General features: G+C 45.5%; 1 protein-coding gene and 1 long non-coding RNA gene across 7 annotated transcripts; one reads left to right on the forward strand and one right to left on the reverse strand.

Annotated features, from left to right (window-relative positions):
- Window positions 1-10,076: 10,076 nt before the first annotated feature.
- Window positions 10,077-12,213, reverse strand: LOC130534576 (uncharacterized). The gene is made up of 2 exons (XR_008952922.1): window positions 12,085-12,213; window positions 10,077-11,823 (listed from the first exon to the last, which is right to left on the reverse strand). It is a non-coding gene; the product is annotated as an uncharacterized LOC130534576 (long non-coding RNA).
- A 34-nt stretch (window positions 12,214-12,247) lies between these two features.
- On the forward strand, window positions 12,248-110,336 carry nectin1b (nectin cell adhesion molecule 1b). Of its 6 annotated transcripts, XM_057048840.1 has the most exons (10): window positions 12,248-12,974; window positions 48,578-48,949; window positions 50,153-50,452; window positions 50,647-50,764; window positions 54,554-54,705; window positions 92,309-92,456; window positions 98,249-98,342; window positions 102,103-102,204; window positions 104,441-104,627; window positions 107,663-107,913. In XM_057048840.1, exons 1-9 carry the CDS (start codon window positions 12,923-12,925, stop codon window positions 104,582-104,584), a joined length of 1,482 nt encoding a protein of 493 aa, XP_056904820.1. In that variant the 5' UTR covers window positions 12,248-12,922; the 3' UTR covers window positions 104,585-104,627; window positions 107,663-107,913. The 6 variants fall into 6 exon arrangements, with proteins under 6 accessions (XP_056904820.1, XP_056904818.1, XP_056904822.1 ...); XM_057048838.1 differs by lacking the exon at window positions 104,441-104,627 and having other exon boundaries at window positions 107,663-110,336; XM_057048842.1 differs by lacking the exon at window positions 102,103-102,204 and having other exon boundaries at window positions 107,663-107,911.
- Window positions 110,337-144,179: the final 33,843 nt, after the last annotated feature.

Consider the following 144,179-nt stretch of genomic DNA (forward strand, 5'->3'; position numbering starts at 1 on the left):
CTGCAGGGTCTGCAGTTGTGGAATAAATCACCAAGATAAGCTCACCCTCCTGCTCTTGTGCTCCTGGACACTAATACATCTCCCGTACAGCTCACTGCCCCAGTGACTCCGTTCAGATGAGGCAAACAACAAGGTGCCTTCAGGGAAATGAATTGCATACATGCAATTTGCTAATACATGGTAGAGAGAGAGAGAGAGAGAACTCCTCATAAATGTCTGCAGGTAGGGGGACTGCAGATCTGACAGCGACTCATTTATTCCTCTGAAAGCGTGCGCAACAACTTAAACCAAACAAGAGGTGCAGCAGCGAGAACAAAAGGAAAATGTCTGATGGTGGATCAACAGACGGCGTGAAATAAAAAGGTCGTGGATGGGTGAGACGCTGGGATGCAGGGGTTGAGTGACTGAGCGGTCATTGGCGAGGTGATGCACGCTGCGTTCTGTTTGCATGGTTCCCAGGAATGGCCTCAGCCGGGGAACGCACACGGAGCTCCGGCAGACACGTTTCTCCAGCAGCTGGCAGCTCATCCTGCGGCTGCATCACATCTTATTTCACGGGTAAAAAAAGGATCAGGAACACGTTGGAGACCACTCTCGTATTTAATCAACTTACGGCGGAACATGATTTGCCAACATGACATAATAAAATGTTTCATTTCAAGTGGTTGTTAAGTATTTATGCTTCAAATCACATGACCTCTCAAAATATCCCGGCCTTTTTCATATTTTATACCTCCTGCTTAATTTAAAGGAAAGAATTGGAGCATAAAATTACTTAGCTGTGATGTGTGTGTGTGTGTTGGGGGGTGGGGGGGGGCAGCGGACACTCACATGACATTAAGCTTCTCCTCACCCTGAACTGATGGCAACAAAAGAGATGTTTCCTTTATTGCAGCACGTAAAATGCTCATCTTGAATCTTTGAACCCCCCCCCCCCCCCAGCAGATCCAGCAGTTCACTTTTGGATATTCTGCAGAGTTCGAGGCTGAAGGATTATATGCTGCATAATTACAATAACCTGATTAATTCAGATGTAATCTGCTGCCAGAAATAGAGAAGATCACACACGAGTGTTGGAATGCAAAATTCTTCATTTGAATCACTGCAAATGCAAAAATGGATATTTTAATTATGAAAACATCCGGCACGCAGAACCCCTCTGTGGTGAACTGTTCAGAGGCATCAATCATGTCTGAAAGAAGCGAAAAATCTGCCGCAAATCAAATTATGTGGCCACTTCGACTGGTCGACACCCGTAGTTTGTTTTCATTTTAAAGGGGCTTCTGTGCTTGAAACCAGATTAGTCAGATTTGCCAGTAATTTTTAATTTGTATTAGCTTCCATAGCTTCCACACACCATGATACTCCACTCCCTCCCCCTCTCCGTGGTCACTGCAGTGTACCACAGAGGGTCACTCAGCACACAGCCGCTCGGGGAGTCGCTCGGGGATGTTGAGAGCCATTAGTCAAGGTAGTCCTGACATCAAAACATTGCTCCATTCACAAATAACAACACAATCACGCCAGATTAACACATTCATCATAAATGTTAGATTGAGCTACAAGTGACTGTTCAGCAGTGGCAACAGTTCGTTTACAGGAGCATGAAAGGCTACAGACTTAAAACATGCGACACGGAAACAAGGGACCCAAGACAATAAATTAAGGATTGATTAAAACAAACCAGCCAGAAGAAAGGTTTAATATACACTGTAGCAAGACTGGGGGAAGGAGTTGGATAAGAGGAGTCATTTTTTAGCCTCCAGAGATTCTATAGTCCAATCACGCAGTCGCATAAAAGGGTGTAAAACATGCATGAGTAACTGTAGCATCATGACGAGCGTAGCTAAGCCAGGCTTGACATCTTATATAATGCTAATAGGGAATACAACGTTGGGATCTATCCAGGCTTTTGCTTTCCTATTCCAGCTCAGTTATTCCAACAAAGAACAGGCCATTTCACCTCCCCTGAAATGATGCCCACATCATAATTCTTTTAATCAGGAGAGGACTGACCCATGTCCCTCAGATGGATGTAAATGCACTGCCTTGTTAACACCAGATGCACTTAGAGCTTTGCTCACTCAGTCATTTCAAATGCAGGAAATTCATTACGTGCGCATCACTGATTTGAAGCTGCGTTCGAAAAACGTGTAGCCTGAAGTGTTGACAGTATTTAAGCAAAACAACTTACTCTTGCAGGTTAAAGTAAATGCAGACATGAGAATATTTGCAGTTTTCTTGGCTGATTTATTGTAACATAATTAGGCAATAAAAATGGAAACAAACGTGCATGTGTTGTTTTCAAGCCATTTCTTCATTTTGCCAGTTTCCCAAACATGTCTGATCCTTCTTCTTTAAGCTCTGCAGCGGGTGCGGAGTGCACGCCGCACGCCAAATCCACGAAGTGTCAGGTTATTTGGTTGTAACGCATTCATTTTGAAGTCAAATGTGCCGGAGCCTCTGGCTGCACTTCTCAGCAGTCCTTGAATCTGAAATCAAAGTGACGTTTGGTTGATCTAGAATGCATTAATATCCTACAAGACCGAAAACATCTATTTGACAGATAATCTAAAACAAATGGCCTTGGATTGCTTCATGAAAAGTAATCACAAAGGGGACTTAATTGGTTGCTAGGCTCCCACATTTCTGAATCCCAATGTTTGCAACCGGGAACAGCCGTACCGGTAATTGAGGAATTAATATGTCTGGTTGGTGTTATGAGAGAGACTCTCTGTTGTCCTTTCAGTCCTATGTTGGTTGTAATTAGTGGTTTTTTAATCTTTGTTGAAATTACATGAATAAACCAGGTCTATGAAAGTCTATGAAGGACTGATTTGAGCCTTGTGGAAGCATTCAAACAACACAGTGTTTTGCTGTGTAACTGAAAAGTTTGAGTGCAAACACTTTACTTTTTGTGATAGGACAAAAAAGTGTAGACTTTAATGAGATGTGTGTGGCTGAGCTTCTTTCCAGGGAGATAAATCGTCTTCAGAAAGGAAAACATTTGAGGAAAAATGTGGAAATTGCAGTCGACTGGTGGTGATTACCCTAAGTCCCAATCAATGTCAGCTGAAATTCTGTTTCACACACACACACACACACACACACACACACACACACACACACACACACACCACACACACACACACACACACACGCACACACACTAATCTTAACCATCCCAACTTCCTGACCCTGACTCTAACCCTAACCTAAACCCAACCCTAATGTCAACCTTCAAACCCCGTTTTACCCCTCAAATGGTGCTTTGAAGCTCTGAGGACCAGCCAAAATGTCCTCTCTTCCCAAAAATGTCCTCAGTTTGCTTGTAGAATATGGATTTTAGTCCTCAGTATGTAATGTGTACAAGAACACGCACGCACACATACAAATGTCTGACTTTGCGGGGACTTTCGAAGACATAATACATCATGATAATAGCATTATCCGGACTGTTTACTCTAACCCTAACATAAACCCAGTGGCACTAAGCCTTCATACTTGCTTAATACACCTCATAATTCCATTAATATGACACCGTGGCTCGAGAATCCATACAGAATCATACTTATACGTTCCAGCACCTTAATATAGGCCTGTCGGGCAACACTTCATTTCTATTGCATTTAAAATCAATGAGCTTGAATTCACAATTAAAAGTAGATCACCAATACAGTCAAGACTCAAAAAGAGGATTTAATGAGATTAGTCAGCAAAGTTCAAAAGAGTCCATATTATGTGAGCGTAAACAGGTTTGTCCAATAAACTGCACATTGTCTCTGTTTATTCAGCTAAACAGTATTCGCATTTGTTTTTGAGAATAGGCAATAGCAAAACAATTGAACATGTTAGCGCGATAGCTGTTGGTCACTAACGGATCTCCGGGTTTGGTTCAGGTGTTTTGCAAAGTGTTGCCTTTCAGACTCTCAGGATTGCTTGTCCCGTATCAGGCCACGTTCAGCAGAAGACCTTCGTGCTGCTCATGTTAACAGATTCGAGAGCCGATTGGCTGTTGCAACTTTGCTTACAGCGCACAGGGGCGTGCTCTGTTCAATAAGAAGGCCTCAGGCACATTTCAAAGCACCTGACAACACATGCTGGCTGAAATATGATTGGTTAGAAACTCCATGCAGCCACATCACTGGAAGCTGTGCAGCCATGTGAATGCAATATGACACAAAGGGAACACAGTATGGAGGATCTGTTTACTTACATATATACAAATATGTTTATGCTTTAAGATACACTGTTTCTGGCCCTGACAGCACACCACTGCCTCAGCCCAAGCCTAACCTCCACTCAAAACCAGGCCTTGCACTTTGAATTTACGGGACCCAGAAAAATGGCCCCACTTTGCTAATAGAACGAGGATTTTGATACTGAATATGGAGCCAATGTGAGGACACACATGCACACACACAATTTATTTTGTCTTCTCTGTGAAATGCTCTGGTGCTGGCAACCACAGAGGGAGAGGACGGTCTCCAGGGAGTGTTTGCCACAGACCTGATTATGAACCATCTGTTCTATTAAGTGTCAGCTTTCTCAGAAATGACTGGAGTGGCTGCAAAGCTGAAGTACATTGATAAAGTCAGGAGGCAAATTGAAACGGCGGCCTCAAGGATTGGAAGAAACCTGAAATGTGCAAATGGACGCTTGAAAGTGAGGAAAACTAACAGAAGGATTTAGTAAATTTTAGACCAACTATGCATAATATCGATATCTTGCCTCCCAACAAATGATAAGAATAATGAGCTTTTCCTCTTCATCTGATGGAGCCACAGAAATCCCTTCCTCTGTGTTACCGATGTAAGTCCCATTATCTGACCCGTTTCTTCAATTCAGCTCCACATAGTCTTTACTTACCGAGTGCATCGGGCTGATTAAAGAACTTTTCTGGGAGACTAAGCCCGTTTTATGCATCGGCCCCGCGTTATCGCACCACCAGCGCAGGCCCTCCGCTCTGGTGGCCGAACAGATAGTGAGGCCTGCACATCCCAAACCTGGTATTAGCACAGCCAAACAGGGTCCCCGATAGCTCCGGCTCCATCTTTTACCAAACAAAGCCATGCAGAAGGCACTCAGCAAATCTGCCATTCAGCGAAATGCAGCATGTTTATCAAGAGTCCTCTGATAATAAAGCGATTATAAATCATTGTCATTTATAAAATAAAATAAAAACATGTTTTGCCGCCTTTATCACTTCTATGTCACATAAATTTATTTATTTATTTGAGTGACATTATTGCTGGCGTGTGCTTGATTTGAATTCATTTTTTTTTAAAAGTACATGTATGGTTTCCCCCCATGTGTTCAACACATGCCAGGAATTTTACAGTTAGTTCTATAGTTACACAAGAACTACCCGCGGAACACTAACAACTAGTTTCCTGCAGAGACCACTGTAATTTCCTGATTATCATTAAGGCTCAGAAATGCCACATACGTTGGAACATTTTAACACCTGGTTCTCGCTTAATAGCGCCTGTTCTTCTGGCGACGGCGACGGCTGGTGTGGCGTTCAGACAATCAGGAGGGGCGTGTGGCAGCGGTGGGTCCAGTCAGACAGCTTCCGGCCCGACCTGAGGCACCAGTTAAATTGGACTCCGACCTTTTCTGAAGAGTGTTTTTTCCCTACTGACTCGGTGTATTGCGGAGCATTTCCTTTTATAACCAACCACTTGAGCTTTTCAAATATGTTTTTTTTACATTTTTTTTAACAAAAGAAAGTCCCAGACAAGGTTGGAAATGTCACACAGGCGAGGTTTCAAATCCAGTGATTTGTGATTTTGCCACTTACATCACCGCGTTCTCACTCACACGAAGTTTGCTTCATTAATTCAGTTTTCACAAATCCTCAGACTTTCACACTTTTTCACATGTCTGCGCTGAAATTAAACCATTGTCACTTTTATCCTGATAAATTACACAGACGCAGTGAAGGAACACTGCTGTTGGATTTTTAACTGGCCGTTCATTGCACTTTTTTTTTTAAACTTTGAAACATGCCATGACGTCTGGTACATTATTTAATCAATGTCAGCTGCAGTAGTCGGGGGTGTCTATTGATCACAGAGTTTAGCCCCGACTAAAGTGCATCCTGTCCTACTTTACATCGTTTTCACACTCTCAGAGGCCTTGAAATGTTTAGTCGTCTCAAAACAGCCTGTTTGGCCTTGATGTTGAAAAGAGCACAGCAATCTCACCCTGCTAAACACACTTAAGCAGATCAATTGAGCCTTTAATATTTTACCTTCATAGAAGTCAAAGATGAGCTGTTCCATGAAGTTCACATGAGTAGACATGCACACCATGTATGTTTAGTCTCAGCACAAACCGGGAATGAAGATTAAATGCAAATGCTAAATTTACTGAGAACAACAGTTCTGGTTTGTTGGAGTTGAATAAACCCAAGAAGACTGTTTGCTGAATGTATTTTTCCAGGATTCAGACCTCATGTCCCGAGGCGGCTTCTTCTCCTTCAGGGCATTAGCTGTGAACTCCTTCCTCTCGTTTTCTACCGCGCCTCAGCTACAAATATAAAAGCTCTCCCAGAGGTTCTCAGGTTAGTTGGTTTAGAAATCAAATAGCAGCCCAAGGACCCCCCCCCTCCCTAAAATCAGCAGTATTCTGAAGATCCCACCGATTGAGTGTGGCGTTCCATAGAAATCAGGTGAATGATCAAATGTTATTTAACTCATAATGAACAAATACAACTGTAGAATTGTCTTTATGACTTTAACAGGTAGAACTGGACATATTTTAGATGCTTTTCTATAAAAGCAAAGCGACGCATGACAGAATGACTTCTGATGTGTTTTTGGAACTGGTCAAACAGCCCCCGTCATCACTAAATTAATCTTTTTTGACATATAAACAGGAGCTACTGGAAAAACCATGGCTCCTTTTGGCGGGCAGATCTCAGCAGCACTGAGGTCATCATCAGATTTTGGACTCCATCTGGAAGTTTTAAAGCTCCGGGTCACGTGGAAGGAAGAGCAGCCCTCACTTCTCTCTAGAAGATTAATGTCGTTCAACCATCTCCTGGTCCAGATTTAACCTTGAAGGCCCTCTCTGGAGAACAAGGGACCCGGGTGATGTTGTGAGTGTCTTTGGATAAAAACGCAGCTCTTTGACTGTTACAGATACCGGAGGGCGCCACCCTTTCTTCTGTACAATGGCAGCGTTTGGTCGGGTCAGCAAAGCCCTTCTGAGAGAAATAGGATGAAATCCCTTTTACTGTCCCGACATCTTATCATCTTGCTACAAATATGGCCAGCGTGGGAAAAGAAAGTAAGATTTTTCACAACAACTTTAGAATATTGGCTGCGCCTGGGAAGTGAAAGCTGATAACCTCCTGGTTTGCTTGGGGGGAATTATTCAAACTTATGCAGGCGTGCATGTATCAGAGAATTACAGCCAGTCTGGTAGACGGCTGAACTTACAAACAGCAACATGGCATCGCATTGAAAGGATCAGTCTTCCCCCCTCAGATTGTGGGTGTGGATTTATTAATCTGCGGCTTCCCCCCCGTCAGACATGTTATACTCTTGCAGCATGCTTGATCTCTTTGAATCAGATTGTACCTTATCAGAGGAAACAGACCATGTAGAGTTATCGTGCGCTGCTGCGGCGGTTGAGCTCTTGATCCGCGTGTTGTTCGATTGGAACATTAACCACGTCATTATTGCCGAGACAGTCGCACCTCTGCCACTTCCAGGCAACACCCCAGTGTCAGGCTGTATTTTCCTTTGGTAGCATTGGAGTAATGTCACTCAAAGCTGAAACACTTTTAAAAAAACAATTCACTCCTAACTACGTGTAGAATGGCGAATGGAGTTCTGCGCCCATCCATTAGCTGATAGGCCACTGGTCAGTCACTAACTCTCTTTATTTTATCTCTTCCAGCTTTTTAAAGCCTGGGACTGAAATTAAAGATTTCCAGATATAATCCCTTTCTTACTTCCGTGGGATCTCTTCTCTGCATCATGCTCAGCAGTCTAATTCTGCTGCGGAGTAATTGGCCCCATCTTCTTTTTTTACTGCTGTAAAATGCATTTTAATGTACTGTGTACGACCAGATGAAAACATACAATTACTTTTAGCAAAGTGCTGAACTCAACGTACCAGGGAAGGGACAAATGAGTTCTATTCTAAGCTATTATTGACAAGACCCCATTGAACGGCATTACGCCGGCACATCCGACGATTGCATTTCTTCATTGAAGAGCTTCGTTAGTGAAGGACAGCTCATCCACTCACTCACTCACTCACTCACTCATTTTCTACCGCTTGTTCCTCCACTGAGGGTCGCGGGGGGGCTGGAGCCTATCCCAGCACAATGGGCGGAGGCAGGGTACACCCTGGACTGGACGCCAGTCAATCGCAGGGCTAACACATACAGACACACAACCATTCACTCTCACACTCACACCTACGGGCAATTTAGAGTTTCCAATTAGCCTAATCCCCAATCATGCATGTCTTTGGACTGTGGGAGGAAGCCGGAGTACCCGGGAGAAACCACGCAGGCACAGGGAGAACATGCAAACTCCACACAGAAAGTCCCCAATCAGTCCCAACCGGGGATCGAACCCGGGGCCTTCTTGCTGTGAGCAACAGTGCTAACCACCACACCACCGTGCCGCCCGTCTCATCCACTCATGCCTGCTGAAATATGATGAAAAGCTTCATATGAAATAGCAGAACTTTGGCAAAAGCTGTCACGTGATGCCAGACATCCTAACGGTCTCGTAATGCTGTTGAGGTTCTTCAGAGGCGATTTGATCACATGAAGGACTCGGCATCTGTGAAACCTTCAGCAATGTTGTTGCTTCACCTTGTGGTTGTCCACAGACGCTTGTTTCTCTTTCACCTTGGTTTGGGTTTGCAGGTGGCTGAATTTAAATGTGCTCCCGTATTCAAGCGGGAGCATTGAGGACACAATGATGGACTGTCTTTATTTGCTGCCGCACCAGTTGGCTCCCGAGGAACGACGTCAATTATATTAGGTATTTTATCAGAATGGGACAGACGCTGTCACGTTCGCTGCAAATTTATGATGTGCATGTGTGAATCTGTGGCTGTGACTCCTCAAAAGCCGGTTCGGTTTAATCTCAGTTCAGCAGCTAATGGAGAGATACTCCTAAAAATGAAGATGATTTTAAGTAAATTGAATAAAGTGCGTAGCTTTGAAAGTTTAGCACACATGTTAGAAAAGGGTACAGAAAAGAAAGATTGTGGTTCACTGTTGCTCTGGATGCAATAAAAAGCTGCAACAGTGATATGGCAACCCCCATCTCTCACCACTACAAATCCAAACAGCATCCCATAATCACTAACACCATAATAAACATTAGCCAGCGCCCGGGGCAGGAAGGATGACCCAGAGGCCATAATCTCGACATAATAGTTCTTTCTTTAGCAGCGTATAGTGAGCTACCGCTACTCCCACTGGGTGCTAGCAGACAGGGGTCAGTTGTTTTGTATCGTGGTGTGTTTCACTGTAGCTTGTTGTTCCCTCCTTTACAAGGATGTGCTGTAAGAGTCTGCTGTCCAGGATGTCACCTCTGCCTGGAAAAGGAGATCCTGTTTCGCTTAAATACAGCTGTAATCAGCCTTAATGGGACTCAATGACTCTTCCGCGTCCAGAGACACGCAGTCGTGACACTCACGTGCAGCACGTTGTCTCCCTTTGTCACGTAGCCGCGATATTTCAAGATTCTCACGAGGTTCTTGCTCATCGCCAACAATCTGAACTGTTTGTGATCCGCCATCACTTTCGTGATTTGCTTCCTTTCAAAGAGACGAAAAAGAAAGTTTGACACAACAGGATGAACTACATTGAGCCCGACTAAACTACATATGCTTTTTCTCCAGGGGTGTTCGGCAGACCAACACAGCACCTTTAATGGATATTTTCTATCTGACAGTCATTTTAGAACAACAAACACGCACACATGCACACACGCAGACATTTCTTTCCTTCAGACAGCTGTAGAGGATGTTGCTGCACATTATTTTGAGCCATTAGAGCTCCGATATTCATGAGAATAGATTTCACAGGGGGAGAGTTGTTGCGGCCAGAAGCTGGGCTTGTTTAATCTAAAATATTTAAATATTGAACCTCCATTGGATCATTTAGCGACAGAATATGCATGGAAGCATACGTTTACAATACAATATGGACCAATGGACCAGGTTTGCACACACACAGACACACACAACAGAGAGAACGGCTTTAGCTGACGGCAGAGAGACACTTCATTTTACAGTTTTTTCAGCTAAAGTGCTGCATGTAGACCCGAGTCAGGCGTCAAGTGCACATGTACATTCAATATACATTAATGTCGAGCAGCGATCACACGCGTCGTAAACCAGCTCATTAGCTTTCACGTTGCCCCTCACTGTGGTGCGACCCAAAGGTGACAGCTGCGAACGCATGACGTGATTCGGCTGATGTTAGCGCTGATGCCCACATTGTATAGCAGGAAATGCTAACACAATACATAACAAGGTGATCTTTGCTGGGTTGCAAATGTGATGTATAGTGACTACACAGTGGAGGTGGGATGACTCGGATGAAGAGTCCGATTGCCGGTGTTTGAAATGGTCAGTAATTTGTTCGCTGCAGCGTCATTTGGATCGGAGTTATCAGAAGTAGCAGAAGTGTTTGCTGCTCTCAGAGATTAAACGCTGCCTTCAGGTCAGAGTCCACTGGCTGTCCAACGTTGTGTTTTGGAAGGCTGGTGTATGTTACAAGGCCGCCAATTTAAAACTGACAAGCTGTTATTTCTCGGAACAAGTACACGATGCTGGAGCATGTTTCTTTAGGGTACAGTTTTCTCTATCACCTTTTTTTCCCCCCAAGCCAAACACTCAGGTCAGTCGTCTGCTTTCCTAAGAAACACATTCAATTTATGCCCAATGTAGATTTTAGGCTTCAGTCCATGATTTAATGCGGAGATTGTGATTCCATCAATGCTTTTTTAATAAAATTCTATATATTTGGCAGCTAAAACAGCCTTTATCTCATATATAAATCAACTACACAATAATAAATTGGGGACTAAGACAAACTGCTGTCACGTGACTGAACGATTCCATTTATTTATATATATAATAATAACGGAGATGGTCCATTTTCTCTTGAATTTCCAGGCCCATTTCAAGTGGACCTATTCTAAATCGCCACAAAAGCTTGACAATAGTGTTGAGCTCCAAGACAAAGAAGCACGTATCATTAGCCGGCCTGTAAAACAGTCAGACCTCACGTCTCCATGGAAGTTCAGCCAGCCAAACTGGGAGCGGCTCAGCTATTTCCTGTCACACTGGAGGTCGATGTGACTCGGGGCTAATTGATTGGGTGTCAGTTATCAGTTACCTTTGGAGAGGAATAGCTTAATTTCCATTAACCCAAGCTGGGGACGGTAACAACAAATATAAAAATCCTGCAATAAAACAAAGTGCTCAGTCACTGATACATATTCAATTTAGATCAACTTAGCTTGTTTTTTATGTGTTATGACAGAAAGGCATTATGTACACACACACACACACACACACACACACACACACACACACACACACACACACACACTGATTCGGTTCTGAAGATGATGCTCCTCTTCTGTAAAAACCGATTAGCTGTTGCAGTGTTGCACTTCTGCGGTTGTTCAGTAAAACACTGCAACAAAACCAGGGCAACACGCTGCGAGCTGTCATCTTTGGACTGTTTGGACAACCAGCAGAGGTGCTGTCCACAAGAGGGAAGTGTTCACACGTTCAGCCCGGTCACGGGTGCACATCTGGAGGAAAAAGCTCAACAAGGAGAAAGTCAGGAAGAAAGTTAAATGACCGGACAAACATTACAAATGCACATTTGATTTGGCCTTTTTGTAATTTTCTATGTCGTTCGGGCCCCCAACATTTGCCCAAACCGACAAAACGAATAAAGTTTTAAACACCAACAGATGTTTGCGTTACATTCCAGCACTGGCCCCGATACTTTTATTCCTCAGGAGAAACAACAAGCTGCTCAAATAATGTTCATTTCGGCCAAGATCCTTGCATTTGACCCACAATTGTGACTTCCTGGGGGGATTACCGCGCCGTTGTTCCACCGCTTTTTCCAGGAGATGCGTTTGCGTTGTGGAGGACAGTCTAAGCCCCGCCCCGCTCGACGTCACTCGATCCCGATCTCTCCCAAAGCCTCCGCGATATTAGTCACAAACACGGCGGTGGGCGATCAGCAGGACGCTGCTCGAAGCGGGATAAAACTACGGCGATTCCGCACCCCTAAGAGCCGTCAGCGGGGGCGCGTCCCTCCATTTTTGCAGTTGCAGCAACTTTACCTCCACCCTGGTCTGACCCCCACCCCCCCTCCTCCTCCACCAGCTCTGACGAGGGAGGACCGGGAACCCAAACGCAGACTGTGCAGCAGATTATCTGCTCGTGTCGCGGAGAGAAGGCGACGTTTCCCCGGAGGAACTGTCCAAGTGTTGGAAAGTTCCCGGCGCAGCATCGACCGAGGATCCGCCGCCCACTTCAGCGATCACGGGGGGAGACAGAGTCCTGCAGCCGCCGCGGTGGATGGAGCGACAAAGGCTGGATGGTTGAACAAGAAGAGCCGCGCAGATAAGAACTCCGCTCCGTTCTCCATTGAAACGCCACATCGTGGATCTCCCCGTGGGGACCCGGACAGGTTCTGCCTAGAACAAACTCTGGGAACGACGCGAATTTGGTGCTTTGCAGCGGTGAAGCCCCCCCCAGATCTCCAATTTTCCTAAAGTCTATAACTGGACTATCTGCTGCCTGAGTGGGATTTTCAGAAGTTACATGCTCGTTCTTTCCCGTCTCGATTGAGACCCATTTATCCCACTCTCAGGTTATCAGAGCAGATCCGGATAGTCGAGGAGCCATGGAGACGTGCGCGGGGATATGGATACTCCTGTTTGCGCTGCACATCCAAGGTAGGACGCACGAAATAAACACACAACTAAACAAATCCGCTTGATTTAATCAGCGTTTGCGTGCGCCGCACGGCACTTCTGCGGGAACACGCGTGTTTCATGCGTGCATGGGCGTGGATCGTCTCGTCGGGGTGTTTTGCCGCACATGATACAAAGTGAGACAACGTTCAAGGTGTTTTCAGTCTTTAACGCCGACCCGAACAGCTGCAGCAGAGTTCTGAGAGGGAAAAAAAATCCCGAATTTACCCGAGCTGCAGGTAGATGGCGCTATAAGCGAACCGAGAGGCTGCCTCCAAGTTCCCCCATATCTCACGGGGATGGCAACTGGGGGCCACGGAGGGTTCCTGAATCCTAATTGAATCCCGCGGCCACATTTCCTCAGCCTGCTGTCCGTGCGTCGGACAGTGCACGGCACAACTTTAAACAGGCCAGAATCCAGATGATTTTTATCAGGCCAGGGATTCAATGATGTCAGAGGAGTGACTCAGGATGGGCTGACATTTCTTTTTTGCTCCAGTTGTAGAAATTATACACACACACACACACACACACACACACACACACACACACACAGAAAGGGAGAAAGAGATGAGGTGTTGGGGGAGTGCTCTGATAATTTGATGGACAATTTCACCATTGTTTCTTTCATCCACAATCCTCCTTCCTTTTACAACTTATTTGCACCTTTTCTTGGTTTTTATGAGCCCATTCACCATTGGTCTTTAAAAATAAACCCCATTTGCGGTTGGTGCCCATCGGCTGATGTTTGGATCATCGCTGATGTCATCCACATATTCCATCGTAGCTCGATGCGGTGTTTTGGTCCAAGTCTAATTAATCATGAAGGAAAAGCCTCTTTCCTGGTGAAATATTTAGGTGCGTTTCTGTCTGTTTTCTCTCACATCCCCTGAGCTTGAGAAAAAGCAGGACGCTGACCTCGTTCATCGCGAGGCGTCTTAGGGCATCACATGTTTAAGACCGATTGAACACTTTGATCAAAAGCCTTGTCTGATTTACATTGAGATGATCCCTTTGCTTGTGGAGAAGATCAGGATTAACTGGTTCCCTTGGGATTCACGGTGGAAATCTTTTGAAGCTGTTCAATCAAGGGAGTGGAAAATGTCTCAAAAATTGCACCTAAAGCGTCCTGGAAATGTCTCATTTGAGTAAAGCCCAATTAAATGTCACATGAATGCCCACCGCTCTGCCTTTAAAGCTTTATTAACCACAGCAACTGCGTCATGCGCGCCTTTAGTCATCCTCAGATGGGGAAGGCCTTGCAAATGTTTCATTTCAGCTGTTGTTTGGGCTCATGTCTTTTGAGATGCAAAAACAAGAATTTGGTCTTTCACCCCGAGGTCAAAGGTCACGGCCATAAACGCCCGCCGTCTTTGATGGCCCAATTGATATATGACACGTTCCAGACTTTTTCTTCATTATCCAGTGACACACAAGCTTGGGGCTGGCCCCAACAGACGCGGGCGGCAGTAACCCTGCTGCAGATCGCCTGCAGGGAAGCCATTTGTTCTTGTCCCCGTAATAACCGTTTGCATCGACGGTGCCAAATTCATAAACAGAAATTTTTAGATTTGCTGGCCAAATATGAAAAACAGCACATTTATACTAATGGATTGGTAAATAATAATGGCAGCTGTGTTCCTATTTTCTTATATTAGTGAGTGCTCCCTTCAGTGTTGCAGACTGACGGTTAATTGAGTGTAAATTGAGCTAACGAGCAGGTGGTTGTTTATGGCTTTGCTCCATCCTCCGGTCCCGCTGATGCGCAGACTCCTAGGTATCACCCTACACTGTGGGATAAGGAGATTTTCCAGCTCTAATTCCTCATCTTTGTTGGATTAAACATTTGGGAATTGAGCGCTAAATGGTGGGCAAGCATCAATTTCTAGTGTGCAATTATTCGGGAATGGAAAGAAATGTCTGGCTGCGGGATCATCTTTGAGGTAATTTGGCAGAAGAAGAGCTGAAGTCACCCTGCCGGTGGAGACCCCCACGTTCTCTCCTATAATCCGAAGCAGCTTTGGTGGCAGTTTTGTTATTCTGAGAGCTGCTGCCCTGCTTTTCATTTCGTTTGATTCTCCGTTCTTGTCCCAAGAACAACATTCCTGTCTAATTTTACAGATAACAGCACAATTTTCTTCAAGTTCATCGTGCCTCGTGGAGAGTCTTTTCATGTAGCGGTGCCACGATTGTCTGTCAGAATGATTCCACGTGCACGAATGGCACATTCTGCACTGATTGATTTATTGAACAGATGGGGTGTCTGAGGAGAGTTGCAGGAAGGTCTTTTTAATAAGTGGCAAGTTTTTGATTTCGAGTACTGGAACAGGCAGGGAATGTTGCTTCAGATGGTCCAGGGAACAGATTTCCCTTTGTCGCGTTGGGATTATTGTTTTCTTTGAAGATTGCTGTCATTTCATCGAGAGTCGCTGTTGCATAGCTTCAGATTGTCGGGATCCTGGTTCCTTCAGGGAGTCTCTCTTTGGTTCCTGCTGAGGTGATGGATGGTGGAGAGAGCAGAGGCAGTCCTGGGTGACTGGCTGTGGGGGAGCTGACAGGAGATTAAACTTTACTTTTGTTCGATGAACCAGTGGAGGCATCTGGAGTCTTCAACTTCATTGCTTTGAGCATTTGGCTCAGTTTTGGTCGTGCTGTCAGCTTTCAGCAAATCCTTGTGAAAACACAGAGGTGGAATGCCTGTTCTTGTCTGCGGTGATTGCGAAGAACTGTGGCCTTATGCTGCCGCAGGAGCTGCTTGTGCCTCTTTTTGAGAGCACATTTAGTTCCAAAAGCAAAAGTGAGCTCTTGGATTTCTCCTGCAGTTGTTGACGCCCATTTTCAACTGGAGAGGGTCCTAGTACAAAGGCTACCTATCACAGCACATATAAATAAAACATACCAAGAAGCATTGAACCTAAATAATAGAAAGGTTAGGATAAAATGGAGTAATGCACATGCTAGACTGCACAATTACTATTAAAGGCTGAAAGAAGGTTTAGTTGAACTCTGGGTCCACAGTCCACTGCCAGTACTGCTGAAACTGAAATAGCTATTTAACACACAAACATTCATTATAGAGCCATTTTTTATATCTTTTATGCTTCTGGTGGTTGGCTGGGTCTACCGTTCTGCACAACCTTGAACCTGAGAGAGGCTTTTGAGTGAATCGTTCCATGTCGTTTTAGCTTCTACCTGTTGGGAATTATACATCTATACAGGTTTATTAATTTGATCGTATAACTCCTCCACACATGTATGCTGTGGCTAAATGATGATCCTCCATCATCAACACATGACGTGGGACTCATATTGTAACTCCATACACTGACAGCCTGAGCTGCCGAGCCGCTCGCCTTTGTCTCTGGTCAGTGTTGTTAGTCTATTTTGGTAGTTCTCTCTTTTCATGGAGTCACCATGTCAGGACTGAGTGAGAAATGAGACCATGAAGATGTTTCAGGTTTAAAATCCTTGTTATTCTTCTATTGTTTTGATTACGGAATCGCAGACACAGTGAAGCGAGACAAAGGGAAATCGATAAAGGGATCAACTCTTGCCTGGAGCTTCTCTTATAGTTTGGTATTAATCTGTCAGGTCTGTTTGGTTCTATTCAGCCCATCCATGTCGAGAGATTGAATGGCTAATTCCTCTTCACGGGGAGGAGGCTGACACTCCCTACACTTGTTTGGAGCCGTAGTTGAACCCCAGTTCTCAGATATCCCTTTGGCATCGGTGAAAAAGGCTTATCGGGGTTGCTGAGATGATGTAAATCTATTCAGAAGGAAAGAAGGAAATATTCAGATTCGGACTCTTTTTCTTTCTGTGACACCATCTTCGCCTGCCGGCATCAATGGGAGTTGCTTTGCACCGGTTCTCCCACAGTGCTGATCTACCACCTTAAATAACTGTCTGGGTTTACAACTGGAGTATTTAGTGTTTGGCTGATCCGGGACTGGAAGAGTGGATAATTCCCAGCCTTCTTTCTAAGGCTGTATGTCTTTAAAGTAGATCTGATCTGCACGGCTCATTCGCTCCATCCTGTCATCGTCAGAGCCTCGCCGATGTGCAAAAGCTGAGCTGTTGTCCCTCCATTAAGAGTCCAAGATAATCAGCGCCTGAGCCGCTAACTAAGTCTGAGCCTGGAGAGGGAAACCGGTGTCGTATCACGGGATTGTAAACTGTGCAGCGGAGAAAGCATCACCAAAACACAAAAATGCAATAAAGCGCCGTCAGCTTGATTAGCTCAGGGCTTTTGTTGCTCTGGCGTGTGATTCTGGGTTCAATCTCTGCTCCAGTCGAACCAGCAACCAGAGATTCATCCAACAACTGGTGGACAAGTCGAGGCTGTTGTACAGACTTCTCGGCTGATTGGAGGCATTTTCTTATTTTGCAGCCAGGGAATTGGACACAGTATCCTACTGTTTTGTATTTGTGTTATTGTGGATTTATAGTTTAGAATTCATCTCTTGGGAGTCTTTCCTGTCCTACACGTTTTGCTATTCTGCTTGATTTGTATGGTGATTGTGTCACTTTACAAAAATGGCATATTTGAGTGATATCAGCTAGGTTGACGTCAAAATTCCCGATCTGTGAAGGCAGTTTCTGCTCTTCCTACCATAAATCCCCCCGTATGTGTGGCTGAACTGGGATATTAGTTTGTGTGGGGGGGAATCTCTCAAATTGAACAGAACTATCAGTCTTGTTCAGAGTAGAACTCGCAGGACCTTCTGCTGGAACACCACCTCCAAACGTGACCTCACTTGGCTGAAAATGGGGGGATTTGTGTCATTAAATGCTGTGCTTGATAAGGATTAATAGTGCTTGTTTAATTTTCTATATGTTTCTACATCTATATCGACACCAGAGAATCAGCACAGTCCTGAACGGGGGTGGGTGAGAAATGGGGGGGGGGCGTCTGTAGCAGCAGCGGTGTGGGGAGGGATGGAGGTGCGGAGGGGTGCTCAGAAAGCACAAACACATTTCTGTATTCTCTCTGATGTATAGCTCAGCTTCCAGCATGCTGCAGCTTTGGGCAAAGCTCCTTAGTGCCCCCGTCCTGTGCACACAGATGAGTGAAACCCGACCGATAGCAGGTTAGCTCTGTCCGTCTGTCTGTCGGTCGGAATTCTGTCAGCGTTGGAATCAGCCCATGTGCTGGAATTCAGAAGCAATCGATTAGCTATATTTCGACAGAATACGACAGGTTTTATGCCTTATTTCCTTTAATCTGGGCCTTTAATCTCACACTAGCACCCGCCATCAGATGGAGATTAATGTCATCGTATATGGACTCGTTTTTTACGTTACGGTGAAACAGAAGATAAACACTAAGTTGTCCTGCACTTTGGCATTGATCCTTCCATTTTGTTAGTGGAGTCCATGCCAGAACAGCTAATGTAGTCTGTTATCGATTCCTTGGTTTCAAGCCTGACTGAATTTCACTCCGGGGCTGCATTGTTTTCACAAAATCAGGTGCGCCAGATGGCCTCCACCGTCTTCTGGTATGCCCTCTCTTTATTTATGCCTTAACACCGGCAATAGCCGGAGGTGCTGAGTGTGACTTATTCCATAGCCATAGCATTCCAGTGAACCTGATATCTGGGGGACATCTTGATGGGAGAACTTCAGTTTTATACATTGGTCAAAAATCTGGGATGTAATCAGACTTGGCTGTAACAGAGGACTCCAAACACTATTGCCTGTGAACAGCCCAGGTTTCATGTTTTTAAAATAAAATTTAAAAAAACACCTCTCTGTATCCTTGGGTCTTTGAGTCATGAGCTCGCTCTCAGTCTGGACAGATATGGAGATGAACGTCGGCCACGATGTGGTCATTTGTTTTCGCTAATACGCTGCAATAGCATCACTATTTAAACATGGGCAGTGGTTTATTTTAGGAATCTGAAAGTCACCCCCAGAAAACCTCTGTCCGTCTGTCTGTCCAGCATGAGTGAGCACTGCTATTAAATACAAAAGAAAATCTGTTGGACAGCTGGTTTGGTGGACTGTGGGTCACAACCAGACCACCGGAGCTTCCCGTTCAGCCTAATAACAGTACAGAAAATGACAGCTCATCCTGAGAGTCATTGTGAGACTCCAGAGGGAACGCCACCTCCAGCACATGAGCAGGGTGGCACAATGGAACTGAGTGTCTCTATAGAGCGTGCCTGTTGTACAGAAGAGGCCCCTCTTCGTTTGTTTTAGTTGGCTAACTTTTGAGCCGCAAAATATATTTTTGTTTGCTCTCTGAGATTTCAAGCGGCGGAATCCGTTGGGATGGGGCACACTTGACAACTGGAGCTGTTTGTTTTATATTGAGAGGTGGCCAGAATGATGGTCTGCATGTTTTTATGATGTGAAACCAGTAAAAAAAACAGTTTAACTGCTGAAGAGATTTTTGGACAAACATGGCTGTGCTGTGATCCTTCTGCCCTGAATACAGCACGAGTATAAATCATAAACAAGCAAAGCAAATAAAGAGAATATATATTCGGTGCATTTATAGGAGCAGTGGACTGGTTTATGAACGGTGCCCATAAATCCAGGATGTGCACACAGCCTCCACGGTTGTGTTCCCCTTCAGATATCTCACAGTGACGACTGCTGCAGCCGCCACAGTGAATTATGGGAAGTCACTCTTAAGTCTCCTTCATAAGGACTGAGTGTCCTCATTCTGGTGAGAACTGCGGGCACATTTATTACACTTTCAGGTTATTTGACTCTCGCATGCTTTTAAATGCAAAACGGCACAAACAGTTTGATGGAAAGACTTTAAATAGGCACGGGCGTTCCCTTTCTTACCATCACCGTGATTAGATGTTGACAGCTCAGAGGTCAAGGGTACAATGACCTCAGATCTGCTCTGGTACCTCCAGGGATACCATGTTTCTTTTGGTCAGATATACGACGATTTTCTGGCCGTGTCAGATGGTCTCATGTGTTTCAGACCTACGATTGGACCATGATTAAAACAGGTTTCAGACTCGGAGCTACTGAACAATCTAGAACTAGCTGAGTGCCCTCAGACCACTTTCAACCGTGTTTTGTCTGCGTTACTTGTTATTACCCCTCAAGGTAATTTTAGCTAATGCGGAATATTTGCATATCAAACGTGGGCTCTACCCCTCACCCACTTCTCCCTCTCCACGTGTCTCCGTGCTTCTTCCAGCTGAGTGCGTTTGCCAGGCATTTCCACATGGGAGCTTCCTTCCACTCTGGCAGTGCAGATTTTCCTTGGCTTCATATTTGGATGTAGAATTAACCACTCAGAAGTCTGGAATGGGCTTTGATGCCAGTAAAGGAATCACACAGGGCCATTTTGTACTTCACAGCAATTGTTAGCGGATGCCTCAAGATGCCTGATGCCACGTTAAACCAGAGAAATAGAAAATTTGGTGAGGGAGGTCAAGGTTGTCGCCCTCCCTCACCCATGTGCTGAATACACGAGTTGCATTGTAAGTTATGCAGAGATGAAGTGGCCCCATGAACACCCACACATGACCCCACACCCACGTAGCTCCCAGACTCTCAGATGCATGAGCATCCACAGCTAATTTTACTGCCTTTGTTGTTGTTGTAGAAAAGTTCCTCTTTGAATTAAACCCTGTGTTTTGTTGACCTAGATCAAAAGGCCATCAATATTTATTTGATATTTGACATTAGTAGTTACTCCTCAGCCAGCATTTGGACCCAGGACTTAGAATCCAAAAAAACAGCACATGACTGAGAGTGAATCTGTGGTTAGCGGAGCAGCGCAGCTAAAATACCCCCGTTTTTACCACCGGTTTTCTTGGCATCGTCCACCCCCAAGTTTCAAATTGTTCTGCAGATTGGGTTCACGGATTTTTACCTTCCTTCCGAACTTTACAAAAAAAGAGCAAGGGGAAATAACAGCATAAATTTGCAAAGAAAGACGGGACTTTTATGTGGAGCCTATGGGGAATGGCAGTTTGAAGAGGGTCATGCTGTTCCTGAATGAGCCTATTTTCCAAAGAAAGGTGATTATATTTGCCTTGATTTAATGTTCTTGGCTGAAATTCTCCCTGGGCACATTGGGGCTGTGAGCTGGAAGAACAGGCTAGTGCAAATAAAAGTTGAGTTTTTTGTGGCAAAGGGGAAGCCAGAACCCCACGTAGAGATTCCAAAAGTGTATATGTAAGTTGCTATAATACTGTAATAGTAATATTAATATCAGCCTCTTTACTTCAATGAAAGGCTTAATTATCTAATGATTACTCATTACTGTTTAACGCTAACTTTTATTAAGTTTCTTTAAGGGAAGATCAATTGGGAAAAGCTGAGCGATCATTGGATTTGCTCTTCTCTGCAGATTCCACTCCTGCTGTTTGTGAGTTTAGAAAAATGAATGTAGAAATGCTGAAAGTATTAGCGGCGCTCCGCTGGAAGAAATAGCACAGGAGTGATTCCGTACAGTGTTATTGAGGATTTAGAGGGGTAATCTGATTGATTGGGCCATAGGATTTGTCTGTCATTCTGGCAGCGGGTTCCCTAACGCGTTGGGGGTGAGATGGGGCGTTCAGGAGCAGTGTGGTTTGTTCCCTAACGCCACCTTTCATTCTCGCCCTGCTGGTGCGCAGTGAGTGGCGTGGAGTTTGTTTTTGCAGGGATGATGCACTGAAGCATGAACGTGCATCTGTGCGTGTGGATAAGTGTGTATGGTAATGTGCACCCTTGCTACAGAAGCATGTTCACGTTGCCGGTGCGACTCCCCCCTGATCCTGACCCACTTTCATTTCCCTGCTCGCCGCTTCCTCTTTAATTGCCACGCGGCGCACTGAGGCCATCTGCTCGACTGAGGCCTGTCGCCATGGAGATGTTGGGAGGCTTTTCGGATTTGCTGTGGAGTGACCAACAGGGAAATGGAGGTCAGATAATGGGGGTAGGGTGTTAGACAGTAGTAGGGGCACCAGGAATTTCATGGCTTACTCATCCGGGAAGAGCTCATCTGTATGGACCGAGAGATCAGCATATGCAGAGATGAGACTTTTTTTGTTTTTGCTAATATTTATATTATCTGAACACAGTGATGGAATGTTGTTGTTTGGAACTTTAAGTAACTTTGCCATTTCCAAATTCAACTTTTCAATCCAACACATGAATACATTCTTTTTTCCCTGCAGATTATAATGCGATGGAGTGATGATCATAAAAAAAGTTGATTGCTGCATTTATTATTGGACTGGTGCAGGGGAGGATTCAGGTCATGGGTATTAAATGCGTTAAAGATGAGGATATATTTTAAAAAAGCAACATTTCAACTGTATTTGCTCTTGTTCTGTGACCTGCATGGTTGCTTCATCTCAGGATCCACAGCTTCTCCTCCCTTAGGTCTTCACTAGGTGCAGTTTACACATTCAAATGTTCTATTCCTGTTCCACTGCATCCTTTTCAAAGTAGGCGTTATCATTTTAAGTAGTTAATCTTCAGCGACGCTAATAAAGTAATGCTATTGACCTTTGTCCCAGTCCCTGTGTTGAGCTGTGGGAGGCACCCTTTATATTTACTCCTCATTTAAAAGTCAATTCTAGGATCTGGGATGCCTTGTCATTTATAGGTCAATGCAACATTAGTAACCTTGTAGAGTAGAGTTTGGACCAAATATGGTGTCGCCCTTCCCACTGTCACCTGAGCTGCAGGCGTTTGAAGCAAAGCCACCGTTGCAATGATGCAGATGTGGATGTTTTATATTCTATACTTAAATTATAAATTTTATATTCTATACTTAAATTCAATAAAAAAAACAGGAGTGGCTTAGGGGAAGATGGCAGCACAGAAGAAAATCCTGACAACTTGCAAACAAGTGGGCAAATGGTTAGCAGAGCTGCTGTGGGGCTAAATTAGCATATTCATAGATCCCTGGGACGAGGCAAAGGCGTGATGTCACATTGCAAGCAGCCTAAAACCATGGAGGGATTTTAAAATTAAAAATAAAGCCGGCGCATCATTTAAGAAACAGAAATGCTTAAAGGCAGCCTGAGCTGCACAAGATACGGTATGTGACATCATAGCGGTGCGACACCGTAGCATGCTAATAAAGACAGACGTGTTCCACGGGGTGCTGCAGGTTTTATCACAGCATTAAAGCTCAAAGCCGCAGTCAAAAAAAATTCTACAAAATTTTTTCAAAATTTCTACAAAACAGGACGACAGTTCTGTGTATTCTTCAGGAAATAATACTCCACTTAAACTAATAGTTCATTTGTGAGGAAACCTCCGCATTGCCGCAGCACAGTGACATGTTTTAGTCCCCACATTGTGGCAGACATTGTGAGTCCTTCGTACATCTTTTCCTTTCAGCTGCAATGCTTAACAAGTCAGACCGCCCACGAAGGCTGTCAGAATCCACCAACTTTGATTTATCTGCATAGATGCCTCAGACAGCTTATTTTGCCCCTCCATCATCTGTCGGAGAGAAACTAACACGGGAAGCTGTGACAGCAGAGAAGGTAGCTCTGTCAATTTCAACGTTAGCAGGAGCTTGATCTCAGCGCTCCTCCAAATTTACAGTCGGAGCTGAAGTCACAAGACCGTGTCGCCCATATGGCTGTAATTGGACCGGCCGGTCTTCAGCAGTGTGAAAAGAGACAGAAAGACACTTTGGCAGCGGGCAGTGCAGCCAAGGTCGTGATGCCGGCCACATGATATGCTGTGTTTACCACCCTGCCCCCCCCCACCTCGTCCTATCACGGCGCACCCAGCTGCTGCTGTGCAGAGGTGGGGTGTGAGATGCTGCTCTGCTCTGGATTATGTGCTCCAAGAGATTAATCAAATCATATGATGTTATGCTGTCAAAGTTGAGTCTTGCCACATGTGCCCCAGAAGCTGTATTCTGCATGACTTTGTGCTGTTTTGCTGTCATCAAAGGAGCGTCGCAGCTCAGCCTCGTTTTGCTGTCGCTACAAACTCGGCGCGCACGGCGTGCTGTGTGATCAAGTGATCCAAAGTGATCCGTGTCGTCATTGTTTTGCTAAATTCCCCATTGCAGTTTGAAAGCAGGCCATAAAAAGGCATCGCTGTCATTAGCCCATATGCCGACTGCGCGGTGCCTTTTTGACGTTGCCCGCCTCCCACCTCATGACTTAGAGGAGATTTATCACTAATTTTAGCATTATCCGTCATCAGACTCTCCTCCGCATCCCTGTCCACGGGTGCTGCTGCTGCCCACACATACTGTAAATAAGGAAGCGGCTGATAAATAATTAACTGGGCAGAATAGTTATTCATGGTCCCTCCTGATGAATTCCGGGAGAAGAGGGTGCCGAGAGCCGCTCGATAGATTTACTCATGCCGGCCGATGCTGATGCGAGGGAGCGCGCTTCATAATGGAGGATGAGAAATTGATCAGTGGTGAATGAGTGTCAGGAGAGCTTTCACAGCCACAGCTGCCTTTCACACCTTGAGCTCGCAGGATCCATCACGCGTCGGCTGCAGCGCACGCCGCGCACGCCGCGGCGCTGCAGCATCTCCGAGCACGCGTTGTTGAGCACAAGTGTCAATACGGGATAATTCGCGGTTCTTCTCTTCACCCTCTGGGCGATTATGCAAAAAGTTAGCACCAACCCCCCTCCCCCCAAAGATGCTCTTGCTCGAAATCTTCACTCGGAATCATCACAGCATTAAAAAGCAAACATTCATGAGGGCGGGGGGAGTGTTCTTGTGATTATTAGCAGCTTTTCAGGCACAGTTATGCATTTCCATTCTGTCTGCATTTGATGGAGTAATGGAGGCCCATTGTGTTGAAGCTCTCTTTGAGTGGGGAATGACAGTCATGCATATTCAGTCTAATCCCCGGGGTAAAGGTCTGGTTTATTTAGCATTTGCACAAAGAGCGTCTCCAAAACTGAAAACATCTAACGGTCTATATTCTGCAAATATGCATCGAGTGATGAATAATATGCTTTTAAAATTTCCCGTAAGATAAACAAGATCCATGAATGGGAGGCTTATCGCGCTTCCAGGTTTACCTTCCCACACACACTTCTTCTCTGAAGTTTTTCAAAGGCCATTTAAGAGCGGAAAGAATGGAAACTACAATTAAAGGATATTATATTGTGAATTAAAGATATTTCTCGGAGCCGTGTGTGCTGGATCTTTCAGGCATGAAAAGCTTCTTTGTGCTGCACACGCACTCCCTGAGATGTAGCCACTGTTGATATTCATACAGTGGATGAATGCGTGGACTTCCTCAATAAGTAGAAGATTACAGGAATTAGTGCATGGCGATAATGCAAGTTTGCTGGAATCCCCATAATCGTCAATTACGACTTCATCGGTGCAGGGGTCTAAACCTGCTCCCCCATGTTGCGTGACTCAATAATGCATCCTGCAGTCATGTCTTTGTAAAGCAGGTTTCCGTCCCACTGTATTTCCCCAGCCAAACACGCTTCCATGGAAAATGAAAAGCTTCATGCGGAATTAATGGACATATTGTGATGCGGCTATTTTCACGTTGTCGTTAGAGTTGGGAGGGTGGGGGGGGGTCCACTTGCTCGATCCGGCTCGATCGGCTCGTGCTGCCGAGGGCGATCCAGACAACTTCCTCTCAGAGTTTATTCAGCAGATTAATTACACTGAGTCCATTAGTATTCTCCACTTGATCCCTAGATTCATGGTGGATATTTATCAGAGGGTATCGGGGGGCTGTTGGCGTAGCAACAACACTTCAGAGCTCATACCTGAGCAGATAGGAGGGGGAAAAAAATCTCCCACCAAGATGATTACAAAAGATCCACTTTCAAATGGCTAACCTCTCTGCGGGGATTTCTACTGTGATTTATTATTGCAAAGGCTTTTGCTCCGCCCCTTTCTAGTATGTGTTTTAAGTGTCGGAGGAAATGAATATGTCTGACAGACTGAATGAGCTCAGACAGCTTCGCCGCGGCTCATGCATCGCGATGAAGTGTGTTCAGGCTCGTGCGCAAATTCAACTCACACGCACAACACAAAGTGCTACATGCCATACGACTCAGCCCCCCGGTGCGTGCGTGCGTGTGTGTGAATATTTTTAGTAACGGGAGTGCACCCACAGTGGTCTGTGTTTCTAACGCGATGTGTCAGGGTGGCATCATGTTGAGGAGCCAGTCAGATGGTCCTTAGCGCTGTTTCGCCCAGAGCTCTGCAGACTGTGCCCAGCACCGCAGGGGGGTCACGTGCTGACCTCATTGTGTGCACGAGTAAGTGCTCTCTGCAGCATCTCTGTGCTGCTTCCCTCCACATAATTCAGAGCTGTAATGGCTAATAAATTGGTTTTCCTGGTACAAATATGCTAACCTCACTAAAGTCAGTGAGGCACGGAAGCATTTGAAGAATATAATGGCTCGCTTGTATGAAAAAACACATTGTGCAGTCACAAACAGTTACAACACCCTCACTTATGTGTAATTGGATGAAAGTACACACATACACAGGCAGGTTAATGTCCTATCTGCGTGCTTTAGCCGTCGTGACAAGTTGGCACAGGTATTTTCCTGTTTTTTCTGAGACACTGTAGGCAAAAATACGCAGATCCATCTTGTCTTCCCCTTTCAAGACTTGTGAAATTCTCACGGACCCCCTCCTGGACCTTCAAAGCCTGCAGCTGTCCGCTTTCTTCACCGCTACATTAACTCCTGCAGCCTCTGCTGCTCCACTGAAGCAGATGCAGCCTGAAGAAAACAAAGCTGGGAGGCCGGGGGGGTTAATAACACTCATCTAGAGGTCTGTCGCTCTGTTGCCAGGTGTGACACACTCAAAACACACTTGGCTTCCGTGCGTTGATGCCCTCTGACCTCCGCCTTCCCACCAAGCACGACGCGAGGCTGAAAACATGTAGAGGAAAAATGTAAATCCCGGACCTGAAGGGTCGCGCTGCAGCCTCTTTGTCGAGCAGAGAGGACAGGAAGTGAGAGGGCACAAATATCCCTGCGGTGTTTAGTTCTTGTTTTTCAGACTGTTGTTCCGAGCAGGTGGACGGCAGCTGAACAGCGGTGTTGCCGAGCGGAACACCTCTCTCACAAACCTGGATCATTGCTTGGTCGTTTCCTCTTTCTCTATTCAGATCATTTTCATTTTATCGCCATAACGTTATTATTTTGAGCCTCTTAACCAGGAACAATCCTTCTAGATGTAAGTTTACACATCCACGACCACAGTGGGACCTCTCCATTCCAGTCAGATCTTCCATTGTAATGGTTTGTAGCACATTCAGGTCATATGACAACGGACCATCAAGGTCTTGGCCATGAGCACAAGAACAATAGAGAGATTTGTCTTTCACAGCTACGTGCTCATCCTTTCCTTCATTTTCTGTAGCAGAAATTGCCAAATGATGCTTTTCCGGTGGAACTCCTGCGACACAGCTGCCTGTTTGCGTCGCTCAGCTCTGTGTTCTGCAGCAACGCCGGCCCCCAATGTCATCACCGGTGGCCTTGACTCACGTAGGAAGCCGCTGGTCGCAGGATCTCACAGGCCGGACACTGAAGTTCATCCCTAAAATTCATCAAGCGTCGACGCGGAGGCCTTGTTGAGTTTCCTGCGCGCCCATCTGCAGGCGAGACACTCGTACAGCTCTGTGACATCTGCTGGGCTGGATTTAGTCGCGGTTTTGTTGATCTGTTTCGGCACTGGCCTTTCATTTGCCTGCACAGTCACAGTGCTAATGCTAACCCCTTGGTTATTTTTCTGTTTCCACCCCCATTTTTACACGCTGCCGAATGTTCCCCCAGAAGTGATGTGACATTTAGAAAAGCAAGGCCTTCGGCTGAATTGCTTTTTTGGCTTCTGAACTATTGCTACTGAACAGCAGGGCCAAAATTTATACAAATGAAGCCACTGTATCCTCACAGTCGCTGCTGTTGGCTGTGTTTGCCTGGTTCTCTCTGCATCCCTTGATAGCTTCTTCTCAGGTAAACCGTGTGTATCACCAGATGTCAGGGACAGAGCTGTGGTCCTGACAAACAGTGGCCGTAGTAGAACAACATCGATCATCCTGAGGCCATTATGGGGCGTCCCACCTCATGCAGCCAGGCAGAGGGTGGCGTTCAGTTTGACGTGCCAGCGCAGATGCTAAATGACAGTGACACAAAGAGGGGACCCGCCACCAGGTCCTGACAGGGCACTTTTCTATAGAGGAGAGGCTTGACTTGACTTACAGGCCCAACCCCAGGCCTGATTACAGCACCTCTCCACACCTCTTTTAATGTTTGTATTTTCCTTGATGAGAAGCGTTTGTCCTTTTGAAGTGATGTGAAGGACGAATCCGATTAAAATTCAATTCCAGCCAGGAGGTTACTTTGCTTTTTGTTACTTGACATTTTATTAATTGGAGCTTTCTGTTGTGTGTTTAAATTGGAAAAGGTTTCTGTGAAGTGTCATTCTAGCTGCGTTTCCAGGGATTTTAACCCTTAAACTGGGTTGCGTCATTGAAAAGTCTCATTCCAACTTCTTCCCTTTCTTGAAATAAGGAAGCCTCTTGAGAAAAAGCGGCAGAAACATTTGTGACATTCTGCTTCACCTTGGATCCGTTTTCTCAGATTCCTCGGAGCAAAATGACAACTTGAGACTCTTTGTTAATGTGCAGAACATGAAACTTGCCATGTCTGCAGGCCAGCTGTCATTATGACATCGATACACACACTTTATTCAGATGACACAGCCCTGCCTTTGCAGAGTTGCCTTACTTGCTCAGGTGTGTCGATGCTGGTTTGGGATGTTTGTTCTCCAGTAATCTAACAGGCTTAGTTTCCTGTAAACCTCTCAGTTTCACTGGAGTTCTCATGTGTCACTGTAAAATGCTCTATATATATTCAAAAATGCACGATCCTGCACCGCCACACCTCCATCTCCATCACAACCGGGAACATTCCATTAATGGTGCCACCCACCTGTTCTTGGAACACCTCAAGAGGGACTTTTTGTTTTCAAGAGTGAAATTTCCCCCCTAAATAAATTCGTTTCATTGAAACATAAAATCTTTGTTACCTCACACCAGACCGGCTGGGTGGGAATTGTGTCTTCGTTTTCTAATTCAATGACTTTGCGGCTTTACTTTTTGTCCTGCTTTTCTCTTTGCCTTTAAACAGTGGTGCAGCGGTCCGTCCTCAGACCCTGTGCAGCCATTGTTGTGATGGGTGTAAAATAACAGTGTGACATGGCAAAAGGTCTTTGTTGATGTGAAATTGGGCAATTTCTTTCTGAAAAAAGGATTCAAAAAAAGAAAAACAACAACTACCAGGACAATTTAGAGGGGGTAAAGGTCATAGTTGAACACAACGGGCTATTTCAACTCTGCTGATTAAACTACCGGTACCTGTTTCATTTTTTTGAAACACTCATGTTGGTAGATCATCGCTCACATTAGCGTTTGCTCAGCAAATGATTCTGTCATTATTCAGTTACCTTCTTTGGCATTTGTTTAATTTTGCAGCCTACAGCCTTCCTCCCTCCAGCCTTTTCTACTACACAAAAAAGCATCATTTACGGCATCAGTGTTACCAGAAAACCACTGTTTTTTTTTTTTTTTTAAATTAACCTAATTTCCTAACACTACCTTTTTTCTACCTAGAGTATTAGGAACAAGAATCTTTACATGAGGGGGCTTTAATGAGGGGGCAGGTGGGATGCGAGTAACAGGGCCACTCCCAAACGCACGCCGCGACAGCTTCATCTGTGAAACCATATTCTCCCAGGGCTCAACGCCTGCCTGAGGATCACTGAGACCGTTTAAGATTACATGTCTGCTGGCAAGGAGCAGCTCATAGGTGAAAATAATTGGCTTTGTCACCATCCGACCCTCCAATCCACCTCCTCCGCCCCCCTTCCTCACAGTGTTGACGACAAATGCAGTTACCCAGCGAGGGAGGGGAGGCCTCCAGCCCTCTTCCAGCCACCTGAGCCTCTCGGCGAGTTCGCACCGTCGCTGTTTCCTGCTCCCCTGGCTTATAATCAAGAGAAGGAACCCTTCTGCCCCCCCGCTGATTGGGTGTAAAAGAGGTTGTAGACCTAGTTTGGGGCAATTAGTGGAAGAATGCCAGACGGTAATGGAACACAGAAGTGTTGGCAAAGCATTATGATGAGATTATTGGGGCCACAGTAAGTTAAAAAAGAGGACATTTGCCTAGAGGAAGAGTAACTGTACATGCATGAAACAGTAAACTAGCAGATCCTTGGGAGGAGAAGGGCCGCGCACAGCAAGGGGCTTATTAAAGAGGAGCATTATGGGAACATGAGGCTGCTCAGCACAACAATCTAAATATTTTTGAAGTAACGCAGATGGCGAGGCACAAGGGAGCGCTCAGGAGAGGAAACAATGGTGAATGGGCATCGCTGTAGTAATTAAACTCTAATTTGTGTTGACGGCAGATACGCCGCCGATTCTTCAGCGCGACTCTGCCAAACCTGATTGGTGACAGCAGAAAACCCTTTTGTGTTGACACAAAACAACTTGAGCAAAAAAGAAAAAAAAACACCCAGGGAGAAGAGAACCATGGGAATTATTGGGGACGCTTTAAATGTCACAGTTTGAAAACATCAGACACGGAATGCTCCAGATACACGGCCTTTTCCTCCTGCCGCTCCTGCTTTGGGGGGGTCTTAACAAGTAGGGGTAGATTTTCGGATGTAGTAAACCTCATAAAGAAATTCTCACGTGTAAGTAATTTGGCTTGTTTATTTGCTGTAGCATTAACGAGACATCCCACTGAGGCTTTTGGGAAGTCAATTTGTTCTGTTTCATAGTTTATAGCGGCTACAAGGAAATAAATGAAAAAAAACACCTTTTTTTGGAACAGTCCATCAATTATTAAATTTGATTTAACAAACTAATCTCAATCCCAAATGTATTGCCTGTTTAAAGTAGCTGGATGCTGCAAAATAATATTCAGCGGATCCCGTAGGTGTATTGAATCTATTACAAATATGAACCGTACTCATCAGCAGCCATCATTTGGATTTGTTAAATTATGACATTTTTATTCTAGTTTGTGCAGAGTTATTGTTGGGAGTTCAACAGCAACCTCATGGCATTTTCCTTTTCCCCCTTCCTCCCTCATGAATGCTGGCGCTGCCAAAGTGTCACTAGAGCTTTTAAATAAATAATGACAGTATGCACTTATCTGTTGACAGCTCTGCACCCCCCCCTCCCCCTGTGGAAGTTCAGGTTCGAGCTGTGATGAGAAAGACAAGCCCCTGCCTGCAACTACGCCGCAGAATCAACCGTCTCTCAGCCGGAACAATTACTCATAATGCCAGGGGTTCAGCCCACTGAATCAGGCTCTTGTTCAGCCGCCGCGTGACCGTTCCCGACATGAATCATCCCTGATATTCCCGAACCTGTACAATTTACACAGGCCTCAACATTTGCTCGCCGGCACGTCGCAGAATTAGAGGGAGAACGGGAGGTCAAGCAAACGTGTCGCAAGGAGCCATTTGGTGGGAATAGAGAGACACAAACAGATGTGTTAGTGAGGATGACAATAATGCTCCCCCCCTCCCCCTACCATGGGTGTCGGCTTTCCTCCGGAGAAAACGTGTCCTTGGTGCAAATGTTGGAGAATTTGTGTGTTTTGGCTGCTTATATGACACACTGTTATTTATTGTTCGGTGCAGAAGACGGCCTGTAGAACCTTGAGAAATGATTTGCACACGGCGGGCCGATGGTGGCGTGTTTGCCTCGGAGCAGGGCTGCCTGGGGTTGCAACCATCTCATATTGGCCATGTCGTGGTCACGGCAACGTGTAGAAATTATATGTGACTCTGGCCAGAGAGTAAGCTGCGGTGGAGCTGGCCACACCCTAAGTCACCCACACGTCTGCACCAAACCAAAGAAAAGCAGTGTGTGTGACATCAGCTGTGGCCTGGGCCGTTGAACCGGTCTCTGTATGGGAGCCGTAATCTGGAAAAGCCGTTGAACTCCCCCTCAGGTGCTTTGTGCGTCTGTTTGCACAGTGTGTATCTCCATGCGGATATTGTGTTTGCGAGGAGCGTATTGAGTGTGTTATTTAGACAGTGCTAAGGCTAGGGATTAGCATGGTTCAGTTTGCGCGAGTGGATCCTGCCACTGCTAAATAAGGTCACTATTTATTTGATCACGGAGGAGCAGCGATACGCGGCTGTCATGCGTGCAGGGCTGCTGCTCCTGATACCAGGTGGACCATGTTTCCCAGCGCTAACTGCTGCATCAGTGAACACGAGGACTTATTTCATTACAGTTGTAATCTGTCAGTAACACATTGTGCAGCGCTCCTCCTCTTGGCGCGCTCCGGTTCCCCCTGTAGAAATGATAGAAAACAATATATTTTGTACTTTCAAATCACAAAACACTCATCAGACCCTCCCCCTCCTCCTCAAAACCTCATTAAGGCACTTAAATGTGCTTTAGAATGAGGGTGAGACAATCAGAAATGAATTTGCTCAGTTTAGTGGGAACATTTGTAGTAGAGCCAAAGGCAACGGGAATGCAGTTAGTCCATTATCCCTAATATATAAAGGATAATTAGATATTTATATTAACTTCTAAATACTTAATTCCATCCACACACAGTTTTGCAGGTTCTTGAGCTGTGAAAAAAGTGGGTGTTTTGGTTGCGGTTGAGCTTTGTTGGACTGAACAGGAAGCTCTCTGTGGACCGAGCTGCATCGTCTTCAGACCAAACCAAGCGTGTTCACACCTTTTATCGGGCACATGTAGCAGCCGGCCTCCAGTTTAACACACTGGTTTGACGGTGAGTATTTAAATCCCGAAGGTTCGTCTACTCGCGCTTTCGTTCGCGCGGGGACGGTTTCTTCCGCTGCACATCTGCCGACTGTTTCCGACACTGTCGCCGGGCAGAACGCGGAGCTGCCTCTCATTCCCGAGGCTTCCCTCTCATCCCTTAAATCCCTTCTCTTCCCTGTGTGCGTTGAAACAGCGTTCCCATGAAGACTCCCCCGCTCACAGAAGATAGCTGCTGTCACTTTGATCTTCAGCCAGTTGGTTGGCGCCATTCATTATTCTAGAAAAGGAGTCATCAGCAGACTAAATTCTTCCTAACTTATTGAAGATTCTAGGTTCTTCAACGCTTGCCATGAGGACCGTCCCCTTTTTTTGGGTGCTGTGTCTCTAATTAATGTCTCGTGGTGCACCGGGCGATGTCGGACCTCTTGGCGCTCTCCTGTGGCTGTGATTCTGTCTCCACTGGCCCTGAGCAGACCTGCACTAACCTGTATTTTGCTGTTTGGAGATGCAGCTTCACCAAACCGATTTGTCTTTTCCTCAGACCAGCTAAGGACCACACGTGTACTGTACACACAGGCTGTGTTTACAACCAACAGCACTCCCAGCCCAGAAGTGTGTGCATAAGAGAAATGATCTCGGTAGAGGTGGAGCCGCATTTACTCCGCAAACATGAGCCCAGAAAAGAAATAACAACGTTTAGACATTTCGTAGAACCTAAAATCCGCAGTTGTGCACTTATACAGTATTCACAATATTCATTTTTCAGTTTACTTGATGGACAATTCTTTTAATTAGCTTAATTAAATCGGTCTGCCGTGCTCTCCTCCCGCTCTATAAATATCCCGTATTTTTATTCAACGGTTCCTCAAGGATATTTTCTGCTGCTTTGGTTCGGTAATGTGCTCCTAAGCTGTGCACTGATGCTCGTATGAAAATTTGATGCACCCATCGCTGCTTCGCCCCCATCGCTGCGCAGGGGAAACACGAGCCTCTCCCCGTTGCAATCCCGTTTGGTCTGGCACCACGGCTGCTTCCCTGCACTGTCCTCCACGTCTCACCTCCTGCTGCCTTTCTTTCTTGTCTCTCCTTTAATTTCCCCCATTTCCCCCTCTCTCTAAATGTGCCACAAAGGCCTACCGTCACTTTCAGATTCATAAAACACGGCCGGCGAGTCTCTCCTGCATCCTCTTCATGAAATATTCACCCTTGGTTGACCTTATAGGTGTTGCGATGCGTGGAACGCGGTTTGTGGTGCTTTTAAGGAACTACCTGGGGAAAGCTGCACTTAGTGTGCAGCTAGTTCACTCCAGAGCTATTTCCCCCCATCAGCCACTGGGGTTTGGCGTTGTATTAAGGCAGCAGGCAGTGGGTTGAACCTATAGGGAGTGTGATGGCTCCACTTTGTTCCACCCGACAGTCACAACCCAGCCTGGTCTGTGGTGTCTTTCCACGATATTTGAACACATTGGAAATCATTACATGTGCGCGTTGAACCGTCATCAGTGTCTTTGTAACCACAGTAGTTAAGAAAAAAGAATGGTGAATAGTTCTAAAGCAGTGTGGATCCCTGCGTCAGGTATGTGTTTCTAGTGCTCATTCACAGCAAAGATAAGCCGTACAAACACATGAGCGTTCATTCAAGATGGCAGTGCGTCAACAGTTTTGCCGTCGGCCTATTTTTGTCTGCTTTTAAACTTCGCATCCATGTCTGTGATAGTAGCAGATTCCTTTTACCCTCAGATATCAGAGAGCCATACTCTTCTCAGCCTCTCCCTGGACAGAAAAGTAAATAAGTCGGAGGCTAATGGCCTCAGCAATGTCAGTCAAGGACAGTATTGTCTCAAGGAGAGGACACGCGTGCTCACACGGGCAGCGGTGCTCAACTTTGAGGTTTCATTCATCAGCAGGTCAAGCTCAGATGCTGAGCAGTGCACATAAAACAGAAACAAAGCTCATTTCCCCTCTTATGTCGGCGTGTGAGTGGATCTTAACGACTTGTGTACGACCAGAAATATTCACAATATCTACAAAACTGTTCTCCTCAATCTGGGTGAATGACTGTTAGTTTAGCCGGCTGGTTCAAGGACGGCGCCGTTGGATCGTCAAAGGCAAACTGCAGTTTCCCAGGGAAGAATAGAAATGATAATCAGTTCCTCACATTCTTCTCTGATAAAGGAAAGAAACACGGGCAGAAGTCAAAGCCTGTGGGAGCAGGTTCGGCAGAAACTTGTCTTATTACTTTAACTGCCAGTGTGGTTGAACTAGAAATGCCAGCCTGGTCGGCTGTGTCTGTGTTAAACTCTTCCCAGAGATACAAGGTGACCAGCAAACACAAGAATCTTACGTAATTCATAAGTTTCAAAACTGTCACGCCCAGAGATACCCACTCAGCTAAGCTAAGCTATTTTTTTATGATCAAATCTGTGCAGACATGCTTGTCTTTAGTGTGTCTCCAGTGGCCGTGATTGTTAGAATGCCATTGCAGGCTGCTGTGGTTGCACAAAGAAGCCAAGACATATTTATTTTGCTTCATTCAACGCATCTTCAATCAACTGTTTTTGTGGAAAATGATATTTTTGCTGATAACAAAACAGTTCAGGCAGTTATTTTACAACTTCACTATTATGAGGCTCTAGAGTTACCACACAAAGTCTCTCTCTTTCTTTGGTACACTGCAACCATCCCTCTCTTATCCAATCCAATTATGCTGCCATCCACCCTCAGGCTAATCAAACTTTTAATTCTCCCATGGAGCCTCATTTTATAATTGGTTTATGTAGTGAAACCAACAAACAGAGCTCATCTAGACTGGTAATCCCCCTGACAGCCACACATGCTGAGTCGGCTAAATTAGCTGCAAACAAAGTGAAAAAAAAATAAATAAAAAAAACCTTTGAAGAAGTCCGACCCTTGTTCAGCCGATGCCAGTAGAGACCTGTCAGGATGTTTGGGAAGCGTCACCGTGGGAGGAAGAATAATTATCCTTAAAATGAAATTGTGTTGCGATTATTATTTTACGATATTATTGTGTCACATTTTACATCAACTGTGTCCAGAAGGCAAATGTATGAGTCCGCCGTTTCCATGGAAACCTCCAACTTGATCACAGGAAAATTTCCCTGTTGCAGCGTGGCCCGAACGGTCTGAACTTTTCAACATGTACAGCTTTAAAAAAAATCCCCTCACCTAGAATTATAATTCACTCATTTTTATTTTTTTTCATTCCGTAACGTGAGCTATGATTCATCGTCAGGGAGCTAATAGAGAACTGTTCTCTGCATAATAAGCATGCAGAGGCTCATGCAGCTTTCTCCGTGTGACTTTTCAAGCCTCCTCTGAAATATTCAGTTGACTGCTGTTGGAGCAGCACCTCTTTGACCCCTGCTGTGTGAGCACTTCTGCGTCTGAAGAGGGTGACTCCTGCACACGCACGACGCACAAAATATCAACCTTCCCAACACAGCCTTTGTTAGACGGCTCCGTTAGAAACCCACACTGAGCTGTGAGGTGCTTAAAGTCCCCTGGATCTTTGTAAACTTTGTTTGAATCGACTGGCTGTAAGATTTCTCCGCGCACACACGGGCTCATAATAAATTGAGAAAGAGAAATCAGATTTCTTTTTGTACTGAAACGGAAGCAGCTGGGTGTGCAGGCTGAATCTTTTACCTGCTGACAGTGGAGATCCTTCAGGTGCCCGCCCGAGCGTGCACCAGGAGTGCAGCCGGGCCTGCTGATATGAAGGTTGAGAGCCATCATCCGAGTTCAACAATGTTTCACACTTCTTCTTTTTTTTTCGCTTTGCACCGGCTGGGCCTTGTAGGGGTGGAAGCGACACAAACAACCTTGGAGTTGTGTCCAGTCACAGTTCATCAGCCAAGCAAAGTCGCACCGGCTGAGTTTTGGGAAGGTGGAGCGTCAGGCCTGCTCACCCTGCTGGGCAGTGGCAGCACATTAACCAAACAAGCAGCAGCAGCAGCAGCAGCAGCAGCCGGGGCCTGTCCTTCACACACCTAATCAACCACAGAGCTGCGCACAATCCTGACCGCCCTGCATCCTGCTAACACTCTGTCAATAAGAACCCCCGTGCAAGACATCGCGCTCAATACGGCTGATTCTGCTTGGCTAGGCCCTCAGACAGAGGGCAGACGGGGCTTTCTTCAAGGTCACAGCCAGTTTGACTTTAGTGCAGCTCACCGTAGCTAAAATAGACACATAAACATGAATCTGTCCTGTTTTTTCTTTTTTTCATTTTAATATTTTCCACCCATGTAATAAGAAGATTAAAAATGGAGCCATACATTTGCATTTGTAAAGTAAATTGCATTTCAGAACTGTAGAGGAATTATGTTTAGCGTGATAATTGCTAAATAACTTACTGTTCTGGGAGTAGAAACACAATGCACCGTTAATTGCTACACACCAGCATTATTCCAGCTCTCAGGACACAAATGTGTTTGATCACTGCTGGAATAAAAGAAGCGTGCAGTTAATTCCAAATGCATTTCCTGTTAATGCTAGTTTGTTGCTTCATCCACTGTAATTAAAACCAGTGGGCTGATATAACTGTCAGCTGCTGATTTCTATCTATCCAGGATGTTATGTATGTGAAGCCTGATTAAAAAATCCAGATCCACCTTTAATGAAGAGTGTCGTAACTTAAACATTACCGGGGTGAAGCTGCGCCACTGCAGCAGCTGCCGCTTATTTTAGGCCCGATGAAACGCTGGCATTAAGTTATAAATAACTTCTGCCAAGATTAAACACATTTTAACCTAAAGTAAATCACCTGTCACAACTCCCCGCTCTTTATTTCACCTTGAACCGCCTCAGACCACGTGCTCTTTATTTTGGCATCCACCTCATGATCCACCCTGGTTTTGAACAAACAAATTGACTCTTATTGTTGGAGATACAATAGTTGAAATTAAATTGCAGTTCATTTGGAATCCGGTTGAACCTGAAGGTGCTTAAAGTAGAGGAGCACCAACAGTCGTGTCGTTTGAGGACTCGCTGTGAGCGCATCTCTGCTAAAGGTGCTTGGTGGCCACGTTTATCAGTCGTGGTGTCAGCGTGCACTTACGAACAACTCGGAGTAGGTAGTAAATTTGGCGATGTGGCGGTCAATGGCGGTGGATGTGTCTGCATCCATTATCCAGGCAGCTATGCTTCTGTCTAACAGGTTTCACCTCTCACCCCGAAGGCTTCTTCAGATCTAGAAAACCGGGCCAGAGTTTAAAGCCTGAGGTTGGATTGTCCCTCTAAGTTAACCAGAGTCGTTAACCCCCAACAGGGTGATGATCTGATGCCCGGTCGGTTCAGACAGACCTCACACGTTCACCTTTTGTCCTCAGACCCAGTTTCACACTTAGTTAAAAGAAGTGTGAAAGTTGCTTCTTCTTCCCTTATATTTTAAGCAAACGTCTGCAGACTTGAGTGCAAAGACAATATCAGTGTAATAAAACTGCTGCATCTGTGTTTAGCCGTCATATCCACACGGAGCAGGCGGGTCACTCTGTGGGGGAGGGACCCGGAATCCTGGGAAAATGGAATCATCTTGAGTGGGATGCAGCTCAAAACATCATTTGGCGAGAGCCTCGCTCCCTTGATGGTCTTATCCTGTGGCTGAACGCGCCGCGTTAGGTTTCATTTTATAGATTCCTGCGAGATACAATATCAGAAGAAGAACGTTTACTGTGCTGTGAAGTTCTGGGAATAAAACCACCAGCTGGGATTAAATTGTTAAGTTATCCACAGTAACCTATATCTTGATTTACTATCATCCGGACTCCGGCTCAAGTAAATTGGAATGTCCAGTTCTGGATTAGGACGCTGGAGAGCATTGCCGCCTGGTGCTCTGTGTGATTCCTTGTTTTCCACTTGTTACAGAGGAAAAACATGGAGCCAAGATGCTATGAAATCTATAAAATGGATCACTTATTTGGAGAGGTTCTGGTCTTAGATCCCCTCTTCTTTTTAAACCAGGATGTAAACAAAATGAATTCCAGTAAAAGCTGGAAAAATGCATAGATTGCAGAACACTTCCCTCTGCCAGAGGAATATGACTGTTACACAAAGAGAAGGAAGTGAAAACAGGAAGTGCCAGGTGAAGGGTTGTTTGCAAGCCAAAGCAGCACCGTCAGCTGGGGGAAGGGGGAGTCTGTGTTGGTTTCTTAATGGAGCCATTGATCCTGTGCCAATGGAGAGCGCACCCAGTGGGGGACTCCGACACAGCAAGAGGACAGGTGTTCGCTCGATATCTGTCCCACTTCTCTGACCTTAAAGCTTTTAATCAGCTCTGCAAGGGAGCTTGTCAATCCTGTCAAACAATGAGCAGCTCGCCCTATAGACACAGTAAGAGAGGGCAACGTGAGGGTAAGAGCTCCAAATAATACTCCGGCTGCCCTCAGGAAAGCGCTTGTACATGCACTATACAGTTATTTGGTCCGGGGTTCCCAGCGGACGGCCTTGTTGTCTGTGAGCCAGCAGTGGAAACCCTGTCAGCAGAAATCAGAGGCTGTTAATGTCAAGGTGGAGCTGTTTGTGTGACTTTTTTCAGCGTTGTTTGTAGCCGTAAAAAACCTTTGTTTGATTTTATTATCAACACTTACACATTTCTGATTTGACTCCCCCAAAAAAGTAGATTTAAACTGAAATGACCCGGGCTGACCTTTGACCTTGACCAAAACGCTGTGAATTCGGACTGTTTTACTTAGCGATCCCATTTTGTGGCTCCTGTTTGTTGCCAGTTCTTCTTCCGTGTCGCCTTGAAGCCAGCAGACAGAGAGCGAGCGCTCAGAAAGGCGTGGCTGTGTGACACGTACAGCTCTGGAGCAGATAGAAGCACAGCCTCCTTCACTGTTCACCACCATCCTCGCTTTTAACAATATCAGCTCAAAACCGACCCTCCAAACGTTGGCCGGAGACCGTCTGACTGATTTCTGCTTGTTTCTTGCTCATTATGCTTTATTAGTGCAGTTTTTTGGTTTTAATGAACATGAAATAGCTAAAGCAGTCATGCTGCTAAAGGGGACAAAAGGAGCTATGGCACGCATAATGCATTCTTGTTATGTCGTGCAGTCAGATCTCGAGTTCTTTTTTTTTTGACACCGGGGCCATTTATGCCTGCTAATGCCTATACTTTTCACATATTTTTCCAAACACAGGGTTTCTCCCATTATTGTCAACATCGGTGTTTTTCCACTCCTTTAATATATGAGTGTGTTGCGTCTCTCAGCTTTTGATCACCTGGTTAACTCCTGTATTTTCAATTTAAACAGTCATGCTGTGAGGTTTAACTAGGAGCTATCTTCTCACGCTTGGGGTAATTACGAGGTCGGTCTGGTCGCAGTCTACGGCCCCAGCTGTCAGTGGAGCCATCGCACAGCAGCCACCATTTGTCTCCTCTAAAAATTAATTGAACCCTCTTTTTTTCTCCTCTCACCATCTCTTCTGCCCTGCACATGCTCCATTTGACATGAACACATTGACACCAACATGCCGTTGTTGTTGTTAGTCCTCTGCAATCTGGATTCGCTTTTATTCAGCCCTCCACATGGATGGTTATTCCTCCTTGATTTACACCAGCAACAGTTGGGGGAGGACAGAAAGGTCTGAGTTCATTTCCTTGCTGCTTGTAGCCACAGCCCACCCACTGCAATGTTTCCAGATGAAACTGTGACAAACCCAAAGTCATTTTGTGACTGTTTTCATTCCTGCAATTGATTCATGCTCATATTTTCCCATTTCCTGTAACATTCTTACAGTCCTCCTGGCCCTGTGTATCCACCTTCTTTGTCCCCCCCTATATGGTCTCCATATCGATATACATTTTCAGCCCCTAACAGCCAGCGGAGGCTGGGGTAACTCATACCACCCAACTCATCTTTCAGGCCGTTCCTTTTGCCTTGCTGTGGCTTGGTGGTTCAGTTCTTATGTCTCCATGTCAGCTGTTTTTCTTTAAACAAAAAAAAGGCCTGTTGCAAACAGTGGAGACATTTGGTTTTTTCATGCGTTCTTCCAAAACTCTCCATCACAAAGGGTGTGCCAGCATTAAGATTGAAGGATGCTCCATAAAAATAACCATCCAGAGAATTGCTGCCTCTTACACTTTTATTTTCTAGCTTTTGCCAGTAAATATGAATGCACAATAAGATTAATGTGTGGGACGTCAGAATGATGTATAAGCAGAGATCCAAGATTTTTCTTAATATTCCTCAGCGTCAAGCTTTATGTGCTAAAAGTGGCCTTTTAGAATTATCCCGAGATGTTTGGCAGTATCATATTTAACAAAGCTACGCTGCGGATGGGAAAGATAGTCGATCACAGCTGGGAAACACATGCGGCAGAAAAAGAGTAGGGTCCTGAGATGTGGTGAACATTCCGAGGCTTATATGTATGTGGAGCCCTTCTCCCCTTGGAAAGACAGGCCGCGGTCGTGGTTTAGGAAATGTTTCTGTCCTGGGCTCGGAGTTCTGCCGAGAACCGCTGGATTTCTCAGAGGTTTCTGATCAAAACACACATGAAAAAGAATCATTTGGCAAAGGCCCGAATCCACAATTGCGTCCATGTAGTGTTCACCACACGCAGAGCTCGGTTGTGTCTATATTGTATGTACTCTTCTTTTTTTTCTCTGACATCTAAAAGAATTCAGTTTGAAATTGACCAACGGCTCGTGGAGACCAGTGCATCTCCCTACATTTGCAATGTAAAAATATTTAAATAATAAGATGAGATAACATATTCAAGGATGTGTGTGTAGCATATCTAATTTTATCAGCTTAGCGGCTGCGCATATCATTGCGGCAGTGGTGAAACAGGATAAGTAATCCGTGCCTAAACGTTGCCACTCCAGGCCAAAATTCCTAATCTTGTTTATGTGTACATAATTTCCTGTACACATGTGCGGAGATGACTGGTTGGTTACAGTACCAGTTCAAGGTGACTGGCGACTTTCATCCCTTAGCGTTTAGCATCGGATGCTACAGCGTAATCGGCGAAACATTCAGCATTGTGACAACACATCTCTGGTAAATTCCCAGCATTTGTCACCATCCCGTGATCACGTACTAACTGTGCTTGTTAATTGATAGCCGAGCGGCCTTCAGCCCACTTTCCGCTCCAGCTGGAGTGTGAATTCCCGCTCCTATATGTTAAGGGAGCTGCTGCATAAACGGCCTCCATCAGCGGCGCCGGGGCCGAATGGCTCAACATGACATGCCGACACGGGGCGCTGCGTGAACATTGCCCCTGCTGTCCTGGTTGTATCGCCGCCACAATTACAGATGCACTTTGATGACAGCCGCTTCTATTTTTTTTCTGCCGCACATCTTTAAAAATGTATGAAATCCACAATGTTAATTTATTTCGAGAAATCTTTAGGGGCCGTCCTCTTATACGCCAAGTGGAAATCTCTGAAATCAAAGTGACTCTAATCAAATATTGATTGCGCGCTCTCATTTCTTGTTTCTTTTAATAAGCCACCGGTCATGCAACAGCGCTTCTCGCTGATTAAACTATTTACTCTTGCACCCCCCCGATCATCTTCTTCCCCATGCCTGATTGCCCCTGGCCTATGTCAAAAAAAGGCAGAAAACACCTCCCAGCAAAGGGCAGCATAGGTCAAATGTCAAAGATGCCATTACTGTTTCTAAATGTTGCCTATGTATAAATGTACGCCGCCAGCAGCCGATCATCTGCTCCTGCTTAAATAGCCGTTTTATTTTAAAAATCGGAATGTTTGATAATGGTTTAGCATATTTGGCAGTATCACATAGGAGGATTCCATGTTTGTTCTCCACGCAACACTTATCTTTACTTGTGGACAATGGAGCAGATGGTGTGAGAGAAGGATTTGTCATGCATGGCTGTCCAGCGCCAGACCCTTTCTCAGCACTTTTTGGCAGGAGTTTATATGTATTTCATGCTGCATTTGCTGAATGTTTAATAGAAGTGTAGGCTGCTGCTTTGGTCCCGGCTCAGGCTGAGTCCTTCTTAGATGACCTGCTCCAAAACCGACCGTAGAAAATAATCCATTGTGCTCAAATGTCCGCTGAATATTCATTGAGGATAATTATGGCTCGGTGTTGGAGGAACGCACCGTCGCCCCAAAAAGAAAGCACCAGCAGCGAATGACGCTGAACCAGTTCTTCTGCTTTTTTATTTCTAATTATTCTGTCCGCTGCTTTGCAGATGAGATTCCTGCCACGCTGGAGAGTTTCCTGCATGGGGGCGTGTTTGCAGGCAGTGCGCCCGTCCAGCCAACCCGTTGTGAAAGGGATCACATCTCAAAAGTTCACCAGCTAATTATGAATACATTTACCCAACCTGTGCTGATTGTGTATCTTTTTTTCCTCGTGCTGCCGGCCGTTTCTTTGCGCAGCAGCAGCTCTTTGATCAGGCTGAGCTTCAGGTGATTGGTCACATGATCGGGCTTTTCTGTGAGGTAGTTCTGCTGATAAAGTGGATTTTTAGGAAGGAGTGTGGAGAGCAACAGTGTAAAGTGATGGTGTTTCCAAAAAGCAAATGGCTGAATCGTGCCAGGATTAGCCCAATTTCCTGGTCATCGTTCACCTGAAGCTGTTGTGATTTTGTACAGCGAGCAGGGGAAATATGGGCGTGGGCTCCGTTTCACCCTGCGCTGATACATTTGCACGGTAGCAGCGTTGGCTGCCGCTCACATCTCCACCGCTTTAATATCCTGAGTGCTGTAATCTGCTCACTGCGTCTGACCCGCTTCTTGTCACTCCCGCCGCCCGCCAATCCCCCTGTGCTAAATTAACAAAACCATCTAAAGCTTCCACTCTTTGAACTCTACCTGCAGCATGTCCGGGACCACCGTGTCTCACGCCGGAGTGCACCTTTGACCATTTAATCAGTTGTTCTGAATTTGAATCAGCTCTCTCCAATTAAGCCACGGGCTCTTTAGCATGAATAAAACAGCAGCCCGCATTTGAATGCAAAGGGAGGCCTTTGCATTATTGAAAAATAACCAGTAAACAAGGTTGTGTGCGCTGAGCTCCAGCATAAGATGAGACTGGTTCATGTAAGAACTCTCTGGTGTCCCAGCTTGATGTCTGACTGATAAAGCATATTAACTTGCTGTTTCTCCTGCTCCAGCATGCAGCAGCCTTTTTTCTCTGGTACCACCCGTCGACACTCTCGGCAGTACTCGAATCTGTTTGCTTCTCCTCATCAGTTTCAGTCAAACATGCACAATTGCAATCTTTACAGTTATTTATCAACCCCCCCCCATTTACACGACCCTTGCTTGGTATCAGGTATCAGTGGGTGATGTCACCTCATTATTTGTTCAGGTAACGTCTGCGTTGTTTATTTTGTGTTGTAGAACCGAAACTGCCGTGGCCTTGTTGAGTTAAGCTGTGGGGGGGTGGGGGGGGGGAAAGGGTCAGAGTGCTGCGTGAGGCTGTGTTTACACTGGTGCTCTCTCTCTCACTCTCACTCTCTCTCTCTCTCTCGCTCTCTCTCACTCTCTCTGGGGCAAAAGCCGTATTTAGGACGGCTGAGTTTGCCTTTGCCGCAGTCAAAGACAACTGAAATCCCAGATTACTTCCAGCATTTCATATTAAATCATCATAGTAATAAAAAAAAAAAAAACTATCACCAGACACTTGCGCTGTTACTCCCCCTACAGTTTTTACAATAAACGCTCCCATGTACTCCACTGGGTGATCTCTATTTTTTTTTTAAAAACATGGCTCAAACATGACACATTATAGTTTTGAAAGGAGACGAGAGGGTTGATTTCAAATCCGAAATGCCCCAAGCTGCACAAGGGAGCCTGTGTTTGTGTGTGTGCGCGTGCAAGGTTGTGTAGGTCACCCCAGAAACAATGTAATTGCAGCTGCATAAGGCTGTGTATGATCACCACCCACTACCCACCTAAAAGGTGACATTTTAAAGGCACAGCTGAAAGCACCAGACTGCTAAGTAGTTGGATCATTACTTTTTTGTTTTCTGCCAACAAGCCATTGGGAGCAGTTCCAGCCAAATGTGCAGGACCACAAATGGAACAAAGAAATAATTACTAATAGTCGTTTACCTCTACAGGGCAGCAGATGTTGCACTGCCCACGACATGTGGCGTACAATATATATGGATATACATTTATATATGCAAACCAAATAGTGGAAAATTAAGAGCAGGACCACTAACTATCTGTTCCAGCTCTGGATTTCCAGCAGCTGAATAATTACTCGTGGAAACGGGGAAGAGAGAGCCGATTTGGCAGGTATGCTGTTGTTTCCCCAAGAGACCCGCATATAAAACTGAGTTGGTGACCCTTAACATCTCATTTCAAAGCAAAATAACAATGGTTAACAATAAGTGACATTAAAGATAAACTAAGGCTGAGTGTGAGATGGAGGACCCTTTTTCCAGCGGAGTAAAACCATCCATTTGACATTCTGAAAAGTGCTGTTACCTGTTGATAAAACAAGCCAAATGCCGCTGGTTAAGCTCCAAAAATACCAGCTGGCTAAAAACAATTGCAATGTTTCACCAGGCAAATAAACAGGCAGCTAATGCCTTGTTTGTATGTGAGTGTATGAAACAGAAAATTTGTACTCCCCCCTCAAAACACCCAATGTGTGGTCTTGAGGGGGAGCTGAAAGGCCTGTGGCAATGCTGTGGGAACTAGGACGACATTAAACAGTCATTATCTGTAAGTGTCTCAAGCCATGTTTTATCTGTCACCAGAGGCTCGAGTAACAGGAGCCGTCAGGAGAGCGCCGAGATGACGAGTCTTCATGGGGGGATCTTTTAAAAATGCAGTTTGCAATTAAACCAGGGCGGCATTATTTTCTATTTGGTCTACAAGCTTCTTGGGTCTAAATTTCCAACGTCGATGCCTCGCTGCCGTTTGGGTTGTTTTGGTGCAGCGAGGTGAATTATAATGAACTTTATTTGACCCGGGCATAAATTAACATCTAGATGGGCTGATACTACTTGCACTACATGATAAACTAAAATTGTTGCGGGGATTATTGTGAATTAATTTGCCAGATAACGCTCAGGACAAGAAGCACTCTCCATTTTGGTGCTCTGCTTTTTCATTGATTTTTGTAATATTGTACACAACAAATGATGTATGCAAACGGCATAAACACGAGCTCCCTTCTTTATCTGCAGCAGAAACCAGGAACAAATATTAGCCAATCATTTTCACGTTCAATTCCTATTTCCCCCAAAAGGGAACCGAGCTTGTCCTTCATATTTATTTTCCCGCGATTAAATCTTTGTCACACCAAACCAGATTATGTTTCCTGGTTGACGTGCACCAGGAAAACCATTTAAAGCACGGCCGGCGCCTTTTCCGAAACTCCTCGTGCTCACAACACAAAGCTTTTTGCGATTATATGACTTTCACACAGCTCTCGTGAGCCTCCGCCGGTGCGGTCCGACACTGCGAGGCAGCCGTTTTAATGGCGCCCCTCACATCTCGTTTGATCCGATCAAGCTCACCTAGAATACAGAAAAGCGCCCACCTTTTTGTATTCTGTCAGCTTGGGCACGCTCTCGTGCTTTGTTAGTCTCGTTGCTTTTTCCAGAATTCTGGGTGCTGGTTTTGCTGGCAGCTCGTGGAGCCAGCGTGAGGCCTCAGGTGTATCTGTTCCTCCACTTGTGCTTTTGTCAGTGCGAGAACAAAGCCGCAGCAGCACCAGTGACAGCAGCGGCCAGCTACAGAACCTGCAGCACACCAACACTACAAATCTCTCCGAAGCTTCCCCTTTTCTTTTTGCCTTCCTTGCTGTAGTTCAGCTCTGGTACTTTGCCTCCTATCTTTCCCATTCTCCTTCTGTTTCTGCACCACTGGCTCCTCCAACCTCCATAAAATTCCACCTTCTCTGTGCCTCTTGCTCGTATGTGGTTGTGCTCCTCTATGGTTTTGCCTCATACTCTGTAATTAAAGCTCCACTGTGTGCTCAGCCAAGGACTGCAGTCTTTTGAGTGAAAGGGGTCCCCGTGGGCGCCCCTGGTCCTTCGCAGAGGGGATTTGGGCTCTGTGGCTATGTAATTATGCGTATTTCTCTGGTTTCCATTTGCCTGTGCTGCTGTTCTTTGGTTTAATATGAGTCGGGTGCTTCAGACTCAAAGGCGAAGGAGCAGAGCAAGAGCTGGAGGGAGGGTTCTTTACACGCAGACCCTACCTGCCAGTGTTGCTTTAGCATAGCAATCGTTGAGGACTGACCTGGTACATATTTATGATTCCTTATAGCCATCCTCATATACGGTCTGGATTCGATTCTAACCGGTGTTGTCACACCGTAAATTGTGTTTGCTGCTTCAGAAAATATCATACTCCAGCTGCCACAACAGGTAATGTGCGCCACGATAAAATGAAGTTAAGCATCGGCCCGGGGTTCACAAGGACACAGGTGTTTCGCAAAGTACTCACGACAAGGTTGCCAGTCTTCCCAGTCCTCACTGTCAACATGTATTAGTAAATCAATCTGTCATTTCTAGTTAAGGTCTATACAGAAGTAGCGGTGCTGATGTGACCCAGAGGAAATGAAATGTGACGCGCACTCAGGAGTTGCAAAGGTTGCTGCGTTGTTTCAGGGTTTTTTATATAAAAGGCAGGAAGATCTTTACAGGGATTTACCCTGTAACCCTCTCAAACAGAGACTTTTGACTGTGTCGTTCTTCATGTTAATTTTAGTCTAATGGAAGTCAATTATGTCCTTTCCTCATGCTAAAGTTTTGCCTGAGTGCCCCTCGGTGCATCATCATTAAGAATAAGTAGCTCCTGATGCAACTTTGAGAGTCTGACAGACTGAACACGCTGTAATTATTCCCCTCTGTGTTCGATTCCTGCGCTGTTGGTCTCCTGAATCAAGCCTCATATCTGCGCGTGTTTGAAGGCAATGATTAGTTTCACATTTCCCCATTTCACTTTTTCTCTGAACCTGTATGCACTCACAGTACCGGTACGTGTTTAAGCTGCATGTGTCCACAACCCACCCCCTTTATGACATTCATGACTTGCTTTACTATGCCTTTACGACTCAGGTGTGATTACCAGAGGGGCTCTGGCCTTTGTGACTCCTTAATTATGGCTTTGGGTGGTTGTAAATGCAAGCTCAGCTGAAGGGTTGTCCTAGCAGGAAATGAGGCCTTCACCTCGACAGGAACATCAATTAGCGACCGAGAAAGCAAAAATGTGTTGAAGTCTGTAATACACATCAGGTGTGAATGGAAAAATGATGTTCTGCACCTAAAACTGAGGCGCGAGAGAAGTAAAGACAAACGAAAAGCTATTTTTAGCGTGTTGTTTTCAAATTCGACTCCGCTCCCTTTTTATTTGGTGCGTACATGTATTGGAAATGGCTGTGTAGTGATGCCATTGCAGACACAGATTTGCTAATTGACCTTTTAGAACGTATAAGGGGGGTCATCTTTGTTTTCACAGCGTCTTGTTGCTTTTAATTGGAGCTCCAGGCCGTAATTGAAGTATTTGTGAGGGGAAAGTAGTTTGAATTACAATGGGCTTTGCAGTGTGCTGCTGGGGAGGTGGAGGGCAGAACAGCAGCAGATGAAGACTTGCCCACGTCTCCCTGCCCTTGTGCTCATTCATTAGTGATGCACTGCTTCTCACTTGATCCTCCCTCATCAGCAGCAGAACCCTGGTGGACAAAGACAAGGTTGCGTAGATGTCACCATTATGATAATTAACCTTCCTGGGTTCTCCACACAACCAGCCATTTTTGGAGTCTACAGTGGTCTTCTGGAAGCTGAGGGACCACCCACTCCATAGGTAGTGGGTGGACGTCTCTGTTGGGTTGCCTTATTGTGTATTATGTGTGTGGTTTGCAGCTTTGTTGTTCCAAAAAACTTACAACTTTTCTGTTGTGTGTTACAGGTGGTGATGGACAGATGGTCCAGATGGACTCCAGCAAGTCTGGATTTGTGGGTTCACAAGTGGAACTCCGCTGCATCTTCATCAACAGTAACCCACCAGTCAAGATCTCTCAAGTGACCTGGCAGAAGCTCCTCAACGGCACCAAACAGAATGTGGCCATTGCCAACCCGGCTCTCGGAGTGTCTGTCCTTCCGCCCTTCAAAGAGCGGGTCAGCTTCAAGCAGGCGGCCGTTCGCCACCGCACGCCTTCGCTGGAGGACACCACCATCGTGTTCTCCAGCCTGCAGCTGTCAGATGAAGCCGCTTATATCTGCGAATACACCACCTTTCCTGCAGGCAACCGGGAGAACATGGTCAACCTGACGGTGTTTGGTAAGTACTCAACTTAATATTCACCACGTAACAGAATCCACGGTTGTAATCTCCGTGTCCTCAGCTTGGTAAAGTGACATTTGATCACCACCCAGATATGCTGCCTCTGTAAGGGCTACTACCTAAACGCTAATCCGCTGGTTCCTTGAAGAATCCATTTAGCACAGGTGATGAAAGGTTTGTGTGTTCAGACACACCTGACCTACAGTATCTGCACGGTTGCTTTGGTAATGACATAGGCGTTCCAGAGTGCATAATAAATGAGTCCTATCACAGGGTTTTCTAACCACATCAAACCGGTGAGCAGCGAAGATAAGCTGCCTTAATGGGCCGCGCTGTAGTTTCCTACAGCGGCTAGAGCACCTTATTTAAAGGGCTGAGTGGTGGGGGAAGACGTCTATGAGGGGAACATTTGCTGCCTGGATTTTTGGCCAGAACATGGCCTAAAAGCATATGTGGAATGTTTTGATGTGACATTTAACACCAGGCCCAGACTTAAGCTAATTGCCTTTATGAAAGGAAACTGCTGCAGAGTCAATAAAAATGGCAGGTGAGAGAGGAATCAATAAGTCCACTTCATTGTGTGTAATTTGGCTTCGATAATCTGATCTCAGTAGGGGAAAGTCGTGCCTGAGGTACACTCAATCTAGGGAAGAGGTTACTTGGGTAAATAAAGTGATGCAGGCACTATTTTAAAATCCAATTACAAATTAGGCATTTTATTTGCCGTTAACTCCCAGTAAAAGTAAAAGGCAATCGGCCTTCTCCATTTTGTGTCACTGAGTCTCCAGTAACTTTTTAGGCTGCTGCGGCTCAGCGGGTGCCTGGGCCACGTGCGCAGGTCAGCAGCCAGCAGCATTCTAAGAGGCTTCCACGCCTTCTTTCTCAGTTGTGCATCTCTTCAAGCCTCCCTGCTGATGGTCTGTGGCTAAATTGCTAAATGGCAGCTCACTAAGGGTTTAGGTTGAAGGACCAACAGAAAAGAGACTTTGACATTTCTGCTTTGACAGCTATTTGCCTTGAAGGAGGAAATGATCCAACCTTTGAACTTATTCGGTGATTTTGTTGAATATCCTTCAAAGCCGATTGTGGATAAAGATAAATTATTCTCAAAAAGGAGGCAGACATGATCTCTGTTTAATGAGCAGGAATGACTCGGTGGGAATTCCACTATCTTAATTGCTTCTTCCTCCTCTTGTGCAGCTCGGCCTATGACACGCATAACATTGACAACCCCCACCATCGTAGCAAGGGCCCAGAAGAGGAAGATGACCGTTGCCACCTGCGTGTCAGCCTACGGGAAGCCGCCCAGCGTCATCAGATGGGAAACCAAGTTGAAGGGCGAGGCGACCTTCCAGGAGACTCGCAACCAGAACGGAACCGTGACCGTCCGGAGCAACTACGTGTTGATACCGAGCCGCGAGACCCACAAGCAGAAGCTGATGTGCATCGTGACCTACAGAAATGAAAGGATCACAGACAGCGTGGTGCTGAACGTGCAGTGTAAGAATCCCTGAGCGCCATCGTGATTATTCTTTCATTCAGCTCAGAATCCAGCAAGATGTCCATTTGATGTAAAACTGGACTTTCCCCTGTCCAAAAAATCCAAATGATGCATATTAAATGTAGAGGTGACATTAACTTGTTGAGGTTTAGGCATGTGTGAGACAGCTGACTTCAGCGCCGACTCCTTGCAGATGAACCTGACGTGAAGATCGAGGGCTTCGATGGCAACTGGTACCTGAACCGCCAGGATGTGCAGCTGACGTGCCGCACCGACGCCAACCCGCCCGTCACCATCTACCAGTGGAAGCTGTGAGTGTCGCTGAAGCCCAGACAGGACGTTCTTGTGTTGCTTCTGTCAAACTACATTAATTATGGGGAGAAAAAAAAACAGTTTTTTTCATGAAACATCAGAAAGAAATGTATTGACTGGCTCTGTTTGCTTTTGTCTTCTTTCTTTTTGGTTTTTGATGAATGTCTGCATTTTGTTGTTGGTAGCACATCGATAACGTTCTGATAAGACTGGAAGCCAAACGCAGAGGCTCCAAAACAACTGCGTGGGCCCGATGGTCAGATGCTCAGATATAAATACAAACAGGAGAGTGTTTTGATGTCGGGGAGCCAGCATGCAGGTAGAGGGGTAAGAATGCTCCGTTGTTAATGCTGACGTGTTCTCGGGAGGCATCAGAAGGCAGCGGCTTTGTGCCTGACAGAACCGGAGAGGGCTGAAACTGAAAGAGTCGGAGATGTGAGTAGGCGGGCGTGCCCCCGGGCTGACATCAGTGTTTTTGCCTCGGAGACCGTCCTTACAAACGCATGAGAGCGCAGAGACAAAAACACGTCTCAGCGCCGTCGGGAATCGCTAAATATCCCCAGGTTTGATCCTCTTTGAGTGTGAAAATTGGTGGCGCAGAAATGATGTATCGCAAGTGTTCACGCAACGATGAGAGATAAGTGAGAAGAGTTATTTACTGAGCAAATCGGAGGCAGAAATGCGTAATTTGGTGTCGGCTGAGACATAAATGTAGCAATTTGTTTTCTAATTGCTTGTTGAAGGCAGGAATGACAAATATTTCAGTGAACTGATTGGATGTGGATTAACAGAGGCTGTCACTGTATCTCCTCAACAGGCCAGCGTTGGGTGGTAATGAGGCGGTTATTTTTCCCACCCTTATTTCTGTCCTTCAACTCGTCTCTCAACACAAAAAGGCTGCGAAAATCACGAAAAACTCAGTGAGATTTTTTTTACTGTTATTTTTTTTTCTTCTATAAAAGGATGGAGGCAAAGGTAGATTTAGAGTGATAGGCGAGGACAGGAGTGGAGGAGGAGGCGGAGACGTGATCCAGGCGGACGAGGGCACCGCGTTGACAGATCGGAGGGGACGGCCATTGCGGCAGAGAAAGCGAGACGCCAAATCTGTTGTGATGGTTCCCGAGGGCTCGGCTGTGGAGGTCAGCACAAGGCTGTGACAGAAAGAACCAGGACAGGCCAACGGGATTACATCACAGTGGCACACAAACACACCCACGCAGACAAAGGGTGTCGTCCGATCCCAAAAAAACGATAATATATTAGTTATTTCACTTCAACGAGCTCATTTTTTTCCAATTTTTGTAATTAGTTTAGGTCTTTACGGTAGCCAAGAGGACCATTTCAATCCAGCTGCAGTTGTGTCATCTGGATTCACTCTAGTTTATTCGGGGTCTGAGCATCGCGCGGCTGGAAGCATTAGCATCTAATGTAATCTTCAAAGAACTCCCACGAGTGTCTTTTTTGTATTTATTTTTCTTCCAGCACAACCGCAGTTTTGCTTTATTTCTTTCTCTCCTCACGGGTAAAGGGGGAGACTCAGAGAAGAAGAAACACGCAAGTTTGGACGGAATTACCCTATTTGTTTCTCTAATGTTTGTTTGTAGGGCATCCCCAGGTCTGCCCTGTTTTAATTTCATAATGTAATTTTCCGGGCGAAATGAGGGAGGGCGGCGGCATTGTTTGATACCCTGAATAATATCATGCAAATTATATTTTAAAATATATTAATTTCTGTATCATCTGTAAATATGAGCAGTTTACATTTAACTGTATTTACCAAACCCCTGCTCTTATTAGCCATTTTAATGAATGGTTATCTAAATTACCCTGCATAATTCTGTAGCTGTGGATGAATCACACTAATGAAAAAAATGTTACTTTAAATTATTTTTAATCAGGTTTGTTATAGTGCATCATTAATGCTGACTCCTCAGGGGCTCATGTCCCTTCATTTGCTAAAACACTCTCCATTGCTCATTATGCTCGTGTTTATTAGAGGGAATTATGAAGACAAACCAGTGGATGTATCTTTATCTCTCTTCTCTGTTTAGGTTTAGAGTGGTCTCCTCAAGCTTTCCTCTCCTGCTGAGCCGTCCACACACCCACATCTGTACACACACCGCACGCTCTCCATGCTTGCGCGCACACGAACAGCCGAGACAGTCGCCAAAAATTTGCATCACTCTCAGGCTGTTGTTGCCTTTCATTCTACTGCCCCTCGGGCCCTGAGTGCAGGCACACACTCGGATGCACAGGCTGTGGTGAATCGCAGTTTGCCAGCCTTTCATTCCTGTAGCAAATCAATTGGACTCTGCAGAACTCAGCATTTGATAGAGCCTCACAAGGTAACTGATTATTGAATCGGTGCGTACTGTATCGAGCTTGTTTGCATCTCCGTTGCAAATGCGCCACTGCCTTAGAGCCCACAAGTCCAACATGCCTCTTACTTCTCCTTTGCTACTTTTTTGCTGCTTTTCATTGCGTTTTCCCTGGAAAATGTCTCGGAAAAGCACCTATCAATACATAAACTACACACTTGCGACTGACGCTTCATTAACAGATGCCTCAGTCTTCCAGTTTAGCACTGAAGGGCCTTTTTAATTGCTTGTTTACTTCCTCTCAAGTTGTGAACGTGCAGCCATTTTTATCACATGCCGCAATATGACACATATCCACGGTGCCTTTGCATGATTCCACTCCCACACAATAAAATAATGTAGCAGCATAAGACCACATTATCACACTGCTGCCACAGGAATATGCGTCATCCATAATAATTGTAACCTAAAGAGAAGCTGAAGCATCTTAACCAGGTGCCCGCTAATGTCTGGAAGAGAAATTAACACACACAGGCCAGGCGTTGCCATAAATCTGTTGACTGTAGCCTCGGGTCTTTGTCGATGGTGCTGTACGCATCACTGTTGGCGAGCTCAGCACAGGAAAATCAATACAAGCAGCAACATTTACAAACTCCTGTGTGCTGCAAAACACGGAGATTGATACCATCGTATGAGCTTGATCAGCGCTACGTGGGCCTGTTTGGGAAGTCTTTGACTTGATCTGACATCCCCCATTTCCTTATTTGAGCTCGATCGGCTCAAAAGAGCCGCTGAAGCTGATCGAGAGGAGGGGCGGCGGCGGGGACGGCGGGGAAGCTGTCATGAAATGTGACACCTTTTCAGCCTCGGGGCTCCATTAAAAGGGTTCCTAATAGAATGGAGGGTTCCTGCACACATCATCCATGACCTGAAAGTGTGCTGACCTGTTCAAAGGACACGAGTGTATCAGCGCCACGTACACAGGGCGAACCGTGAAGACAAACACCTCAGGCTCCAGCTCTCATTGACAGCTCGGCAGATTCTGCCTTTAACGTTTGATCAGCTGCCTCTCCTGACAGCTCCCGTGAGTTTTGACTTTAGCCATGTGTGCTGCGCCAGAGCAGAGCTCCCGCCAGCCATCCTCTTCCCTCACGTACTGTCGTACTGTCTGTTCTCTTTTTTTCGCGCCAAAAAAAGCCCGTGTCCCGAGGCAGCAGCTACATCTTACCTGTGTGGACCTGTTGGGATTCCACCTCTGTGGGATTTTGTTTAGACTTGATGGATGGTAGCTGAAATATACTGCCGTCAAACATTTGTGCTATTTATCTCGCCTTGACATGGATCCAGCTCTGTATGGCGCTGGAGACGGTGTTTTTGTGGGCTCTGCTACCGCTGGCAGAGCAGTTCTTTCTTTTTTTCCTGGCGCTGCCCTGGTGTAATTTACCCATTTTTATTTCTCTGTTTTCGCAGCTTGAACGGCTCTCTCCCCACTAATGTGGAAACCAAGAACAACACCTTGTTCTTCAAGGGCCCGGTGACCTACGACCTGGCCGGGACGTACATCTGTGACGCCACCAACAGCATCGGGACCCGCACCGGTGTCGTGGACGTGAACATCACAGGTAGGGTCACCGCTGCTGCCGCTCCTTTGCTCTCGTTTGCCAACGCAGGCATGGCTCTTTTCAATGCAGTACCCTGCTAAACCCGTTGCCCCGGCACTCTTGGAGCCCCATCTGTGCCGGTAAACACAAACATTCATGCACATGCACATACAGACTGATTGTCGCAGATTGCCTGCGTGCCCTCCATGCTGTTCCATGGCCACGCAGCTCCCTGCACCACTCTGGAGCTGGTTATTTGAGGCTACAGAACAACACACACACACACACACTGAAACACCCACAGCAGCACACCCCCACACTCCCCCAACTGGCACTGTTATGACTCCAGCGTGCGGGAGTTAAAGAGAGAGAGAAAAAAAGAAAGAAATCCCGCCCATTATCAGCACTTAAAATAACATCAAGCAAAATGGGGCTATGAGGTGAGGGTACTGTATTGATCATAGTTTGCTCGCATCGCACTCGCATTTCTCCAAACAGCGTGTTCTACTTTTGTAGTGGCGCTCATTTCTTCATCTCTTCTGTCTTCTGGGAAAGAAAAACAACAACGAAAAAAACCAAATGCTGGAACAAAACTGATTCAGTTCCCTTCCACTTAATTGTTGGCACACAGGCTCCACAGTCCCTCTGGGTTCTTATCCACGAGAGCCACCGCTACAATTGCTACCAGCTTTGACTGCGCTGCACACGCTGCAAGTGTGCACAACTTGGATTGCCAGCAGCTGTGTGTGTGTGTGTGTGTGTGTGTGTCTACGGGGGGGGCAAAGGGAGACTGCCACAATTTTGCTGTGGCTGGAAAGACTCCCCCCCCCCCCCCCCCCGCCCCTTTACTCTTTGTTTCTCTGCTTGGTCTCTGGGAAGCAGGGGGCTGTTCTAACTTGCATCGCTTTGCATGTTGACTCATGTTGCGTCTCTGGGAACGCCGCGCTTGGTGTGAAGCCAACAGCTGTGCCTCACAGTATCATCGCATACCTTTGTTTTGAGTTTTTCCCTCTCCATCTGCGTTGCTTTCGATCTCTTTTTCCGCCTGGTGAGGACAAAGACGCTTTGTAGGGAGGAGATGGAGGTGATGTCATTGCCTGCAGATTTGTGCATCCCAAAAGAACGATAATCTCGGTACGCAAACAGGAGAGTGAGGACATAAGCTGCTGTCAGGAAACCCGTCCTGCACCAGCCTGTATCCAGTAATTATGCCCCACATCGTTGAAATTGTACCGCGGTCTCGTTCTTTGTCGTTCATTCCTTAAATTAACACAGCACTTTGTCGTGATCCCTGAAGGCATTCCGCTTGTTCTCCTCATTTGTCTGTGCAATTTTAAAGTGAGGCAAACAAACAAATGTTTGCCTGCTCGCAAAAGTGAGATTGCTGCCTCTTTTTATATTGTTCAGTCGCAGCGAGCACGTTGTTTTATAGGGTTATAAAGCGCTTGTCTCCTGTCACTCTAATTATTTACAATAATTGCTTCACTTAATTGCATGTGTATTTAGTTGCCGATATACGTGAGGTCTTTGTTTACTGGTAATGTTGTTAATGTTGCAGCTTCCTGATGTAGGACAGCGCACAGCAGACGTGTCCTTGTCTTCTGTGCTTTTGAAGTCTGCAGTGTAGTAACATACTATACTCCCATTAAAGTGACATTCCTGAAGACAGTTGATCAAAAGTCAGAGATTGAACATCCGTGTTTTGTTGCCGAGGCAACGGAGGGCGGGGTTTTAAGGCGGTTCATCTCGTTTTGCTGGCAGCTGGACTGTCGGTCTTCATTTACTTGATTGCGCCTTTAGATTTGAAGTTATTGGGAGAGCAGTGGTGCTGACACACATGCAGAATATCAAACGTCCCCACACACGCCATCGTGTGTTTGCATCCTCTACCGTAATTAGCTGGATGGTAGCTGCGAGCATTGTTCTGAGCCGTTAGATGGCAAACATCCTCAACGTCCCCGGAGTCCCAGACAGGCTCTTCAAAGCGCTTTGCTGGTGTGAAGAGTAACGTTTACAAGCTTTAGGAAAAGAGGGCCCGGTTTCCTCACAGAGCTTACGAGCGGTCCAATTGCGAGACATTAGCGTCGGAGGCCCTGAGCGGCGATCATATTGGTTATGGCGACATGGTTAACTTGATGTTTGGTGATTTTCTGAGGCTTGACATCTACACAGTGACGCAGAGGTTGAGGTAAAGAAGTTTTCTGATGCTTCATTAACCTCAAATTGTAACTTAGAGCCTCCCAACAGCCTCAGAAAAGGCCCGTAGGTGAGGTCAGAGCCCACTGCTGGCTGCTTTTCAAGGCTGCAGCATTGTGTAGCCCAGTAATGCTAGCAAGGGAAAAGACGACCTGCAGCACCTCACAGAGTCGCTCCTCGCGTTTGCACTGCAGAAGCCGTCTCCTTTTGCTTCATCAAGGCTCCCGACTTTTGTTTTTTTGTTTTTTGAGGGCTTTTTTTTGGAGTGTTGCTGTAACAACCTTGCCTCCGGAGTCAAGAAGATAAACTGTCTGTTTGTATCACATTATCCCACACAAGCAAAGATGGTTCACATTTTAATCAGCTCCTCAGTTTTCATGGTTGGATTATGAGACGTGAGTAACTGTCACCTCAGCAGATATCCGAGCCACAGAGCACCTTGTTTCAATTAGTTTAGGGATGGCGTTTTCCGTGGCGATGGCATCGACTCCGGTAAGTTGCGTGAACTAAGATGGCTTTCTCCAAGGACGTGTTCTGCAGATATGGTGTCGCTTGTCAGCATCTAATGAACCGCCCTCCTGTTTTAATCAATCCTTGGACCGACTGAAGGGAGGTGAAAGAGGATGCCGGAGGAAAAGGAAATAAGGGAGGGAGGGAGGGAGGGAGGGAGGCGGTGGCCTGGAGGATGCAGTGATGCAGCAGGCTTCTATTTAGAACGTACCTCCATCTTTGACATTCACTTCTCTAATCCCCCCAGGGAAAGATGACAAGTCGTCAGATCTGCTTAATCTGCTAATTACTAATGGGCATCTGAGGCTGTGTTCAAAAATAGACAATCAAACCTTCAAACAATGAATGCCAGTCAGGCTCTGCCCTGTAAAATATGGGAGCAGCCAAAACCACAGGAAGAATGACTGAATAATGTGGTTAAACCTCAACGATCTCCCCCAGCACAAGAGAGCGAAATCATCCTTTCATTAGGATAATCAGCTTTTCCACCATCACACTCAGGTTTTGTGCTCGAAACAAATCGATGCTGCCATCTTGCATTTCTTCCCAGCACATAATAAGACATGATGAATGGTTGTTTTGTCAGGATGGCCTTACAATTATGTCATTATCAACCCTGAGAGGGGATGTGTGCTTTTTACTTAGCAGATATGTGATGTGTGTGAAAATGCGCCGCAATGAAACGGCACTTTCTATTCACATGCACGTTTGTTTACTTGGTTGAATAATCAAAGGGACCTGATTAGATATTTTTTAACCTTGACTCTCCTGCGCGGCAGCGCTAATCTTTGCGAGATGGGGCCGGACTGATTCAAAGCCAATGCATAATTCCTGCCACATTAGCAGCATCAGCTGTGAAGGATAATATCAGTTGGTCTCAGGGTCAACCAGTTTGTGACCCTTCGACGAATTGGCTCACATCTCAGAGGGGCAAACTTTGAACGCCTCTTTCCTACACCACTCCTGTTAACTGGGCGCAGCGAGCGCGTTCTCTTTCAGTTACGGAGAAAGTCTGCGGACGGGTCCTCCTCCCAGCACGGGCAACCATTGCTGACATCTGTTCACGCTCGCCTGAGCAGGAATATTCGTCTCTCCTGTGAGCAAATGTCGTTAGAGAGAAGGGAACCTCAGCCGCATGCTGAAAATGAGATGAATAAAACAATCCAGTCCAGTAGAAATCAAAATAATAAGAGCAACGGTGTGACTCAGATGCACGCTTCAGTGATTCTCACTTTCCGCCGTTAGTCCAGGAGGCAGGTCGGGTCCCAGAAATGGCTTCTCGAGTGAACAGAAACTGGGAAGCAGAGGTGGAGAAGAGGGCAGGACGCTGTTTAGCGACTGCATCAGCTTTAGCTCTCCACGGTGGTTCTTTTCTCCATCCTCAGTCAGAAACCACTGAAAAACATGAGTGAAGACGATGAGTCACAGTGAGAGTGAAAAGGCCCCGAGACTACCGACGAGGACATTTTATTGTCTCTCTCTCTTTCTTTTGGATCCGCGTACCTCCTCAGAGTGTACCTGCCTGTTAGCAAGAGTTTGCTTGCGCTCGTTAGGATCAAAATCTTCGTCTTCAAAAGGCAGCCGTGGTTTGAACTGAAATGCTAAACAAACTGTTTATTTTGAATGCTTATTTTAATGCATTCCACTGGCAGTGATTGGCTAATGTGAACAGCAGTAGAGACAAAATTAATGAGAAAAAGTAAGTAACTCTTTTTTTTTTAGTTTCTAAATGTCCCTGGCCACATTTGTATCGGTGTGGACAGTGCTCAGCAGCAGGGAGCTGTAAATATAAGTGTTGATCCCGACTCTTTTTTATCTGCTGGGAAACAGACGGGCCGCTCTGCCCGCGCAGGCAAGGTCTGGCGGTTCTGTCAGCACGATAGCTCCTCTGTGTGTTAAAACTTGCAAGTCCGCGGCAAGAAAATCCTTGAGTAAAACACACATCACGACATATATTACTGACACAGGACAGCAGAGCTGCTCCGTGCTGCTGCCATTTGTCTCCTTCTCTTCTTTGACAGAAACAAGGGACATTATGATGTCAGCCTTGCGGAGGCTTCCCCTAGCAACGTGAAATTTGTTTGTCTTCACCTGTCATGGATGAGTCTGTCTCCATCTGCGCTATACCACATTACACCCTTGCTTCTTAAACATCCGCCTGCATTATTCATAGACCCAAAGGCCACATGTGTATATCTTGTGTATTATTATGCTCCTAACTCAAGCCTGCGCCGGCTGTCAGGCAGATGGAGGAGCAGATTCAGTGTCGTGGGCCCTCGCTTCGAGCTTCTCGTCACCTTTAGACTTCAGCATTTCCTGACCCCGAAGGATCTGGATGGGCAGACTTTCTATCCCCTCAGTTCTCGCTACATGCTATGATTGTCACTCAGATCCTGCCAAGAGTACACCTCATTATCCAAACGAGACATTAGCCCGAGACGCTTCCTCGCTCGCACACCACAGGCCGCCCATAAAGTCTCTGCCGTGTTGTTCTATGCCAGGGAAAACACGGAGGGGGGACTGCGGCTCATTTTGAATAAAATGGAGGTGGGAGGAGTCCAGTGTGCAAGGAGGTTTTCTTTCTTTTGGAAACAAAAAAAATAAAGGACGGCCCTGCAGTGGGAGCCAGAGTGTGCGGAGCAGCTGGGATCGTCGTTATTTATCTTAACATTTGCTTCTGCCTGGCTTGCTGTTTGAGCTCTCTGGAGGATGTGTAGAGGACAGCCATGTGGGGGACAGGCGGAGCCACCGATTGGCTGCGGCCCTTCAGCCCCGGCTCTGCTGCTCCATCCAACGCCTCCTCCTCACCATCCACCCATATGGGGTTGGATCTGTCATTCCTCCATGAGAGCCTGATGAAGTAGGTCAGCCATTGTCCTGAGGTCTGTCCACCGGCCCCAGATCTGCTGCTGCAGCAGCTGATGAGCATGACAACGTCCCGGTGACGGGGACGATTCACTCGTTAGATGCAGTTGCAAAACAAGACGTAATAAATCAAGAGCTGAAGTAGCACCATAAACAAGGATATTTATGGTTTTTGAAGTAAACATCAATTGAAGCAAAAACGCCATCGTAGAGGTACAGTTGGTCATTTGCTGATTGTCTCAAGGACGTAAGGACGAGTCTTCTGGCAAAAGGATTCATAACAGTGACACCTGAGCAAACATGTTAGCATCTGTAGCTGCCATTAAAGGAATGCTAACACCAGTCGTAGGGAAATGCAGCAGTAAATTCAGTGAACATGAGACTACAATGACCCAAAATCTTTCTGTGTTTTCGGTGTTTTTGTCTTGAGTACCACGGGACGTGGCAGACAGTGTTTGTGTATCATCTATGACAGAGGTTCATATGAAAATAGGCGGCCCATCTTGCAGGCTGCTGCACGTTCACAACCTGACACACATTTTGAAGCCAATGTTTCAAAGCAGTATCTCCGCCGGCGCGTCCTGGGCTTTTTATCCGCGTGTACGCGGGGCTGAAACGGATTTTCTCGTCTGGAGCTCTTCAATGCCTCAGAGTGTCATTTACCTACATATGAAGGGAGCTTCTGCTGTGGTAAAACTGGTGATAGCAGACTAAAACAGAAGCGAGAGAAATTTTTTTTTTTAGAAGGAAACGTGTGATGGAGTGAAAAAGAGCGTCGGCTCAGCCGCAGCTCCCCGAGCAGCATGCTAAATTCCTGTCAGGGATGAGCTTTTATTCATCATGGCACCATTACATTTCCATGACTTCACAACCACTGGCAAATTCAGACAGGAGGAGTAATGAGGATGGTTGGAATCACTGAATTAATGCCTCTTCCCCGATTGTCCTCATTCCCCTTCGCTTGTTATGCCATTCTTTATTTGCGGCTGTCACCGGACAATCACTCCCTTCTCTCCCTCCCCCCTCAGAGTTGCTCTCTATTTGCTTTTCGCCTGTGTTTTTGCTACTTGTCCCTCATTTACTCACATTAGTGAGCCACTCCTTGCGCAGTAAGCCTTCCTTAGCATTCCTGTCCTCCATCAGTGTGGTTGCGCTCTGAATCGGGAGTGTTTGGTGCCGCTCCCTGCTTCATGTGCAGACACGACTGCAGCACACCCAGAAACGGTATCAGCAGGGCCGTGTTGCGATACAGTTTGTCTCACTTGAAAGGATCTTCTGCTACCGACACTCCTCCTCTTCAGTATCTCTGCACATTCGTCACTGTGGCTCGGGCTGAAACACACAACGCTACCCTGAATGTATGTTCTTTTCACAAATGAAATCAGGCGCAGTGAATGTTTCATTTGTACAAGAGGAGAAAAACACATTTTCCGTGCCGTTGCCGCTCAGTGTTTCAGGCTTTTTCCTATAGATTGACTGTTACTGCTGTGAATGTAACTAAAATGGCAGGAACAGAGTCAGAGGCAGTGAATAATACTTTCAATCAAGTGTCCGCAACTTGAAAATGCTTTTCAATGCAGCACAGTAACAGCATTTAAATGGCTGCAACACCTGGATATTATTCTTCACCTGAAAATTAAATCCATCATTCCTCAGAATTGAATTATAGCCTTTCACGGCTAATCCTGGTGCCTATTAATCTCAATAGCGGCGTTTAGTCATCGCAACTCAAGGCTGTATTCACCGTCTTCATGTTTCCTGTCCTTTTGTTGCCTGGAAGAGTATCAGGAACCCTCTTGTGCTGCCATTGTGTTGCAGGCAGATACCGGCACATCAAAGGTTCCAACATATGCCAACCATTTTTAAATGTGCGTAATCACCGGTGTTTGTGTGATGGGGTCGGTTCCAGCCATTATACTTTAGCGCGCACACCGTGGGAGAGGAGGCAGGTTGCCACCTTGTTCTGGAGCGAGTCTGCATGACATGTCTTCCTGAGGTGTGACCTTGTGGACAAAGCAGACTGATAACACCATTAAGATGAGCTCTGAGCTCTGCTGGGGACCCTCCCATACCCGAGTTAGAGGATAACAGGAAGACGTTGTGCAGAGTATGGAGATGATGTGCCTCTTTGTTGTTTCTGCCTCTATTTTCTCTTTTGCTTCCCACTTTTAGACTACCCCATCACGTAGTTACAGCCATTTGAACACTTCAATACCCCTCACTTCCACTCCCTCCCTGGCGAGGCGTCATAATAAATCCTTTAGAAATTCTGTTATGGTGCGCAACACACAGTAAAGCTGAGCAAAACAGCCACAAAAATACCTGGATCCTTAACGACTGCTTTCATCGTGACGGTTCGCACGGCGAAAAACACGCTTCAGTGTTGGTATCTTCAAAGTACCGGTGTTAAAAAGGTGCTGTCACTCGATCCTTTATAGAAACGGAGGTGACAAAAATCAGCTTTGAAGGCTCGCTGCCGCACCTTTTTGTCATTACTGAATTTAGCGAGTCCTCTCAATCCTCAAATAAAGGCAGCCTGATTATGGGAGCGGAGTTCCGAACTGATGGGAGCAAAGGCAGATTGTAGACGGGAGAGTTAGAGGAGGATTACCGGACAATGTTTTCATCTTCTCTCTTGACTCCCTCCGTCCTGCGGATTCCAGCCCGTCTTTGGAGGATGTATTCTCAAACAGAGGTGACCTGGCTCTGCTCTCATTCATGTGTGTAATGAAGGCCTGTGTCTGAATAATCCCATTAGGTGGTCAGATTAAAACCTGAGCTGATATTTGAGACTGTGCCCGGCGCCGCTTCTGGAAATTGGAGCGCTTTTGCCGTCTGCCCTGGGAGAAAGGCTGCAGCGGAGGAGCGTCTGACGACAGCGGCTGTGTTTGGGAGGTCTCCCATTTTTACCGATAAAGCGCCGTAATTAAAGGAGATAGGGAAGCTGCAGCAGCTTCTTTTACCATTTTCCACTACGGATAGATTCATGGTTTCCAACCAAAAGCAGGTCTAATTGAATGTAATGGTTCGGAATCGGCCATTTAGAGTCATCATTTGAAAATCATTCTCGGCTTCTGCGTGAAATTTGGACTTTTTATTCGGCGATCTGGGGCCTCTGGAGATGTAAAGATTAGCTTGTTTCCAGAGATTCTCAACAAGGTGACGGGAGGACTTTGAAAGTTACCCAGTCTTTAAATGCCTGCATGTATAATGGATGGATAGAAGCCGTAAATTTGTTCTGTTTCGGCCGCCCACCAATCTCTGTCGCTGCGTTATTACATTGATACCCGGACGATAACACTGTGTCCTGGCCGCAGAGTCGCTCTGACTGCATCTGCTCCACGGATCCACGGATTTTTACACCCCTCCCACTGACTGCGTTAATTAAAAATAATGGGCATGTACGTCAAACCTAAGCATCATTTATTTTTCGCTTAAATCAATGTGCTTCCTCGGTTTATGTGGCAACAACTTTCCCATTATGAGTCATCTTATTATCTGTGAACATCAGTTCCTGCAGTGTCGTAATGGGCTGGTGATCAATCAGCCCGACGGGTCCGGTCTTGCCTGATTGTGCAGGTCTGGTTTGTTTCGTGGATGGTGCAACTCTCACACGTCTGTGGAGGATTGAAGACTGCTCTTAAATGGGCCTCTGCTCTGCAGGATCAGACATGCGCCCCGAGTCTTTGATCATTACTGAAGATAAAGGCTTCTTCTTCTTCTCCTGTGCTGCTCAAAGGAGCTTCACACAGCCTCCTGCTTCTGGGAAGGAGGGCTTTAGAGCCCAGATGTTGGTCCTGCTCTTAGTTCTGCTGTAGAGGACAGCTGTCTAAGGCCCGTGCGTTGTTTTTCTTCCTGTGGGATGGCACGTATGAGGCTCTGAGATGAATGGAAGGGCACATGTTAGTCCCAGATTTGTCCCCGGCAGCTTGGAAACATAAAATCTCTCTTTTGTTGTATTTGTGAGGCAGAATCAGGTATTTTAGCAGCTGTTTGTGTCCAGCACACCATTAGTCGTTGTGACTTTGCCCTACATTCAAACACATCTTTGACAGATGGTCAATTTCATATTTTTCTCTGCCGTGTTTACTCAATGCTGTCTTTTTTTATTTTATTTTCAAGCATCTCTTAGCTTTCTGCTGTGCTGCCTGAACTCTAAACTGTCATATTTATGAGCTCTCTGGATGCATTTTAACTGCATATGCTTAGCTGCTAATAATCATCTCTCCCAGCGCCCGTTCATTTCGCCAGTGCTGCAATGATGATGAAGTGCTTTTATGTCAGACTCTCATATCCTAAACTGGGCTGTGCCGCAGCATCAGAACCGTCCCATGAGATGTTAATGAAACCTGTAAACGCCGACTGTTTCCACTGAAATCCATATGAATTCATGCTCCCGTCCGATGATGCTTCCACCTAACGGGGGTGTGACGGGGTTGGATGCATGCTGACGACGCCTCACTTTAATCTCACCACTCGTTTCACTCCTGAATGGTTTCTGCTCCACAGGCTGTGGTTTCATATCTGCATGCGAATGTCATTGGAGTCATGTCACTGTCCGTCAGGGCTCCGTTGGGTTTGGGGCGCCGGTGGGGAGGGGGGTCCTGTCCTTTTCCCTTCGCTTTTCCGTCCTTGTCTCCCTTCATCTTTCCTAAACTTAAAAAAGATTCTGCACCTGCACAAACGCACCTCCTCCCACCAGAGCACTGACACACTCCCTTCCATCTGTCTTTTCCTACCCAGAATTCCCTAACAACCCAACCGAGGAACCTGACACCCGGCAGGAGCCGCACAGTAATGAGGCTGCCATCGGGGGCGCTGTTGGGGGGGTGGCCTTTCTGATCTTGGCGGCCATCCTGCTCTTCATATTCCTGCGCCGCCGCCAGCACACCTTCAAAGGTGACTACAGCACCAAGAAGCACGTTTTCGGAAACGGCTACAGCAAAGCCGGCGGGCTGCCCGCTCATCCCCCCATCCCCAAGTACCCGGACGACTCGGACGATGAGAAGAAACCGGCACAGATCGGCAGACCTGGCGGGTTCGAGGCAGGCGAGCGTGACTTCGACGGCGAGCAAGAGGACTTGAAGAGGCCCTATTTCACAGTGGATGAAGGAGAGAGCCGAGATTACGACGAGCGGACTCTGGCCTTCCAGTACGACCCGGAACCCGAGATAGCCGATGACATGATCTCTCAAACCGACGGTTCTGTCATTTCTAAGAAAGAGTGGTACGTGTAGTGGCATGCGACGACCAAACCATCGCGCCCCCCCCCCCCACAACTGCATTCCACTGCACCCTTCACCTCCATCACAACCCCACCCATCCCAATCCCTCTCCTGGTCGGCTCGGAAAGCCTTCCCCTTGGTATCTCCCCATCAGACCCCATCCAACTAATCTCATGTAGAGAAACGAGTGTCTATTCAAGTGCTAGTAAACAAAAACATTGGTATCTGTTCCATCCAGACAAACGGGCGACTGACACAAACCAAGGTATGTAAGTGGCCTCTGTGGTCGTGGCTTGATTAGTACTGGTGTAATATTCATTTTTTGTGTATTTTTCCATGTTCTAAATGTATTAAATGTAAAAAAAAGAGAGTGCAGGTTAAGGTTTTGCTGAGCACATTTGTGAAAGTCTTACACTGGATGTGCAATTAAGTTTTGGGTCTTTTTTTCCTCCATTACCGTTTTGTTAGTTTTGTAATGTCCTTTTGTATGATTTATAAGTGACCAGAGAGTTCAGATGTATTCCTTAATCGGTGGGATTTTCAATGTTAATGTATTTTTGTGGTCAAATGTTCTAGAGGAAGTGGAAAGAACCCGTATCCTGCTTCTCACCGGGGTCAGCGCTAATGAAATTTCTCCATTTTTCTATATATATAATACAGCATTTAATGCAGGTTTGCCGATTTTGTTTATTTTATTTTTTCCAAAAGTGTTCAGTGACCCCCTTCGATAATGAATCCTCACATCAGTGCATGATAACAGCAGGGGTGAGGAGGGCTGCAGTGGTGCGGCAGGATCACATCCGCGTCCATAAACCTTCAATAATGCTCCAAAAACCTCAGCCTGATACACAAGCTAACGTAGAAACAGAGTGTCTGAGTTTTATCTTGATGCCTTGTGATTATGTTTTGATGTAACTCTGCTTTTATCAAATGGATGTCAGAGAAAAGACTCTGTGTCTCCTCTTCTCTCTATCATGTGCTTAAAAAAGAAAAACAAAACCAACAGCTTTTACTGCGAGCGAGCGCTCACTCTATGGACACATACACACAGAGGAGGAGACTCTTTTATTTTCCGTTCTGAGGATAGACCGCTTTAATATGTAAAGGGAATGATTATGGTGGCCGTGTTGGAGTTTAAAGTCACTTGCTGCTTTCCTGCGGTTGTTTTTGTTGGTTTTTCTTTTCTACCTGTTGTTTTCTGTCTAACACGGATTTCTGCTGCTTTTGTGTTGGAGATTAGAAGAAGTGATGGTTTTTCCTGTCCCCAGATGTTCCCAACATGCTAATTAAATATGTATGACCTTTTTTAAATCGCTTTTATCACGTCGTACTGGAAGCTTCTGCCGCAGAACTAATGGATTAGTAGCACTGAGGTGCATTTCGCAATCAGGAAATGAGTTTTCACCCCAAAACTGAAGCTCTATCATGAAATATCAGGAGCACATTAAACAACAACTAACCGGCTCTGATGAATATAAATACTATGTTATTGCTTATTTTATGCATGTTTGTGTGGTGTGTGTGTGTGTGTGTGTGAGAGCGTGGGTGGTTTGGAGTGTGTGTTGCTGCTGTATCAATTCCTGTGCATTTGCTCTCCACGACAGCTCACCTTAGTATTTCTAACGGTACGACTTTAGCGGCAGAGCCAGCAACAATCCCGCAGTTATCACACACAGAAAGTATACAAATATATATATATATACTGTATCAAAAAAAGTGGGGTAAAAAAACAAGAGTGCAAAGAAGAAAGACACTTTTTTGCTTGCAAATCTGTCTGCCGGCTGGAGATGCTTGTCTGCTGTGTGTTTCTCGATCAGCATGTGCATCACGAGCCTCAGTTTGTATTAACAAAACCGAGTTTTCTGCGTTCAAAATGCAGAATGAACAATTTCCGAACGTCTTCATTTAACATGAAACACACGTTTTCTTCAGTGCCTATAAAGATGCTATTAAAATGAGTAGTATTGAAGGGAAATTTAATCTTCAAAACGTTTTTAGCTCCAAATGAGACTGAGCACGATACTATACTGCTCTCTAAATTGAACGATTTTGTCTTAAAATGGACTCATTATTATGGTCAAACTATTCAGTCCTAATGAAAGTGAATCTTTTCGCAGATTACTGAGTTTTTAAAGCACAAACCCAAATCCAGCTAAAGGAGAAATTGGCAACCTGTTTTCGGGAATAATAATTGAACTCTGGCCCAAAGATGATTCTTTTAAAGCACAAAGTGTCAGCTTCATTTTGTCGTTATTTGCATCTGTATTATGAAAAAAAAAGTGCCACACCTGCATCACACATGATGGAGAGCGGGGAAAAAACATTTCCATCAGTCGGTGTACGCGTTGTCTTCACGTCGTTCCGCGTTTCTATTTTGTAATACTGACTGTAACTTCATTCCATCCTAATATGCTGTTTTTGTATCCGGTATGTCCGACATTCTGCTGTAAATACTGTACATAAGGTTGAGATTAGAGTTGGAATCTATTTAGGGACAAACATGTAGGGACTGTTCATGTAAAATATTCTTATTTTGACTGCAAAAATAGGTCCAGTTGTGGATAGATGAAGCTGTTGGATGCATTAGTCCCACCTAAAAATGTTCTTCTCTTTCTTTTTTGATATGCCACTAGCAGCTTCACTGTCGTTCAGAGGGGTGATGCATACAGTCTGTGGAGTTTGTGTTATTCAGATAAAAACAAAAGAGAGAACCTGTCTGTATGCAGCCATGTGAATGTATATTTCTGAGGGTGTTACAAATAGAAAAAACAACAAAAAAACAATCCTTGTTCAATTGTGATGACCCAGTGAAGTAACTTGTACATGTTTTAAACATTAAATGAGTCCAAAACTCTGCCGTCCCAGCTGGTTATTTTGATTACTGCAGCTTTATCGTCTCCGTTCTGTGACACTGCCTCTGCGCGTGAACCTTTAATTCCCTTTTAACAATCGTCCCTCATTAGTTACATTTTTCAATTTAAAGCAAAGCGAGTCCAGCATCCAGCCGTTATATTCAGCAGCTCTTTTGCAGAGAAGCATTAAATATTCAGCGTGTTGCCGCTGCCGCCGTTTGTCCGAATTAAAAGGAGGAGCTGGCTGAATCTGCGGATGTGGCTGTTGCTCGCCGTTATCTTCATGCTTAAGCAAGAATTATGAGAGCAACTGAAGCAACCTGATGGTAGCATAAGGGTTTAAGGCTTTACAATACTGTGCATCAAACAGTTTAAGGTTGGATGCATTAAAGTGAGAGCACCAGAGCTGCGAAACAAAGGCCGCAGACCTCTCGCTGTAACTACGGAGCAGCTTTTAATATGGAGCTCAGAGTTAAATGAAGCTGCAGAGATGTGAGAGCAGCTCAGTGTGGGATCGCTCTCAGGCTGCGGGACTCAAGTGCAGACATCTGCACCGCGAACATTAGGAACAACCCCGAGTTTGCAGCTGTTGCCATCCATTTGCTCAAAGGGCTCTTTGTAGCCTCGGGGAGTTTGATGGCTCATGGGCCTTTAACATGCACAGGCATTTTATTTATTTATTTATTTTGGTCTCCTGCGTGTCGGATTCCCGCCGCGTTTTCCTCTATCACGGGATGCTTGGGAGGAATTCACAATTTCAAATGCCATTTTGTTGCTGTGAATTTCATGTGGGGTCTCTGCGCCGTGGCTGACTGTGGCGCTCTTGAATGCTGGGAAAAAGCTTCGCAGCGCACTCATCACAGGCTAATTCATGCTATCAGCCCGGGTTAATTAACAGCACAAAACCACTTGAAAGGCTTTTTATTAGAGCTTCACAAACCATAACAGAAGTGAATCTGCTGTAGGTGTGTGAGGGGATGACCCGTCTATGAAGCTCCGCTCTCACGTTCAGCCCTGGACGACCCTGTAAGGGATACTCTGCCTGATTAAAGAGGACCAAGAAAGGAGCTTTTGTGTGTGTGTCTGCGTGCGTGTGTTTCATCACACACTGATCCCACAACTGCTCACCTCTGCTTGATGGGATGAAGGACATGTTACTGCGGCCAGAACGAGCTGGGGGGCGCGTGGAAGGCACCAAGACGCAGATCATCTGCGGCTGCAAATACACAAGCCTGCGCGGTCCACATCGTTGTCACCCATTAGAAAACGGAGCCCCGATCACCAACCAATCAGCCGTAGGACCAGCGGGACTGAATGAGCTTAGCTAGTAAAGTGCCCCGAAAGCAGGAGCAACCGTTTATTTTGTGTCTGAGGCAATTAGGGTTTAAATAAAACAGTGTTCTCATTGCACTCGCTACCTTCCCTCTTCACAAGCCGTTCCCTCGCTTGAATGAGTCACAACACCTCACCTTTGAGTTGATTAAAGCAGTTCTGTTCAGCCTTGTCACTGTGAGCGCCAACATGTTGATTTCAAAACTTTCAAGGACTCTGACACGACGTCCCCTGATTATTGCCGACATCTGTTGACACAAAACCAGCAGTTTTCTGCATGAAATATATGCACAGCCACCAGGCCGGGGGATTATTTGGACTGTGAGAGCTTCAAATCTCTCCTGTAATAAGTGCTCTTTTAGATTTGAATGCCTGTGATTTTGTGCAGCTCTGTTTCATCCTGTGCTTATAAAAACAACAGGAGCTGCATGCGACTCTCTAAATGTTCCCCTTCGTTCATAATATTCCAAATGTTTGGATCCAACGTGCTATTAAAATTCCTTCCGCTGCTTTTATCTGCATTCTGGCTGGAGTTGCAGTACCTCCATGTTTTGCATAAGCAGAGCGCCGCTACGGTTGACAGTGTCACGTGGACACTTTCGTTTGCTTTTGTTTTTACGGGCTCTCCGGCCTGCAGCTGAATGAGTGTGCACTGTAAAAACGCTAATGAATAGATTAGTACTGCTGCCTCTGAAACACCGACACCTGGCTGTGTGTTTTCCTTCATTTGAAACAGATTTGTCATCCATCTGCTCTATTCCAGAGCCTGCCTCCACATAAAAAACTGTTTGTAAATACAGCTGTGTTCCTCTGACGGACTGTGACTGCTCTTTGTTTGGCCTTTTCCCCTCCTTCTTTTTCAACATGGAGATTAAGTTGCGTAAATCCCACACGGGACGTTTATGGTCGGCAAGAAAACGCGACTTGTTTTAAAAATCCTGCAGCCTCAGCTGACTGCTAACCCAACAGCACAGATGCAACAGGATCTGCTGCCAGATAAGGCTTTAATGTTGTATTGACACATCCCTGACACTGATAATTGTTCCATTTGAATCTGTCAAGTCCCTGTTGGGGGTGAATCATCCTTCCAGGGTTGCTGACGTGAACAGAAGACATCTAAACGCCAGATTCTGGGTAATAGATATTGTTTATAGTCTGATTTGCTGAACCATGCAACACTTCATTTCTATTTGAAAGGTGACACATTTGGAGGCTGAATATAATAAGTGAGGTGTGACTTCCCTTCAGTCGGTGTTAATGTGAGCCTTCTACGTGCGCCCGTTGTTTCGATCTGCAAACATTCCCAAAGTCCACAGTTTATATGCAGATACCAGATTACTGAAGGGCTGACACCTTTTCCTATTTGTTCTCCATTGTGCCGAATATGTGTCCGACATTGTCTGCTCACTTCGCCTTTGTTTAGAAAAACACGATTCGCATATAACCTGATCGATTAGGCATGCAGTTTACACGCCACCAACACACAGAACAAGTCAATTCTATTTCCAGAAAATGTGGAATTCTAATGAATTGGCAATTATTTGGATTAACCCAGGATCAATCTGCTGGAATTATTATTGCCTATTATTTTGTAAATGAGACGGCTCATAAACAAACTGCACAGATCCAATGAATAAATTTACTGGAATCATGAGGGAGGTCTGCAGTATCTGCTGTAGACACACACCCACACACACACACACCAGCTCTGCTTTCACGCCCTCCCAATTTCAGAGGCAGCCGTGGTAGGAACGGCGGCGCTATCCAGCTGCGCATTAGCGTTCTCCAATTAAACTCAGCCGTCCCGGAGCAGAACGAAAGGCCTAAACCCTCTGGTGAGAAAATGCTGACAACCCTCCTCTACAAAGTCCTGCTGGGAATGTGACGTCCCCGCAACCGTTTACCCCGAGTCAAAGCAGTGTGTTCGTGCACGCACGCGCGTGTGTGCTTCGTCGACTGATGCTTTTGCTGAGCCTCTGGGCGCGCGTCCCCACAGTAACTTATGACCTCAACATCTCAATTTCAAGTGTAAATGCATGAATAAATTCTGCTATTTGCACATCTGAAACACACTTGTTGACATTTCCTTTGATTTAGTGCATCATGTGCATCCAATTCTACCCTGATCTAAAATGAAGATCCCTTTGACTGTTAATCCCTGAAGTAGCGGAATACCAAAAGATCCATTATTGTTATTAACACTGTGGGACTGGTAATATTAAGGAACAATATATCAAAATGTTTTGGGGTTTTTTATCACCGGAACTGCCAGCGCTCTGTTTTTAATTTTAGGGATTTCATTAATGGCTTTTCCCCTCATGATACGTTTAGTGCTCACTTCTCTGGTAAGGTGATTAGATGAGATCCAGGAGGAAGCTGGCAGATAACCGTCGACACCTGGTGAGCGAAACACCGAGCTGACAAATGAAAAACACCGATCATTTTCATTCTGCTGTGACTTTAGTGTGCAGCATCCGTGTGGATGTGTCTTCAACTCAGTCTTACGAGGCCCTGGTAGGACGGAAAACGTGGCTGAGGCGATGACCGCTGCAATAGAGGCATTAGCTCTGGACTGTAATCAGGAGGTTCAGCAGGGGATCAGGACGTGATGGTTGAAGTCCACACAAACATTTACTGTGCTTCCCTTCGGGGAGCTTCAGATCAACCCAATAACGAGTGAGTGCTCCTCCCTTTCAGCTCAAGCTCCTCTGGGAGGAGTCCAGTAAAGGATGTGTTAGCAGTATCCAGTGGTGGAAGTCGACTGTTGTGGCCTCATCAGTACATCAATAATGTGGCTAATTTGGGCTCCGGAGGTACTGGGATTCTGCAGCATCTGCAGTCTGCATCTGATAACATCACACTCTTGGGATGCTGACATCTCACATTGCAGCAACAAGCAACATTTAAAGATACATTTCATTCTGTAAGAAACTCAGAATAAAGAAATGTATGGAAAGCAGCAATCTAAGTTGTAATTTGTTCCCAGCGGGATTGCAAGTGCAGCAACAGAGCAGAGGAAGCAGGGAAAGGCTGCAGCTAAAGAACGAGGATGGAATTTAAAGGTGGTTATATTTATACCTCTGCTACCAGGAAATTACGTGAGGTGAGAGGAGGAGTGAGCCATCTTAGGATGGTGGCTGAGGATCTTCAAATACTCAGCAGGTAGAGCCTCCCACCAACCCGGTCTAAAACAGGAGCACCACAATGGTCTGAGGCTTTGTTGACTCACATCTACTCTCATAAATACCTCCCTCAGGCTCGACCCCGAGTCTCAGCTACTGTCCTCACCGATCAACATATAGAAATGTGTGGTGGGATGAAGAAACATCCCTTAAGGCCGAGCAGAAATAAGCCTCACCTGGTAACAATCGGCCCTCTGATCCCTCCCTCGGATCGCTCCCATCCAGTCGCACAATGATTCATCAAGCTCCTGTTACAATCCTCTGACAAATGGGCTAAATGAGGAAGCCAGCCTGTCCCACCCCCACGCTCACTTCCCTGACTATTGACTCTCACAGCTTTATCAGTGTACATTAGTGTCAGTGCCAGTCTGCATTTGGACCAACAGAGGAGGCAGCCCGTCAGCACGTACGGGCACGCCTGTCGTCCTGCGCCGGCGAGAAGCCGTTGTCAGAAACAATCCTCGTCAAGGACGAGGCCGTGCTGACTGGCCGCTACAACGGCATCACTGTCCTCCCCTCAAAACACATTACATTATATACGTTTACGTCTCAATAGTAGCGGGCCTGTCCCTGCCGTGTTCCCGTGTTGGACTCTGACCAGAATCGTTATTAAATTTGACAAATAGTTGCTGTTTGGATCTAAAAAAAAAGGTGGGGGGTGGATGAATTGAGTGACTAATGACACAGGGCACCGTGAGCCTTAGCTGCTTTACGCTCTTCATATCTTCAGACACAGCAGGGAGAGTTGGAAATAAGTCAGGCGTTGAGGAAAATGAAGCACTGCTATCTAATTATATGCCAGGAGGAACACACACAGGTAGCCGCGCCAGTGGCTGACTTAACTACTCAATTATCTTTGGGCAGCAGAGGTCACTGGAGAATATTTAATTGAGTTCAAAGTTCCACATCTTACACTGCTTCTTGTCTCGGGAAATCTGTAGCTGCGGACTTTGGCCCTGTGCTCTTTTAAAGGTTCCATCCTGCTGCTGTGAGGAATAAAGCTCCTAATCACTGGGAGATGCAGCCGCGGGTGGACGCAGTGTTGTAATCCTCCAGCACCGTGTACGTGCATCTCCGCCTGTGGAACACGACAAACAAACCAAAGGATCCTGATAACGCGGCCTAGTTGGGAATCACCTCCCTGAAGTCTCATGGTTGGTTGCCATGACGAGTCACAACCAATTAGTTCCCTCGGGGGGAGCCGGCTTCCTGGAGGAGTCAGCATCGCTGAGGTCAGACCTGAGGTCAGCGAGCGAGCTCACAGCACCGTCTCAGACAGTTCTCGTGTTGGCGAAACGTGTTGGGAAACCTTTGGGCGTCCAGGTTGAACGTTCTGTCATTCCACTGATGTTCAGAGGCGATCGGGTTTGCTTATTCGATGGCGTTCTGCTGCCTGCCTTTCAAAGCAGACAAAACTTCAGGTGCCGACAAAAGAACTTCCTGCCACAAAGCGTCAGGTCAAAGGGAAACGCGATACGTGCTGTTGCTTTAGCATTTCCTTGCTTCTAATGAACGGCTTCGCAGGGTGAGGAGAATACAAAAGGCCATCCTACTTGAAAAGAAGGTGTTCGGCAACTGCAAATTGATGCTTCATGGGTAACTTGGCAGAATGACAAGAATAAAACAAAGCTCCACTTAAACCAGCCAAACAAAAGCCTCGAGCTTAACACATCCACAGGATCCTTTTACCACCGCAGACGGTTCGATTTATATGTACTAACGGTATTCCTGAGAAGACTCAGATGAATTCTGCTCATATATGATTCATCTCCATAAACAGGCACGCTTGTTGGTGTGTGTGTGTGTGTGTGTGTGTGTGTGTGTGTGTGTGTGTGTGTGTGTGTGTGTGTGTGTAAGTTTTTGCAGGCTCGAGTGATTCGCAAAGCTGTTTTACTTTGCCTATGCATGTGTGCTATTTCTTCCATTTCACTGATGGAGCTGAAGAATATTTTCTTGTGCGTGACCCCTGAGGGTCCGCAGCTCTACACGTGCACATGACAGAGAGACAGAGAGAGAGAGAGAGAGAGAGAGAGAGAGAGAGAGAGAGAGCACCTGATGCAGCAACTAAAGACATCCATCTGCTCGCTGCAGCATGTAAAATATATGTTGATTCACGAGGCGTTGACGGAATTAAAGATGAATTAAAAAAAACAAAAACATTTGCACGTAAACACAGAATTGTATTTTCCCTCATGTGGTTCCAAGTAAATCTGAGTTAACTCCACTCTCGTTCTCCGTGAACACTGCAATTTACAACAAATCCCCTCCTGGAAATCAGATCCCACCTGTTTACCAGACGGGGGAGGGAAGTTCCAGGATCCCGTCCCGGCAGCGCTGTGGCGAGGGCCACGCCAGCTTGTGTGTTGAAAAAAGAAAACGTTGAGTTTAATAAACAGCGCTACAGCTGAAGGCGATAGAGTGACAAATGCTTTGTCTTGGTTAAACCCTTCAATCAGACTCATTCCAGCTGATTTGGGGCTGAGGCACAAACGGGCCCGGATGATGTTTTTTCGTGCAGATTTTAGTGCTCGTTCCCGCGCACCGTTAGCATTATCCACTATCAGCGTGATTGACAGGAAGTAAATCCTGATACCTGTGCACTTAATCTTGTTTTCCACATACTTACCAGGCTTTTTACTGGTTCAGAGGTCAAACATCTCAACCAGGTAACTCCACTTCAGAGCATTTCACCCCTGAGCGACGGAAAAGTCAATTAACAAGCCAGAGGAAGCGCTGACGTGAGGCTGTTTCTGTGTCTTTATATTCAAGGACTTTTAATGTTTGAGAAATAATCAATGAAGAGCAGTCTGAGCTGCCTATGACAGACTGGTACATATACAGAACCTCACCTTTGGGTCATCAATTTTCCATTCATTTCCATGTGATATAAGTAAAGTCTTTTTTTGAAACAGGAACATTTTCTTATTTAAACCCTTTCATAATCAGTTCATGTAATTATCGTCGTTGATCTCAAGGCGGTCGATTTCTGTCTGGTCAAGACCAGTTTGGTTTTCCCTGCATCATTCTGAATCACAGTGTATTCAAAGTCAGATCAGAAACTGCAAATCAATCACACCTGGAACATTTGCCGCTGACCCAGATGGGCCCGACGCAGCAGAACGTCTCGAACAACATGATATTTGGGGTCAAAGTTGATGAAAACATAAACATTCGAAAGCCATTAGGTGTGCAGCTTTGTATTTCAGCACAAAGATGTCTCTTATTAGCGACTTTACGTGATCATTCCACGTTCCACGGTAATGAATTCAGTTCTTTGGCATCCTCTGAAGAGAATTGTAGGTTCAGCAGTGGCTCGTTGATCTGATCATGTGAACAGATCAGGCGGGGACACTTAGTTTAGTGCTCTAGCACGTCAACAAGTGCAGCTGTTGTCATGGCAGAGGAGCCTGGAGGTGTGTGTGTCTGCCGAGGTCAAAGAGCTGAGGTAAAGCCTGTAGGACACATGTATTCCAGATATATTGAAACCTGTGAGCAGATTTATACATCCCAGTTCTTAGATAAGCTCAACATGGGTTAATGGCTGTGGTTTTACAACCAGAACATATATTTCAAACATGGATGAGAAGCGTTTAAGTTCATGAGATCTGTCAGAACAATGTCAGAACTGAACGGGATCGGCTTCCTGTCGTCTCCACGCTCTAGTAGTCGATTATATCTTTTCAGACGTTACAGTTTCCAGCCTGTGTAATCAGGAGCCGTGGATCTGCATGAGAAAGACTTTCTCTGGGACGGAGGTGCTCATTTAATGACGGCGGCTCTCTGGACGTCTTTGAAGAGCTTCAGCCATCAAAAACCTGACGCGATTTCATGCGCCTCATAATTAAAGCCTGCTCATCCATCAGGTGTCGCTTTTGTTTTATTTATTTATTTATCTGTTTTCTTTTATTATTTTCACCTCCTCATGTTGTAGCAGTTGTCTCTGCTCATCTATTTTGGGGTCAGGTTGAATCAGTTCTCCTTTCTTTCTTATTTCTTCTTTTTTTTCCCTTTTTTGTTCATTTTGACACACGACAAAACTCATTGCCTCGGAGGGAATTGGAGTGGAGGGTCCTGTTTTGTTCTGGCAGTTCTTTCAGGAGCGGCCATCAATCAGGTGATCTATTGTGTTAGAGAGGGACCTTTCTCTATTGAATTCATGACTTGCTGCAAGAAGCAGATGCTGCAAAGGTATTAAGAGTTTGCCGGGTACATTATAACAGCGCGAAAGAGTCCCGGTCAAAGACGACGGGTCCGTGCTTCACAATTATTTCACCCTAATGTCCAGACGAGGTGGTCCAAATGTTACCTCCTCTCTGACAAATCAAACATGGTACCGACTTTCTTTCTGCTTGTTCCCCACAGATGCATGGATTACCGCAAACCCCGAGGAGCCATTTGAGTATTTGGGACTTTTTGAAATTGGAAATGCAGGATGATTTCGTAACAGTCTGTTTCTAATCGGGTTTTGCGGATTCATCGGACACACAATCGTTGTTTTGATTGTGGTGTTTTCAAGGCAAACAACTGTACTCGATGTTGCTAAACTGTGGCAGAAAACGGGAGGCTGGAGTTGGTTTGGACTTGTGGGTTCCCCCCGGTGCCCCGACTGATCGATGAGAGGCTCTGTGGTCAGCTATCGTGCACACATTTACTCTTGTTTCACTCAGTAGTTTGCAGGTCTTCATTTGCCGGCATTGTCAGTCAGTGTCTGGAGCTGCCACGGCAGAGGATAAACAGAGCTCTGGTTTTGTTTAGAGGACCATGGACGGAGAGAAGCCAGATAGAAAGCGAGTATTTGGGGTTGGAGAATCGGGCGTGTTTGTTTCTCATAAAGAAAAAATATTATTCTGAGAGGACTGTAGCTCAGGGATTCCACAAACAGTTTTTCCAAACTGCACATTAATGTCAAAGCTGGTTTCTCAGTGTTTTGCCCAACAATTGTCCATTATTCGAAACAGCTATCAGCAATGCAGAAATAACAGCTCCAGAATGTACCACTGGCCACTGACAATGGATGCTGTTTTCCTCCGATTGCAATCATGTGTTTGAGAGCACTTTATTTTAATCTGTGCCGAATTGATAAAGAGTATTCACGCTGTGCATCCTGTTTTTCACTGGTGATAATTGTAATGTGAAAAATAATGGAGAAAAAAAATCAATTTCTGAATAAATCAAACATTTATTTCTCATGATACTGTCACCTCTTTTGAAGACAGGTTCATAATGACACAGTGGAACATTCAAATGTCAGCTCATTTCACCAGAGGAGTCCTGGTCTTCGCAGTCCTACCTCAGGTAATGTGGTGATTAGGCTTCTTGAAATAGAACTATAGAAAATACTACAGAGGAGCCCCTGCAACAGCCCGACAAGCCAAGTCAAGCAAACCATCATGATTTCTGTTGTGCTCGTGCACAGAATTAGAATGATTAAACCAATTAATGTCCTGAATGCAATTAGTCCTCCATTTTCCAACGGATGACTCTGACCATATCGGTTTTCTATATATTCTATGCACACTTTGTTGCTCCCTGGATGGATGGATGGATGGATGGATGGGTGGATGGATGGATGGATGGATGGATGGATGGATGGATGGATGGATGGATGGATGGATGGATGGATGGATGGATGGATGGGTGGATGGATGGATGGATGATGGATGGATGGATGGATGGATGGATGGATGGATGGATGGATGGATGGATGGATGGGTGGATGGATGGATGGATCCTCTGACCTATGACTGTGTCTACATCTATTCGTGCTAATGTTACGCCACTAAAATAAAACTTGTATGGTTTTCTTCAGTGCTTTAACGTATATTTTGATATTCTTACAGCACCCCATCAACCAATGCTCCCCACACGCAATGAATCCACATAAGTATCCACGTTAAGCTCTTAGAGGATGCAGCTAATTAGCCGATCTTTATATTCAAGAGCAAAGCCAATTTACCACCCATATTAAATCGTACCGCACGTGTTTCATGACCATTTGAGAGGCAGAGAGCAAAATTTTATAGCTGTGAAAGTATTGAGGTTACTGCACGTGTGCACAATCACAGAAGCATTTTTTAGTAGGCAACAGAAATTGATGGAACAACAAATGCAGGCGACTGAAGCGCAACATGTTTAAGTAAATAAAAGTAAGTTTATTACAAAAACACAAAGCAGCTGCAAGGGCAGGTAACCGCTCTCTCAAGGAGGCACTGAGAAACAAAAATGCAGGAGGTGAGTTCTATGATCGCAACAGGGAAAAAACCACGACAGCATGAGGGGATGCTCTGGTGCTGGCACAGCCACAACACACGGAATTAACAGGAAGGAAGCTACAGCCTTTTGCTCTCGTCCAGTTTCCTGCCCAGGTGAGCCTGACAGGCTTGACAGAAGGACAGAACCAAAACCACGGAAATCCACGGAAAACCCAGGATCAAAACAGAACACTTTCTTATGAAATGTCAAATGGTCAGATTCTCCTCTGGGACTTATTAAGGTGGACCTCATTGCTGAATTATGGACATGAATGGTTGTTTGTGTGTGTGCGTGTGTGTGTGTGCGCGTGTGTGCATGTGAGTGATCGACAGGTGTAACAGCCAGTTGCAGCCTGTCTGATTCAACGCACATCCTCTCGTTCCAAAAACATTTCTGCCGCAGTGATAAGGAATGAAAATTGACCCTTTTTAAAGATTTATATCAGCACTTGACATCAGAGACATGACTAAAACGTGGAGAGGGGACCAGTAGCCACCTTTCTAATGGCCTTTTTTTTGAGATTATGGGAAAGGTTCTCCTTTGAGTCCAGAGAGATAAAGAGTTGTGCACTCCTGGCGCCCTTTAAGAGACTCAGTAGAAATGACTCGGTTCATGTGCCACTCCATTATCGGCTCCCTCAAAGCGTTCTCTTTGAGGATGCAATTAGAATGGATGTGAATGAGCGTGCCATGGTTTGCGCCGATGGGGGGCTGGCCGATAGGGCAGCTTTAAAGTTGATTCTTTTAATAAATCACACATGTTTTGGCAATGTTTGCTTTTTTTATTCTCTGGGGAAAAACTAAATGAAGGGGCATCATACAGTGTTTCTGACATGTGTCGTTTCCATCTGTTCACTTAAATCTGCCGTGAAAGGTGCTGCTGATGATTCGGGGAACTTTTTTTTTTTTTTCTACATTTGTGCCATAGCTTCCTCGTGGGATGCCGCTTGAAGAACAATAAGAGCCTGTTGTGTTTCTGCAGCAACTCTAGTGCTGTTCTGGCCCCTTCTTTATGGGGAGATTTAACTGTACGCTGCACGGCTCAGCCGATCAGGTTTCCACTGTTCCCCCACTGGATCTCCCCCAGGCCCAGCTGCCTGGCAAAACATTCACCATTAAATGTGAGACACGACTTCTTCTGCCAAGAGAAAGCTGGAGGAGGGGCTGCTGGCTTAGGACGACCACAGTTTGGAATTTCTTTGCTGTTTGTCATACACGCAGAAAAATGAAAGCAGATGTAGGAACGGGGGGGAGCGAGGAGAGGAAGAGAGGGAAGGAGGGAGAAAACAATCAGCAAACGCAGCTCGCTCAGACAAGAAATGCCGTAGAAATGAATCCACGGCACTATCTGAAGGGGAAAATATGCTAGAAAAACTCGCCATGTGGGCTTTTGAAGACGCCAACACCTCACGTGACATAAACATACTTATTGGCTGATCAGAACCATGGTGGGAGGACCCAATTTTCTCAGCTGGCTCGCCTCTTATGTTATATTATAGCACTAATGTCATAATTATATGGGAAGGACAGAAAACCATATGTTTTACATTACCTGTGAATAAAAATGACCAATCAGAAAAGCACTGTGATCCCAAAGAGAAGCTGTGTTCTCTTTCATTTTCTGCTCTCTTCCTGCTCATTGTTTTTGAAATAAGGCCTTCAGAGTTATTGTCAGTCGCTTCCCGGTGGCTCGTTTTATCCTCTGCTGGAAAATGTCAGACATTTAGATGAAACAGTAGCAGATATGCGCTTACGCAAAGGTGCTGGTTCTCTATAGAGGCGGGGAAACCGTTGAAATCAGCGTAATTTAAGGTTTAAAAGACATGAAATTAGTGATGAGAATCTTATTCTGTTAGAATCAACCAGTTACTCATAAGGTGAGTCACTATAATTGTCTCAGACATGAGTAATAGTATGATCATATCAGCGAGTCTTCCAAACAAGTCAAGAAAGAAATATGTTTCACTGTGGTGGCCTGACCAAATATCAATTCATGGTCGTGACTGGGGAAAAGATGTGCCCATCAAATTTTCCATACAAGCCAGATGGGACACAGAGTGGAGACTCGAATTCTCCAACAATTCCTCTGATCCGTCAGATGCATCTAAAAATATGTGTTTTTGAAGCCAAAGCTCTTCTCTGGAGAGTCCACTCTGTTCTGTCGAGTTTATAAAAGCTGCTTTTAGTTTTGGTTCCTAAGTGCCCCATGAACAAATCAAAAGACTGAAGATGATGTAGCAAAAATAAGTAAAACCGCAGATTCTTGGTTTATTTCTAGTATTTGGCCATGACGTAAGGGTGACCCAGTCAAGTTATGATTCATGGAGGTGATAGGTCACATTGCAGTTCTTTGCTGTCAAAGAGAAAGAACATAAGGATGCTATGGACAAAGGTATTTTTATTTTTTAAGTTAAAAACAGAAGCTGTCTCGGACGTGCGTAATTTATCATTTTGTTGACAAATATAAAAGCTCTCCCAAGGCCGCTCGCTTATTTCCAGCTACTTCTTTACTTCAGCTCTCATGTCCATGTCTCGCTGCACTGAGACGTGTCTCAAACGTCTTTGGGAGGAACAACAGCTGTGATTAAAATTTATGACTGGATGGTGAAAGAAATTAACTACAGACCTCATTAGGATTTTTTCTATTATCCACTTTTCTTTCTTTTCTTTTTTTTTGGTGAAAAACATCCTGGGTGGGTCGCCTGTCCACAACAAGTCACACACACCACTCATTCACACACTCACACCAAGTCCCATATCAGATAATGTGCATGGTTTTGTTCCGTTGGCAGAAACCGACCATGAATTCTCCAAGAAAAGCCAGACTAGAACCCAAATGGTGACCACTGTGGCTCCGGTTTTTCTGAATATGTGAAGCAGGGAAATATGGTTTGATGTATTCATTTTTATGAAAAGCTCACGTCTGCGGTCCTTTTTCTTCTTGCTTTGCTGCCAATCACGTGGATCTTTCTTTGTGTTTCTTGAAAACACATTCAAAAGAAAGAGGTTGTCTAAATGCTACAATTTCATAGAAAACACTAATTAAAAAAATTCTGGTTAGGCAAAAATAATGTCTCATCACTTTAATGTAGGTGTTTGTTTGCTTGAGAGAAGAGAGGCAATGGTTAGTCAGACAAAGAAAGGAAAAGAGGACACACACCGGTGTGTGTGTGTGTGTGTGCGTGTGTGTGTGTGTGTGTGTGTGTGTGTTTGTGTCTGGGGATTTTGATGCAGGCTCTTCTGTGTAATCAGCGTAGTTGTGCTCGGCCACAGCTGCTGGGATGTTTTCTAAAGGGGATGGTCCCGCGGACCCTTTCCCTCGGACCTAATTCAATTGAAGAATAAATGAGTTCTGTTGGTAATTTGGAGATAACCTGCGCTGTGGCCGAGCTTAAAGGGAGATAAGGAACCATGCAGAAATGAAGAGACAAGAAAGCCAGGACTATTTTTCACCATGCCTTTGCTAAATTAAACTTCTCCAAGTCCCCCCCTCCTCCCCAAAACTTTAATTAAAACACACTTGCATGCGCATCGTGCACACAGGTGGAGCGCACGCGTTCACACACCCTTCAGATAAATCCAGAAAGAGCAATCGGGCTGTTTGAAAGAGATCAGTAGGCAGCGAGCGGTGAGCCTAACTGGAACATACTGTTGCTTCTTTATCTGCCCTGATGTTGTTAAGATTAATCACGGAGCTTCCCTCTGGAAGTCAATAGTTCTTTGCACAGAGGTTTAGTGCAGGGTTTCCAACAGCTCAGTGCACTCAAAGCAGGCAAACATTTGTTGTTGGGGTGTATGCTTGTGTGTGTCTTCTTTGTTGCTAACTGGATGAGCAGATGTGTTTCTATTGCAACAGCAGAAGTTTCTTCATGTTAGAATAAGTGATTGATGTGATAAATGAGGAGGTGATTGCACATTTCAGAAAGATAATGATACAAATTGACCCAAAGTTAAGGGTAACCCAAGAAAGAAGCGCTGGTTTTATTTAGTTTTGAAGAAACTGAGACCAGAGTAGGCTGTTTATTATGCAAGCTAACTGCTGCTTTGACACTATTCTGTATCTCTGGGATGAAGATTGGGACATAGTTTCAATGTAAGACATCATTTGTCAAAAGTCTTGCTACACATCACCATGAGGCAACAGTTTCCTGCGGTGGAAGTTCATGTTTTAATAGGAGCCAGAGCTCAGCGGGCAGGGCCTCCTCCGCTGTCTGTGCCCCACAACATCATTTTATTTTCAAATAGTATGTGATTAGTGGGATATTCTGAGGGCCATCAGAAGCTTTCCTCATCGCATTTACATCGCTGAAACTTGGCAAAATTGACAGAAATCCATCTCAAATTGTGAAACACTGAGTTCTTTGTGTCCCAGGGTTATGGCAATATTCAAGAACAATTCCAGAACCCCAACTTCCCCCAAACCAAACACTGATTCTGATTGGCTCGTGTGGTGAAGCTGGCTGCCCACCGGGTCCTTGCAACCCCGCATGAAATTATAGAGCTATTCCGCCGGAGGAGGAGAAAGATTCTGAAAAGTTCCACGTGCTAGGGCTTTGTAGATGGGATCAAGTACTTTCCCAGTCGAACTTCCGAGTCATGTTTATCTTCTACTGCCAGTGCGTTGATACTTGTTGGCACCGCTCTGATCTGTTATTAATGAATGCAGCACAGTGCATTATGAGACATGTAGGGGCAGAACGGAGCCCAGGATCTTCACTGCACAGCAGCTTTGAATTGAGTAATTGTCCTCAGTCTCCAAAGGCTCCTTTAAATGTATTTCAAACTAGGATAGTCACGTTTAAGGCCTGGTCACACTTTAGATTTACAAGTCAACCTTGAATCCTCTCTGGATCAGAGCTGCAGCGAGGCATCAAGGATTCAGAGGGTGCGCATGCAGAGGGAAGTCGTTTTTTATGAACTCCACTAAACATTCAAGAGTTTAAGAGTGTGTATGTGTGCGTTTCCTTGACTCCTGAAGAATAACAAAGACTGTTTTGACAGTGTCGTATGGACATTTTCTTTTATATCAACCTTCCCCCCCACCTTTGCTTTCTAAATCTGTTGTCCAAAAGTAACAAAATGAGTCCAGAGAGGGTTATTTTAATTTCTCCCCGTACTCTTTCCCCTCGCTGATTTCCCACCACAGATCCTTTTTTTGGTGACCGCTGCACAATCTTGAGATTCCCTGGCAGTATTTAGTAGAAGGGGTGGGGGCTCAGCGCAGCTCCACCAAATGCCTTTGAAAGTCCGCTGTCTGTTAAAGCAATGTATGCTTAGACCTTTGGTTGGGCTGAGGGGCCAAGGGGCCGAGAGGGGTGATGGCATGCGTGCAGAATCACAGTAGTCGCCCAGCTAATGCGGTCTGAAGCAGACCTGCGCTCAGAGGGCTCGAGCTGAGGGAGGAGAGACGTTGTTGAAGATGGTCTTCCCCTTAACCGTCTAGCCTCTATCAGACTTTCGTGACCTTCTCAGATCTATATCAGCCCCTCCTCCTCAAACGTAGTAAGCCAACGGTATACAAATGCTTTTTAGCACGGCCCCGTGCAGCTCAGAGAGACTTTGGTTCTCTGCTGAAATGGCTGCGTTTTTGTTGGCCGGTCGTCTTGGCTCGCTTCTCACTCAGCTCTATTTAACTGCCTGTGATGACAATAAATTACAGTTTGTGGTGATGGGTCGTATGTATCTCAGCGGCCATTCTGTTGCCGTGTCAGCACATGTTTTAAATAAATGGCTGTAATTAACGTGTGTTAGCTGTCAAAAACACATCTGATCTCGTACATTACATTTTCTCTGCAGCGGGGCTGAAGACCGCTGACATCCATGGGGCGTCCTGGGTGGATCCTGAGGGTTTTATTTCCACTTGATAATTCTGTTAGGCTCTTCATATTCTCTTTAGGGTCTTTCATAGCGGAAGCAAGGAATCCAGCACCCATCGATTTCTCCCTGCTCTGAGTGCCGCACCATGTTTTGATGGAAGCATTTACCCGATGCGCCCAACCGCGTGAGTCCCTGAAGCAGCCACGTTTTTCCTGAACCACAGTGAACATCAGTGTCAGCCTGTGGAATCTGCATTCCACTCAGCAGCAGGGAGGCTGCACAGTAGAGTACAATCCTTCTGGCTCACTTCCAGCCATTACATCCACTGCAAACTCCGTGTGGGCGTGCAGGTCTCCATGAATATGGATGGAAGGTTTCAAGCTTCAGTTGTCTCTAAAAATCCGCAACATCTCCAATGTCCCCAGAAAGCTTTCACACATGCAGTCCTGAGTATTTGATATTGTTTTGGTAAAAAACGAAAGAACTGAATTTCTGTTTTTGAGTGCATCGGGTTTTCTGAACCAGACTGCTGTGTGTCTGTCTCAGCACTGATTTAGCATTTCTCTCTTTGTTTAGTGAAAGAATCTGGTTGTTTTAGCTCAGTTTGTATCTATAAAACTCCAGGAAGGAGTCAAATTGATCTTGCCTTCTTGAGGATATTTGGTGTGCATGTTTACGTCTCTGTTTTCAAGTGAGAAAGAGAGACAAGATGGTTATCAGCAGGGTCTTATCCCTTTTCTTTGTCAGTGAGCTTTGTGTGCTTTGTTTTAGTTTGCTAAGGAGCACACACGGGTCAGAGCCTCGGGACAGGTCACAAGTTCACGTTTGGTCACTTAGATTGCTTTCACTTGGGAGATATTGGCAGATGCCAGATCCGGCTAGTTGATACTTGGCCACTTTAATGCTTTTCTTTTGCTTTTGAACATCTGGAATAGAATTCAGACATTCCAGAAACATGGAACGGTGGCAAACATTTTGCAGTTTGCATGTCCTCCAGTTACCTGTCCAGGGTGGTTTCCACCGCCTCTGTTGGGGATTCCAATGGTTCCAATGCTCCTGTGTCCACCATTAAAATCTAGCACCATTACAGAAAGTTCTAGGATGGATCCTCGTCCATGTAGATGAATTTACCCTCCACAGCACCTCTGCTATCTACCATGTTATGGTGTCCAATACCCTGGCACTTTATAGCATTGGTCAATCCGAGACGAGCATATCGGTGGAAAAAGCAGCTAATGATACAATTGAGCTTCAGTGAAGCTGGAGATTTAGAAAAGAAAAAAAAAATAGAAAGACCATTCAATTCCTGTAGTTTGGAGGCTGCCAGTGGGCGGACGGCAATCAATTGCCATTTTCAAGAGAAACCATAAAAGCGAGTCTAGGAATACAAATAAAGCATATTTCAGATGCACCACTCAACCCCACAGGGGTTATCCGTGTACGTTTGAGGACGTGCACACCAACCAATGACACAGATACTTAGCAGCAGCAGAGGCAACACAAGTGGTTGGCCTCCGGGACGGGAGCTGCAGACTCACCAGCCTGAGTGTTGCTAAATTGAAAAGCTGCTCTCCGACGCATCCGGACTGACTGGGTTTATTACTCTTTCAGCTTTTAACCAGCCAAAGGAAATTACATCGGTGACCTCGCGGCGCTCACCGCATAGAGACAGTGCAAGGTAATTTTGCTTACGTGCTGAAGGTGGAAGAAGGTGTTGGAGAGTGCGGTTCTGTGCCCCCTCGCTTGCTCCTTTTTAAAATGGTGGAGCCATTAAATTAACATTCAGCACATAGAGGGGTGGAGATGGGGCACGGAAAGGCTTAAGAGCAGGAGACGGAGAGCCCAATCAGCAGCACGCAGTGTGAGCAGCACCTTTAATAACACCAGTGTGGCTTTCTGAATTAATCATAATGCACAGTGGATGGAACTTTGTGTATTTCCATTTTTAAAAATGAATGCTTTTCATTCCACATAGCTGCGTGTCTGTATCTGCTCATGGGGGAGGGAAGCGGCGATCTGACGGGATGCATTCTCTCACCTCCCGCCATCATTTCCAGACAGCACTTTGCAGCCGAGACGTAATAAATGAGAGCGTTTCACTTCCTGGAGCGATGTTGTGGTACGTTCACCACAAGGAGGCCATGCTCTGCCCATTCCACTCAGCCTTTAATGAGAACTGTTGTTACATGCTGTCACAGGGGCTAACGCCTCGTGACAGCACAGGCGTCAGCTTGGCAGACTGCAATCTCATATTTATCGATGGGGGCTTTGGCGCGGATCATCTGCCCCCACGGACTCGGCATCACCCAGCACCCAGTGAGCGAGCTTGGATTGAGATCTTCAGTTATTCTTTTTATTGAATTGCGATTAATGAGAGAAGCAGAATTAAAGAACTTTTTTTTTCAATAAATAAAGTTGACAACATTTAATAGAAAGATACCCTGTTACACTCTTTGTTGAGGTGTTATTATAGCAGCTCAGTAGGTTCGAGGCAGTTAACTCCATAATGAGCTTGGTTTCATCCTAATAAACATAACATGTGGTAACCATTTGTGCCTAATGAAGTGCTGCCCTCTGTGGACTGATGCAGTACAGCAAACACGGACCATCGCGGCCCCCGCCGCACCTCCCTCCGCCCGTCAGTGCTGACAAATCAAACCGGGTCACAGTCAGTCGAGGTAAAATAGGATGTAGACGTTTCCAAGTAGCAACCTACTACGGAAAACTACTGTGGAGGATGACATCAAGAACCACAGCTCCCAGAGGAGACAGCTCTGGAAACATTGAAGTTTAACAAGATTACAGACGCGGGGAGGGGCGGGGGACGGAGCATGTGCTGCTCGGACTTGGCAGCATGGAAAAGCAGATTTATGAACTCCATTAAACCACATTTCTTTTTCTTTATTAGGGCCTGCAGCAATTGCCCACTGTGGAAAAGAGATGGGGGGGGGGGGGGGGGGGGGGGGACCCACCAGTTCAAGTACTAATACCAGTCTGGGCATTTACTTTAACATAAGGCGGCTGCATGACTCAGGAGTGGAAGATAAAGCTAGGCACCTTGACGATATCAGCTCTGCTGGTTGACTGTGAGCCAGTGCAGAAAACCAGTTACTCTGGTATTTGGAACAGGTGGCCGTATCAAACTGGTGTGGAGCTGGCATGGCTTTGTAGCCAGACTCTCAATCTGTCCACTTGAAAACTCCCCAGAATTGCTGGAAAGTATTACGGCCCCTGTGGAGGAGAGAGCAATTACAAATTCTAATGGGAGAGAAGGAGCCACATCTATTCTTGGAAGACGATCAGACTTATGACTAGAACATTTTTACCAAAGCACATTAGCACAAATCTCAGTACCGCGGGTGCCATTTCTAATAGTTTCGGGCTTTCTGCTCCTATTTTGGGAAGGATGTCGGTGGTCACCATGCATTTAAAACCACCATTAGAATCTAAATTGCGCTCCCTGTGCCAGTGTTTAATGGAGCACACCCGGCATCAGCAGGTACGTGCCAGCACTCTGCTGAGAAAAAACCTGCTTCTGTTTAAATGGCACATTTGAGCATTCTGTGTCAGATTGCATTTAGAGTGGGTACAGCCTGCTCCAGCTGGAGGCTGCTCAGCCTTTGGCCTCTTCACCTGAACTCTTCCTGCTCTGGTATGTGTGACTAACATGTTCTATGGGACGCTGGTAACACTAGCGCCCACATGGTTTGGCCATTGAGCACAGCTGGCTTGTTAGACTCCTCTGTTCCTCTCTTTAATAATTTCTTTCTCCTGAATTGATCTTTTATTCCACACCAGAGTGGCTCAGAAGCTGGTGCCATATTTTCTTCTCTGGAAGCACCCCTGCTGGGTGAATGCATATGAATCTGACGGCTGCCTGAGGAATGAATAAATGATAATTGTGTGCAAAGTGCTTAATGACTCTGTCCCTCCAATCCCAGGACACCTCCATTTGACTGCAAATCTGAACCTCATGGCAAACAAAAGAACCTGCTGTGCAGTCGCCTGTGTGACGGAACATCAGGGAAATCTGATTCTCTGTGGGCCACCAATCAACATAAAAGTAATGCCACGAATGCTGTCGCAGGTGATGAGGCATTCCGTGCATTCCTGCACACTGAAGCAGAGGAAAAACAGCAGCTCGTACATCTGCTGCAGCCCATCGGGAGAAGATGTGACAGGAATAAGGATTACTGCCACCTCGGAGTGAGATGCACCCACACAAAGCCAAGGTCAAGCCTGTCAGCGAAAATGTGCCACCGCGGTCGGCTGACGGCGAGGAGCATGCTGCCGCGCGAGCGGGTGTTTTACACTGATTGCGAATCAATAGCAATCGTTCAATGACAGCTACAAGACGTATTTGAAGAACAGAAAACAATCTGCGCTCAGTAGAGTCGAGTCAGGCTGTGACAGCAAAGTGAAAAGTCTCAGGAGGTCTAAAGGGGTTTTTCGATTTGGGCTATGGAAGCGTAAACATCAAAACTCCTTTTCTTTGGATTTTGATGGTGACCTTTTCCTGTTTATCCCAACACACTTTTATTTAAAATCCACAACTTGAAATAGGTCCCTCTCCAACATGTATCATATCCAACATTGCGGGGATTGAGGATTTCTTGCGTAAAAGTCGTCAGTATTAAAATGATCTGTAACAATTCTCACAAGTGTATCTCATACCCTGCTTTGTTCATCTCATCCTAAAAAAAGAAGACAAAACTGTTTCCATTTTGTTTTTCCTGCTCGGATTTTGTGCAGAAATCTGCCTCGTGCATTGTCCATGGGCTCTAGCAGTTTAATTGATTATCTGGATAATCCTGAATTTGTGCCATCATGCTAGCTTAATCTGTTGGAGATTCATACGCGTGACGGTTTTGTAGAAACAAGCTTTCCATCTGATATTCCAGCTATTTACCAGTTAATTAATGCAGTACTGGACAGCTACTGTTTTCAGCTTTTATCACTTTGGCCTGAGCAGCACATTAAATGACCGGCTGAGTGTATTATCCAAATTACAAGATGTGCTCGTGGTCTGAAATGATGCACGCTTCAGGTCCTTAAAGTCTCCTCTTTGCTGAAATGCTTCGCTGTGCATGGAACAAACATAAAGACAGTTACAAATAAAACTTCTATGCTGAGCATAATGTATGAATGATCAGTGCCTGTGAGTGGGTGTGTGTGTGTGTAAATAGTTCATTGATGACTTAGAGCACAGCACTTTTATTGCACTGCATCCACTGTAAACAGAAAAGGCAGAATGAAAAGTCTTCCCTCCCTCGTGTTGCCATGACAGTGTCACGAATCACTTTAGATTAACTGCTGGCAGACAACTTCTGCTCATATCATCAGCAATGCAAACTGTTTAGTAGAACTACATGGACTAAAGCGCACATATTTTGTGTAATGCACATTTATGATGCTTTTATAACGAATAGCAATTCCTTTTTGTGATAAATATGTTGCACCAGGACCCATTTTATGATGTGACGGTCAAGGGGCTCAGACTGGCCAGCAGGTGGCTCCTCACACTTTTGTGTGGGTTGGAGCTCCACGGAATTGCCCTCTGATCCAGTCCAGCCCTCTGTGGTAGTGTCACACTACTCACTATGCTGTCTGCCATTTGCATCAGAACGGTGGAAACCAGCTCCTCTGCTTTGGCTGTGCAGCACAATGAGACGCCAGCCGAGGCGCCGCCGCATCTGTTGCCGTGCTACAGCGCGATGACATTTGCTCCCTGCCTTCAAAGCTACTCCACTGGCTTTTTTTTATTTTTTATTGAAGAATGCATCACAAGCTTGCGGTCACAAGAAAACCAATTTACTGCATGTTCACTGTGAGTTTGACAAGTCATGAGAGACGACTTCTAAGTAGCAGAAAAATGTATATCTTTGCAGAGGGCACAAACTGATTATTCTTTTTCTTCAACCTTCCCCCCTCCCTGCACCAGTGTCTCATCGGAATTCAAGTGAGGTGGCATCCTTCTCCCCCCTCTTTTTTTTACTGCTGCATTGATGTTCCTCCCTCTTTTTATTCCCTGCAACTCCTACATTTGGACGGCGAAGCCAAGAGGCCACAAGCAGCCCGTGGCACAAATAAATCTGCTCCTGGAAAAGAATCGCATTTCTAAGGCCACTGCTACTAGGAGTCCATAATGTACTGCAGGAGCTGCTCTGATAATGGCGCCTTTCACAAGAACTTGAAAAAACTGTTGAACAAATGATGTTTTAATTAAAGAATCAAGGTTTTATTTGCTCAGCCAAGCCTCCATATAAGTGATGGGATCCCCAGGTAGTTACCCTCCCAGGGGGGCTTTTAACCTTGGAGAAGGTATTGACCCACTCTGTCATCAGTTGGTCTTGGGGGTCACAAGGGTCAGGGTGAGACTGAGGGTTAAACTGCCGGGGGAGGAATCCCAGTAGTGCAGTTTGGGATGCTGCCTCAGTTGCCCGACGTCTGTACCTTTATTCTACCCTCAGTAGATCTTCGGTAAATGCGTCCGTTTAACCTTCCAATCAGACCGAGTTCCTGGCGTCTCTTCCGCCAAAACATATAACCTTCATGCTCCGTTCCAAATGCGCCCTGTGTCCCTCTTCATCTTGGAGCTTCACATTGTGTGTCATGAGGCAATTAGCAGCAGCGAGGCACGAGCTCCAACGTAAAGGCAGCGTGTGCTGGGCCATTGTGAAGCCTTTATGTGATGCAGTCCTCTGTGTATCCATCATAATGGGCACTGAATCAAGAAAGAAAGGTTGGGCTTTTCAGAAGGGCTCCCCTGGGAGCGAGCCCTTGTCCTGTCACTGCCGGGAGGGATGACTGGATAATAATGGGGACATCATGAGGGCAGGTAGATAGGCTTTCCTTTTCAAAGGGGAAGTTGGTGAGAATTTGCAGTATCCCATCACAACCACCTGAAAAAGGACAGGTTGAGCCGCTCTTGTGAAAGAGAACAGATGTCCACGCTGTTTGCTTTCAGAAATAAAGGTTCTATTGTGTGAGATGACTGTCCTATTTCAGTAGAACCTGGTGTCAGGTGTTATCTGGTGGGAGGTTCACATGACATCTGCAGCGCTTTCTCTTTCTTTGATGAAAACAACATTGTGATGTGTTCTGATTTTAATGTTTCACTGATGTATGATTTTATGGGTATTTGGGATTTTCTTTTTTTTTGTGGTCATTTTCTCAAACTCAAGGATCTGTATTTTTAAAAGATGCTTGACAGCAGAAAACTCAGGCGGAAACCTTTACGGTTCCACTCAGCACAGTCTTGAAATTAAAATAAAACCAATAAAGGAGACCTCCTGCACCAGAGATGGGACTGTAGTGGTGGTGTTTTGAGTCCATTCCAGCAGCATCAATTCCCCCTGGCAGCATCTGATGCCTATTTCTCCACTTGTCTGCAGAGAAACCACTCCCACAGGGTCCCCCTGGCGGTGTTATTGGAGTCCTCGGAGGTGTCGTTGCCATCGGCCTCATCGCCGGCGTGGCCGTCACCGTTTTCATGGTCCATCGGCGGCAGCAGAAGACACGCACTGAGACCGATAATGACCTGTGAGTACCAAGTCTGCTAGGATGTACTGCAAAGGGCTGGACAGGTACTGGGGTGGAGGGGGTTAGGAAGGGGGGAGGAATGAGTCAGTATGGGGAATTAGTCAGTATGTTCATTAACAAAATTATCAAATTGCACCTTCAAACAGTGAGCATGTGACTGTGCAGATAACTATTATTTCGTGGCAGCTAGGTGGTTGCATGATTGTAATGTGGGCTCTACTGAAGCATTTCTCATTCAAGGACTTTCTAAAAAATAAAAAATAAAGAGTCCAGGAACAAGTGCTGCTGCCTTCTTTTGGCAAAGCCTCACTTTTCAAACATTTGGAATTTTGATATTTAAGCTCAAAATCCCTGATTCAATCGATTTGTCCAGATGTGTCGCTGTTAAAGAAATAAGTGCTTCTTACATTAGTGAGTCCTGTCTCCTTGGAGCCACCACGATCATTCTTTCCTGCCTTCTAACTGAGGGCCATAAGCAATTGGAATATTTCCAGCTGAGTAGGAACTGGAAGTTGCATAGATGCAGCTGGGGGAGCTACAATTAACAAAGCCTTGATGGCACAAAAAGCACTGAATTTTACTGTTGCCAATTGATTCTTGTGATAAATAATACATATTTTGAACAACAAAACAATGAAGCCAGCATTCAAGTTCAGTGCAGCTAATTGCCTTCATCTAAACCACCCGCATGCACCCCCGACAGGTTTCCACTATGCTGTTGGCTACAATGGCTCAAACTCCATGTTTCAAGCAGGAATTGTGTCCCCATGAGAATGATACTGCTGAGTGCAGGGGTTGGCTGGTTTCCTCCCTGGAACCTCAAGAAACCACCAAGTTGGGGGTGTGCACGGTCTGAGCCTGAGAGCCAGAGCCTTTAATTAACCCACATGATGAGATTGCAATGCTTATTTTTGAGCCTTTAGAATGGCTTAATTGATTGGGTATTGAAGCAGTGATGCTAAAACCGAGCACTGACAGAATGCTGGGCCACGTTTTTGGCCTCTGGCTCTTCAGGCGCCGAGTGATTCAAACCCTGGAGCCAGTGAGACCCCCCAGAACCACAAATCTGTTTTTATTTTCAAAATAAATCAAGCACACCAACTCTTAGCTCCCTCCCACTGCTCTCTGCCTCGTTCCTCTTGCCTGCTCATCTATCTTTCTCTCTTACTCACGTTCTGATGCTAAAGTATAACTGCTCTCTGTCTCCCACTCCCTCCCCTCAGCATTGCTGTTGCTGCTGTTGCTGATAGTTGTGTGACACAGGCTCCAGAGAAGCCAGAGCCCCCCACAAGGAAAGTAGAGGCTACTGACCCCAGTCTTTCCCCCACTGACCCCTGTCCTCCTGGATCCTCTATTCTGTTACCTGCATGCAACGGTGGCCTGCAAGTCACATACCTAAGCACGCCGTTGTGAGCGCAGAGAACTTACGCTCACTCAAATTAACATCAGAGAGAACCGGAAAAAAAAAGATTCTTTTGAAAAGACCCACAAGGCAAATCTAAACCTCTGATTTTAAAGGATGGCAAAACGAATCCAGCTCCTTCAAATAATGTAGCGTGATAAAGAAATGCGAATTAGGCTTGCTGGAAAACAGCGGCGAGATAAATCAAAGTTCATTAAAATTCCTTTGATAACGTATCCGGCTGAAGCGCTGATCAGATGTGGAGCGCCTGAACGCATCAGACCACCTGTTGATGTGACTGACTGCGCGCATCAAATTGCAAACGGGAGGCAAATCTATCATCCCCCACGGAAGCTGCTAAAACACACCGCTAACGACTTTGTCAAACAACCCCTGTGCAGCCGCCCTGCTCCAACCCCCCGCCACCCCCCCCCCCACCCGCCGACCCAACCACCCTCCGCTGTTGATGTGCATGAGTTTCGTCCAAAGTGCATGATGAGAGTTCGCTGTGCTGGTGCTGTGCAACCGTGGTCATTGTCTCCTCAGCATGTGTTGCTTAATGTAGTGAAATGTGATTCCGAGCTGTAAAGTCTTCAGATGAATATGTGTAATCGTTCTCCCGCGGCTCCCTTCGTCATCGAGTGTGTTCGGAATAACTGTCTAATCATGTGAATGCAGAAGAACAAGAATGTGTGAACGTGCGAGGGTCTCATGTCAGCGCTGACAAGCACTCATAGTTGTATATGAGTGTGATATCAGGGCAAAAGGGAAACATTTAGCCCGACTGTTTATTTCTGCATGTTGATGAGCTGCTAATCTAGGCCGGGCATTTGATAACACGCCCGGCTGCACCGCCAGTTACGCCTGTGTTTGCCCCCACGCAGCAGCACATGATGTGACTCAAAATTGGTCAATTCTAATAAATCACTGGCCCTTTGGAGGCTGCACTGGCACAACAGTCAACTGGTTATCAAAATAGATGGGCATTGTCAAAAGGGATATTGGGGGGATAATGTGTTCATCTCCGCCTCTGCTGCCACGACGCGCGGCCTCCAAAACGCTGGCATTGGGGAGAATGACCCAGCGGCTGACACCCACGGGTTGGACGCCAACTTTGGGCCCATATTAATCACATGCAGAACAGATTCATAAGTTGGATGTAACTTCTTTTTTTTTTTTTTTTTTTTAAAAGCCATCAAGTATCGAGATTAATTAACCTGGCTGGAAGTTAATAAAACTGGGGCTGGACTTGTCAAGAAGAGGAAGAAATGATTGATTTCTTGCCACCCTGAATCCAGTCACAAGTCCCTTTAAAGTGTTGTTGTATGGAGACATTCATCCCGCGACCGATGGACATTCACTGTCAAACACCAAGTTACGTTAAGCTGTCACCAAAGTGGGACTGTCTTTCATTTCTGAGTCATTTCACACAGACTGTATCCGAATCCTCCGTGGTTGATGTTAATGAGCAAACAGGCGCTTGGTTTCTCTGTCTGGAATGTTCTACATGCAGTATAACTGTACTACAGTGCAAATATCAGCTCTTGTCAGGCTCTCCTTGTGTATACGGTGACCATCCATCTTGATGCTTGGAACGTGTGTCCAGTCTGTAAACCCGTGAACTGTAGGAGAAGCTGAAAGCTTTCTTTGCCAGCCCAGGTTTTGCCAAAATTGTGAGACAACAAAGAGAAAGATTGCACTCTCTTGTACTTGTGTTTTGTTCTTTTTTTATCTTGTGCAAGAAAAGAAAGTAAAAAAAAGGAAACAAAAGAAAAGTTAAGCTGCGCAGAGTAATTGTTGTCCATCCTCGGCAGAGATCGGAGTGAGACAAAGCATGAAAGTAATTGCCTCCTAAAGATCGGATCGCATTTATCCTGTCTTGTAATTAAAAGTATCATTAGCATTTAAATTGCCAAATGAGATTGTGATCAACACAAATCGATGGGAACACCAGGGAGCAGCTCAAACACTTCACGTTGTTGCCGCGCTGGCAGGGACGCACTCGTGTGGTGGCCTTCTCATCCGCGAGCTCACGGGGACGCTTTGCTTTACACGTCTGACGCAAACAGGCTGCCGCCATATTCGTCTTATCTACGATTATCTGCAGCTCAAATAAATTGCACCGACGTTACAACATGTACATTTTATTTTTTATTTATTTCTTTTTTTATGGAAAAGTCATTTTGGCTGCTGTAAATCTCCTCTCACAGATTACTCTTCTCACTTTAAGGATTAGTTATGTTTTCTCCTCACTATCCTCCTTAAATCTCCCCTTAAGCTGCCCTGAGCTTTCTGTAGCCAGCAGAGCGGGAAGGAACGAGGTCTTCAAGGTGGATGTCTGAGGCAGAAACCGTGCAAACGCGGATGTAGCTCATGGTTCCCTGCCCAGCGCCTCCTTCTCCCCACAGGCTTGTGGTGCTTGTCAGCTTCCATTAGTGTCAAATAGTCTCACAAAGCCAACGCCCACACGCCCGCATTGCTCTCCGCTCTGAAGAAGTCGTGTGTAATCACACAGCTGAGATACACACGGGTTGTTCGAGCACTTCATCATCATGCTGCATCTGACGGTGACGGGCAAAGCAAACACCACTGTCAGATGATGATGGAAAAGGCTAAATATTTGATAATCCACGTGAGGCGAGAGCAAATATTCACCTTTTAATGTCACACCCGGGCGTGAGAAATGCTAAACCTGCGCAACTGTCACTCATCAACAGAGGACTAATCAGAAGACAGTTTTTTTCCCCCCAACAAAAGCTCCGTTTTTAAATTGCCAACCGTTTAAATCAAAGGGAGCATGGTTAAAATCCAGAACAGAATAATAATAATAATAAAATGAACTGATATCATTAGATTTGGAGCTTTTTATACTCGGCAGAAAACACAATCATCTCACATCTTATAGGTGACAACTAAGCTAACAAAAGGTGAACGTACCGTCAGAACTTTATTAGAATGAAGACATTAATCAAAACAGTCACCACACTTCAGACTTCGAGATTTTCTTTCAGCAAACGCCACAATTTGGCATCTCGCAGGGAAGACAGAAGCTGAAAATGACATTTTTCATATGCATGTCGTACAATAAAATGATCTTGTTAGCTGCCAGCATTTTTATTTAAAGTTCTCTTGTTGTATCAGAAGTGAGTGGGTTTACAATAGTTTATAATGAGCATCTTGCTGTACCTGAGGAAAGTGTTCATAATTACATAGCAGAGGGGAGAGGGGGAAAAACGTGATAGAAGAGGTTATTGTTGATGAGAGGGTGCTACGTGCCACCTTTTATGCTAGATGTCTGCACCGCGGTGCTGCAAGTAGGCTGACGAAGGTGGCGCACGAAGGTGGCGGTGGCACAGCAACCCTGTCTGGAGACAAGGTGATACGGGCTGGAAATAATGAGCGTGAAAGAGAGTTAAGAGGTGCACTCATGCACAAATTTTCCACGCATTAAGACGCCAGCTTGGCCTTGCAGAAAGGTCATGTTATTCAATAAGGGTGTGAACCACTGCAAATGGGAGGCAGGAAGAGCGGGGAATAATGCGTGTAGGTACACAGCTCCGTGTCTGCGCTCGCGTTCATTATCTTTGATCACCTCAGAGATCATGTCATCATACAGCAGATGACATCTGACTGCGAGCTCGTCTCAGGGAAGCGTTTTCTCCCGAGCGCTTTGGTAGCAACAACCCTTCCTCGTCTGAAATAATTATCTGGATGAACATCACCCAGTCTAATATTTAAGTAGGCTATTGCCGCCATCTTTCCTGCTCACGATCCACTTCTTCTTTTGATGATCCCGTAAACACCAGCCTGTCTCACCAGTCCCACCATCACCGTCGAATTGAAGGGAGTGGCTCTCTGCTGTTCTGTTAATTGCAGCTTAGAGAAGAGTTCAGGAATGGGTGTCAGGACTTTGTTCTTTCCCAGGTGTGTCAGCCGAGGGTGGAATAATGGGATGTTAATATAAGGGACAACAGAGCTCATTGAGTCAGAGCTGACATGTAAAACAGTCATTGCACAGTCAACGCCGCGTCTGTCCTTGTGGAACTGTGGATGAGGCGACATCCACCCAAGGACCTGACTCATACATGCCCTTGTCCCTGCCCCCCTATACTCCCCCCATCTCCATCTCCTCACCTCAGTGTCCAATTACAGCCCAGTCTCATTAGCACAGTGTCTCTCCAGCGAGAGCCTCTGAAAAGGCAGGGGGGAAAGGCTGCCGCCGCTACAATGCCCCCGACGGCAGATCTATCAAATTCCAAGGAAAGAGTGAAAAAAAAGGCAAGTGCAGGCAGGACTTCTCATAATAGAGTGGTGTAGAAGGTGAGGGAGCTAACGAATGGCCGACCCTTACCGTGCTGAGTGTCATGTTATCTTTTCACTGTCTTAACAGGACCGACCTCCCACCTGCTCACAAGCCCGCCCCTCCCCCGCCCAAAAAGAAGAACAGCGACATGAAGGGACACTTGACATCCGACGACATTCAGGTACAAAGTTCACTGCCCGGCGCGCTCACAACCAGCGCGCGCGGCTCAGAGTTTATCCGTAATGCGGCTCTAAATCAACACTTCAGCGTTCCATTTTCCTGACGACAAAGTCGACCTCCGCTATCATGTCGCCACCGTTGGGGTGACTCATGCTCGACTCATGCTCTTCCATACGCGCTCATTAAAGGTGCACAAATGTGATCCTCTTCCCTTTCACTCTATTTCACCATGAAAAACATTTCAGACCGTCATGTTTATCATATTTGTAAATGTCAGATGTGCTGACTGTCAAGCGACACGAGATAATATGCTGTTTTAGTAAACATAAACGCGGTAAAGTATGACATTAAGCTATGAGGGGGCTGATAAGAATCTGCTGGCGCTCGCTGCGCAAGGCCACACATCATCCACCTACAGCTGATCCAATAGAAAAGGTCCTTTTTCTGTGTTCTGCAAGGCATCATGGGTACTAAGAATATGGGCAAGGACTCAGTCTGAGGGAAGATCGATCGGACATCTGAGCAAAACTCGGAGCAAAAACATGGAAAAGACGAGACGCGCGAGGAGTTAATGTTTAAAGGGGGCAAGTAAAGTTGAAACCTTTCAGCGTGGCGTGTGGTATTAAAGGGTGGCCGTCAGATCCATAAGCTCTGAATGGAACAGAGGCGAAAATCACAGTCGGTTACGAACCGAATGTTCAGACACCTGCAAACATATAGATCGGTGTAGATCTGATGTAAAAACTGTCACACACCAGGTGGTGAAAAGAAGCAGGCGACATTGCAGTGAAGTAGAGCACAAGCAAAGGTTAAACCATTTCAGCTTAGTGGGCCGACAGCGACAAAAACAACCATTTTCGGGATCCAAAGCTCAGTTCAAGAGGTATTGTTATGTTACACTGATCCTCTTTACGCTGTTAATATAATTATGCCGATAATAAGAGAGGATTTTGATGATTGAGAGATAACTGAGAGGCTCCAGTGAGGACAAAATCAGACACAAATGAAACTAGCGTAATGTTTTTCTTGTGTTTGCGTCCTTTTATTGAATTTCTTGCCACTTACAGTGTTGATCTGTTGAACTGCAGCATCTGGCTGTTATAGTATAAGCCCAAGAAACATGTTCTCCTTTGATTTACTCTTAAGGGTTTTTGGACGGACCTGGCCGCATTTTCCTTAAAGATGTTTCTCACATGTGCCCATTTTTCGCGGGCACATGTGGGACTGCCATGTGGGATTGTTTATTTCCTTGTAAACAGTCAACTCATGGCTTCATTCCTGACGTGAATGGAAATCTTAGCCGTCTGTTTTCACTTAAATTGAATGAAAGTTAAAAAAAAACAGCATAAAGCAGCCCCCCTCCATTACAAATAAAAATAAAAGGAGCGGAAGCTACGACACACTGCGCTCATCGCCAAGAAAACTGTCACCTTTTTAATGTGGGATTTTTCACACTGGTTTAAAAAAGGCTCTTAAATGCAAGCTGGCATCTGGAAAAGATAAAAGCAGGAAATAGACGCAGATTGGTGATATGATGGGGAAAGTATGCCTGAGCAAACAGTAATTTCTGAGGCATAAACAACAACCAGAATTCCAGTGTATTAAATGTAGACAAGCCAGTGGAGGAGCTCTGCCTGCATGTGTGGCTGGAATTTGTTCAAAGATCGATTCTCTGACAACACGCGAGTTCAGCAGGTCCACCTTCACACCCGCAGCAGCTTCCTGAGCGTCACCTTTAAAATGGATCTCCACCCCCACAGATATTCAGATATTCAGATGCGATTGCACGTCACCACACTGGCCGTGCAGTCAGACCCACGGAGCAACTGTGAGGTTCTGGTGCCGCCGGAGAACGTCTGTATTATTACTGCCTTACACACAGCTGTGCTTCATTTCTCGCAGTTGGAAGTAAAATCACTCGTATTTGTACTTTATTGTTGTAAAGCGCCCCCCCCCCCCCCCCCCCCCCCCACACACACACACACACACTTCTCTCACGCCTCCTAAAGATCCGTTTATTCAGCATGTTCTCTCCCGGGTTCTCAGAGACCGTCGTTCAGTCCCGCCTCTCTGTGTCATATCCCGATTCCTAAATTCTGAGCAGCGATTATGTTATTTATTAAATTTACGAGTCTAATGCGCTGACTAACCCTTTGCTCCCAGTATCTAGTGGAACCTCCTGGTTGACAGGAATGACAAAAATATCCAGAAAACCTTCTAATGTAGTCAGTGAGGAGCTATCACACAAATTCTTCATTCATTACTATTTGAGCCAGAAGTGTGTTTCTTGTTTCCCATAATGCATTGTGGCTCTTACCTGACTCAGCAACACAAAAGCCCATTTACATGTCGGAGATATTACACACATATTTGTGTGTGTGTGTTTTAAACTAAAAAGTCTGCATTTTTTTATACACAAACTTAAATGAAATAATTCCTTTGACCGTCCACGGGCTGAATGTTATTTCCTGTTCTTACTGCTGTTGCCTTCACTCTGAACATCAATGAAAATCCAATTTATAGCAGAAGCCTGGATTACAGCCTGACAGGTAATCCAGTAGATTTTATTATTGGAGCTGGGCTGGAAACAATCCCATATCCCAGTTTGATTTCGCTGAGTTCTGTTGGCACCAGCGTGGATTTATCACGGGCCAGTACGCAGAGTGGAGCTGACAGTGGAGCCACAGCATCAACATCTGCGCCCGCCGCGTCCCAAACACTCGCTGTGTGATCCCCCACCCAGCCTCCACCACCCACCCAGATCCACAGGGGCCGAGAGTTAAGTCATTAGTTTTGAAGGTTTTAAATGTGGGTGGGAACACAAGGATCATTTATTTTTTAATGTCTCACAGACAAATCATGTCCGTGTCAACGCTTCCTAGACCTGAACAATGTCCCTTCTACATGTCCCTTTTATTCCTTGTGTTACTTTTGTGTGTCTAGATAAACGGCCCTAGAGCCTACAGTGAATCAGAAAAAGTCCATTGGCAACATCGAGCTTTGATGATGGAGGGAGATTCTTTGAGGAGCTGAACGGCGTTTATCAAAGGTTTTCTTGCCTTCTATAGGGAGAGGAACTGAAGGGTGATGACTTCGCTTCCAACTAGTCTGCTGAACACTGCAAAATAATAATGCAGCGACAGTTGCCATGACGTTCTCATCTATTATTTTTCAAAAACTGAACCCTGGCCTGGAAAAAAAAATGTGTTTGTGCAGAAAAGCTCCTCTCTCAGCTGAATAAACAAGAAGATAAATGAATAACCTCTGCATTATTAAATCCAGATTGCTGCAATTGTGTTTACAGGCAGAGTAAAAATATTTAATAGTTTAAAGTTGACAGTGGGAGAGGGGGCTGGGGAAAGTTCAGACCTTCTTTTGTGTTAAAAATGTAACAGACGGCTCAATCAATGCAGAGATTTCTTAAAAAGAAAGTGCAATTGTAGAAAACATCCATTTCAGAGGTGTTTGAGTTCTAATTTACCCTCTTGTGATGTCGTTAACACCATTCATGTTGCATACAACATCATAAACATTCCAGGGTGGCTTCGCCACCCTCTGATTCCACAACTTCATGTCTCCTCTTCTCATCACTAGTGACAAACTCGCTCGCTTCATGTCCTACAGCTGAAGTGTTGAAACTCTGAAAAGTGCAGTGAACAGATGGTCAGCCTGGGTCGCCCTTGGTGACCAGTTAGGAGCAGCTTTTGTTGGAGCTCTGGAGCTCATTAAGAGTGTTGCTGAGCTCTCGGTGTCTCCTGTAGGTGGTTCATCTCGACAAGGACGAGGAGATGCAGAAGCTTCCTCTCCAGCCTCCTTATTACGACATGGCCCCCTCCGAGTCGACCCCCTTCACCGATAAGCCGGTGAGTAGTGACGCCCTGAGTGGCTCCAGAGGAGCTGCACCGTGAAGGGGTCGTCAGCAGCCTTTGGCAGGTTGTAATTGGCGGTGGAAGGCTGAACTCTTTCTGTCGTTGGACTGGGAGGTTTTTGGGAATTGATTTCCTGATGAACTGCAGTGCCGGGATGTTTCCTGGGTCTCTGTCAGCAGAGCTGCTTCTGCTTCTGCTTTCTTTAAACGCAGGCTGCACCCTTTCTAACAAGCCGACCGGTAAATCCACCGCAGTAACCTCCTTATCTCATCATTTACATCAGCACCACTCACCTCAAAGCTAGACTGGCTCCTGCCCCCCTCTCTGTCTCTCACTGCGTTTGTGTAATATCTCATGTTCTGACTGCAGTCTTCCTGCCCTCAGCTTTACGTTCTCACCGCTTCATCCATTCCGCCGACTGTTTTACGGTACGTCAGGACCCCGAGTGGTGCCCAGGTTTTGCCTCTTTACTGTCCCAGATGTCGTTGCTGCTCGTACCTGTGGAGGTTTCATTTGCTTTGGCCTTTTTTTAAAATCGGTTTTATATTCTGCTGTGGACTGTTGGCGTGTGTTTGCGTTGGACTCTTCGACACGCTTTAACAGTGTTGTGTGTCCGTTCTGTTACTGGTGGAATACAAACAATGCTGCTCTGAAAAATGGAAAAATACACGTGAAATGGCCAAAAATGAATATATCGAGTCATCCTCGTCAGCATGGAAAATATATTTTAGCATGAGAACATTGATATTGAGTGTCCGACCAATAAAAGTAATAGTGAACCAGTTGGTTTCTGATGTCCTCCAGGTGCTTCTCGACCAGCTTTCTGGTCACCTTTCCAAGACCTTGAATAGAAGTTTGAGTTACAAACACGATTGATTTTTTTTTTTTTTTGCAAACATGCACGTTTTTCTGTTATTCACTGTCACGTTTCCCCGGAGCGAGTTCCTTTAGGTTTTCTGTGTACAGATTCTGGTCTCTTAAATCCATCTTAAATCTTTCTCCCTTCTGTGCAGGAAGGAACTGCGTGTCGGACGGATTTCTCCAAGATTCATGTCTTATCTCCGATAAGGCTGATGTTTAGTGCTGCTCTTAAGCTGAATATGGTGTCTGTGAAGCATTCATTATTTGGGAAAGACATATATTGAGCGCCGCGCGCTGAGTGTTACTAATGATGATTCTCTCAGGGCAAAACACTGTCTGCCAATTTAGGATGCTGTGTGTCTCTAATTTTCCAACTGATTGCACTGCGGTCATGACAAATATTCCAGTGCAGCGTGGAAGTGGAGGGGAAGTACGTGACGGTGGAGAGATCAGAACTATTAATGTGGAACCTTTGAAAAAGTCTCGGCCACTCCTCTATAATGCTGTTCTCAGGTGGATGTAAAGCAGACTGATGAGAAGGTATTCAGCAGCTTTCCTTTACTCTGCTGGTCGTGGTCCTGTATTCATCTGGAGCTATTGAATTCAGTGAGACTCCTCAGTTGGGAACTCCTTTTCATTCAAATTTCATTTCTGCAAGTGTGTTAATTCATGTTACGCAGAGCAGAGGGCAAAAATCCGAGCGGACTTTTCTTTGAAGGTGCTGATTACATCGTTTAAGTCTTTCAACCAGTCGATAATGCAGTCAGTCACTGGACTTTTATTGGAGCAAAGTGGATACATGCTTCTTTAGATGAAAACCTTTGCTGACGTGCGTCTTTCAGCTTAGGGAGTCGAGTTTTTAAGGGTTAAATTTGGAAAAAAAGAAAAGTGTTCTTCTTTGATTTCAGTCTAAAACATACACAGACTGCAAAATAACCCTAAATAAATCTGAGATGTACAACGACAGCACTATTTTCTCTGTCATCATAACCAAAATAAGACAGGTGTGAACAAATCCACCGAGAAAACCAGGTCCTTCTGCACCTCTGACCTTTCATTTCTGTTCCCTTGTTTTCTCTCTGACCATTATTTTCTCTGTGACGTCTCCATGTTTGTCACATTTGCCAAAAACCCTTACCGTGCCGTCCCCTCATGTCACCGCGCTCTCCAACACCCGCTGCAGGCTCAGTCACACCCTCCACGTGACCACCTGATGCTCACACACTCTTATTTTGTTTTGCTTTCTTCCCATCCGTCTCTGCCGCTCTCACTCACCGTGTCAATCTGTCTCTCACTCTCTCATGAATATATTTTTTTCTTTTTTGGGCTGCCTCACTCCTCACACGCATTTCGCCTCTCTTGTCTCCAGAACTCAGGCCACAAGGACTGTGATGTCCAGTATGCGGAGCTGGATACTGCAGCTTTGGCCTCCTCTCCCAGCCCACGAAGCTCCGCTCACACTGGCCCGGGGGATCTTGTCGAGTATGCAACCATCCAGCCTAGCTCACACTAGCGCATGCCATTATAGGCCTTTCCCCTCAGACTTTGGCCTCAAGGTACATAGACCGATGAACTCCTTTCCCAGGCTGACTCCTCCTCCCCTTTTATGCCCCACGTGGTTTCCTTGTGTGTCTTCCTCTTCAGCCATTTTGTTTCCTCCCCTCCCCCTGCTCTGTTCACTACAGTTAATATGTAGGTAGAGCCCAGCTGCCAGTCTACAGGGGTCACATGACCACCTCAAAAAGCTGCACCCGCTCAAATGAAAGTTCATTTTTGTTTCATTTCTCACTCCTAATGTGTGCATTCAGGGGCGGGGGGCATAAACTAGACTCAGGGACTGCAGAAATATGATAGTTGAGTCCATCTTTACGTTGGGTGTGTTCAGAACCTTCCCATCGAGGTTACGGCGCGCCAGAGAAGCTGATTGTTGGCTACAACTTGTATATGCTGGAAACAATCACAAACAAAGCGTGTGTCACACCTGATTACGCCTCCGTTGACAACCCTGAATCAGCCGAGGCCCCTGCAGGACGGAGGAAGTCTTTATGGCACTTGAATTCATCAGTACACGCAAACAGCCAAATCAGGCGTGCGGAGGCCCGGTTGTGCCTGTTACTACACCGAAGAAGCTGATTTCTATGATAATTCCAGAGATGGGTAATTCTCCAGGCAATTCAGGAGGCTTTCTCCAGGCAATTGTACTGACAAGATGAGGTGAGCGTGCGATATTGGAAGAATGCTGCAGCAATCTTCTTTTGATTTAGATCACATTAGTTTTCAGGAAAGAAAAAGGCGTAGAAGTAGAATACATCACCGAATACAAACCTTTCAAATCAACAGTGCTGACTTTATTTTTTATTATTTTCAATATTGATCAATGCAGCCAGTCGGAAACCAGAGAGACGGCTTGTCCTGCTCTCAACAAAAACACAGGTACCAATCATCCTGTGGCGTTCATGCGGATTTAACTTGCAGAGCAGCAGCTGCCCGTAGACATTCCTGCAAATATCGGGAAACTGTGGGAGGATTCCGTTCAGCATTAATATTTATCTCTTTTTAATGAAATGAGAGTTAAAGTGAGCATTACAAAGCCCAACGATGAATATGTGATGTGACAGCGTGTTCAGACGATGAGCTGAATACGGACTCAGTTCCTGCGTCAGCCTTTTCAGTCAGTGAACCTGTAATTGGGATACAGCAGCCACGGACGAGATTCCGAGTGAAAGTCCTTCTGGGAATTGCCTGTTGACATTGCCTGTTTGTAATTGGGTATTAAGCCTCATCTTGACTGGCTCCAGTTGTGAGGTTACGCCATTCAATAAAATCTCTGTTTGCTGAGCCGCAGATTGAACCTCTGTCTGCTAACCACCCCCGCAAAAGCCCACTGTACTCTCAGAGAGGAAAGAAGTTCACCTCTCGGCTGATGACCTCCAAATAATCCCTGAACTGAAGCGGCTTGTTAGCTGCGGCCCGATTGTAGCCTGCTAGCGTCCATTTGGCAGTTATCAGAAAAGGCTCATTTGGGTGCGGATTAGCGGGCCGGCGGCGGCCCTGAATTTATCTGGATCGTTAGCTGAGCTCGCCATGTCAGTCCAACACTTAAGGTTTTGTTTAGTTTAGAGACTTGTTGTTTTGGCGGAGCTGCAGGTCAGAGACTGCCAGCGCTCTCACTTTCCCCGAGTGTTTTCAGGTGTCTTATTATCCCTTCTCACATCGCGAGGTCGGTGCGAGAAGAGTCCAACTGATGTCTAAGAGAGAGCCTAATGTGAAAATGCTGCCTGACAGTTGGACCAGCCTTCACCCAGTTTTGCTGTATCAGTCATAACCGCACCCAAACCAGCACAAACCAGAACGAGGACAACTACTTCAAACTGTATTTGAACTTATTTACAGAGACCCGGCCTGGCTTTTTAGAGTTTTAGATGAGTCCTGCTCCTTGTTTGACCCCTCTTGTCTTCTCCATTTACACGCTTTTGTCTCAATTATGCCATATATCTCATTTCAAATCAGCATTTTTGTGAGATGTAACCCTTGTTGAGAGCGACTCAAGTCTCTTTGGTTTTGTTGCCCTCCTAAAACACTTTCAGAGTTGGGATCATCGCTGTCATAGATGTAGAGATGCTTGAGGAATATTCGTAAGTCTCATTTTGTCTCATCCACTTTTCTTCATTTATTCTTTGCCTGTCATCTTGCCTGTTATGCTTGTGAACATCATGTCCTCCAAACAAGAGCAGATATATAATATATAGAATAGAATTCTAATAATAAGGAATATGTTATATACATTTTATATGGACAATCTGAATGTGATGAACAGCAAACTACGGAGTCAAACACTGTTTTTCTGAGTCCAGTTGCGGCCCAAACATCAAATAAACATTGCCAGTGATCGTCCCCAGACTGATTACATTTCACCTCAGAAACGCTGCAGCCGTCACAAATATGGCCAAACACAAAAGAAACAGAAGCATCTCAAGGTGATGAAGAGCTGAAACTGTAGGCGGTGAATCTGCCTCCGTGCCTCAGTTTGGGTTTAGAGCACAGATGGAGAAACCCAGTCCTCGAGGGCCGCGTTCCAGACGGGTTTTCTGTCCTCTCAGGTAGAAAACAGCTTTCACCGAGGCAGATAACCATGGATATCAAACAACTGGTTTAGAGAACGGGTCGGTGCTGTTCGGGGGTCTCATTCATGTAATGCAACCGAAGGTGCTCCAATTGGCCAGTAAAGCCTTTGGACTGTTTAGTTTATGATGCTCAAACACAAGTATGCGTATATTTCAATATGAGGTTGGGTGTGTCATGATATTCTTGAGGGCTTTCAGAGCATCACTGTGAGCATCCTCAGTGCTCCCAATGATGCTCTGAGAGCCCATAAACGCATCCACGGCAACAACAATGACCCACTTTGTTCCCCGATGACTCTTTTATATGCGCGTTTAATAACATTTCAAAGATGATTCTCTGGTGTGCAGCACTTTTAATCACACGTAATCCTCCAGAAGCTCTGTAAGGTGCATCCCTCCTGGCTGGAGCGCCAGTCTTCACAGCAAACAGCACTCAGACCGCTGTCACGTGTGCTTGCTTCCTGCAGGACTCTGGAAGGCGTCCGGAGGAGCTGAATCCGGCTGAAATCATGTGCTACCCACGCGTCTGTAACACGGAACCCTTCCCCGAGCCTCAGCCCGCTCCAGCCTACCCTCCCGTCACCTTCCTGCCTCAGAACCCCTATCAGCAGCATCCAACCAACGAGCCCACCTACTCCAACACAGGCTTCCCTGCCCCCGGCCCACGCGCACCATTCTCGTTCCCCAAGGAGCAGTCGGTGTAAGACGCCCCTTAACTTTTAGCGAACGGCACCGTGATCGCTTCATGGAAAACAAAAGCCCTGCTAAAGGATTGCTGTTGATTCTGTCTGTTTTTTAAGCTTCAAACATCATCTCATGTGAACCCCCTCTCCCCTCCCCATGTATTGTGGTCTGCTTGCTTCACTCTGTAGATGCATTTTCACCAAGCAGAGCAGTTCAGTCCAGTACGCAATTCGTTTTTACGAGTCACATGACATCAAAGCAGTTACATCATCAAGTGCTGCTTAATTGGGGAAAAAAGAGCCCATCAGAAATTGCGGGTCTCATCATGGTAGCTTTGACTTTAGACGGCAGAAATGTAAATAATTGGGCAGCGTACAGAGCTGAACTGTGTGGAGATGCAGTGTATACGACCCAGCACAGTGTGTGATGTTAGCGTACCCTCCTCCAACACACTTTCACCCCCTCACACACCCACTCCATGTCTGAGTGCATCCTCACCTTTATATTCTATTTTTTATTTGAAACCCTGTACAGATTTGTCACTCATGAGCTCGTTTCTTATTTTTTTCCTTATTTCACCCCACAGTGTTAGTGACCTTTTAAAGAAACGTGCTTCTTTTCATTTGGTTTGTTTGTCTGTCATTCTTATGCTTGCCTCTTTGAAATTAATATTCTATACTGTATGTGTGACGGGTGTGTAGTGGTGGGAAAAAAAGAGAAAACTTTTTGATTTCTGAAACTAATTATAATAAAATAATGACATGGACCACCCCTTTAATGACAGTTAATGACAGGGTTGTTATGTGCAGATTTGAATTGGCAGTCTCTCATCTGAATCCTTCATTAATTTTTCATTATGGCTTTGCTATTATGGCGATTGACTGGATATTTCAGACTATTTAAAAGCGAATGTTCCTCATTAGCTACAACAAAAAACAAAGGGCTTGAAATTTGACAGTAACTATTTCTTCTGTGTCTCCAATTATTATTATTATTATTATATTATTATTATTATTATTATATTATTATTATTATTGGTCCATATACTCTCATGCTGGTATTTGTTTAATCTACCTTGTCTGTTGGGAATTAGAAGCGTAGTTTGGGGATGTGCTAATTATTCCCAGTTTACATTATCATTTCCCATATGCTGTATTTTCCATATCCGTATGCAAACACTGGGGTTCGTTTAGGCTAACTGTTGCAGAGTTAGGAAGCAGCAGGAGCTGCTGTTTATGCTGATGCACCAGGTGAAGACAATCATGCATTGGGTTGTCCTAGAAAAAGATTGGGAACAAATATTGTTTCTTGTTTTTTGGGTTGCCCAATCAGAAAGGGAACTACTTGTTCAAGGGAAGTTCACATATTTAACATATTTAAAGAGTTTGGTTCATCATGACTGGTAGTAATATATTGTCGGATACACTGAGGAGAAATGCCTGCTGCTGTATTTTTTTAGGAAATGCTCAGTTATATTTGATAGCACTTGATTTATGTGCAGACTACAGTTTACACTCCGTCCTTTTCAGACCATACATAAGCTAACGTGCTTTACGAGCCAATCTGAGCGTTCTGCCTCTGACACGCCAGCCCTGTCGAGACAGAACAGTCCATTCAGCTATGCTAAAGTTCACTCTTTTTTTTGCCATGTCAGATGTTGGTTTTTTTTTTTTAAAGAGAGATGAAGCAAATTTTTGTGTTTGTGCTAAATGTTAAAATAAGATGTTGAAGGTAATTTAGTGTTTAAATCTTAATGGTGGTTAATGGAATCGAGTAAAACTTGTGAGACTTTCTCCCGTGCTCACCTTGTTGTCTTGCGATGGCTATATGCGATATGTGTGCTAGCATTTAGTTTAAGCAGTGATGTCTGGTCACTGAAGGAGTTTGAGCCTTTTACTGTACCTGCTGTGTGGAAAAAACACTTAAAACACCGAGTCTACATGTGACACTTTGACTATTCAGAAAAACCCTCCAGTTAATATTATTATTCTTATTATCATCATTATTATTTTTTAATATTATTAATATTGGTTTCAATGTATGCTTAACTGCATTGCATGTATGTTTTACATAGTTTTTCAGTCACATTTAATTATTTCAAATGTCCTGAAGATAACTGCCATGTCTGTTTTCACCCATGACCTTGTTTTATTTTGTGTTTTGTACATTATAGGTTATTAACATTAGAGTTTTTGTTTTTGGTTTTTTGGGTTTTTTTTGGGTAATATGCTGTGAACGTTTAGGCCTGAAGCATATTTGGTCTGACACTACTTGTACAACTGTTAAAGGGTAATATCTGATTAAATCTTACAGATTTCAGCTCTTTTTTTTAAATAATGGCATGATGTGAAATGATTCATCCTGTTTTGTTTTATTCCGTGTAAATATTAACAGTGTATCTGATGTGTGAAAAAAGGAAATGCAGTCTAACATTAAACATTCACACACTACCCTGAACATTGATTCTCTTGTCACTTCTTTTACTTTGAAGCTCTAATTTGTAACGATGAAAAACTCTTGACATTCACCAGAATACAGAAAAAACAAAAGATATCTGTTTGCTATGGTAAACTGAAAAAGACTGAAATAATGTTTTCATTAAAATGATATCCAACCTATTTATTCAAACATCTCATGGAAGGAAAAATCCCAATCTTGGATGCATTTGTGCCGTTTCTATTTGAATTGGTGATAATTCAATATTTCTGGTTCCTCTTGGAGAAGTGAGCTGACAGTCAGCGAGTTGCTCCGGGGTCTCGGGGCAGCTTGTTCAGGGTTTTCTCCAGAAAAAACATTGAATAAAAGAATTAGCTGCTAAAGCGCAGCTCTTCATCACTGCCCTCATTTTATTTTGAAATGCTAGAGAGGGCCCAAAGGACTTCCTTCCTACATGCGTCATCCTTTTGGCTTAAATGCATAAATAAAAACCTGACAATCACGTTCAAAAATATCTTTGATAAAGGAAACTGTGCCTGCAGTGTTGGATAAGCCTCATATACGGCCCACAAATGTTCCAGTCATTAGGTTCTGATGCTTCCTGAGGTGTCTCCTCCGTCAGTTTTTGCTCCTTTCATCAGTGCCGTTGCTGCCAGTCGGCAATGTTGGCGTGGCGGCTGGATTTTTTTAAAATTTGTTTTGGTCCTCAAACGTCAGAGTTTCCGTCTGAGAACGTGTTTCACAGCTCCGTCTTCACTCTTTGTTGGTTTCGTGTCAGCAGCTTTTGTCAAATCCTCAAAATAGTTTCTTTGTGTCGCTTCAACTGACCAAAGTCTTTGAGTGTTTCCATGTTTCATTGTCTGTGTTTAGGAGCTGGAAATGTCAAACACGAATCAAAGAACTGGGAAAACTTATAAAAACCTGTGGGGAGTCAAATTAAACCCGCCAAAACATTTGGCGTCCTCCTCGGAAAAGACCGCGTTCCTTGAAGTCGCATTTCAAAAGCGGATCCACGGCAACACGGAGCAGACGAGAGACGGAACCACCTCAAAGATGAGGCGCTGCGGTCCTCAGAGTCGTCCTCTCACCACGCTCTCACACAACCGGCGGCAACACCCCCCACCGCCACCTTTCTTATCATCACCACTGGCGATTGTGGCCCAAACTCATCAGCAGAACAAGAGCAGCAAAGGTTCACGTCATATATCCAAAATTAAGATCTCAGATGGTCCGACGCCGCTGGAGGAAAAGAGATGTGGTGGAGAAAGCGGAGCGACCTGTGATTCCATCTGAGGACCACGCTGAAGGAGCCGGGAACATCCTGTCCACGTCGCTGTGGTCCTCCCACAGAGGACACTTCTTGATCCCCCACACGTTTGGATGTCCATTACAAACCAGTATTCCTGCAAGAAGGAATCATTTCTGGATCACAGGTTGAGATTTATTAGTCAGGAATTAAAAGCGTCTGAGCTGAACATCCCAAAACCGCTTCAAGGTTCCTCCTCAGCATTTCTATTTATTACTGAAGAAACTGTAAAATGAATACTGTTCCTGCTGATATAGAATTTCATAAAGAAGACAGACAGAAGCAACGCCGACCTTGTTTTCAGAGATGTGTCTTCTCTCCTGAAAGATGGAAAAATGCAGCTTTTATTCACTCCCCTCCCCCAGGGTGAAGGTGAAAAAAGATTGTGTTTCATAAACTTTGGCTTTTTGAAGATGCTGGAAAAGCTTTTTGTCCTTTCAGGGATTTATTACAAAGGAAAAAATACATCCCCACATGGTTTTTTTTTTTTTTTTTCTGAGCTCGTATTCCTGCCTGAGTTCTGTTTTTGTGGAAACACTCAGTGTTTGCTGTCTAATTGTGCTGCTTCTTAAACCACTGACGATGTGGAACATGAAGAAAAGTTGTTCCAATGAAGAAGCTACACCAGCCTAAACATGTGGAGGTCCGAGAAATACCAGTAAAGAGAGCTTCAACCAGAGAAAGTGACTATAATTCATTCATATAAACTGCGTTTGTGTGTTTGTGTGGGTGTGTGAGCATTGTGATGGTGAGGTTAATGAGCTGGCTAACGTATTATGTCTTAGAAGTCCTCAAAGACAAGTACAATTTCATGAGTGCTTTAATACACGTGTCTGCTTAGAATAATTATAATAATCAAAATAGTAATCATCGGCTTGAAATATTCATAGATTTGACTGATGAACTCAAAAGAAAAAAGACAGCAGCAACAGTCCTGGCAGAAGCTGGAGCATGAAAAGCCATGGCAACAATACAATAACAGCAACAGCCAGCAACAGCAGCAGCAACAATAGCAGCACCAGCAACAGGAGCAGTTACAATAGCAGCTACAGCAACAGCAGCAGCAGCAACAATAGCAGTAGCAACAGCAACAGGAGCAGCTACAATAGCAGCTACAGCAACAGCAGCAGCAGCAACAGCAGCAACAGCAACAGGAGCAGCTACAATAGCAGCTACAGCAACAGCAGCAGCAACGATAGCAGTAGCAACAGCAACAGGAGCAGCTACAATAGCAGCTACAGCAACAGCAGCAGCAGCAACAATAGCAGCAGCAACAGCAACAGGAACAGCTACAATAGCAGCTACAGCAACAGCAGCAGCAGCAACAATAGCAGCAGCAACAGCAACAGGAGCAGCAACAATAGCAGCAAGAGCAGCTACAATAGCAGCAACAGAAGCAGCAGCAACAGGAGCAGCAACAATAGCAGCACCAGCAACAATAGCAGCACCAGCAACAATAGCAGCAGCAACAGCAACAGCAGCAGCAACAATAGCAGCACCAGCAACAGGAGCAGCTACAATAGCAGCTACAATCGCAGCTACAATAGCAGCAACAGCAACAATAGCAGCACCAGCAACAATAGCAGCTACAGGAGCAGCTACAATAGCAGCTACAGGAGCAGCTACAATAGCAGCAACAGCAGCAGCAACAACAATAGCAGCTACAGCAACAGCAGCAGCAGTAACAATAGCAGCAGCAGCTACAGGAGCAGCTACAGCAACAGGACCAGGGACAATAGCAGCAGCAGCAGCAACAGAAGCTTCAACCACCAGCAGCACCAGCAGCAGCTCATCTGGCCTTTACCTTTAATTACTTCTCTGCCATATTTTAATATTATGCTGAGTTCTTGGGCAGCAGATGGATGAAACTGACTCCTCCAACACAAAGTGGCTGCGACACGTTCTCAGCAGAGGGAGTCAAACGCTGCTGCCACACCCAAACACACCAGTCTGATCGTACATGCGACACCTGTCAGGCTGTCTCTCTAATAACAGCTCATCTCCAGAGCTGAGCCGGCTGAACCGACTGATGCCGCAGCTCGGTTTGAAGCTCTCGGTGTTTGGAAGCTTTCCTTTGTCTGGCCGCGAATAATTCATATGATGTGACAAGCCCAACGATAAATAAAAGATCAGATCTTTGGCCAGAGGGAAGAACCGCTACAGTTCTGTATCAAAGTTTCACAAGAGTACAGAGAGTTAATTAAGGAAGGACTCGATTTATTTCTCATGATCACACCAAATGCCGTCTGTAAAAATTGCAATGTCACAAAGCATCAACCTCAAACCTCATTATAAACACCTCTTTTAAAGGTTATTATGTGTCTCTGAATGAGCAGAGGATGAAGCAGTCTGGTCCACAGACCTACAAGGTTTTGCCTGAATTATTACATTTATTACATTTTACATTCAGTCATTTTAGATGTTTTTAAAGATCCATCCCATCAAAGGATTTAGAACAAAGACCGACGGATGGCGGAGCCGCAGTTTTAAACCAGCAACCCTGGGCCTTTTCTATCCCTGACCCGAACTGTCGTCAAGAGGAGCGCCCCGTTTTTAGAATTAACCGATAAAAATCTATAATTTGGGCATAAAAAGGGGCGTGTGAGACATGAAATAAGCAGCCATTTTTTAATAAATGTCGTTAGATTAGAACAGAAACGGCCTCAGGAGGTCTTTTTAAAAACTGATGTTTGATTCTATAATGTGAAATGGGTGAGATATGCTGGGAACAGCTTCTGGCTCTGCAGATAAGAGGCTACCTTCAAACAGGCTGTCTAATACGTGCGCGCCCTCTCACCCGTGCGGAGCTCTGCACCGGAACGGCGTCGGAATATTACAGGACGGGGCGTGAAGGTCACGTGAGCCCATGATTCACATCCCCGAAAACAAACCTTTGTGTGTTTGTGGTTGAACGGCTTCCATCTTTTTGCTGCACGTCCGTCCGTCATGAGGTTTTATTTAATAACTGAGACAGAAACGTGGATCAGTGAGGATGCTAATGCTAAATCCATTGTATTTCCCTCACGTCTGTTTCCAGTCTGCTCGTCTTCTTAAGGGCGTCGTTTAAGGAGGTGGTTGCAGACTTGAGAGCGGTAGAAATGACACCCCCAGAAGTCCTGATCGCACCCTTCACCGCCGTGATTTTCAGTGACAGGGAGAGGAGGAGAGGGAAAATTGCTTCAATAGAAGAGCCAGAAATGGAATTATAGCAGTTCAAAAGCATGAAAGCGCACTTCTGTGGGAGGATGATAAGCCCTCACGCCCGCTGTCACGGCCCCGGGACGGAGCTCCGGCTTCAGCCTTGTGGCCACGTTCTCCAGCCGCCTCAGAGCATCTTCAGCGGAGAGTGATGTCACTGTTGAGGGTGTGAGTTGGACCCAAAGTTTGGACAAGTATGCAACGTGTGTGTGTGTGTGGGGGGGGGGGGTTAATCAGTTCTTGAACATCTCAGCTGTACACCAGATGACAGTAACGTCTTTCTATCCTGTCCGACATCTTTAGTGACACTTTTACCGCCAGATGTTTGAGCGATTCATGACTCAGACGTCCCGAAGATCTGCACTGAGGGGCAGAACGATTGATGGGGCAGGAATCCACGGGGCACTATTGTTTTTTTCTGTCTCCTTCATGTGATTATGCTGTGGTAATTAGCTGCGAGGGGAGAAAAGACTCATTTTATAAAAGAAAAAAGTTTAAAAGCCGGCCTTAGCTCAGCAGGATCTCTGGCTCCTGCTGACTTCCAGCCAACTTTAATACTAATGAGTCTTTTTCTAGAACAGGACTAATTGAAATATAAAAACGACAGCTGAAACACTCACAAAGCAGCGCAATGCTCTTCAGATTTTGCCATTTAAGCGATCTCTGGAGAACAGATAAGGCCTAAATAAGCTATATGGCAGAGAAAGTGATGAGACCAGATTTCAAATTTGACAGCGCGCGTTTCGTCCTTGTTAATCTGTGTAGAACAACAGACGCCATTAGTGTCGCCACCATCTCCAATACATCTGAGGGCTGCGATAACTCGCCGCACTCTTTCAACCTTTGATTCATTTTAATTACACAGCCTTTGCTTTTATTCATACCTCTTTCTGCGGATCAGATGAAGTAATTGAATCACCGAGCTGCACTGATGGAAGCGCTCAGAATAAAGTTCTATTTCTGTCAGCTTCACAACCGGATTATTTTAAAGGTGACAAACTGCCAAAAAAGGAGAGCGGTTATAATTAAAGGTCTTCCTTTGCAGCTCCGTATTTCAATTAACACATAATCCATGGGAGACAGACCAATGAAAACAAGCACTTTTATTAAAACTCGCGATGTCATTCCATCAAACTTAATGTTATATAACTCTTTTCTGAGGAGGTCAAATGAGCTAAATCAGGACAAAATAAGTAGACGCCCGCATGCAAAGACCTCCACAAACGTCAACTGAAAGCAACCGAAAAATAACTCTATAAAAATCCATTTTTTCGATGAGTAGAGAGACCCCAAAGCCCCAGCAGCTGCTGCGCCTGGACTCTTCTCAACATGCCCGTCACGTACGCGTGTACAGACACTTGTGGAACTAACACATTTAGGAGAAATTGGATTATAGGAGGAACTGCAATGCTTTGGCACCGTGTTCTGGCCACAAACAACACTCCCTCTAGTTTTTGAAAACATATACAAAATGGTAGAAATTATTCTTATAGTACAAACATGTTATTTAAGTAAGAGTCTCTCAAATCAGAGGGCTAATGATTCTTTGATTGTTTACAAACTATTTGGACTGTGAAACTACTAAAATCACGCATCTCTCTTGACCCATAATTATTGTTGTTGACATTTTTCACTTATTATACAGACTTTCTTATTTTCCCCATCGCAGCGTTGGACTCAAACTAAATATTAGCAAGTAAAATATTCTCATGACGTCAGCATTTTGGGATCTATGCAGAGGATGTGCGCCCCCTACTGGCGCCTAAAAATTCATTAGCAGTTCGGTGAGGATTTGTTTTGTTCCTCTCTTCTATTTAAAGTCTTTTAGTAAAACGGAAATGTTCTTTTTTTTTTTTTTTTTAAAGTCCAATATTGACTTTGACATGATTGAAAGAGTTTTTGTGAGTTGCTGACAATCGTAGCGTTAACTTTTAATCTATCAATTGAGGGCCCTCTCTAGATCAGGAGGGGGAAATGATCCCTTCTTAAACGTTCAATGTGTCCAGCTGAATCTGGCCATAATCATTTAGCTCGCTGAATTCTGTTGAGTTGCAACTAAATTCTAGTCATTTATTTCACATTTACAAAACGGACAGATGGGGCGTTAAAATCGGGCCTCTGGCTACATAACAGTTCAAAAATGCCTCGTTCTAGGAGAACAGTCTCACGTCTTGTCTTCTGAAGGCACCGATATTTTATTGATAGACCAGAAGGTGTTGCTTGTCACAGACAGCCGCTGCTGCACCACAGCTGTTGATCAACTCTGCCAGGAAACGGAAATGCCTCTTTGTCACCATCATTTCATTACATCTTTCGTACGTGTTTTCCTTTCTATTCCTCTGGTTCGCTCACACACAAAGAAGAAGAAGAAAAAAATGTTTCATCATTGGCATTCTGGGAGAAGACACAGCGCTGTTTGGTAAATGTATGGGTGTACGGGCCATTGCACAGTCTTCTCCTCGGGAACACCCCCCCTCAGCCTCCTCCTGGTTCCCTTTTGTTCCTCTGAAGGCTCATAAACAAACCAAACAGCGATGAGAATGGATGCCCTGTGCTCCAGGTTAATGCACTTCATTAAAGTTTCAGCTTTGCATCTCTGCATTAATTTAACAGGCTGGAACGCCTCGGGATGAATCGGGTGACATTTCCAGAATGCCAACAGAGGCTGGGGTTTACGTGGACAGGGAATGGGAGAAAACCTCCCGGTGAGCGGCGTGGGAAGGTGTCGGGGCGGCCATGTTGCCGCGAACCTTGTCAGGTCCGTTGCCACAGCTCTCCTCTGCTGGTGTCCCCACATTTCTGGGTTGCAGCAGGTTCGGTTGCACCGAAATGACGCTGAGCACCAGACGGGAGAAGCTGCACTTAACTCAAAAGCTTATTTCCCTTTTCTGTCTTCCCCGAACGCAATCGCTGCCCTTCCTGCCGCCGTCTGTCCGTGTCGAGATCGGCATCTCCCTTTCAACATTCTCCTCCTGGCTCCCCCAATCCTGCTGCAGATTAAACTGATTCCCGTCCCTCGTCTGCAGGAGGATCCACAACTTCGTCTCGTCCTATGAATCTTTAAACCGCCTGTTTTTAGGAGCGGTTCCAGCAGAAAACAGACGAGTCCTTTTTAATTCATGACGGATTTGTAAATCATTGTAAAGTCATGCAAGGACACCTGTGATGTCATTGGCGTTGAGTTTTAAATATTGTAACTGAGGAACTGGATAATGTTACTTTTATATGCTGCAGAACTAGATCTCACCTTCGGTATTCAACTCAGTTCTCATCAACTCTTTCCTTGAAACTGAAGGGTAAAGTTCTCCTTCTTCCTTCAACACAGCATCTATTCAACAACTAGGTCCAATCATTTTGCTCCTATTTCTAATTTATTGTTTAATATCAAATTGTTGATCAGCCATTCGCTGCCACATCTACAATATTGGACATTTATCCGCCGGTTAAACCCTCGAATATCATGTTAACGAGCCTAAAATGGGGACACGGGACATTTTTATGCAGTCAAACATGCAATTTTATTCAATGTTATTCCTGAACAATGGGGGTACAGACATATTCCAAATACATTTTTTACACACATAAATAATTCTGCTTGTTTCTCTGTTACTGTATCTCCACAGGTCCCCATCACAGACTCTGAATAGGCTGTTTATTTGCCGCCTCTCATTGGATCGTCAGTTCAGAGTGCAGAGTCAACAACAAGCAGACAGATGGCTTTTTCTGCTGTAAAATGATGGAATATATATTACCCCAAGGGTGCTCCGCATTATTATTTTGCATCCATAATGTGGCCATTATAATCGTTCATCATTTAGTAACTTAAATGGCAAGAAAGTCACCTCCATAATGCAACAGAAACAAGAAAACTATATACCCTGAGTCGCTTCCATGTTAATTAGGAAAACTATTTGCATTATTTAGTAATGCAGAACAAGGATACAGTGAGGATATTTTATTCAGCGTAGACTTTTGTCGAGCGCTTGTGCTGCACCTCATCCTCCATGTGGTTCTTCTTCTGTGGTTAATTATGACAACATGGCCGCCGGTGAAGAGCAGGGCTAAGCTGGGTCTCTGACCCGAGACAGGCCAGAAGTTGTACCCGGAAGTCTTGTGTCTTCTCCACCATTTCCCATGCAGCCATCCTTAACTGGATCAGAGAAATGACCAGTGAGGGCTCGTTGCCGCAGCGACCCTGACACAGCTGCCTTGGAGGATAAAAACACGTCAGCCTTCACAAACCTGCGACGCAAGGGAGCACGACGGCCCGGCCTCCACGCAGCCGGACAGACGTGTATTATGTCCGAAATAACATTTTTATATCAGCAGATGTCTGTTTACAGGCAGAATAGATCCATCTTTTAAATGTGGAGGCATTTTTTGCAGCCGCAGCAAATGCTTTCAGGCACAGATGCCACGGCAACGAGGTCACAAAAGTAGGTGTGGAATCTCACTCAGCCCACTGCACGTCCCTCTAAATGGATGTCAGAAAAATAGAATAACATTTTTTAAAAATCATGATTAATGGACCAAAAGGGGAAAAAAGCTCAATCAAACCTGAAGATCTGCCAAATATTCCAGCGAGACCTGGTGAAGGCTTTTAAAGTTTTGACTGCAAACGTCATCAGGGACGTCTGCTTTAATTATAAATCTCACATCTCACTCCTACACTGAAGTTATTCAAAAATAGGTCATATTCCAGTTGTTTTTTCGCTTTCATTAAGACGCGGTTTCAATAACTTCTGTTAGGAATAGATCATCAGTCATATTTCTGACCTGAATTATTAACAGTACAATATCAGTCTTGTACAGTCCTCTAATCTATCGACTGACTGCGGCACCTTTGAGCCCTGAGAAACTGTGAGACAGAAGAGACACGGCGCCATTGTTGCTGTTCTCTCCTCTGAGATGAGCAGTGAGGAAACACAACAGCGAACTCTTATTTTCCTCTTTGATTTGACTCAAGGTTCTTCGTGTGCAGAGTCTACGGGTCGATCTGCTGTAAAACACAGCCATTCTATACCCTACTTTTTATCTTTGCTTTCCTCTGCGGTGATCCGAATGCTGATGGAAATCAAAGACAGAGCATGAGAGCGGCAGGAGTGCAAGAAAGCAGGACTTGTCGCCTCTGCTAGCAGCTAGTTATGTTAGCATTGTAGCCATTGTTAGTGTAAGTGGAGTAACAGGTGTTCCAGTTCCTGTTCTCCGCCAGACGTTCAAGGCAATCAGCTGACCAAATGGGATTTTTCTGCTTCACATCTTTTTCTGCTTCACATATTTTTTAAATATATAGGCATTTAAAAAGTATCTATAAACAAGAACGATTGCTCAAGAGAAGCACAAGAGGAAATTCTCCATAAACTTTTGACTGGGGGGAAACCAAGCACGTCCTGGGAATCAGCCTGTAAAGTCAGACTTTATGGAAGGCACAAAATAAAACCAAGCAGAAAAACCAAATTAAAGCAGAGGGAAAATTGGCGTCCTTGTCATAATGGATGTTACAGCATGATTCAGACCTGCCAACACTGAAAAGGCCTGCACTCTTCTTTGCTCCCCTCGGATCATTTGCCACCTCCTCAAACCTCCTACACGCTGTTTTACAGGAACAAAATCCAATTTCTGGTGGCGAATCAGCATTATTTATTTAATTTTTTCCAAACAAGCTCGTCCTGTTGAGTGCCCAATGTTTGTTGGTCAGAGATAGGGGGGTGGGGGGCAGCTGCAACAGCGTGATGATGAATTATCATGATTTATCTCTTATTTCATATAGTTTAGGATACATATTAAAGAAATCTGTGCTGTACAATAAACACTTTTAGTACCATGGCAACAAATAAACAGTCCAAAAAAAAGAAAAAGAAATCCAATTGTTCTGGATCATGTCAGCCGTGTTGGAGTTTTTGCCCATGATTTATTACTAAAGTGCTGCCACGATTGCCAAAAGGAAAACACTTTTGGGAGAGTCATGGGAGGAGAGAGTGATGGATGAGAATAAAAATGGAATCATATCTCTTCTGCATTTATTTGCCAGCATCTGCTCATCTGCGCCTGGAAAGAAAAACTAAAACGGAGCAAATTGTAACGCCTCGGCCAATGGGAGTGCTGTTGCTAGGTGGGAGAGCCGCTCAAGAGTCACACATTCTTATTTACGTGCAATAAATCAAAATTTAAAAGCACTTGGGTGTTATCAGGAATCCCGAAGTGTGCAGAAGTCAACATCTGCCTGGTTTCACATCTATGGTGAAAACATGAACATATTTTACGCCCCTCCCCCCCTTATGTTAAATAAATCATCATGTTAATACCAGGAATAGAAATGGAAAAACTATAATTTCAATCAGTGTGAGGTGATGCAATCATATATAATCATACAGGAGATCTCACGCCCTATAAAAACACTGATAAGTCAAAGCTGGGAATGCTTTAATAAGGCAAAGGGCTGTGTTCCGGCACAGGTCGGATCATTTATCTCCGCTGCAGCCGCTTTAATTGTGTTTTTGTTAGATGCATTTTTAAACAGGAGTTTTTAAATTGTTTGCGTTATCAGCTTCGACGTGGGCCTGCTGACTCCTCACTATGCAAAGCTGCTGCTGTGCTCCTATGGAAATGTGACATTTGCTTTGTTTCCCATCATCTAATGAGCCAGTTAACATTCAGTTGTTCACCCTAATTGGCTCTTACGCTAACCGGATGGACTCGAAATAATGACTCTCTTTATGTGCCGATGTGTAATGAATTTAAGTGGCGGATTTACCAGGAGGGCGACTAAAATATGCCTGCTTTTTAGCGTGACGTGCACAAGGTTACAGTGCATATCAGAACTTTCTGACAGTCTGCTTATTTTAGCGCCAGCAGGATTGCTTCACATCAACCAGACTCAAACATCCCTGAAAACAAATCAAGACGCACGGCTGGAGTCGCGGCTTTGTGGCACAAATGTTTTCAGAGCCGAGTCTGTCAACCAGAAATTGCTCGGCTCCGAACTCAAACCGATAAAACTCACTTTTCTGTCTGCCAAGACTGAAGAGTTCTAATTATCCCCAAACAAATGAGACTTTAAAAACCTCTGCAGTCCTCGATTCTTGTGAGGAATAAAAGATTTGATAATGACACTATTCTTTTTGATACTTTTAGCTAAAAGGCCTGCTTTTGAATGGTTTAGAAATTCAGTCTAAACGTTCCCCTGTCATCAGCGCTCTACAGGTGAAACACTTATTGTGTCGATCTGTACAAAGAGAAGAAAAGGCTGCAATCAACAACTGGAGGACAAAGGAGAGAATAAAAAGAAAAGTCCCCATGACTGAAATTGAAGGAGAACAGTCAAACACTGGTTCCCTTAACAGCAGCGCCACAGCACGTGTGTGTGTGTGGGGAAGGGGGTCACCTGTTAATATTGACATTAATGGTCAGACAATCAGAAGTTTGTCCAGTGGGACGTAACCACCAAAGAACGGACATGGAGGGTGGATGAGGATGCACTGACTCCTCATTTTATGAAAGACTTAAGGTGCTTTTTCAGTGGATTTGATGACTGTAATGATACAGAACCTTATCATAAACAGTCATTTCCAGTGAAATGTTCAGCCCAGCCAGACGACAGGCGGCGGGCTATTATCAGCTCTGAGGTCTTTCGGCACTAATGGTCCTGTCAGGGCGACTTCTTCCTCTGCGTTGCATCATTTAAAGGTCAATGCTCAGTTTAGCTCACATGCTAAACAAACAAGGGTCCCGCGGTGGAAATGAGGAAGTGGAAAAAGCCGATGACTCAGCGCACCTGCTGCCGAGATCACGCGCCGACATCACGCAATCGCTAATCCATCGTCGGCTCACGTCGGCTGCATTGAAATTGTGATTTTTACCTGGATTTATCAGCGAGGGCCTCAGCTGCCCCGGTGCCGTGAGGTGAAAGTCGGGAAAGGAGGCAGGAACTTCCTCCCTTTCCTAATTACTCAGAGGACCTGTCGGAGCGCTACGTGTCAGCGCTGACCTCACATTCATCCAGTTTGACCCCTGGTCTGCGGCAGGCGGTCTCCACTGTCGCTGCCAGTCAGGGGAAGGGCAATGAGTCCCACCTTAATGGTGGTGGGCTCAGAGTGTCTCTGAGGGCCCGTGAATAATCCCCATCATTTATCTTACAGACAGGTTACTCCGCAGCTGAGCTTCTTCCACCCCAAAATTCTGTGGGGAGCATTTCAGAGTGAAAATGGATCGAGAATTCTTCATATTTACGCCGCAGTATATGTGTTTTTGAGCTGATCCGGCACTTTTAACCTCTGGTTTCTTGAGAATTATTTGTTTTTCCAAGCTAAGGAAGGGAACCTTCGACTCTGTGGCACTCGGGCCGAGTTCTCCAGTTCTGAGCCCAAAGCCGTCCCTGGTTGTGCAACGTCTCACACATCTGTTCTCAGATCAGCACTAAGCCCATATATCAGCCATAGGTGACCTCAGCAGCACGACCCCTGCCAGGTTGATGAAGACAGTTTGGAATGTTCTCCGGTTATCGCTGGTGCCCCCAGGAGCCGCACCAACATCTGTCTCTGGACAGCTACACCAGCAGCTCCTTGGAACTCGGGGGTTTCTGGCAAATCCGCGGTGATTTAGCGCTTGTTTTGGTGAAGTGGACACGTTCCTCGGAGATACAACGTCCTCTTCTGTCCGTCAATCTGTCAAGGCTCATGTCAAGAAGAATAAGGTCCTTTCAAATCTTACAGTCCCCTCTGGAGGCCAAAATGTTGGTATACACACACACACACACACACACACACCGTTCCTCTGGTTGCTCTAAGCTTAAACCTTTGGAATGAAAATGTAAACAGGTGGTTTTTTCCACATGTGCTGCATCATCTTACCCCGATGCTCTGGACGCCACATGGCCTGGACCTGAGCGAGGCATCGACACAGCAAACACTCCGCTCTGTAATCCGCCTGTGAAGTATACACACATTTCGCATTTATACACAAGCAACAATGGGAACCGTCTGATTCTGATCCCTCATCTCATTTTGATCTGAATGTCTGATGGAAGCTTCCCACCATCGGACTGATTTACCCATCAACAACAGGGTGATGGGAACAATGGTGTAGTTGTGACAACCCCCCCCCACCCCCCACCCCCCAAACCTCTGGTTATGTTAGTCATTGCTGACTCAGCAATGTGACTAAGCCACAAGTGAGAGAGAACCTTGGAAATCTAACCAGAACCGTCCTGTTGGGAATATCTGAACCAGGAAGTTTGGAGGGGGTTTCTTGTTTTTCTCTGTTAATTAAGAAAGGTCAGCAAAGTTTCCTGGAAAAATCGGCAAAGAAAGGGAACGCTGCAGGAATTCCTTAAACATACAAATGCACGAATGCGTCGCGCACATGATGAACGAATTCAATCAACGAACAAATTCAGGAAGCCAAAACCGCCACCTTGAAAATGTGCTCAGTTTTAAAATAGCGGGGATGCTTTCACCTCTTAAATCATCCCACACGTTAGAAAGGAGGATCAGCACCTGTGATTCCAGCAGAACAATCTTTCTTTTACTCTTCTTCTGGCCTCAGAGCAGGAAGATGAACAACTGCTCGTCTAAACCGAATCATTTTCTTCAATCAGGGAGCAAACGTTGACCCCTGACGGCTGAGAAGACCTCACCTCGGGTCCGTCCGCCCCCTTTGCTCATTTCCCACCAGTCAGTCAGGATGGGGGGGTGGAGGTCCTGCTGGCGACTCCCCCCATCCGTATCCATTCTAAAGCGGAGCTAAAGATTAGGAAAATTTCATTAACAGATGGTTGGAGGTGACTGCGTTTCAGTCTTATTTGAACTTCAAATGTCATCTTACTACCAATTACATTCTAAATTGCAATTTACCTCACTTAATTATCTTAATTAACATTCAATGGAACAGCGAGAAGACTCCGACTCGATTAGTTCCAGTTTTAATTCAACATATCACGGCTGATATTTTCACCAAAGGTGGACGGATGTGAACGTGGAGCTCACAAATACAGAATCATTTTTTAAAAATTCAGATCTTTTTTATGCGTTTCTGAATACAGGAAGCTATAAAATAACAATAATAAAAATACATATCCGCTCAGATTTCCATGTGCATTTCCTGAGTTTCCTGAGCCGACTCTCCTGCGGGTCAAACCGTTGACCTTCAGCGCTCCTCGCGCTCAGCTAGCAGCCACAGTGGGGCTTTCAATCGAAGATGCCTTTTTTTAGCGCCTCATGCTTTTAGGCCTCCGGTGTAACGAATCAATACTGTTTGTGAAATGATGAAGTTAAAGCGGCGCCACGACGGGAGACATTGAGGGATTGAGGCCGATATCATTAAGTGCAGGTTCGGTTTGTTTGGCTCTCACGTAATTGCCGTCAAACGTTGGAAATATGACAAAGTCCTCAGAACTGTTCTGGTCTTCGTGAGACTTGGTGAACATGGTTCAGAGATCTCGTTAAACTAAAGTGAACCCAACATCTGCCCTGAAGAGATGTCGTCAGTAGCCTCTATCATGTATCAATACCCAGTTACACTTTGTTCTGGTTCACAATACACGGATGAGTGAGATGTCAATGGTGCAGATGTTTAATTGCATCAGGCTCCAGGTCGGCAGCCTGTCTTTATTTCTCCTCAGCCGGCCTAAACTCAGCTGAACACTGAATGGCAGATGGCTGGAGAGGGGCCTGCTAGCACGATCACAATGAGCGCTGTCACGTAGCCCAGGTTAACCATGTCAGCGTGTCCGGCACAGCGGAGGAGCAGCACACTGGGAGTCGTGGCGACGGCTCAAAGACTGCTGGTGAACGGCGGAAGTGACAGACGAGGGAGCCACGCTCCAGCGGGCAAAATGAAATTGAATCCCGTCCCTCCTAATGCCTCTGAAATGATGGGTCTCTTTGCACTTGCGCGTGGACCTGTTTATTCTCTCACAACCGCCTGCCTTTCATTTATTATGCAGAAGCGTTAATGTCTCCCGGTTGCCGGGGCGACCGGTGATACTTGAACGGAGCATCTTTTTGCGTGAAAGAAAGGTTTCTCGGGAGCAAAGCAGGGAAATGAAAGCAGAGCAGTGTGAAGCCTTTGCCCATTTCCTCCCTGGAGAATCCCTTGTTTTTATTACTATGCTAAGGTTAAACATGTTTGCATTTGTTATATTTAAGTTCTTGAAACTCATATTTTCATCATTATTTCCAGGAAAATAAAAGCACCACAGTTCCCCGCAGCTGGTTTTCTCTTCGATTTCTCTTTGGTGGCCTCAGTGTGAACCTCTCTGCATTCTCTTCGCTTCTTTTTGGGGACAAATACGGTGGTTTTGAATAAATGTTCACATTTGGACATAGAAAAGTAGGAGGGCAAATGTAAAATTGCACCTTCTTGTTTCCCTGCTTCCGCGTCTGATGTATGAAAACAGTTGTTGCGCATCATCCAGTGTGAGCCTGCGTTTCTTAAAAATAGCAGATCGGATCATAAGACAGCTGTCAGCCGTCTTCCAAATAACCTGCCACCACCTGATAAACAACCGAAGCTTTTTAACTTTTCCCGTCCCCGCTGACTTGGCCCCGACCGCTGCGCCTGCAGCGTGATTGTGGCGTCAGGAGGAGGCTGATCTGGTCCAGCCACAGAGATGATTGAGAAATCATTGTCCACCTGAGTACTCCCGCTCAGAATTGATGCCGTCACTCAATGCCTGTCGCTGTCGATTACGCGTGGATCTGGAAGAGTGTGAAAACCCGCGCGTCCCAACGTGGCGCCGGTCCGCTTCCACGTGTCCTTGAAGAAAGTCACATCAGAATCCGTCTTCTCTGGGTAAATAACGCTTCTGTGCCTTGCATGAAGAAAAACAAAAAGGTTTTCTTGTTTGTGGATGCCGAGCTGATTTTAATGGAGCCACATGGGCCCGAAACGGGAGATGAACCTTTAACAATCAACTGCCGCGTGTGTTTGACCTGCTGCTGCTAGCGAGTAGCAGAGAGATATGCAGTAATTGACGCTGCTCCCTGTCGTGCCGAGTGAGGAGTCGTTATGATTTTGAAAATGGTTTTTATTAACCCAACTAGGAGTGATTTGGGTCTATCCCTCTCTATTGATTTAGCTGACCGCTGCTAGCGATCAGAAATGTGTCGGAGAAGATGGGTCATGCCGGCGCTGCAGACGACGGACGGTCCTGCTTCTTTTTACTTATTTATGGGCATCTTGCATGTCAGCTGTGGGTAGGGCGGAAAGTAAATCAATCTTCATCTGCTTAAGCAGGAAATTGGTTAAATATTTAATTGACGCACGAGGTCGTCAAGCGGCACGGCAGCGAGGGAACAATGGGACTCAGGATCTCACCGCTCATCAGAACCAAAGTGAATCACGGGACACCGGGGAGCTTTGAGTGCTGAATAAATTATTGTAATTAGTGAAAAAGCTTTAAAACATGTGTTTTCTGGAAGGCATGATTACGCCCCCGCTGCTGCAGCACTATAACATAAACCAGGGTCGCTCTCAAAGTTCATTTTTGTGGTTCTGCCCCAGCTGTGATTCGTTTTTAACATGATGCATCGGAGCTCCAGGATGAGGACCATGAACGTCAGCATCGGGATCACCGGCAGCTGACTGTGGGGCCGCGAGGCGTCGTTGGGCTGCAGACCAGGGTCACGCTCAACTATCAGTATTGTCCGGCCTCAGCGTGATAACATCGGTGTTCCTACCACAGGCCCTGACCTTAGATCAGATCCCAAGCCTCATCAACGAGTCCTGTTGCATTTCACATTCCGGCTCCGCATCTCAAAAGGACAGTTGCGACCGCGTTGAGAGGGAAACGGAATAAAACATTTCTGTGGTTGTGGCTCTGCAGCAGAACGTGATCGCTCCCCACAGAAACAGTCAATCATATTTACAGTTTTTGCTCCAACATTGAGAAGAATTCCCAGACGTCGTCCATTCGCTCAGTTGTGCTTGTTATTGTGATATTTAAAAGGCCCTAAATGCTCAAACGTTCCTCTGGTGTTGATGTAACTGATGCTGCTCCAGCCTCCCCCAGGACACCCAAATGAACCAGGCAGACTAAAGAGGAAGCACCCATGGCTCCATGCGAGCGAGCAGCAGCTCCACTCGGATCTTTACCAGGAGCAAAACGAGCGTCGTGAATCAGAACTGACATCCTGCAGTCCTTCATCAGCTCGTTTCCCCTCTGATGTGTCGCTGCTCGTGCACAGCAGCTCTGAAGACTTCAGCATCTCAGCCTAAATAATAAGTTACTGCTGCAATATAACGGAAGTATAAAGCTGGCTCCAGCCACAGAAATGAGAAACCACTGACAGCGTCAGATGTTAAATCTTGAGTTTCTTTCTTACGTGGGACCCACAATTCAACTTTTGGCTCTGAAATGTGCCAATAAAGGTTAAATACGTCTGTGCTGCCGTGCAGGCTGTTCCCCAATGCACCAGAGATGCTTGCTGCACTTCAGTCATGCATGGAGGGAACATCCATCCAGAGGAGTTCAAATCCACAGAGTCTTTAACTTACCGGGAAATCGGTAGGCAAATGTCTCTCTGTGCGGGTTCAGAAACGATAATAACAGAAATAAATAGGAAAGAACTCTGGAATAAAATGGTTTTCATAGCGCGGTTTATTACCTTGACCCTCCTGGACAGAATAAGCATTGCGGTTTGCTTCCAGCTGTCAGGAGAACCAAGTTCAGTCAACACTGAAAACATCGTTGCCCCAGTGACCCGTTATTTTAAGATGATTGAAAGACTTTCCTTCAGTGTTTGTGCATCAGAACAGATCCATGAACGCTGCATCAAAGACCATCATCGACCTTCACCCACGCAGCCCCACCCCCACCGCACTCTTGCTGCTTCAGCTCAAACATGGGGCAGATGGCTTCCATCAGAGTCTTCCAGGGCAAAACCAGGTACTCCTCATTTAAAAATGTACACTCCCAAAATAAATTAAAAGTTTCGTCGAGTCCACGCTGTTGCTGCAGAGTCCAGTGTTTATATTCTTGTCCTCTCTCTGCCCACAAAACCTTCGGGAAGATTATTTCCATATATTTACCGCCCAACAATTGACTGGCAACTATCAACCTGGAGGTAATTACAAGGAAAATCAAATGCATAACCAGTTTGCTGTGCAGAGGCGTCCAGATTGCTCAGGAGGCGAATGCGAGTGTGTGCTGAAAGGCTATTTATTCCAGAAAGACACTGCCGCATCTCCTGCCAAGGTTAGCAAAAACGGGCTGTTTGGATTCACAGTGAAGGAATTAAATACAACAGTTTGGGGAAAAAGTGTTATAGTGTTGACCAGGGGGCCACCAGACTAAAATCTAACAAATGGTTCTCATTTCTGGGGCAGCAGTAGCTTAGAGGGGACTCGGCTGAGAAACAAAGGGGTCCTAGATCAAGTCCTGGCCAAAATATTGGAGGTGTCTGGTAGCAGGGGAAGGTGCCAGGACACCTTCAGAGCAACTGCCAAGGTACCAAACCATGCCATGAAATGGTGACTTCCTCTGACCATCGGGGCAAAGTCCGCGTGGTCAGTCCTGTGACAAAGTTTTTTTTTCTGCGACTCGGCTGGAAACTCGCTGGGATAACTGCCCGTCAGTCGTCGTCCGTCTCCACTTTTATCTCCACGAAGAGACGAAAGCATCGACCAAAGCCGGGCTCGTGGGTGAATTTCACTCTTGACACCTGAGCAATTGTCGGACCAGCCTGCAGGAGCAGAAACTTTGCCAGCCGCTGTCAACAAGGCGAAAAAGATGAAATTGGCCTTGTCTTATCTGGCAGCAGCAGCGTGAACACGAGGCCACGTCCCACCTAACTCATATATCCCTGTGATTGTAGCAGCCGCGGTGAATTCCAGCATCACCGGCGCCGACTGTCTTTCAGCGGCTCACGATGTGCTGACTGAGTCATCTTGAAACAAAAATAAGCTGCCTGAGGAGCAGAGGAAACAGTTTATCCTTCCGGCGTTTCTCAGCTGAGATAACACGAGCTGAGTTGTGAGGATGCTAAATATCCCTTTAAGGCCCGTGGACGCCGCCGCTCTGCCTGCAGAGATAGCCCCGCTTGTTGTGCTCCCCCCCTCCCCGCGTCAAACGCAGGACTATTTAATAACTTAACTGGTGAGTGGCAGTGTCGGTCTACATGCCACCTGTGCTGCCGCGCATCTGTAGCGACGCAATCAATTATCAGCTTCACTGGCTCGTACGCCCTTAAAGACAGTGTGAGGATGCAGGTCTGCAGGCACGTGGGTCTGAGTGTTCTCATCAGACGATTCCCCGGATTCTCCCGCTTTTTCCTGAGGAAAGAAAAAACTGTGCAAACTGCTGACACAGGAAACAGAATATTGACTGCAGTTGGGGGGGGGGGGGGGGGGGCGGCAACTATTGAACTAATGGGATTTATTGAAAGACGGGTGTTACTGTTTGTGCTGGGATGTTAGCATTGCACGGTTGCAGCGATTTCTCAAAAGATTCGATACAACCGCCGGCATTTTGTACTTTTCCGCTGAAGATTTTAAATGCAGCGCTTGGGTTCCTGCAGAAGGTTCTGTCGGCTGTTACACCAAGACTTGTATCGCACGTGTGTGTGTGTGTGTGTGTGTGTGTGTGTGTGTGTGTGTGTGTGTGTGTGTGTGTGTGTGTGTGAACTCAATACTTCTCTGGGCAAGTTGAACCCGTTGTTAGCGCAGCCCTTGCAGAGTTCAGCCTTGTAGTTGAGACAAACAGACAAACCAAAGCTTAAAGACCCTCCAGCAGCATTAAATGTGCTGTGTGAGAACACACACACACTCCATTAACTACACCGGCTGTACAGAGTCACAAAAGTAAAGGGACAGAGCTAAAGCGTTGCTCGGCTGTGACAGTGTTCCTCACTCTGCTTGTGTCGCGCTTGTTGTAGCGTCTGAAGCTTCTTGCTAACACAAACTACCCAAAGAAAGCACAGGTACAGTTTAAGGGGGGGTAGCAAGGGTTTTTCTAAAGGGCAATTGCCATGCAACAATTTGGATTAGCAAAATCTGTATCATAAAAATGACAAAAAAAGGGGGAGAAATGCAGATTTTTCTCCCCGTAGGAAACAATGGAGCAGAGACTTCCAAGAGAAACAAACTGGAGCCTGAGACTGTCATGGTGTTCTTTCTCAAATATGTGAGCATCCACAATGTGAGTTTCTCTTGTATTCCACAGAATTTCTAATTCTCTTTGTGGTTTCTTGAAGCTGGCAGCCTTACCAGAGGCTGTATGCGGAGAGAGCCAGTTTCTAAATGAAAAAAAAAAAAAAGATAAAAATCTCTTTTCTGAAAGTTGGAAAAATGGAGCTGGAAGCAGAAGATCACTGTTTCGTATGTGCTGCTGGCTGAGAACATAAAGGTGGGGGAGTCAAATCCTTATTTTAAGTCCTGCTGATGCCTTTGTGCCAAGAGAGGGAGGATAAAAAGTGTTAACGTCCCATTTTAAGTCAGATCAATAGTCGCGCGGGGCTGGAAACACACTGCAGCATGCGGTAGCGTCCATACACCAACGGGAGCTTTAGTCAATTCCTGCTCAAGTGTCGCAACAAAAGACCTGTTCAATTCTTCTTCATTGATTTAGTACAGGCATGTCCAAATCCAGTCCAAACCCTGCAATCCAGCCGGGTTTTCTTTCATACCAGGCTGAAAATGCATTCAGTGGGATAGAAAACCCGGCTGGATTATGGCCCTGGGACTGGGTTTGGTTGTGCCTGATTTACGATGAATGCACGTGAGATAAGAGGCTCCTGTAGCTCACAGGAAACAGCTGCTAGCCAATGCTAACGTCATGGAATTATTCAGGATTCAGGATTCATGCTTGCAAAAAACATTATTCATCAATGTGACCACAACATTATTTTCCATTATTTTGTGTATTATTTTACTGACTTTCCATGTAGCGAGTCACTACTTTTACATGCACTTTTGGGAATTCTACAGTCAAATCACACGCACAGCACCTTTTGGTTCAATTTCTCTGGTTGTAAACATGACAGGAATGAAAGCAATGTTTAGAAAAAAAGCGCCGCTGCAGAGAGCAGAGCAGCGGGGGCCCCACCACCACGGCCCACTGGGCTGATTAGCAGGCATTGGAGCAACCTTTAATCAAGGCATCATTCATGATCAATATTCTATCAACCCCACCCTTGAAACCCGTGGAAAGTGAGCTTTGCGTCATTCTTAGATTACCGATTGGAGCCTGGAGGAAAAGAGACTGAGCGGAAAGTCTGGGGATGATGAAACGAGAGCGGCGAGCACTGGAGGGGAATGAGAGAAGGTAGAAGACAGAAAGAATGGCAAAAAAAGAAAAGAAGCCTCCTGAGGTCATCAATATCCCACAGAGACCACCGCAACAGTGTCCCAGCACTTCAGCCTCCTTCAGATATTATCTCAAGGCTGCAACATCCACTTTGAAACATGCTTCACCCGCCTCCAAAGTCAATTAATATTGATTCTGCATTTGAACGAGCATGTGTGTCGACTCAGGTAGAGACAAACATCTTTGAAACCACCCAGAAGGCTCGGGCTCCAGGGAGGACGCCGGAGGACATTAGCCGACTAACCAGACAAAATGGAAGTAAATGAACCCAAATGGAAGTGTAATAAAAGTCCTGCGGGTTAACGCTGCACCCGGGTCAGTTACAAGTCACGGTTTAAGCTTCCTGGTCCTGGATTTCAGCTCAGTCATGCAGGAATCAGGGAAAGGCAGAAAGGGACAGACACACAGAAGGATCTGTGGATGCTGCTCTGTTATTCTGTCCTTAAGCTTCTTATCTGCCTGCTGAACCTGTGCATTTGCACAAAACTTCGCCCTGAAACTTCCCTCTCTGTGTGGATTTTATGTGACCTCTCTGTCCACGGAGCTAAAGATGACATCAGCCAGCACGCAAACTTAAAAAGCAAAACTTTTCCGCCGCTCTAAAACCACCGCAGGCTCATCATTCACAAAATAAAACTCAGGTTGGTCCTATTTCGCCTACATTTACATCATTTTTTCACCTTTTTCAGTCTCTTCTATATCGTCTAGCCATTTACGAATCTGGTTGTTGTCAGGTTCGCTCTTTTGGAAGCACACTGGGCTTTTAGCTAATTGCAAACTAAACCCACTCTTGGCAGCGTGATTCAGAGAATAGAGGGGCTGAAACAAACAAATCAAAAGCCCTGCACTCATTTATCTTAGGGTCATTTAATGAGCTGCTTTGGCGGCGAATCTGGACACTTTTGTAATGCTAATAAAGACTAAAGAACCCAAAATGATGAAAAAGCTGCAAATTAATTTTAGCTGAATCTGCTGCACGACTGAGAATTTCCCTTTGATATCTGCAGGCTTCGTTAAGAGCTCTGCTGCAGGTCAGGGTCTGATCCGATCCCTGATTGCTGCAACAATTTGCAGCCTTCAGACCAGAAGTGGGTGATTTGGGTCGAGCCTCATTCTCGCTGTCCAACATTTGCCGTCATCTCTTGCGCTTTAATGCGAGCTGACACGTCTCGGATGGGACGTGTCGGGGTAGGAGTTGACCGGCTGAGGATCAGAGCAGGAATCTTCATCGCAGCAGAACCAAATGATCCACTTGAAAGCTGCTTCTTGTTAATGCAATCAAAGGCGTTTCTGAACAGGCTCTTGAACTGTTTGGTGGGGGGGTCACGAGCGTTGAACGCGGCTTTGTTTAAGTGTGAGATGGTGCTGAGACAGGCAGAACGGGAGCTCTGAGAGCTGCAGCTGATTGGTTCCTTCAGCAGAGCCCACAGATAACCAGGCAGCTTTGATCGGGGGAGAATCACCGTATCTGCTCATCTCTGCGTGCGTGAGATGGCGACGATAGCCATGAATATGCAAAGGCAGTCTTATTCTCCCTGAGTTGCGCACGACTTCCGTCCCATACGTGCACGTGGTGAAAGGCCAGTGCTGCTGTAGCTGACTTTATGAAGTCATCCTTCCTGTTACTTTCCATGAGATCCTCTGGGCCATCTGTAGATTTATCTCCTGAACGCAGCTTTGCCTCATTTTTTGGCAGCAATAATTAATCCCTCATTTATGTAAAAAGCTCGGTGGCGCCGGGGGAGCGGGGGTCCACTCACGTGCTGCAACCTCTGCGTCACGCGGTCCAAAGCCTCTCTGTTGTTCCCAGCGAAGCTGGCAGAGCAACACAGGGCTGCCACGGCTTTATTGTCTGAGCACAATTTGTCTCGAAGGGGGTCTGCACACATTACGGGCCACCTTATATCCACAAAACCCATCGGAACGGGATCCCACAGCTTCCAGACTGTTCTGTACTTCCGTCAGTGGACACATGAAGGGCTTTAGTCTGAGTGTTTGTCCTACCAGAAGTCTTTTGGAAGAAGTTAACTCCACTCAAGCAAGACCTTCCATCTCCACTTATAATGTGCAATTAATAAGAGCTTAATTGGTGGCGGGATAGATGAGTTGGTGGCATGTGACGATGACAGTCTGACTCTTCATGGATGTGATATGTGCGCGACAGGCCGCCCGTGAGCCTTAATGGAGCCGTTCCAGCACCATTTGTTGAGAATGCTTCATTGAGTTTACAATTAGTGAAGGCCACGCTTGGCTGCCAGCCTGTGTGACCACTGGCAGTGTGATGAAAGCGATAAGGGCCCTTCAGTCACTCCCAGAGGTGTTTGGGTTTTTATTCGGAAGCGGCGGAATTTTTGGGATCACGTTGCAGCCCGGATCAGGAGCTGTCAGCCATTGTGCGATTGTTCAGCCTCTTCTGGCCAGTCACTGGTGATTAACCTTCGATCTCCGTCTGTGGATGACAGTCAAAGACGCTCTGTGGAGGGGGGGGGTTCTGTGAATTTCCACGTCTGGCAGCATTTGAGCAGATTAAATATTAAAGCCTGTAGAAATGCTCTGCTCTAATGAGGTGGCTTTTGGTGTCGGTCGGTCTTGTTTGTAGCATCCGGACCGATCATGACGCTTCAGGATGAGCTCGTTCCTAAAATCACACGTTTCCAGCTCTGGTGTTCGTACGGTCCGCCATCACACTGTCAGAATTTGTGACTAAACAGAGCCGACCGGACAGACCGGTGGGAGAACGTCCATGCGAGCGACCTTGTTATTCCAGATTCAGCCCATTTTGCGGAAGGCAAAGGCGCTGGAGCGAAACGAGGCCTCTCGGCGGCTGGAGCGGAGCATCGCCGCCTCATCTCTCACCTCAAAATCATTATTACCTGATTAAGTGTGATTAAGAGAAGATCATTAGCAGCTGCATGTCCTGTCAGTAACGATTACCCTGATGGCAGCATTATACGCCATGAGCTGATGGGATGAGCGGGGCAGCATTGTTCAGCACAGACAGGTTGACCCTCCATCATCTGAGCAGAAAGTCGGAGCGAGGTGGGCGTCCCACGACGGCACTGGGATGACCTCAGTGGTTCCACAACGGGGGTAACAACGAACAAAGTTCAGCACCAATGAATTGGATAAATGGAGTCCGTCTGAAAAAGTTCAAACATTTCTCCTCACTTATGTTCTTCTGTAAATGCATCCAAAACGACTTATTCAGCTAGTTATGCTCTCTGTCTCTCTCTCTCTCTCTCTCTCTCTCTCTCACACACACACAGACACACACACTTACCTTTCATCTTCATCCTTATCTAACATGAATTGGCTGAATTTGATTTCATCTGTCAGCTAAACTGCAGAAGAATAAATGAGCGTCAAACATCTGCTGAGGCATCAGACTGTGAGAGATTTCATATAGAAAAGGAATTATCTCATTAATGTGCACCATTGTTTCCTGAATTTAAGCTGCAGCGAGATGAAAAAAACTGAAAGTGAAACTAAAGACACCGATGCAAACACTAGTGTCATCCCACCTGTTGGGAAGAGTCAGAGTTCGAATTAGTGGGAAGAAAAGCACAAACCAGGATAAAAAGGCATAAAGCTGCATTGCTGACTGATTCAAATGTCATTACAAAGTTAATTTCCATCAGTTATGAGAAGAATTGGTACCGGATTCAGATTTTGCTGATCCCCTTTTTCATTGACAGGCGAGAAAATCCAGGCCTGCAGACAAAACTCTGATTAGCAAGCTGCTAACAGCGAGGAACTGTGTGTTGTATTGAAAAGAAAAAATCAAGGCTGTACAAGAATCATTTTTCTGGGCTTTTATTTGCAACATTGTGAACTTCAGGTGGAGTTCGGTAACCACAAATATAAACCTTCAGTGTCAGACATTTTTGATTCCACTTGAGGTCGGACAGAAATGGAGATGTCCAGATCGGTGTTGGTCCCTCAGGTTTTTCCTCCCGGCTCATTCAACCTTTTATTCCTCTTCTCTGCAACCTGTTCCTATGGTAACCTCTTACATTATGTTTCCATTAGTTTGTACCTGCGTGAGATCAGGTGACAGGAATCATTATATGTTGCCCTCCAGCAGGATAATTCAATAAATACCCGCTACAACACTCATTTTCCAGCCGGAATATGAAAACATTTCTGCTCCTTGGAGGCGGCGTAAATCACTCCTGAGTCAGTAACCAGACTGTCTCTCTCTGGGTATTTAAGGAACATTTCATGCATTCGTCTGTCAGATAATCCAGGATTTTCCAGACAGATCAGCCCGTTGTTTCCTCTCATGCACGAAAGTTTGATCGCTACTGTAATATCTAGATTTTTAAGTCAGGATTTTCCCGGACTGCTGAGTTTAGAGGCCAAGCTTCGGCTGCAGAGCGTCGGCTGATGATGCATCCGTCCTGGGATTAGATGGACGGTTTCCAAACAGACAGTAAGATTGGTTTCCAATTCATCCCATCAGAGAAATCGAGCCTAGTGGCCAATTATTCCCATTGCCAATTAACCTCGCAGCCAGCCCTCTCCGAGGGCCCCGCATGAGTCCGCCTGCCAAATTTGCTCTTGCCCGTCACGTCAAAGCGGCTGATGAAAACAGACAGGAAATTTCTGTGGAGGAGCAGAAACATCAGCGTGTAATTCACAGCAGCTCCAGCAGGGTTTGGTCAGAGCGACGCCGGAGCGACGTTTCCGTCTGCTGAGGATATTAGAAAGAACGTGTTTCTGCACCGAGATGTGTGTGTGTGTGTGTGTGGGGGGGTCAGGGCAATGAGGAGGATCTATACTGTCATAAATCACCATCATCATGTCATGTAAAATTAAACAGTCTGCCCCTTTTTACTCTCCACTTCTTCTTATTATAATAATTTCTTATTAACTGTGCTTTCATTGTGTCATTTTTTTTGATGACTTCTCTCCAACGGACACAAAATTGAATGTGAATATAATAGAGGTAGTTCTTTATAGTTTCACTCGGGTTTTTACTGGGTTCAAACCAGTCCAAGTGCCCTCTGTTGTTGTAAGCTGTAGGTACCACATACATCATTTATCCACTCCTTTTATTCTGTTGGCATTTTATTTTGTTGGCAGAGGACATGAAGGCTGCACACAAGGCTGCGTCTGTGTGTGTGTGTGTGTGTGTGTGTGTGTGTGTGTGTGTGTGTGTGTGTGTGTGTGTGTGTGTGTGTGTGCATTTCTGCTGAAACCATAATGAGACCGCTCCCATTGAGGTAACTTATGTTCATCAGCCTCGATCAGCTGCCGCCTCGTCCTCTTTTATTAAAAATAATAATAATATCTACAATCAGGCGCGGCTTATCTACAGTGGGGCAGCGACAGCAGCAGAGCAAACACATCACCAGAAATCATTTAAATACATCGACCTGCAGCACAACAGGCTCTCAGCTGATGATGGGAGAATGTCTCAGAGTGGCAAACTAGAAATGACATGTCCAGAAGTCCCTCCTTCACTTGTGTGAAGTGTCTTGGAGCACCTGGACCCACAGCCCTGCAGGGCTCTTCTCTGAAAGCTTCTGTTTTGCTCTGATGCTTGGTCTACCCCCCGACAATATTCCCTTGGAACTCCCTGTTTTTATTATTCCTGTCATTGGTACAGACTCACACAGGCCCCACATGACAATCATCGCTTGGCTTCATCTGCCTGACCTTGTGCTGTTTCTGTCACTCTAAGCTGTGTTCACTTTACAAGCGTAACGTCGGCTTTTTGAATTTGATACTTCGCTCACTTTTTTTTATTATTTATTCTTTAGCTGCTGACATATAAAACCCAAAACTCATTTAGTTGTAGCCATTTATCAAACCCTCTTCCAAAACTTATTTGTCTGTTTGCTGGTGCGTTCACTGTCGATCTGCATCTTTTAATTGCTCTACACGTGTGGCGCTTTGCGTCGAAACCTGAGACAACCGCATCCAAACTAAAAGCATTTGCCATCGTTCTTCCAAGGGAAGCATTAATTTCCCAGACATGAACGGATTTTTCTCCTCGGCAGAAGCACAACGTTAGCGTGATCTATGGATTTCATTTAACTTGATCCGATATAAGAGCGGGGATCTCATTTGTTGAAGAACTTTAAGCAGATATGATTCATGGGAAAGACAGTAATATAAAACAGCGGATGATTCTTTGTACTTTAGTTTTATTATTTCCAGCACAGACTAATGTTGATCTAGTGCACTTTCTCGACAGCCTATCAGAGCTCTTAAATGCTCAGCCCATCATCATCCATCTCATATTCATGTTTTTGCTTCCAATTACCAGCAACACAGGTGGGAATCAGGACACGCTAGACTGGAGAGGAAGAGTTCCGATGTACTCAAACGATCTGTGGTTAGAGGGAAAGAGCTTGGAAATGAGGAGGAAGTCCTCTGTTGGAGGGTTGGGGGTTGATCCCGCCTGTGGCGCTTCAGAGCCAGTGCTTCCGCTTCTAAAGAAGCTCCAGGTGGATTTATACCCGCACGCACGTGCTGCACACGGTTCATATGACTGCTCCACTTTTAAATGATTTTGGGATCTCAGTAATGAAATGAACCAGTAATTTGACCCAGACTGAGAGCAGCATTGATTTATTTCTTCCCTAGATGCTCCTGCACGTTCCTACAGTCAAGACATCCTCACGTCTGGATGATGGAATCTTCACAACCATAAAATCGTTACGATACGATGTTTACGCAGAATTTTCCTCTCCTGAATCGGCTTCTTCCTTCCTGTTGGAACAATGTGGATCTCGTGCCATGGCAGCAAAGCATATTTCACACTGATGCACACCTACACATCAAGCGTAGGCAGCAGGCTTAAGGCTTAAAAAGCGCATAAGAGATATCTTGGAGCGTTCCCATGTGCCTGCATTTCTTATGCTTTCATTCATGTGCTGCTCTTTATGGCTGTTGTAAAAGCATGGCAATCCTGGGGGAATGAAGGAAGTTCCCACATTTTAAAGTTCATTTGGAGTCTTCAGGGTCGGAACTCATTTAACTGATGCCTTAAAAATATCGCATTTGATCCGCTTAAAGGACAGATAAGTAACAGAGTGGCTCCCCCTGCAGAGCCCTCACAACTTCTAACAGCATTTAATAGTAAGTCAATTAGTTAATTGGACCTTGGTGCAGCACGCGATTCAAGATAAAAGCTAATTATCAACTCCAAGAAACCCAAAGTCAATACTCGCGTCCTTGTGGAAAATGTAATAAGTAAACAAGAGCAAAGCAAAATGACCGGTTCATCTTTGATAAAGCCCCGTTTATCAATCCTCCTGTGGCATAACTGGCCATCGACCATGAAGAAAAAGGTGATTTCAGTCCATGAGTGCATTCAACATTTATTCAGGAGCCACTAACAATGCCAAGCTGATTTCTCCTTGAATCATCTGAGGGTACAGTTGCAAAAAGCCACAAAGAGGCATACTGAAGCTCAGCATGTATAGAAAAGCAGGGTTACAGCCTTGCATGCTTTGATGGAGCCCTTGTACAGTATTGCTGTGATCCACTTCTGCCTTCCCTCCCTGTATTTTGCATAGAAGCGAGAGCATTCTTTACCTAGAAGTGCCTCATTTGACTGCTCAGCTGGAGGTAACCATGGCTGAATGTCGGGTTCGATTACAGAAGAGATCAGTGCTGGCAGCCATACATCCTCTTTTACCCTCCTCCAGGGGGGACGGGACGGGTCTGGGAGAAGCACCTGACTCACACAAAAGGTTTATGTGAAATATGGCTGTGGACCCCCACTGGGATCACCAAGACAGCACTGAATTAGGTCTTATAACTACAATTTAACAACAAACACTGGCTGGTGCATCAACCACATAAAGCTGGAGAACATCCCTGAGAGGAGCTTCTGCTCTGGAAACCGATCTGTTCACTCCTTTAAGAACGCAACCCCCCCCCCCCCCCCCCCCCAAAAAAAAAAAACAAATCAAATATTTGAGTTTTAGCTCCTGTCTCTAACATCTTTGCCTAAGAAGCTCAGGTTTGGTCCCCGTACGCTCAGATTAATATTAGCCCAGATGATTTATTTCTCACATGTTCCTCCCATGCTCCTCGGCACCGGCCCACCGTGTGCCTTTAACACTCCAGGCGCGCTTCGCGTTGTTGGTCCAAAAACCCATAAATCCACAGACTTCACAGCTCTATAGTTGCTCAAGAAAAACACATGGAGGCAGCATGATGTAGGAAACACGCTGGCAAGGGCCCAGGAGAGCCAACTTTGAATCACACATCTGAGAACGCCGCGTTTCATCAATGACTCATCCCCCTCGACTGCTGCAAGGCGGCGCGAAGGCCTACAGAAGAAACACGCACGCAGGATGCACACGTGTTTGTGCACACCAGGCCCAGTTTACACACAAATGTTATGTTTGGATTTATGGTTGACATTTATTCCCGTGTGGGCGACACCCATCGGCGGGGCGATCTGATAAAGACCCACTGTGGCTCCGCTCAGACATGCAGCCCAGCTCCAGGTTGGTTTCATGTGTGAATCAGGGCCACAAATGGGTTTCTGGGAAAATCCGCCCAGTCAAATTCCAGCCTCCAGACATTAAAGTTCATTTCCATATCGAATCCTCATCAGCTATTCATCTGCAACTGGGTCTACTTTTCTTGTTTGGGAGTTTCGGCGCCGGCTGCCCCAGCAAACATCATAGAGAAGTGGGTTTTTGTTGCTATGATACAGGAAACATTCATGAATAAAGATTGCACTAAAATATCGATAGCTGGTGTCTGCGGCTCAAAACAATCAGCACAAAATAACCACAATATTAGGGCGGATGGGTTTTCTCCTACCCAACACTAACACAATACACTCAGCCAAAGAACTGCAAGCGTTGTCCCATTGAGTTGTCCCAAATGTCCCACCCTGAAGGGACGTGAACAGGACGCCTCCTCTGGCTCCAATTTTCGGCAACAAAACTCTTCCTGCTGGCACAAAGGAAAAAAAGATCATGCTCTGATTTCAGCTGATTATTATTCAAACAGTCGGGAAGCAGAAGGTCTTTGCTAAAAAATAAAATAAACTTTTAAAAAAATCAAGGGGAATGACTGGGCCCATCACTTCAGCGGGGGGGGTCTTCAAAGGGTTTGTGGGTGCAGCAAATCACTATAGTCAGCATCGCGGCTCATCAAAGGCGCCGCTCCACTCTCTCGCCGTATTAGTCCTCCCACGTGGTTTGTTTTTAGAGCGTAATCACAGAGCGCACAGCGAACTACTCCAGCCAGCCTAATGATCGTCCATGTGAGGCATCCGTGCAGGCAAACGCCAACGCCGCGCACCCCCGGCATGTTCAGCATACAGTACATGTCAGAGCCATTTTTATTAGAGCTTAACGGTGAACATCCTCACCGACCAAATTGTCTTCAAGGACTGAGTCATTGACGACCTTGTTCATTGTAGCCACGGCTTTTATTTCTTTCCTTTTTTGTTGAACTATAGATTGATGTGGGTAGTGTGTGTGTGTGTGTGTGTGTGTGTGTGTGTGTGTGTGTGTGTGTGTTGTGTGTGTGTGTGTTGTGTGTGTGTGTGTGGCAACAATCAGCCTGCACCTGAGGAGGAATACTCACTAAAGAAGAATCCTTTGGAATAATTCACTGCTTCTTTGCAGAGAACTGCTGATTTGAGTAAATGTAATCACAAAATGAATCCATGAGCACAGTCAAATTCCAATTAATCTGCCCCCCGCCCCCACAAACACACACACACACACACTTTTTTTTTATCTGGCATTAGGAGAGGACGTGGGATGCTCTTAAAATAAGCGTGTGAACATGTCATTGTGAACCAGCTCCTTTCCATTGCTGCTTTCTAATGAGATCCGTTGACATCCCAACAAATACAACCGGACTAGCAACTCTGGCTACACACACGAGACAATGTTTCATTTTGAGTCTTTTAAGCCTCTTGAATGTGGTGATATTTCTAATAAAAGCTCATCATTTGGCAGCAGAGCAATTTCACCGTTCCCTATTTACCTGTCGATCGTGCTTGGGCCCGGATAGCTTCACTAATGCAAAGACTGGAGTAATGCATTACTTAAGCTGCCCAGGAATCAGAAGATCAGAATGTCCATGGGATTTAAATGTCCATCAAGGGGCTACCTGTCAAATCAGGAGGCCGGAATGAGATGCATTGTTAAAAGGCGCGTCTCGAAAGAGAGCAGGTGTACGCGGCAAAAGACGATGTTAACACGAGTCAATTAAGTTTGCCTCCCACCTGAGATGGAGAGCAGATTCATTTCTATTTAACAACGGAGGAAATGAAAGTTCATTTGCCGCTAATATTATTGTGAAGAGGAACCAGATGGGACATCCCTCAAAAATAGCAACGGGGAAGGTGGGGGTGCGGACGAGACAAAATGAGTCCATCACGCTGTGACAGTTTCAGAGGACCCTGTAAAATTGAGCGCCCCTCCAATGAAACGATAATAAGTTTGTTAGATTACTTTTGTTTAACCTTTCTTTAACCTTTAATTAAATGAGGCGGCCCGTAAGTGGCGCATCAAATGCTCCCGGTTTTTTCCTTTTTTTTAAACAGAATTAATAAAAGTGAATGTGTTCAGCAGCAGAGTCACAACAGTGGAGAATGAACCGATTTTGAGAGTAATTAAAACAATTATGTGAAGGTTTATAGCAAAAGCGCCCCCTCAGTACTGAGAAATGTCAGCAAAACGCAATGATATTTTGGCCTTTAAGGTCAACATAAATCAGCTTTACAGTTATACAGTCAGAAAGTAATCAAGCAACACAACTTATTTTTATTTAAAAATCAAAATCAAAAAATCAAATATGCAAAGGCAAGAAAAGCCAGTTTTCATTATTTGCTCATGTATTGGCTGCTTAAATGTTGATTTTGGGGTTGAAAATGAGCATAAAACCTCCAAAACTAGTGTTTAATGCAGTATGTGAAATAGATAAACAAGCCACCATATTTCCACAGTTGGACGGAAGCAGGTGAAGGTAATACCGAAGATCCGAGACGGGAAGGTCACGGTCGAAGGTCGTCATCTTCAGGCCTCTGACATGATTGTGTAGCGTGTGAAACATAATCACAATAGCAAAGAAAACACTGAGGTCGGGCTGATCTCTCCCTCTCGTGCGCGGCGGCCTCGTAATTCCACATCTGACTGCAAATTGCAGAGATGGTTGGTTGAGATGGGGCCCGGACGTGTGATTACAATCAGAGCCCACGCTGGCTCTAATAACCGGGTGGAGATCGATTCTGCTCCGTCACCTCAGCCGGGGGCTCGTGTCACCCACGGATGATCCAGCGCGGAGCCGCGTCAGGAGCCGTCGCCGTCCCTCCGCTGACGACGGTGACTCCAGCATCTTCGACCCCTCTGCGTGTGATGTCCTGATCCAGCTCCTGCGTTGATCCCAGAATAATGAATGGGATTTCCATGACAACTGTTGAGCCCTTGTTGGCGGCTGATTTAGATCAGACACAGATCAATTTGCTTTGTTCATTGGGCGAGGAATGGCTGCTTGGATTTGAGCTTTTTTGTTTTATGATGAGCCGCTCAGAGCCAAACAAGTGTCTCCGTCTTGTTTGATGAGCTGCAAAAGTCTGTAAATATGACGACCAACTTTCATTTCGCTCTGCAGAGCTGAGGCGCGTCGCCGGCTGCTGTTCGGCGGCTGCAGAAAATGACGTCTCGGGGGGGCTCGGAGTGAGCAGATCTGACAAAAGCTGGCGCGCCCCCATCTCTAAACAGGAGGAATTAGTCTAATCACAAACATGCTCACCAGCGTTTCGTCATTTAAAGGCCTGACTGCTTCAGTTACCCCACCAAAGTCTCTGGAGGTGTGGAACATCAGGAACACCATCAAATAGTGCTCTCCTAAATATTTTAGAGCTTCCAGAGCTAAAGTCAACATGTCAACACATTCCTCTCTGCATGTCAAGGAGGTCATTTCTACCATGTGTCCATTAAAGTTTAATGCCAGTGAAAACAGGATTAATAGAGATTTATTTGGATGGTTAAAAGGTTGTTTCAGGATGAAGAAAAGTGAGAAAAACCTTGTTGTTATTGATCGACATCAGACAGAGCAGAGACTC

This window comes from Takifugu flavidus, chromosome 12 (genome assembly GCF_003711565.1).
Source record: "Takifugu flavidus isolate HTHZ2018 chromosome 12, ASM371156v2, whole genome shotgun sequence".
Classification (NCBI taxonomy): Eukaryota; Metazoa; Chordata; class Actinopteri; order Tetraodontiformes; family Tetraodontidae; genus Takifugu; species Takifugu flavidus.

Excerpts from the sequence above, each read along its gene's own strand:
- nectin1b (XM_057048838.1), top strand. The coding sequence starts at position 12,923 with ATGGAGACGTGCGCGGGGATATGGATACTCCTGTTTGCGCTGCACATC. Across the intron at positions 98,343-102,102 it reads TGACATCCGACGACATTCAG|GTGGTTCATCTCGACAAGGA; the intron begins GTACAAAGTTCA and ends TGTCTCCTGTAG. Across the intron at positions 102,205-107,662 it reads CCCCCTTCACCGATAAGCCG|GACTCTGGAAGGCGTCCGGA; the intron begins GTGAGTAGTGAC and ends TGCTTCCTGCAG.